General features: G+C 36.5%; 2 long non-coding RNA genes across 3 annotated transcripts; one reads left to right on the forward strand and one right to left on the reverse strand.

Moving 5' to 3' along the window:
- Positions 1-27,114: 27,114 nt before the first annotated feature.
- LOC137853449 (uncharacterized) lies at positions 27,115-67,333 on the forward strand. Of its 2 annotated transcripts, none has more exons than XR_011094512.1 (3): positions 27,115-27,277; positions 38,483-38,564; positions 46,512-53,286. It is a non-coding gene; the product is annotated as an uncharacterized lncRNA (long non-coding RNA). The 2 variants fall into 2 exon arrangements; XR_011094511.1 differs by lacking the exon at positions 46,512-53,286 and adding an exon at positions 65,584-67,333 and having other exon boundaries at positions 27,117-27,277.
- Positions 67,334-73,718: 6,385 nt separating this feature from the next.
- Positions 73,719-106,368, reverse strand: LOC137853450 (uncharacterized). The gene is made up of 3 exons (XR_011094513.1): positions 106,292-106,368; positions 78,179-78,392; positions 73,719-76,449 (listed from the first exon to the last, which is right to left on the reverse strand). It is a non-coding gene; the product is annotated as an uncharacterized lncRNA (long non-coding RNA).
- Between the last annotated feature and the right edge of the window lie 4,304 nt (positions 106,369-110,672).

A 110,672-nucleotide genomic window follows, 5' to 3' on the forward strand; every position in this document is an offset into this window, starting at 1 on the left:
AAGACACATCTGTAGCATAAATCCACAGCCATGCCTGCTTTCTGCAAGAGAATATTAATCAAGAAAAGTTTTAACTTTATCAACTGCACTAATGAAAAGGCATTTTCCATTACCTATTACACAAAGCTCAGCGGGGTGAAGAAGAGCAAATCTTAAGCCTCCAGATTTTATCTAATATATTATTTCTTCAAGTTCACAATACATTTGAAGTACCATAGGTTTCAAATCAAGGACCATACATTATAAATTGGATTTACACAGTAAAATTAACATCCACCTGAATTTTCCACATGGTACTGAAATTTTAAGATAAGCTATGTAAGTTGGTATATTTATGGAAAAAAAAAAAAAAAAAAAAAAAAAGTTCGTTTTTAGGCAATTATTCTAGTACCGTTAGTATTTATTAAACCAAGTTCTTTTTACAATGAAAATAAGAGCACTTTTTGAAAGAGTTTTGATGAATACATAATTGGAGTTATGTAGAGTGCAGTACAATGATTCAATTACTACAAAAGCAGAAATCAAAAGGAAAAATGCATGCATGTATGGGAACAGGATTCGGGATTTACAAATGAAGCAAAGTATTTTAAGGTGTAAATTTGAGCTGATTTCCATTTTATATGATTTCTGCCAGGTTACACACTTTCAAAAACATGACATTCTTTTTGTGAAACTATCTCTTAGAGAAGTTTTAAGGGCATATTTAAGTAAATATTATTTTTAAATCAATATTCTTCCCAAAATCAAAGCTAACACCTCCAACTCAAACTAAAGTCCAGAACACTATACCAGACTGTTGTATGACCTATTATGAGTGCATATTTAATGTGCACAACATTGGCTAAAGGCAAGTTATATATGCCACATCTGGAAAAGCCTAAGTCTGTAAAATAGATCTCATTAGAATGCATGGCATACTCTTGCCCACGTCTTCTAGTTCTGTACAGTGGTTTTTTTAATATGCATTTGCTTCTCTAATGCAATTTTTACATTTTATATTTAAACTTAATGAACAAAAATGTTCTGTCAATGCAATGGATATTTTCAGATAATGGTAGATGTTAAAAATACAAACAGGAATGTACAAGCAGGTCAAAGTATATAATAGGTCAGAAGTTGGTGCTTCCTCCAAGCATAAACCATTATCCAATTAATAAGGGGGAAAAAATCCCAGTGCTTTTCCTAAGATCTTCTGAAATTTCCCAAGTTTAGTGTAGATCTTCAGGAAAGCAGACAAAACATTATATAACTCATTTCTACACAAAAATATTTTTGATAGCTTCAGTGTTCACATGCTATGCAAAGCAGCTTGGAGACAGGATTACCAGTGGAGTCTCAGCTAATTTTGTATGATGCAACTAGACCAACAGCCAATTTGAAAGACAGCAAATATCCTTCAAAATTTCAGTCACAAAGATGTTGGCATTTATCCCACTACCACAGGAGCTTTGAAGATAATTTTGGCCACAACTGCTTATAAAGTAAGCTATATCTTGTCTATTCATAGAAAGAATGGGAAGCTGTGAAATTGGTGTGCAAGAGACCTACTGGAAATATAAAGTGATAGTGAATGATACATGATTCCAAATCAAGATTGTGAGGAATGTTTTAACAATTCCAATTCGTGTCCATAAATTCGTGTCCATAAATTCGTGTGCATAAAGAATAATTCTGTTTGAATCCTGTCTGCCTCTGGGCCCTGCACTGGCAATTTAGTTCTTGAACCACAGATGCAGTGTGTCCCAGTCTCCCCCTCATTCTAGTCAATTTATCACGTCTTCAGAAAACACTCCTTAAATTTATGAACCTGTTTGCTTTTGTTATTCTGGACTTCTATTTCTAACAGTTACAGCCTTTTTTCCTGTCTTCGAGATTAACTTAACACTGCTATAGATGTGTCTGTGAATGGCTGGGGAAGAATGTTTTAATTACTCGTGAAGCGTCAAATAAGAAAGCTGTTTGTGTTTGATGTCTGGGAGTTTCAGAACAACTGATAACAACTAGTGACTGTTATGAGATACTATGTGGATCCTTGGTATCTGGCCAGGGGGGCCAAGAGATTAAGAGGAAGAAAAAAGAAGCTGAAGGACGGTTGGGAGACAAGACCTGTGGAGAGTGTACAGAGAGTGTTCCATAAACTTGGAATAGTGCCGAGTAAGTACAAAGGGTGAGAGGAAGACTACGAGCCTTCAGCATGAAAGACCCCTAGAGACCCCCAGAGGAGACTGATGCGCATGCTCCAGTAGGAGGAACTGGACCCCGGAAGCTAACTATAATAATCTATTTTTTTAGAAGTAGTAATGAATATGTATTAGTCTAGGTGCATAAAAATCAGCTGCTTGATGTAACTGGTGTGCGTCCTGGTGGAGCAGAGACTCACGGTGCACCCAGCGCTGTTTGCTTACCTCTATTCCTTTATATTCTTTTAATAAATCCTATTTTTTTATTTAATCCTAATTTGAATCCTGAGCCATTTATAACAAGATGCATTGCCAAAGGTGCTCATCTCAAATATGTTCTCAGTTTTGGATATGGGCTTCAGGCACCATGTGCAAAACAACTGGCAGATGAACATTAGTATTTGTGAGTCAGCACAAAGTTTCTATACCAAGGAAGAGCTGGCAAGGAAAATGAAGCCAGAAGAAGATTCCATTCACTCAGGAAAAGGTTTAATTAACTGGTACAAGTAAAGATGACTCAGTGTGTCCAACACAGCCTGGCTTTTGGAGTTTCTTCATGTGTTCTTCTTATTTCTTCTAACTGTCCAGCAACACTCAGATTTAATGATGTTGTTTGCCTACCCCATTAATTTGTTTAGGTGCTGTGAGTTTGGTTTTCCCACAGGGTAATGAGAATTCATTATGATTCCCAGTAAGAAAGAATAGAAATCACAGTTTTGTTCCTGCTTGATAGGATTTATTTCCCAAAGCTTTATCTGACTGAAAAATGTCCTCAGGGTCCCATTTTACTATGGGATGGTTTCAGCAGCAAAGCCAGCTGAGGATGTTTATTCCCTCTACCACTAGTTTTCACATCAACAACATTGACTCCAAAGTTCGTTGACTCTAAGCACTATGGAGATTGTAAGGCCATACCATGACATGGTCAATTTAAAGATAATATAGCAGAGATATATTTAAAAAAAAAAAAAAAAAAAAAAAAGCAGTTAACTATAGAAAGAATTATGATGGTGGCTCTTTCTGCTAAAAAGGAAAAAAGGCCCAACATCTTTGTACCCTCAACTACATATCTAAGCTCTATAGGGCCATAAAAGAGAGACAGGTACTTCCTACTGATCACCATCCTTACCATCTTAGAGATATCTAGTGATAGAAACAAACTTGAATAACAACTTGTAAATGATTTTATCAAGAATTTTATTCTAAGAATTTGGAACTCAATTCTCGTTTCTGTGCAAGAATTCAAAGCTCAAAATAGCTTGGAATAAGCTATTATTGGGGATAATAGCTTATAAGGGATACTTTGTTATGTGAAACAGCAGGTTTATCCATCAGGAAAACTAAAAATTGCCTGAAATAAATGCCACGTACTTGTGCAACAGTATCACCAATACTATTTTGTAGTTCCTCTCTTTCTCCACATCAAGATTAGTCTGAAATAATATTTTAATAAAAATATTTTCTTAATGAAATGTTATTAATTCTGAAAAATTCTAAACTCTGATCACAGAATCACAGAATCACAGAATTTCTAGGTTGGAAGAGACCTCAAGATTGTCGAGTACAACCTCTGACCTAACGCTAACAGACCCCACAAAACCATATCCCTAAGCTCTACATCTAAAAGTCTTTTAAAGACTTCCGGGGATGGTGACTCCACCACTTCCCTGGGCAGCCTGTTCCAGTGTCTAACAACCCTTTCAGTAAAGAAGTTCTTCCTAACATCTAACCTAAAACTCCCCTGGCGCAACTTTAGCCCATTCCCCCTCGTCCTCTCGTCCTGTCACCAGGCACGTGGGAGAACAGGCCAACCCCCACCTCACTACAGCCTCCTTTAAGGTATCTGTAGAGAGCAATAAGGTCGTCCCTGAGCCTCCTCTTCTCCAGGCTGAACAAGCCCAGCTCCCTCAGCTGCTCCTCGTAGGACTTGTTCTCCAGGCCCTTCACCAGCTTCGTCGCCCTTCTCTGGACCTGCTCAAGCACCTCGATGTCCTTCTTGTAGCGAGGGGCCCAAAACTGAACACAGTACTCGAGGTGCGGCCTCACCAGAGCTGAGTACAGGGGGACGATCACCTCCCTAGCCCTGCTGGTCACAGTGTTTCTGATACAAGCCAGGATGCCATTGGCCTTCTTGGCCACCTGAGTACACTGCTGGCTCATATTCAGCTGACTGTCCACCATCACTCCCAGGTCCTTCTCTGCCTGGCAGCTCTCCCACCACTCATCTCCCAGCCTGTAGCTCTGCTTGGGGTTATTGCGCCCCAGGTAGAGGACCCGGCACTTGGCCTTGTTGAACTTCATGCAGTTGATCTCAGCCCATCGGTGCAGCCTATCCAGATCCTCCTGCAGAGCTTTCCTACCCTCGAGCAGATCGACACATGCACCTAACTTGGTGTCATCTGCAAACTTACTGAGGGTGCACTCAATGCCCTCGTCCAGATCATTGATGAAGATATTAAAGAGGACCGGCCCCAGCACCGAGCCCTGGGGGACGCCACTAGTGACTGGCCTCCAACTGGACTTGGCTCCATTTACCACAACTCTTTGGGCCCGGCTATCCAGCCAGTTTCTAACCCAACGAAGCATGCGCCAGTCCAAGTCAAGAGCAGCCAGTTTCTTGAGGAGAATGCTGTGGGAGACGGTGTCAAAAGCCTTGCTGAAGTCAAGGTAGACCACATCCACAGCCTTTCCCTCATCCACCCAGCGCGTCTCTTTGTCATAGAAGGAGATCAGGTTCGTCAAGCAGGATCTGCCTTCCATAAACCCATGCTGACTGGGCCTGATCGCCTGCTTGCCCTGCAAGTGCTGCGTGATGACTCTCAAGAAGATCTGCTCCATGAGCTTCCCTGGTACTGAGGTCAAACTGACAGGCCTGTAGTTTCCCGGGTCTGCCCTCCGGCCCTTCTTGTAGATGGGCGTCACATTTGCTAGCCGCCAGTCAGCTGGGACCTCCCCCGATAGCCAGGACTGCTGATAAATGATGGATAGGGGATTGGCCAGCTCCTCTGCCAGTTCTCTCAGTACCCTTGGGTGGATCCCATCTGGCCCCATCGATTTGTGCACATCCAAGTGCCGAATTCTGCGTTCTTCCTTGAGGAAAGAAGACTGCGGGAAATTGCAGACAAAGAAAATTTAAAATATTTGTGTTGGAGGAAACAGAAAAAATCAGAGAAGGAGATTCCTGATTTGAGAGGCAAATTAGCATCTTGCACAAACAAAACACTATTATACACAATCAAAGGGAAAATATAAATATTTCTGTTCAAACCTTTGGAAGCAAGATGAAATGGTAAGACTTGCTACTTGTTTTCCCAGCGATATCAACAAACTGTTCCTGAGGACTTGGAGACAGGACCAGAGAGTCCATGAAAGTCAAGGAAGTCCCCCACCAAGGGAGCCTGAACACAAAAACACAAAGAGATTTGTGGCAAGCTGTATCTCTCAAAGTTCTCCAGCTTCCCATACTGAAAGGTACATCACACAGCAACACTGGCATACAATCCAGAGATTTTCAAAGGTCTCCAGCAGCACAAAAGTTAAAGTGTCAAAAGAAAACATGATTACTAGTGTAAGCTTATATGAAAATAGAGTTTTTTGTTTGTTTGTTTGTTTGTTGTTTTTTTAAACAAGATAAGAAATGAGGTTTTGCCATTAATTACACTGTTTTAATTAAGATTGTTTGGAACAAACACTAAGGGTGTTTGTTCTTCAACTTCCATGCACAAAAGTCTTTGCATTTTGAAACTTCTGTGATGACCAGACTTCTTGCCTACTTTGAAGAGGCTGAAGAGCCAAGACTGACAGCTCAAGCTGGGTCTCCTACAGAGAAAATTTAGGACTACTAAGTGGGAGATGCAAAGCATTCATAAGTGTGCATCAAACCAATATTTTAGGGGAACACACAAGGAGAGTAGGGTCTAGAAAGCAAATTAGAAAATCACCTTCCCAAGTATGAATGTAGATGTGTCAAAAGCTCCATGAAAGGGAGTTAAAAAAAAAAAAAAAAAAAGGCAAAATTCTGCCTTGGTGCTCACTATTACAATGCTGCTTTGGCTTGCAGAACTTTCCAGCTATGTACCAGGAAGCTGACAGCAGGGAGACTGATAATCTGGGGGCATGGCCCTTCACTGTTCTGGAATCTCAGTTACAGTTTCCCAGGTCGGGCTCAAGGGTCTGCCAGATTTGCAGCTGGGATGTGAATGGAGTACACAGACATGTCAAGCAGTGTAACAGTTCCCTCATATGATCTGCAACATCTTTCCACTCTGCAATGCAACCATTTTTCCAGTAGAACTAATTTTAAACAATAAATCCCATAGAAAATCTTGTAGGATATAACTATGGAAAAAACAGTGTTGTGCCTAAAACAGGAAGTTCAACAAAGCAGACTGATGAGAGTTCCATCAACACTTCCTTTTTCACTGAGTCCTGCAGATCTCAATAGTACCAGCCTTTCCTCCCTTCCCACCCCAGCCTAGGCAATGAAGCCAACTGTTAAAACTAGTTTTGTGCTATACTTAATATCTATTGCACACAGCCACAGGCTCTGCAGCTTTATACCAACCATTAGAAAATGATCTGGTTTTAATACTTAAATTAAATAATGACTTATTCATTTATGTGAAATTTATTACTTCATATTTGAGATACAAGCACTAAATTTACTTAAGTAATGTTTTATTAATTTTTAAAAATTACTTGAAAGAGTAACAAATTCCACTTGCAATTTAAATAATTTAATTCCTTAACTTAGTAATTGTTTTATTTTACATTTCAGAAAGTGTAAGAAGGTCACGATTATGTCATGCTGGGAAACAGCTTTTACCTTTTACAAAATAAAGCCATGGCTCAGAAATGTTTAAATGTTAAAGTCACTCTGTGTGTTGGTCTTATGTGACACGGTTTTGGAAGCAGAGAGGGGGCTGCAGGGGTGGCCTTTGTAAGAAGAGTCCAGAAGCTGCCCCATGTTATATAAAACTAGTTCCGTATGTCTCCAAAAATCTGCTGCTGGTCAAAGCTAAGCCAATGAATAATGTGGGCTGCACCTCTATGAGAGCATATTTTAAAAAGGGAGAGCATACTGTGTGAGAATGCAGCTGGAAGTAAAGAGTAAAAAGATGTGAGAGAAACAACCCTGCAGACACCAAGGTCAATGAAGAAGGAGAGGGAGAAGGTACTCTATGTGCTGGAACAGGAGTTCCCCTGCAGACTGTGGAGAGGCTCCTGGAGCAGGCTGTCCCCCTGCAGCCTGTGGGTTCCACATGGAGCAGATCTCCATGCCCATGGAGAGCCCCCACAGGAGCAGACCCTGGGTCAGAACTGCAGCCCGTGGAAAGGAGCCCATGGTGGAGCAAAAGGTCTGTTGGGGAACCCATGCTAGAGAAGTCCGTTCCAGTAGGATGGACCCCGTTGTTCCAACCCATATTGGAGCAGTTCTTGAAAAACTGCAGTCTGTTGGAAGCCCAAGTTGGATCGGTTCAGCAAGGACAGCAATGTGTAGGACAGATCCCACTCTGGAGAAGGGAAAAGGGTGACCATGAAGGAGCAGAACATGAAAAGCATTATGGGCTGGTCACAATCCCCATGTCCTGTTCCCCTGCCCTGCGTGAGGAGAGAAGGTAAAAGAAAGTGGATGGGGGAAAGGTGATTTTAATTTGTTTTTAGTTTCTCACTGCTCTAGTCAATAAGCAATAAATTACATTAATCCCTATGCTGTGTCTGTTTTAAAATTAAAAATTTTCCCCAAGTCAAATCATTTTTGCCTGTGATGGTAATTGGTAAGTGATCTCCCTGTCTTTATCTCAAGATAAGAGTTTTGTTTGTTTGTTTGTTTGTTTGTTTTTATCTTATTTCTTCAAACCTTTCTCCCCTGAGGGGTATTGAGATTGCTGGCTGCTGGCAAAGGCCAAGAGACTACCCTGACCTGGGAAGTCTCTGAATCACTGAATACTACTGGCATAGTATATCATTCAGTGGAATACTGGAACAACTGCATATCTTTTCAGTGGTGCTCTGATTGGTGATATGACATGTAGACCTAATATCAGCTGTAATTGGTAGAAGGTGACTAGATGTACCTCATAAGAGGTGAGATCCCAGAGGTGGTTAATACTTCCAGTGCTTTGCATTAGCACATAAACAAAGCCAGTTTCTAGAGGAGACCAATGCCAATTTTATTTGGCAAGATAATCTGTACCTCTCTCCTTGTACACAGATAAAAACACTCTTTCTCAGTTTTACAGTGAATTTTAGTCCAAGTCTGTGAATGTAGCTGGAGATGTAAACAAAAGTTCACATGCTGCTTTTACTCACATGGGTAACCTCAATATTTGAGGTGAGATTATAGACTAAATTAATCAAGTCCTTGGAGTTTACCAGTATCTTCCAGCAATTCTTCTTGTGTTTTCAGAAGGCCCACATAACTCCTCATTATACAGTGCTAAGGAATCAACAAGAACAAAGACTTGCAGCATACAGCACAGAAAAAGCATAATGATACAGATGAAATAAAGAGAAAGGAAGTACAAATAGTAACAGAGGGATGCAGAAGTGGTTTGCACATTTTTGCTACCCAAATTAAACTAAAATGGAAATTCTTACAAGGAAGCAAAACACTGAGATTCAATATAATGTAAGAATTATGACTCTGTTAGTTCTTAAATATATAACAAAAGCTTTATCCTATTGGCTAGATGTAATTTTCTGCCAAATCTGAAATCCAAAAGCTAAAGACTATCAGGTCTGATCCTGAAGATTTCAACAAATTAGGCCAGAGACAGAGCTCATTTGTTTAAGAAGCAGACTGTGCAGTGACATAAGAAAAATGGCACTGAATGGCAAGTTAAATAAAGTCAAATAATGTAAATTTTGCTGGGTTAAAAATTGGCTGGATAGCTGGCCCCAAAAGAGTTGTGGTGAATGGAGTCAAATCCAGTTGGAGGCCAGTCACTAGTGGCGTTCCCCAGAGCACGGTGCTGGAGCTGGTCCTCTTTAATATCTTTATCGATGATCTGGATGAGGGGATTGAGTGCACCCTCAGTAAGTTCGCAGATGACACCAAGTTAGGTGCATGTGTCGATCTGCTCGAGGGTAGGAAAGCTCTGCAGGAGGATCTGGATAGGCTGCACCGATGGGCTGAGGTCAACTGCATGAAGTTTAACAAGGCCAAGTGCCGGGTCCTGCACCTGGGGCGCAACAACCCCAAGCAGAGCTACAGGCTGGGAGATGAGTGGCTGGAGAGCTGCCAGGCAGAGAAGGACCTGGGAGTATTGGTGGATAGTCGGCTGAATATGAGCCAGCAGTGTACTCAGGTGGCCAAGAAGGCCAACAGCATCCTGTCTTGTATAAGAAGCAGTGTGGCCAGCAGGTCTAGGGAAGCGATTGTCCCCCTGTACTTGGCTCTGGTGAGGCCTCACCTCGAGTACTGTGTTCAGTTTTGGGCCCCTCGCTACAAGAAGGACATTGAGGTGCTTGAAAGAGTCCAGAGAAGGGTGACAAAGCTGGTGAAGGGTCTGAAGAACAATGAGGAGCAGCTGAAGGAGCTGGGTTTGTTCAGTCTGGAGAAGAGGAGGTTCAGGGGCGACCTTATTGCTCTCTACAGATACCTTAAAGGAGGCTGTAGCGAGGTGGGGGTTGGTCTATTCTCCCATATGCCTAGTGACAGGATGACGGGGAACAGGCTAAAGTTGCACCAGGGGTGTTTTAGGTTGGATGTTAGGAAGAACTTCTTTACTGAGAGGGTTGTGAGAGGCATTGGAATGGGCTGCCCAGGGAAGTGGTGGAGTCACCATCCCTGGAAGTCTTTAAAAGATGTTTAGATGTTGAACTTAGTGATGTGGTTTAGTGGAGGACTTGTTAGTGTTAGGTCTGAGGTTGGGCTCGACAATCTTGAGGTCTCTTCCAACCTAGACAATTCTGTGATTCTGTAGTCCAAGATGGCAATGTCATGCACACTTTGCAGTCCATTCTTTGAACCAGGAGGTGCATCTTGCCCTGACTGCAAATATGCAAGTAAGAACAATAGTAATGTCTTGCTAAGAATGGAAAGCATTCATCATTACAGGAGTTATCACAGAATCACAGAATCACAGAATCACAGAATTTCTAGGTTGGAAGAGACCTCAAGATCATAGAGTCCAACCTCTAACCTAACACTAACAGTCCCCACTAAACCATATCCCTAAGCTCTACATCTAAAAGTCTTTTGAAGACTTCCAGGGATGGTGACTCCACCACTTCCCTGGGCAGCCTGTTCCAATGCCTCACAACCCTTTCAGTAAAGAAGCTCTTCCTAACATCTAACCTAAAACTCCCCTGGCGCAACTTTAGCCCATTCCCCCTCGACCTGTCACCAGGCACGTGGGAGAACAGGCCAACCCCCACCTCGCTACAGCCTCCTTTAAGGTATCTGTAGAGAGCGATAAGGTCGTCCCTGAGCCTCCTGTTCTCCAGGCTGAACAAGCCCAGCTCCTTCAGCCGCTCCTCGTAGGACTTATGTTAACTTCTTATGTTAAGACAAAATTTGTATTACTTAATTTCCAAAAAAAAAAAAAAAAATCAGCCCCAAAAATACAAAATATAAAAACTAAATTAAATTCTCTATAACACATGTTACAGTACCTAGGCAAAACAAAACCATTCTGTTCTGCAATGTGATAGGAAGTCAAAAGATTAATGCTAATAACAACAGATACTCACAAAAAATACGTATATTATCAGTCTGCCCATTCCTCTCAATAAACTCCTAAAACAGCAGTCAGGAAAGCACCAGCTTGAAAAGAATGAATGGCATTTGTGCTATGTTTCTGGATGATAGCATAGTGTCCAGGTATTGAGACAATGACAAAGTCCATAGCATGCTGCTGAGAATTATACATATTGAAGCCAACTAGGGCTAGAGTTCCAGTATTTTCTAGTAACCTACAGATCTTGTGTGTATCAGTTTTAATTGTGGATGCCTTTTGCCAGGAGTTCAGAAACAAATGATATCAGCAAATCATGTGGTGCATCTAACCTTCCCCCATCCCACACATACACCTTCCCTCCAGTAAGTAGGCTCACCATGACTCCAAAATCAAAATACTAGTATGTTGAATTTTAAGTCAGTTATACCCAACTAAACTCCAATTACCTGTCTATTTTTCTTTTTTTGCTTAGATGAAATATATAAAATTTAAAGAGCTATAGGGGAAAGAAAAAAAAAAAAAAAAAAAAAAGCACTGAAGAGTGTTTTAACACTAAAGTGTTTTTATGTTAAAGTCATTCCTGTGAACACCTGTGAACTACTGAGCTTAATTGAGCTACATCTGCTCCTGATTTTGAGAGTTCTGACTGATTATCTGTCCTTATAATGTACTCTTCTTCCTTTCCATATTTCTTTTTGGGGTACAGCTTATATAGAATGACACCTGAGAAACAAGCAATCAAAATAAACAAAACAAAACAAACAAAACAAAAACAAACAAACAAAAAAAAAAAACAGCTACTTCTCAAAAAGGCAGACAAGTTTAAAAGGCAGATAAAATAACAAACTTAGCTATTATGGTTTCAGTAATAACCCTGGAAAAGACTATAATGACACCAGCTTGTCATTATACTGACCTCCCAGAGATCAATACTTATGGATACTCAAAAACATATACAACCAAGGAGAAATGACGATTTCTGGGTGAAACATTTCTGCCCCACAATATAAAAACAAGGTTCTAGTTACCTTCACAGAAATTCTATGTGCCATCACAGGAGACAGCACAAGGACAGATCAGGTCCTGAAATATACCTTATGTCCACTCATTTAATGCAACATGAGTTATACTGACTCATCGTGGCAAAAGTCCCACTGACTTCCCAGATCAGAGTCTTAGTGCATCTTTATGAGCCAGAGCAGTGGTGAATCACTATTATTTCAATGAATTTGGCTGCAGAGAAAAATAAGAGAACATCACAATACTGATCACAAGCAAGACTTTATCGAAGTTCAAGATTTCAACCCCAAGCTCCTGTTCTATTACTGTTAGTCCTGTTAAATGTTATACTGTTGCTAGAGTTCTGCTTTTGCTCATCTCAGAACTGTTCTTCCCTGGGATTTCCTGCCTCGGTCCCATTACAAATGCTTTAATCCTATTAGAGACCCAACCCCATTCCCAGAACAAACAAACATTTGCTGAATCAGACAACTCATGAAATGTCACCAATTTTATTTAGAGGGTAAGATAAAGTTGCATCTATGTAGTATGTACAGTTATAAACTAGTAGCTTGAACACTGGTGGTAGGCGAAAAATTCACATTTATCATCCTGTTCAGCATTAGGCAATTTCAAACTTGTGTTTCCCATATCTGCATAAAAACTATCCTGATGAGAGCTATACCAGAATCACAGAGTGGCTGAGGTTGGAAAGGACCTTTGAAGGTCATCTAGTCCAACCCCCCTGCCAAGCAGGATCACCGAGAGCACATTGCAGGATTGCATCCAGGCAGATTGTGAATATCTCCAGAGAAGGAGACTCCACAACCTGTCTGGACAACCTGTTCCAGTGCTCTGTCACCCTCACAGTAAAGTGCCCTCTTATATTCAGCCGGAACTTCCTGTACTTCAGGTTGTGCCTGTTACCTCTTGTCCTGATGCTGGGCACAACTGAAAAGAGACTGGCTCCATCCCCTTGGCACCCTCCCCTCAGACATTTATACACATTGATGAGGTCTCCCCTCACGCTTCTCTTTTGCAGGCTAAATAGGCCCAGTTCTCTCAGCCTGTCCCTGTATGGCAGGTGCTCCTGTCTCCTAATCATTTTTGTAGCCCTCCTCTGGACTCATTCCAGAAGTTCAATGTCCCTTTTGTACTGGGGAGTCTAGAACTGGACACAATACTCCAGGTGTGACCTCACAAGGACTGAGCAGGGGGAGAGGATCACCTCCCTTTACCTGCTGGCAACACTCTTCCAAATGCAGCCCAGGATACCTTTGGCCTTCTTTGGCCTTTTTGGCTTACTCATAGTCAGCCTGCTGTCCACCAGGACTCCCAGGTCCTTCTCTGCAGAGCTGCTCTCCACCAGGTCAGCCCCCAGCCTGTACTGGTGCCTGAGGTTATTCCTCCCTGGGATCACGATACCACTACCTGTGGTATCCCATGTGCATCCTGAAGCCATGATAGTGATGGACACATCAGAATGATGCTGTCAATTTAAATTCTCATTACTGGTGGCCTCCCAGGAGCAGAAGAGTAGAACAACTCAAGGAACTTGAGAAAAATGAAAAAATATATAAGAATATAAAAACTGGAGGTTCAAATAAAGAACAAGAATTTCAAAATCTGTTTAGTTATATCTGTTTCCACTGGAATTAAGACTATTACTACCAATATTTAGTGCAGCATCAAATGTTTTTGGAAAACAAGACAGAACAAAACAAAACACACTTTAAGTATCATGTATATTTATTTGAGATAAAGTGATAGCAAGATCTCAGGCAGATAGGAAAAGGCAAACATTATTTTATGCTTTATTTAAATAGGCATGTAGGAGAGAAGTGGGTAACAAAATGTCATTGCTCTTTCCAAATGACAGCAGATCTGCATCCTAGAGAGAGTTTGGTTTTCCCCTGACAGGAGTTCAGGGTTGGGGTAGAAATTAGCCTTAAATGTCAAAATAGATTATTGGCCTTTTGTTTGCAGAATATTGATGAGCCCAAGTTATCTGGAATGCAGAAAACCAAAAGCTGGTATTCTTTTTCTGGAAATCTCAGAACATTTCTGACCCATCAGCAAGAACCGTCTATCTGCTTAAATAAACTCTTCATTTTTCCAAATGACCTTTTTTTTTTTTTTTTTTTTTTGGAGAAACCCTTAATCTAAAGTTGATTTTTAAAGGTCATATTGTCTCAGTATGTGAGCTATAGATGTTAAGATGAGCAACAAAGAACAATTTTCCAGAGCAGGAAATGTATGGAAAGGAATGGGGTGGGCAAAGAAATAAACCTGCAATGTATCTGGGAGGGAAGGGGGAGGAGAGAGGGGGAGAATCCAAATAATATACAAATTTTAAATAATACAAAAAAAAAAAAAAAAAGAGCATTTCATAGTTTGTTTCTTTTAAATTATTTAATTCAAATCTGGGGAAAATAAGCATTCATGTTATTGTCAACAATTCAGTGGGGTGAAATGATTTTTAAAATACAATTTCAACATGCAAAAATAACCACATTCAAATCCATCCCTTACCTTTCTGCTCTTATAGTCTCTTTACCAAATTTGGTCAAGGTTGTTTTTTGCATTTTTCTTTCACTTTTTTTCTAATTGCCCCAAACCTGGAAAGTTAGCTAGCATGCAACTGTGCTGGAATGCAGAAATCTGCAAAGAAAAGGTTGAACAACATTTCTGGGAAATCTAAGTGTTTAAAATCATATGGAACCTGTACCAACTGGTAATAGAATATATCCTTCTGTCTCCATCTATGGAGAAGGTCATACATACAGTTTATATCTCATTATTTCATTATATTCCTGACATGAATGTCATGACATCTAGTTTTCCAAAAGACAGGGGAAAAATATCAGAAGTCCCAGTGGCTGGAAATTTCTTAAGTTAAATATGATTTGACCTAAAATTTTGAAACAATTTCTTACATCTTTTCCTGGAAAAATTAAGAGATTTAATATAATAAACTCTTCATCTTTGGGGAGGATAAGTAAAAAAAGCCTAGAAAAATACCTTTTACTTGACTTCTGCATTGGGAAGATGCTGAAAACACTAATTAGTCATTAACAAAGCTCAATTTGTAGTCATAATGCCTCAGAGGAAAAAAAAGGCTGTTAACTGTTGTTATTATTTGTATAATACTAGAGCTACAAGTTCCCAGTTCAGACTCCCTTTGTACTAGGAATTGCAAAAATACATAATGATTAAAAAAAAATCTACCCCAAATAATCTTATATCATAGATTTAGACTTCAGTAAGGAACATCATTAAAGCAGTGAAAGTTACAGTAGTCAGAACAAGGCTGTGTTTTACAGTATTTGTCATGAAACCAGTTGCTTATATAAACACTGAACTCACCAGTATCTCCAGACAGACCAGTGGGTTAGGTCGGTCAAAGGTCCTCTGGTTTCCTTTCATACAAATATTTTCTTTATTCCTGCAAGTAGAAGAATCTCAAGCAAATGCAAACTAATTACAACCTGTCATAATGAATAACTAGATCCACTCAAATTCAACATCTTATGTAAAGGAAGAAATCCCAGCTGATTTATGCACATGAAGGAAATGTTAGGTTTATTTATATATTTTTCTGTTATTGAGTCATGTCTCTTCTTGCAGCCTGGGTTATCATCATATGAATTATAACTTCTGGGGATATATTTTTAGAACTACTAGTAGAAAAATAACCTTTATACTTGAAGAGTTTCAAACACATAAGGAATCCTGACAAATTTGACAATCTGCATGAAAGAAAACTGTATGGTAGAAAACACAAAATTGAAAAGAAAATTAAGATAGAATAGCTAATGCGAGGGAAAAGGTTGTACAGGTTTCCCAGAGCTGTACAAGGTAAAGCTTTTGATGAAACAAGAACTGCTTTATTCTTTACAATAAAAATGCCAATTCTGTAGTATTCTGAAACTAAGCAAATACCTTTTAACTAGTGGACAGACTGTGAAATAAAAAGAAGTAAGAAAAGGAACAAAACTTGAGATTGGAATTTGCCTTTTAGTTTGACTGATTCGGTGTGACATGTTATTTTCTAAAATTATTTTAATTAAATTGATCATATACAGTATTCTAAAGCTGCTAATATTTTCTGTCAAAGTACAATATTACCAATCTTAAGGTTCAAAAAAGTGGAGTGAAATCTGCTACCCCCTTTCCCACTGACAGATTTTTCATAAGGCTATATTGTAAATTTTTCTTTGACTAGATTTTTCAAAATGCCCTTGGATGCCTTCAGACCATGTGGCTGCTCTAGTGTTGCTGATTCTCCCAAATGTATAAGGAAAGTTTAATATTTACTGAGCAAGCCCTGTTACACATGATATTTTAAAGCATCACTTGAACCATCAACAGAGAGAAACTACAAGCCTGTGTCTTCCCCAGTCTCCCCACACTAATTCTGCTCCTGCATCACCAATATCCATCCAAAACACCATCTCTTCTCCCCTTGAGCGGTGAAATGTCTCTTCAATTTCCCTGTTTTCTCTGTGGTGTTTTTGTTGTTGTTTGTTTGTTTGTTTGCTTGTTTCAGTTTCCTCTAGAAGTTAATTACTGATGTCTCCCAAACTAGCATTTCAGAGAAAGAGAAGAAAGGGGACAGACTGCTGCCATCAGGTTCTTTCTGTTCCTTCTTTCTCCCTTGAGAGAATAATATTAGACAATTTCTCCTTTCTAGTTCAAAAAGTTGCCTCTCAGGAGATGAGAGGGAAAGAAAAATGTTGTCTGCTCTTCCAGAAAGGTTTGGAAGCAGCTAAGAACTACTTTATTTGCTTTTAAACAATGACTCTTGGCAATAAATTTACAACAAATTAGTGATTTGTTGTGTTCTGGATGTGTATAGGTATGATTCTTAGACCTGGTGGCAAGAAAAGTATCAACCTCAGTAAAATGACCTTGCTTTCAGTGTGGAACTGTCATTGGACTTTGGCAAAGAATGCAGTTTGATTTTCATATCTTTATAGAAATGTTAATTAGTCTAACAGTGAATAATAGTTATGGCAAGGCATTCTGGTAAAAAAAAAAAAAAAAGAAAAAAAAAAAGTAAATTAGCATTTTGATAATAACCATTATCAAAACCATTGGCAGAGGCTAATGGTTATCACAAAAAAAAGGAAACAGTGTAATGGTATTAAGAGATTAATAAATAAATAAATAAATAATCTAAATGGAACATATACTTTGTATTAATTTAATTATTTGATAACATATTCCACCGATCAAAGAATGATCAGAATAATTGTGAAAAACTCTCAGTTTGAAAGCAAACATAACACATGTCATAAGTAACAAGGTGGTAATTACCTTGCTTTATGTGCTTAATATATATCATTATGTTACTTTACTGCATCACAAATGTTGATATATTAATTCTCATAAATTAGTCTGTGAATACAGAACATATATTGGATGGCCCAAATAAGAGTGTAGATTGGAAAATCTTGTCTGAGCTCACCAAGTGTGGAAATTAAGGCAGCCAGAATTATCTGTAATTTTCTCAAACTTTTCCAATAATTTACACAAAATTAAAGTGACAAAAAGATATCCAACATATCTTGCAAGATGTTTGTTTTTTAATTTAATTTAATTATTTTTTTCTCCTGTAGGAGGATTGTGCTAAATCATTTTGGAATGGAAGAGATTTGAACCTGACATTTCCCTTATGTTGGTTAAATCTCCTGAGCCTCTCTGCTGTGCCACTACATGAAACATGCACTGGGTAAGGAGAAGAACAGAAACTCACTGTTGATTCTATTTCTGAAACTAGAACATTTTTGTCTTAGCTGCTACAAAAAAACTACCCAGAATAAATCTATCACCATAAAAGAGACATTTTGCATGGCCCTAAATAATTTGCCTGAGATAAACCCTGATGTTCCTCTCACTGTTATATTTCAATGACAAGAAAATTCTTCTTTAATTCTGCTGAAATATGTTATCCTTCTTTTTGGTCCCTACCGCAGTAATGATTGTCTCTTTTTATTTTAAACTCCTCAAGATGGGCATTATGTCTTCAAGTACACTGGTAAATCCATCACACAATGGAACTGTAGTCTTCACAGGGTTCCTCAGGAAAAACTATTCTAAAAATAAACAAATAAATTAATAAATAAATAAGGTATTAGGGAACATTTGCAGGTTTTTCAAGTTTCCAAGATCCCCAACAGTAGCTGAATAATCAAAATACTTTAAAATTTTATTTATCTACAAAAATACTATACAGACATAATAAATATTCATGTACAAAATACACAATAATGCATTAGAACAGATATTTTAGGGTAGAAAAATAGATTACTGCAGCTCAGTTGTGCCAGTTGTTTTTATCACTCTTGAGAGGATGATTTTGAGTGGGACTGGCTTAAGAACTGCCTCAACTACAGCTAAAGAAAAATACTAGTTGCAAACAAAGAGCAGAACATCCTCTCTACAGGTGAATATTGTTATTAGGGGCAAATACTATATATAAGCACATTACTTACATCTGATCTGGTGTACTAGCTGGTGACTAGAAATAATTATAAACCAAGATGCTTGATAGACAGTGACCTCATTAATCACTGTGATGGAGATACTGGTAGCTCCCTGCAGTGAGTCATTATAGAAGTGCATCAAATAACAAACAATGACAGCTAGCTAGTAGTGAGTGAAGTCTGACAGATGGTCAATAAATTCAAAACTGGCACATTTTTGTAACTAAAAGGTATGTCTGAAGGCTTTTGGAGTTCTGACAGTCCTTCTCCAGGGCACCAAATCTGGGTCATAAAAGTTAACATCCTGTTCAAGCCCTTTGAATGTAAAGGAAATAAAAAATTAATCCTCTAAAGGGCAATCAAACTGCAATATGCAGAAGTTTCAAAATATCAGTGATACTTACTAGCTCACTACCGTGAGGAATGCTGCATCATTTCTAGTCTGCCACCACATCATGCTGTGCACCACCACAACACATTTTATGCTAATGTGATGAGACATCACACAGTTTGATATGATGTGGAACAACACAGTGGTGAAAACTTATGGACCAACGTAATTACTTTCAGATAAGAATTATTAACTCAGCTGGCAGAACTCTGATCTAAATGTGCATGATCTGAGGATAAATAAATAGATTAGATAGATTTACTGAGAACAATTTGCAAGAATGAATATTCCATTGTGTCTGACTCTGCACACAGCTCTATTTAAGTGCTTCTCCCTATACAATAGTTCATACATGTATTAATCTCCCTCTTGCCCTTTTCAAGACTGCTGCCTTTTATTAATATTTGCTTGTTTTCCTGGTTTTGCCCTTTATAATTAATTAAAACAAACATTTTGGGGTGTGTTTGGTTTTTTAAGAAGCTGAATTGGCTAACATTGTGTTAATGAAATAACACTCTTTTGGAAAGCACACTATTGAAGGAGTAATCACAAAACTAGTAATTAAAAATAGATGCCTAGGTCCTCAGCAGGAGTGAAGCAGTTTTAAACTCTGGAACAGAACTGGTTTTCTCTTCTGCAGCATGGTCCCTGGAGTCCTCATGACCCATTTATTAAGGAAGTCACACTGGACCAGGGAAATACAGCAAAAGAAAACATGCAAAATATGCTTGCAAATAACAGCACTTGCCAACTAATTTGGCTAATAATTCTTGCAATCACTGAAGAGATTTTATTCAAAATTCAAAATTAAAAAAAAAAAACCACAAAACAAAACAAAAAACACATAAACATAGAGAAGATTTGTGCAGGCACATATATGACAGAATATAAGGATGTAGGGTTTGTGCTTTCAAAACCTGAGTAAAGGAAAAGGAAGGCAAAGGAAGCCAAAGTAAACAATGAGCAGCGGAAGATAAAAGTCACGGAGTGAAGTGTTACCACCACAAGAATTCAAGAGGGCTCCATATCCTGGAAGACACTGAGAACCAAGGATGCATCTGGTAAGTCTGCTGATTGCCTTAACACAGCTAAGCACTGACAGAATAGATGACCTTTCAGTTTCATTTGTTTTGGAATACTTAACAGAGCAGTAAGATGTTGTTTTCTAAAGGCCTAAAGAAGAGACCTGGCACTAACACGTTCAGTACAAGACAAAGACCATTGTGCACATTTATGCTGTTAGGAATAGAAAATAGCTGGTGACAGCATGACACTAAGTGAAGAGTAGAGTATTCAATCCATGCCCTTCTTTGGCAGATATATAAAAGTGATCTATTGTTTATAGGCAGGAGAAATAACACAACAGCTTCCTAAGGACTCTGGTGTTTCATTTCAGATACAGAAAGAAGCAGATGAACAAAACACACATTTAGGTTCTACTTTTATTATTAGAAATATGTTTGCTGTGAATATGACAAGAAAATTGAATGAATGCAAAACAGCCAATAAATCTGCCTATGAGTTATATCAGACATTTAAAAATCTAGGATCCATAGAAAAGGATGTCCTGTGTTGGGCTAAGGGAAGTTACCAAAATATTTTGAATATCCTACAGTTTCTCATGTCTGTATATTACCTCTATCAGTCATGCTCTATGCTCAAAGAACAATCTGCTTTAAGTAGTCTTAATGACAAGAATCAAAACTGCATTTTTTTTCTCCAGGCACAGTAGTTTAGAAAGCATATTTCATCCCATCAAGACGAAAAATGTTGCTATGTGACATAGGTAACCATTCATGCAACTCAGAAAATTAGGAATAACTTGTAGAAAACTGTTCAGGAACAATTGATAAGCAAAATTTGTCCAAGCAAATGATTCATTCACCAATTATGAGTGAAATCAGTGAAAATTATGACTTGAACTAGGATAATCCAAAATCAGATAACAGAATAAATTCACTGAAACCATCAATGTAAGTAGTGAACCAAAACAAGAACCAGGTCTCCTGACAGCTACTTATCACCCACCCATTGTCACTAGCCTTCCCTGACTTCCAGAACAAAGAGCCCTTCAAAAGTACCTGCTTTTGAAAACCACTTCTTTGCTTTGCATTGTATTTTTTTTTTTAATTTCTTTTTCCATTTGTTTAATTTGTGAAAGGTTTCAGTAAAACCTACTTGCTGTTTTAAAGAAAGCAATATTTCAAAGCTAAAATAGACTAATGGAAAAAGAAAAAAATAAGTTACTTATCATTTTTTGCTCATTAACTCTAGACTTTTCTTTTTAAAACAGCAGTTAAAAAAAAAAAAAAAAAAAGTAATCTTCTCCCTTCTTATCACCTACTCTAAGCCAGTAATATTGTAATATTTTCATAGGCTGTATTGCAAAACAACTGTAAATGATAGAGCGGTTAAGGGTTTCTTCAAGCAGATTGTTATGAAAATGAGTCGACCCTATTCCCTTTTGTCAATAAAATTGGATATTACCAAAAAGCAGCCTTTGCAATCACATCTGAATTGGTTTTCAGGCTTCACAGAAAGGTCAATTCAAACAGTGACAAACATCACCTTGGTAGGCACCACTGCCTACCTCCAATTTTGAAAAGCTTTTATTAGCTCATATTCAAGCTGAGGGTCAGCTTTCAGTGTTCTTTTCTGAGAGACTGAGGCATGAAAGCTCTTGAAATCTCCATTTACTTAATGAAAATAATATTACTGAATGAATGATAATCAAGTGATGTTTTCATTATGCCAAGTAATTTTCTGCTGGTATTTCGATTCTCCTTAGCAACACGTATCTGCAAGGGTTGCAACCTATAGGCTTTTTTCTGTAACTGTCTCTCACCATAAAGGACGTGTTAATCAGTATGGGAGGGTTAGTCATTTGAATGTACTTAGGTAGCTATCTAGAGTTGTCGTTGTTGCTCCACTCCTAAACAGAAATTTATTTTTCATTTTCTTTCTTGCTATTTATTTCTGGAAAGCACTGCTTTTGTTACAGCCACTGTAAAGGAACTGAGCTTTTCCAACTACACAGCTGAAAAGTCTCATTAGTGAGTCCCACTGTCAGGGAAAGATAGCACCCCTGCCATGGGGGACAGCTATCAGGGCAGTGACCCGGCAAAGACATGAGGCACGCCTCAGCAAGATAAGCAGAGCAAGTCCAATGGCAGTAACCAAGTCTAGCAACCATACAAGCCCACAGTGATGAGGCCAACCCATTAATTTGGGCCAGTGGGGCACAACCAGGATAGGTGGGATGTACATCTATCAGAAACAGGCATAGCTGCAATACAGCTCAGACAAGAACCAAAGCTGAGTGTCTCAGCTTGAATGGCATTCCCAAGCAAAAGGAGACTGGGACACAGCTCTTTTTCCGACAGTCTGACCTATGGTCACAGCTGTGCCATAGCAGAGTCTGTGAGCCCTCTAAAAGTTACCTTTTAGATAACTTTTAGAAAGATATCCATTATCTCAAACACTTGGATGTAACGCATTAGGACCAAAAGGCAGGTTATATGAGATTCTAGGGATGGAAATAGATATTTCTGTCATAAAGAGAAAGATAAGTAGAGCTAGAGGACACCTAAACAAAAGAGAGGATTTGGAGAGTAATGTTTCTGACCAAATATTGTTAAAAGAAAAAAACAAACAAACGAACAAACAAACAAAAAAAAACTTTTTTTCCATTGATTTTACTGAAAAGAAGTTTTTAATTTCAGATATTTAAAGCCATCCTGAAGCTGAGAGATTAATTTCATGCATAGGACTTATAATAAATAAGATTTAGTCACAATCATAAGTACTTTGTTATCAGTTCCTATATTTGTAGAAACTATATCGTGTGGTAAAAAAATTTACAGTAGGAATCTAAAAATCATTAATGAATTTACATAGTGTTTGGCTAATAGTTTTACCCTAGAAAACCTAAAAGAAATTTAAAAAAGACAAAAGGACAAATTATTTAATCTTATTTGGTTTTGCTTTGTTTTGATTTGGAATTTGGAAATTAATCTCAAAATATTGCTAATCTAATTTTGAAAATAAATTGAAGACGCCAAGGAAATTTAAAAATGAATTTAAGCCAACAGCAGTCTTCTATTCAGAGTGACATAACTTTTTCATATTTTTATTTTTTTTCAGGAGCATAGAGGATTGTCTCTTACTTTTCTCTGGAATTTTAAGTTCAGCTAAAAAAAAATCACTTATACACAAAACTCTAGATAAGATATAAAAATACTTAATGAGCAATGTTAAATAAATGTCAGTGTCTCTTAATTCTTAACGTCATTCTGTTTCACAGATTGTTTTACAGTTTTAGTCTTAAACAAAAGCTTATGAAGTGCTAGGTGTAGTAGCAGACTAAGATTACCCTGTGAATTCAAGAACTAGTATAAGCCTTCTGACTTCTCCAGTGTATTTAAGTTCTGGAAACATTTTGCAAATTATATTAGTGCTAATCCACTCTGGGATAACAAGATATAATAGAATATGAAGAGATGCAATTATGGTTTTCTGTGTACGATTCAATAATTCCAAAATACAAGTACATCTTTTAAAGACTTAGATATGTCTTACTCCAATAGCTTTAGAGTTATTTATGAACCCAGAAATGTACTATAATATAGGGCACAGCGACAACACTGATAGCAGTATAATATAAATGTCTGTGCATCAAAGATAATAATCAAAGTAAACTTGTTCATTTTTTCCAAGAAGCCAGGGTAGCCTAAGAAGCAACCTTCAGGCCCATAAGAAAACTACTTTAAGTACATTAACTGATTTATTTAAAGTTGCTTGGGTGCTTTTATATTACACTATAGTCTGCAATGTGAACATATCCACAAGGACTGTTTGGCTGGGATGAATAAAAATTATTAGATCAGGTTAGGACTGGATTATGTTTATGAGGATAAAGATACAGCAATCTGGTAGTAGGCATATCACAAAAGGCTCAGTAAAATCTAGGAAAAGGTCAAAACAACATGGTGAGGTGCATTGTTTATTCTAGGCAAGAAGGCTAAGAAACATAATAAACACATACATCATTTGTAGTGTTGGTCCAAATTTCGCCATTTTTTCTGACTCTTCACTCCATCTTGGGAGATTCATGTTCAAAATTATATATGCTACTTCTCCCAGAAATACCAGCAACAAATCCAGAAGTCAACGGGTTAGGGTAACTAATATGAATGACATATTAATAGGACGCTTCCAATGAACTTTGTCAATGAATTTGATTAATTAGTTAATGAATTAATTAGGTAATACTATACACCAGTTCAGGTATTATTAATGGAAGCATGCATGGTATGCCTTAGGGATGTGTAATACTTAATAATAAATGTAAACAATAAATGTGCTTTTGTAATGGTGGAAAATAATACCTGGCAGTAAAGAGATCTCAATGAAAACCCTATCAGTAGTGCTGTATTACCAGCTGTATTGCCACCATTAGTGCACACTAGCCCTGTCAGCAAATGCTTGATGCAGAGAGCCAGCCGGACCATTTTGGCCAGTCTCTACTCATCACAATGCGATGTAATTTGGGAACTACCATATGGCAATAAACATGGCTACACAGATAGTGTATACACTTTATCACAATGTTATTAGGAACTAAGAACATTATATGACAAAAAGAGAGCAGGCTATCCAGGGTCGCATTGCTGCTGCCTACACATGAAATATGTAAGCATAATGTATTGCTTTGCAATCTCAAATAGATAAGTATCCTTTCTGAAACTGAACAAACAAATATTTCATTACTGCTGTCAGTTTTAATACACAAATCCATTCATGTGTATTGTTAAAGAACTGATATGAGTCTGAGGGATAAAGCTGAATTGCTTACAGGCTACACAAAATATTACAGGTAGAGTTTCTTACATAGATTGGCCACATTTTCTTTCACCGAAGAGATTGCTTCCACCATTCTCATGTATTTGGGTAAACTGAAGAATTTAAGTTGAAGTCCTTATAGCAGAAATATTTAAAACTTGATAGAATCTGATGTGTGTGCTACTCATATATATATATATATTTATTTATTTATTTATTTTCTGCTGTGTACACCTGTCAGGAAGCTACAGAGTGCCTCTAATAACGTCAACTAGCCTCTGTTTTCTCGTCTTTCAGTATTACGCTTAAAGTGCAGCTACCTGCTGAGACAATAAACATGACTTCCCATGACTTTTCAGTAAATGAAGCTCACTTCTGAGGCCCCAGGGTACAGTCAATCTAAAATATAGATATGAAGGCTGGAATTAGAAATTTCATGATCAGCCAAGTGTACTTATAGCAGCTACATTTTGAAGGGGCATTCTTTCATCTATTAATTATATTCCACTTCCCCCTCTCACCAATACTAGCGACTCATCATTTTACATATTTAATGGAACATGACTAAAAATACATCAGAAAATTAATCAGTATTCGTACTGTACCAAGGAATTTTCAGTTACCGTTTATTTCTTTCAGACAGGCAGCTACTTCTTGGAAAATCTAGAAACAAAAGGAAAGGACTTACAAAAAAAAAATATATATATATATATATATTATTATTATGACAAGATAGCTCTAGGATATAACAGAAAATCAGTGTTCACTGCACAACACAGTTCAATATAGAAAGTAATTTCCCAATCTTTTTCTATATCTTTGTCTGCCTACTTTCTTTCATGTCATATATCACAATACAGATTTTGCAAAGTAGATTGCACAGTGACACTGCCAACCTCCCTAGGCCTTGTCTTTAAGTTTAAAGTATATAGAAATGAAGAGGGAGAAGTATGCAAATCTGTTTTAGTGGGATTTTAATTTTATTGATCCTTCAAAAAAAAAAAAAAGAATACAAAAAAGTAAACTCAAGTGAACAGAGTATACTATATGGAAAACGTCTTCTACTGCAGTTTTCATTGTTGGTATATCAAAACCTAAGCATGTATTAAAGATGATATCCTCCCCATATGAAAGTACATTATTTTAATGTATGACATTTTCAGATGTGGATCTTGATTGCTAATTTGGATGACAAAACAAAACAAAACAAAACAAAACAAAACAAAACAAAACAAAAAAAAAGATTTGCTTGTTTACTTACAGAGTTTTTGATTCTTGAAGCCTCATTCATCTGCACTGAGGAAAGTAGGATTTGCAACTGCCTGTACTGAAACTAAGGCTTATGGAACATGAAAAATATCAGGATCTTGCCCTTTGTGGACTCTGTTTTAAACAGCAAAGGTGGGATTTAATATTTTCAACAGAAAAGAAGCTGTGTTGATTTGTGGAATCTGTGGCATTTATAATTTCTGGCTAACATTATAAAATCATAACAATGAGGACTGCTGTTTCATGAAATATCTGCATATATCCACCTTTGCTGAATATGTTACTAGCATGTGTACATCCAAATTATGGACAGTAGAGAATATTAATTACTGCTAATGGGATATGTTTTGAAAATTGGCTAGAAATGAGAGAATATTTTGGTTTTGCATCTCAGAAAATAAGTGGATGGGATGGGACGGGATGGGACGGGATGGGACGGGACGGGACAGGACGGGACAGGACGGGACAGGATGGGACAGGATGGGATGGGATGGAACAAGACGGGACGGGACAGGATAGGACAGGACAGGACAGGACAGGACAGGACAGGACAGGACAGGACAGGACAGGATAGGATAGGATAGGATAGGATAGGGTAAGAGTGAAGAGAAGGTGCTTAAAAAAGGTACAAAAGCTGTATGTTCAGCCTAGTAGTTAGAAGGAAATAGACCATGAGAAAAGATGTGAAGGAATGTGAGTTCTCATCTAGTTTTAAAACCAATGAAATTAAAGAAAATGTGCAGAGAACAAAGAATTCTCTAATTTACTAAAAGAGGATGATCTCAAGATTTGCAATTATCCTGGAAGGTATGACCTCAATCTGGTGACTGGCAAGAAAAGTTATGCACTGAAATGCATACAAGATATTTTTGCTAAATCTGTGCATCTGCTGCAATATAAAGAGCACCAGTTAGAAACCCCCTTAAATCAGTCAGTCTGTCTTTAATTTACCTACCATGTAATCCTGATGAATCAAATCATTTCCTTAAGTGCTTTTTTTTGTTTGTTTGTTTGGTTTTTTTTTTGTTTTGTTTTTTTGTTTTTTTTTTTTCCCTGCCTAAAACAATACAACAAAGACTAAAGATTTCAAAAGTATCTAATTCATTAGGGAACCTAAAGATCAGAAATCTGCAAAACAAGTAACCATATAATGACATAATATTTGGAGAACAAACTGAAGCTTCATCCTGCCAAGTGCACTAATCCTATTATGCAGTACCAAATAGTTGCCCCCTCTTGTTTCCTCTAGCCCGATGAATCATTAATTAGTCGATGCAAAGTGCAACAGCTTCAAAAGCAAGAACTCAGAAGAACCATGCCACGGAAACCTCATGAGCTTGTTGATGAATAGGATGAATAGGATGCTTATATTATCACATTCTCCTAACCAAGGAAGATCTGGAACTTGAGTCACCTGCTTTCTAGGTGAGTATCTTAGATATCTGCTCAGCTGCGGGGCAGAAAGGAGAAGTGATCACTCACTATATAGCACTGTTTTATGAGAAAGTGCAGATGCATGCCTCCAAAACAAAGCTACTTCAAGCCAAAGTAAAAGACGCTGTATCTATGAGACAGTCATAATTTTACAGTCATAATTTTAGACACAGCCTTTTGTAAAAAATCATTTTAGGAAGGTATTCCTCAGGGATCATGGAACTCCTTAGGAATTATCTCAGATTTATGGTACTAATTTCCAAAACCACTAGAATTTTTCACAAATGCTGCTTCTTCTAAGTTACATCCTGAAGTATTTTACCTACAAGAAAGCACAGAAAGCCAAGAAAAATATTGGGCTGATACAGAAAAATAAAACAACAGGTGACAAGTACTTTAAGGTTTTTAAGGTGTCTGGAAAATGCCACTATAATCACAGTAAAGAACACAAAAATATTACTAAACTTCAAATTGCATAGAAACCCAACAGCATATTTCATGGACACATAGAAAGGTTCATTGACTTGTTTGTACAATCTGTGTATTTTAACTGTTCTGGGATGTGACAAAGCTTTACCTCCATACTCAAGGATAGTGCTCAGTGGAAACGAGGACACAAATAATATTTTAGACTATGCTAATTTATAACTTTTTCAGGTATCAGCATGTAAAATATTTCATAAAAATACAATAATCATATAATTAATATTGCCATTATTATTATTACAGGCTCAAATACTGTAGATTTTTAATGTTTATGATGTAAATTTTCACCGAAAAGAGGCTTTTCTTTATGGTAATCCTAGTGCATTATTTCATTCATTGCTAAAATTTATTACAATAATATACCGCAAGCTTGCTTTTTAAGAGATAATTAAACAAAATGTCAATCTAGTTACCTATTCCTAAATTGTTTGGAGGATAATCACTAGGAAAGTTACATATCTAAAGTTACATAGAAGGATTTTATATAGAAAACAAAGCAGTACATTATGAAACATGATTGTTCATTTTGTCCACGTAAGCATGTAACAAAAAACCCACACTCACACGATTATCACGGAACAGTTAAATGCATAAAAGCATTACTTCTGCCCTGGCATGTGAGGGTCATAGTTCAATTTTTTATATATTTTTTTTCTCCAATTACATTTCATTGACTCTTTCCTCCTCTCTTTAACATTTAACAATATCATGCTTTCTTCAGAATCCCTCATATCTCTACCATATCATATCTCCATATACAACTGAAAACTGTACTGCAAAGGAAGCTGGAAACCAGAAACAGAAAAATTACAGCTGAAGTAATGTTTTCAGCCTGCCAAACGTTCACATTTTCAAGACTGTTGCATTAGAGCATGAGATTAATTCACTCGTATATTCTGTTGATTAACAAATATATTTATTTATGTAAATCTGAGAGATTTATGTTCAATAATATTATTTTACTTAATTTTATATTTTCTTTGGCAAGTTAGGTCTGTGAGGATTAGTGGCCAGATTTTTTTTTTTTTTAATTTTAATCCAAAATATCAATGCAAACTTCTGATTAAACTCCCAAGCTTTATTCTTTGTTATTTATTAATTTTGTATTTTATATTCACTTTAAATATTCTTATATGACCCCTCCAAGCTTATTTTTATACCATATTTTGGGGTAGAAAAGTTTCATTGGTCTTTGTTTCAAAGTCTACTAAATAATCACTGTATTGGCCTCTGTAAATATTAAGAGACAAATACATAATTACTTGTCCCTTCCGTACACTTTACGAACTGTAATGTAAAGCCCACATCATTTAAATGTATGAGACAGAGGTTAAGACTGAAATATTTAAGTGAGTTATATGGGTTTCCAAAGTTCTAACACTTGGCACTAGCTGAGATTTAACTGTGACCTACTGGTATGAATACTGACATTTACCAAATAGTTTTACATGAACATATGTCAAAGCTGTGAACTGCCTGTGTGAAAATATTAAAAGAAAAAAAAAAAAAAAAAGTGAGGGAATTGAAGAAGAGTCAGAAGGAAAAGTGATAAATAAAGCACTGACTGAATATCCAATTACAGATCAAATACCCAAAGACCAACAAGCCCTGGCAGGAGCCAAAAAAAAAAAAAATATATATATATATAATATATTTTTTTTAAATATGAAGACAAAATTTTTGTTTTTCACACATAGGCATTGTACAGAACTAAAGAAGTGAGAATCTGGGTTGGTCAAAATAACCTAGCATTCAAGAAATTTTGGACACAGACATTAAATAATAATAATAATAATAATAATAATAATAATAATAATAATAATAATAATAATAATAATAATAATAATAAAGTGGTAGGATTTAGACTTCAAGCTAGAATCCAAATGAATCTACTTTGAAGTGACTATTTCCTTGGGAAATTTGAACTGCTGATGTAAGTGTGAATTATAAAATAGATATAAAAAGTAAAATAATTTCCTTGACTGTTTTTCCAACAAACGCAGGAAACAGGAGTTTGGAGCATAGGCCATGAAGTACAAAGTTGATGTTCCAATTAAATAAACAAAATAAAAATTAGGTCTTAGTCCTGACACCCTTCAATAAAGGTTTTCCTGCCTGAGATAAAGAAAGAAAAAAAAAAAGTACTTCTGCAGGTACCCCCCTGTCTCTCTCCAATGACCGCAGCAGAAGCCAGGGCTTATAACTGGAGTTTCATGCCCAATTACATGGTGCTGCTCCCCTGGTGTCAAGGGATCCTGCCTAGAGCTGTCATTTGAAGTACACTATTTGAATTACTGTATTTGAAATACCAAGTGCATCAGTTGGCAAACCTAAATGAGCATATAATTAACTATTCAGTCACAACTTACTAACAACTGTGTAAATATATATATATATAAATATATTATTTATGTTGTCTTTGACTAATATGCTCAAGGTCCTCTGCTATGAATAGAAGTCATAACCAGTGGCATTTAATACACACTTGCTGAACATGTGTGTATAGATCAGAGATGCTGTTCACTCACATATGGACATCCAAGTGAGGTATACTCTGTGTGCAAAGGCAGGATTCATGGCTAACATTTTATTATAGCAATTTCTTGTAAAATTTCATTTTGCAAACTGCTTTTAAAACCTTTTAAATACCCATTAACTACCAGTGCAGTATATAAATTAGAAAATTGCTGAAAACGCTCAGTCCAATGAAGGTTTCTCTATGGTGTTGAAAAGTAAGTGTTTCTAGTTAATCATCCAATGATATTGCAGTGCCTACTTTGTATGGCTGGTGGCTCATTAATAAAAAAAAGAAATGAAGCCATTAAGGGACCTCTTTGGCACACCCATGTTAATTATCCTCCCATGTGAGTATTTATTTACTTAGGTACTTTGAAATTTTTCATACGACTTGCAAGCACTCTGTTACTGTGTTTGATCATGTCTTTGAATCTTTTCAGTCAAGATATTATAATTCCTGGTCATTTTCCCAGTTTCATAATACCACGTTCTTGCCACTGGACCTTGCTTATACTGAAAGAATAAAGATCCAAAAATGCACTTTTATGATTCTGTCTTGAAAAAAGCAACAATTTTTGCAAATAATCTTGAAGGAACAGGAGAATCAGATTCACTTTAATTGTCAGGGATTGCTTGAGATCATTTATTTGAAGACTGGTTGTGTTCAAATAACTTGGAAAATGAGGGGTTTTTACATGAGGTAATGAGAAAGCATAACAAATAGCAGATATTGCCAGCAGAATAGCATAGATGTTACAGCCTAAAATAAGTACTACATGTTTTGTGGACTGGAAAGCAGGTTGCTATGCTGTCAATTCCATCAACAAAATGAACAGAAACCCTAGGCATTTTCTACCTTGTAATCTTCAGTTTTAAAAGAAGCCCCTCTAGTTTTTCAGGGTTAAATCCTTTGTCAGCAACAGATTATAAATATACCTGAGCCTCTAGAGAATTCTTTAAGGAATATACACTTTACTGGTCAGAAGGGGATGCAGCCAACCTCCATATAATGACAGACAGCCATGTGTACTGTTGGTATTATACAGCTGAAGATACTTACGTTTCTGACTTTTGATGCCAAGATACTATGTAGAGGGATACAGAGGGGTGAGAACATGAACGTGTACTTCATTGATCAGAAACAAAGGATGTTTCCCTAGGAGCAGAAGAAATATGAGATGCTGCCTCCCTATAGCCCTCACATTTATGCCAAGATTATAGACAGAATTAGTGGATAAAAGAGAACACGTTAGTTAATAATAAAATAAAATAAAATAAAATAAAATAAAATAAAATAAAATAAAATAAAATAAAATAAAATAAAATAAAATAAAATAAAATAAAAAAATCCTCCCTACAGTATTCTTTTGCCTGAAGGATGAATTGCTCCAGTGGATGGCCTCCTTGCCTTTCATGATGAGGTCAAGAAACTTGCTGTCACTACCACTGCTATGATTAATGATTCAACTGGTACTGACAGTAATCAAACCATAGTCTCTGGAGTATAGCTTGACTGCATTAGTCCCCCAGTAGGTTGAGTCACTGTACTGGCAGGAGATCTATCTGCTTCTGCTACAGGCATACACTTGTGTCCTTCTTGAAGCAAAATTTTGTGAAAGTACAGGTGACACCAGAATGAGTCATGACTGTTAAGAAGGTTAAAAAATTAAATTAATTTAAAAAAAAATGAAAAAAATAACCCTTTGTAACAATTGGAAAAATACTGCATAATGAATCATTAAACTATTAATAATATAATCCTCTTAAAAACATGGAACTACTAGTCAAGAAGATTAAGTGTATAAAAGCTTCCAGTGCAATGAAAATGGCATAAGGGAAGAAGCTGAGTTTTCTACTGTCTTTCTCCTTTTATTTTATTTATTTTATTATTATTTTTTTTTTAACAGATTTTCAACATATTCACTTTAATTAAATTGTAATAAATGTTCAGTAGTTGAATATACAAAAATAACAGCATATAAGGATTAGTAAGTAAAAGGTTAGTATGAAAATATCATGTTAGATAAACAATGGTAAGGATTAAGGGGTTAACTTTTGAAACTGGAATGAAGACAAAGTCCACTGAAAAACAGAAGGTGAAGACAGAATGCAGGGAAAAAAAAAAAAAAAAAAAAAAAAAAAAAAGACAGTTCAAAAGAAAGAGACTGATAATAAGGTTATACAAAAATAACAATGGAAAAATCTATTAAAGCTTGCTATATTCTCAGAAAACATTTTCAACTTCCATCTGGCTAAACGCTGTCTAAATTAATTCTTTGAGCCACACAGAAGATACAGTACTAGAAATAGAAGCTACTTGTAATATTCTTGTATCTAGTTAACAAGTCAATTTCTATTTTCAATTTTTAAGCATTTGAAGTTGTCTTTCCAGGCTTATCCCGTGGCACGAGACCATGCTGTCATGAGGGAGGCTAGGGTGGAAAGTAACAATGAACACTGTCATCAAAAGTGAAAAGGGAGCACATGCAGAAAATTATACTGTATTTGCAGAGGGAACAAGCAACAGATTACCAGAGACAGCCTAGCAGGCTTTAGGCTTCTCAGGCTGTCAAGGAATAACTTCCAGCTCTGTTTTATATGGAAAAATTAAAAACCTTTAATACATGTAGTCAGCCACAAACGCAAGTCACTAGTTTGTCAGGTGAACTTTTCTGTTGCTTTGGTAGGGAGTCCCATTGGTTGCATAAGAGAGCTGAGGAAGCTGGATTAGGCAAGGCAATAGGTTTTATTTGTGGGAAAATATCTGTTTTGTCTTGTTCTGACATACAGGCCTTCAGGACAGATGGTGTGATATATATGTAGAAGAGTGATCAATACGGCAAAAAGTCCATAAACTGTGCAGTAACTAGTTCAGTGAGCTTTAACCCTCACGCATTTATTTAATAGAACCAATTAGCTGCCTATTACTGTATTTCATATGATTTTTTATTTATTTAGTTAGTTATTATGACCAAACCCAACCAAACAGCACAGCAATAACAACAACAAACACATGGCTCTTGACAAGGCTTGGGAAAGGGAGAAAAAAAAAAAAAGTACTAAAAGGTATACCCAAATTTCTAGGTGAAACTTTGTCCTTCAGAGACAGCCAGTTTCCAATAACCACTCCAGTACAAAAAGATCTTCAAACAAAAAAGGAATTGATAGCTTTTATTATCACTAAAAATGTGTTTGGGATAGACTTCATTCTAATTAAGCTCTTTTATTACAGTTCAGAAAACAATTTTGTTCCTTCTCATAGTGTTTTACTTGAACAATCATCTACCAGACAGACATTGACTAGCTTGTCATAGAATGGTAGAATCAAGTGGTAGAATCTCACTTGAAATTAACCTAATCAGTAAAACATTAATGGAAAACAGCTGAACTACATTTATTTGCAGTTGAACACTACCTTAGAGAAGTACATTTTAATCTCATTATAATATGACCTTCCAAAGTCTACTGCTCTGTTGCATAGCCCTTTTTGGGATGGAGGAGAGATTGGTTGTTTTGTTTTATTCTTAGCTTTAACTATATTTAAGGCATATAGAAAAAAGATGTGCCGAGTCAAGTATTTAGTTAGCTTAGATAAAATGTGGATGGGGAGGGGAGTGAAGGCAAAAGCAATAATAAGCTTTAATATGGATATGAAAATAGCCTTCATAAAACAAGGATAAACAACATTGCAGTCTAATTTACCCCCACATAAAATGCAAAATAGAACTCCGTTTGTAATAAAACATTAGTATCTTTATTGCCAGCATAATCTTAACTAATCTTTTCTTACATTATTTCTGTAGTTACAGTAATTCATCTGCATGAAATTTGACTGAATAAGGTTAGGCATGCAATTGAAACCACACCAATTTTTCCCTCCTTTCTTTTCTCAAAATCCTTCATTAATATTTGCATATGCTCCAAAGTCAGTCCCAGGCAGGTTCAGCCTCTAGCCTTCTCAGAATGTCAGCAGCCCAAAACAGTTTTCTTCTGAACAACCCCTTTCTTTGTAAAACATAAATACAATCTTCTGGGGCTCTGTAATTATCCAAAATGAGCTTTACTCTTGCAAATTACTTCAGCACCCCTATGATTTATCTGTCGTAAACACACTTTATAATATTTATATTCCTATTAGAACCTCTACTAATAATGAACTGACAGTACATAAATATTTACATGATAGTACATGGACAAATGCCTGATGCCCTTATATTAGTCACATTTCTTGTTCTCCCTATAATACTTGGAAAAAACTAAACCTTGGCAATTTGCCGTGTTCACAAAAGTACCTTTGAAAATGGCTCAGAACATTAACAGAGCTTCACATTTGCCACACTTTTCTTTAAAAGAATGGCATTCCTTCATACTTATGCAGTCTGGGTTATTGCTTCTTCACATTATGCATCATTACTCTGAGTAGGTGTCTTATCAGCAGCTCCAGTTGTTGTGGAGATGATTGGAATTAAGCACTGGAAGCTTTTTATTTATCTTACATGCTTTATTCCTACAAGATTTTCAGCATATAAGCTTCTTTGTTCAGCTCAGAATTGGATACATTGCCAGGCATTGTAAATTTTACTTTTTTTTTTTTTTTTTTTGTATTTGTTCCTAAATTGGATTGAAAACAAAGTATAGCGTTAATTAAAGCTCTGCTTGACAATAGACAATTTTTCCATGCAGTAGAATTTCTGATCAGTTGTGAGGATTTTGCAAAGACCTAATAGGTGACATTCACAGCTAAGTCCCAAGTATAACTGCTATATAGTTACCTGTGCTAAGTGCCCGACTGACAATATTCACACAAAGAAAACTGTAATAATGCTGTTGAAGTACTTACTTAGCCAACAAAAGCTGTGGAATTTAAAGGGAAGGTTACTTTAAACTGCATATGATACATAATAACTCACAAGTTCAAAGGATCAATATAGAGGTTTAGAGAACAGAAAGAGAAGGAAGGGAAGAAAGGAATAGAGGGAAGGAAGGGAAGAAAGGAATAGAGGGAAGGAAGGAAGGAAGGAAGGAAGGAAGGAAGGAAGGAAGGAAGGAAGGAAGGAAGGAAGGAAGGAAGGAAGGAAGGAAGGAAGGAAGGAAGGAAGGAAGGAAGGAAGGAAGGAAGGAAGGAAGGAAGGAAGGAAGGAAGGAAGGAAGGAAGGAAGGAAGGAAGGAAGGAAGGAAGGATATCAGAAACTTTCACAAAGTTTGAGAGAACATTATAAGAAAAACGTCAACCTTGTAGATAATAAGGATGAAAAACAAAAAATCCAGCCAAACTTACTTGTTAGGTCCATGCATTGTTTGGAAGAATAAATAAATAAATAAATAAAATGTCTATTAAAAGTTGTTCAAAAATGTTCCCATTCCAAAGACTAACTGAGGCTTCTTTCCTTCCCAATACTTTTCAGAAGGTGTCTGTAGTTCAAACACAAATTAGCCATTGCCTGTCAAAACTGAAGATATTTGTTTCTTGAAGTAATTTATGACAATATTGTATTTTTTCTAGAGGTTTTAATATACGAGAAAAGTACAGATACTCCTTAGTCCCCACTGAACAAAAGACTGATGATTACAGTTATCGTGAGGGCTTTTGGGAATATCAAATGTCTTTGTACAACATGCTTCATTTGTAATGTTTACATGCCAGTAACCTGGTTGATATGCTTTGAAGAGCTGAGCAATAGATTCTCCTTGTTTGGGAGGAGACAGAGTGGAAATAGGATGGAAGATGGATTCCCTGTTGGGATGGGGCAGAGAGAATTTGAAAGAAGTTACCCAACCAAGTTTAACTACATTTTGGCTAATTTCTAAGCACACTGAATTATATTGCTGTACCTGTTGCAGAAAATGTACCCTGCAGATGACTTGGCTTCCAGCAAATGTTGTTTCTATTCCTGAGTCCTTCACATGCTAAAATAGAAAATAATGGAAAAACAAACAAACAAAAAAAAAAAAAAAAACAAGGAGAGGAGAGGAGAGGAGAGGAGAGGAGAGGAGAGGAGAGGAGAGGAGAGGAGAGGAGAGGAGAGGAGAGGAGAGGAGAGGAGAGGAGAGGAGAGGAGAGGAGAGGAGAGGAGAGGAGAGGAGAGGAGAGGAGAGGAGAGGAGAGGAGAGGAGAGGAGAGGAGAGGAGAGGAGAGGAGAGGAGAGGAGAGGAGAGGAGAGGAGAGGAGAGGAGAGGAGAGGAGAGGAGAGGAGAGGAGAGGAGAGGAGAGGAGAGGAGAGGAGAGGAGAGGAGAGGAGAGGAGAGGAGAGGAGAGGAGAGGAAATCTTCTACAAAAGGTAATGAGTTGATATAGAAGCCCATGACAACAAAGTGTATTGCATGAAAAGAAGAGTAAGATAATTTCTGAAGTATGGAGAGTTTTTCTGGTCTGTAAAAATTGCCTGATAATATCTTTTTAACTGGGTTATATCAAGAGTTGGTCCAGATGCTGTAGGAAAAAGGAACATTAGCATGCTGCTGTACTAAATCAATCTGCTGCTCAACAGAAACATATCCCCCCAAAAAAGCATGTTAGTGTCCAGAGTGCTGGGCTGCACAAACACCAGTGCAAGGCTGAGGGACAGGATGTCTTGTGTTCTCTGTGACTATTTTGATGCAAATTTGATGTATTTTAGTCCTTGATCTCTTTTAACAAAAATAAATAAATAAATAATATCAACTTGATGCAAATACAATGAACTGATATACAAGAAATAAGAAATAAACACAGTTTTTCTATTGCTTTTCAGCCCAGAAAATCCACAGAAGTATTATGCAGCAAAGCAATAATATAATTTGGGGATTTCATTTTGACTTAGCCACAGTACAAACAAAAACAAAGGTACCTCCAAAAAACAGAAATACCTTCAAAAAAAAAAAAAAAGTTCTACAGTTATTTGTATTATTTTTGATCATTGAAATATTTATAACTTGTTCTGTAAATACAAGTGTTATCACTTTTACAATACTATCTTCATTTAATGATTTGGGGGGGTTGTCTCTTCTCCAAAACATTCCTTCTTCCAACCATTTGTTCTGCTATATTTATCATAACTACAAATGTAGAAAAAGAAATTTATGGAAGACTAGCAGGTATCATACTGTTACAGTTTCATGGTCTGTTCACACAGAACACCTTGTCTTTATAGAAACATCTTTTCAGGCAGATATTTCTGAAGTGCCCAAATGATCAAGGTCTAGGAAACATAAAAACAGGAACAATATTAGATTAGATTCTCAATCCATCTAGTCCTGCATCTTCCCCTGCTATGGCTTATACTAAAGTAAAAAACTCACATGGTAAACTGATGTCATATAATGTACACAGTGTAGGTCTGCCTGAATTACAAATAGCAACAGATTGTTTTTAACCCTGAAAAAGGGCAGTACATTGGCCACCACTCTCATATAGGTACACAAAAAGAAGGAAAAAAAAAAGAGAGAAAAAAAAAAAAACTTTTTTTTTCTCTTACAGGGTTTTTCATTGGTCAAATGCAGTGAAAAAAAGATATCGGATTACATTATAGATAAATCAGATGCCAAATGTAATTTCTGAAATGGAGAATATTTTTAGATTGTGTGACAGAAAAAAATATATGGCTCTAAAATGGGTAATCTTCTATTTCACTAAATGTGCTCCCTGACTGAGACCTTGTACGCCAAGCTTCAGCCTGAAGCAAATTGTTATAGCCGAGCTATTAACTTCTAAAAATAGGGGGATGTAATGGAAACATTAAGAAACCCGCTATTGGGCACAACCACAATCCAGGGGAGGATGAAACAACACTCCTTTATTTTTCCTTCTTTACCTCATCACATTAGTGCAGTTTGTGGCACTGAACTGTGTCTATGCCAAATGTGTTTTGTTTAGCTAGTTTCCTTCTAAACAGCAGCATATGATGCTGATGTTAGTAATCTCTCTCTCTCTCTTGTTTTTAAAGGAACTTAATAGCAGTAAAATACTTCAGGTTAGGCTCTTGTCAATTGTGATTCAATACTTAAAAAAGGTGCTCCATCCTGGGAGAGAGGACAGAGAGGCTGTAGGATTGCATGAGAAATCTGAAATTAAAGTGCTTTGCAATAGGAGGCTTTTGCATTTTCACTTAAACCTTTTCAAGAAACAGAATAGTAGAGTGCATATTTTGTAACAAAATGTGCAGCAGTGATTTACTTTTCTGTCATGAAACATGCATTCTCTGTGTTTTATTGCAGTGTATAACATTTCTCATCATCTGCTATTTATTCTACATTCAGCACAGTAAAATCAAAGAAGCACTGACTCACAAGCCAGCAGGTGGGTGCCCCTGTTCAGAGGCTTTCCATACGTTTTTTTTGCCAAACCATTTAGCACATCTGTAGCCTTCACTAAATCATTTTTAAAAGTAATATTGGTAATAAGAGTCAGAGAGCCTTGAAAGGTATGTGTGGTATGTGTTCTGCAAACAGGCTCTCAACAAAAATCCCCAGAGCTAGGAACAACAGTAAAAATCATCTCAAAGGAGCAGTAGAGAGTGGAGAAAATGGATCTTGGTATAGAGGACGTGCTATTTATGGAGGTCAATCTGCATCAGCAACATAACATTTCAGGGTTATACAGCTATAAACACATTCTCATGAGTCGTGCAGGGTTTTAAGGAAGAGATCAAAAGATGAGCATAAAAATGAGTGTGTATGAGTGCTTCTATACCAAACCCTAACAGTTTGCTTTTCTACTCCTACCACAGTGAGGTGCATTTCAACTGGGGCAAATGCAAACTGGAAAACAGGCTTCAGAAGAGCTAACTAAACTTCTTCTGAAGAGCTAACTTTAGTTAGAGCTAACTAAATCAGTACAATCCCAGCAGGTCCTATAAAGTGTTTGCAATGCAAGAGTTTCCAATAGTGTCAAGGAGAGTTAGAAGCTCAATAGTGTCCATGCTCCTAAACCACATGGATATTTCAAAAGTCACTCCCAGTACTCCTGCCAGGCAGACACCCAATTGTGAAAACAGGTCACTGCAGGTAAATACTTCTCTAGGTACAGACTACATGGTAAAATCAAGTTAAATTCACTTAAAGTGTGTATGACACAGGATATTTGCCCCTACGCACAGTCGTGTGGAACTACCCAATTCAGAAACGTAAAGATCAATAGATGACTTCATAGAACATTTTGCTTGCTTTCTTGCCTGTGGGGACAGGAGATTAGATTTTCAGAGCTTAAATACCTAACTGTATTTGAAGCCCACTTTCAAATCCATCTCAATCTTTTTGGCAACACTTTGCTTATTTGACAAGCAGGGTAATCACTTGTCATACCAGACTCTCCTGCGAGTTTTTCAAAAGCCTTATTGGCTTCTGAAACAATATTTTCTGGACATTTTAAAGCTTTTAAGGGTGCTGTTCTCCAATTGCTACTGTACTATGCTTCCAATCATCTGGTCATCTCACCAAGACTGCCCCACTCACTTGCCCAGGAACAGAATGACACACAGACACAGACCTGAAACAGCATGTGACAGTTGTAAAACCTCTCTTGATTTCTGTCAACACAGTTTAGAACATAGTTGGAGAACAGCCAAAAAAAGTTTCCAATGTTTTCAGTCTCAAGATGAATGTTTATCTGTCCCCAGACCCCTTATGTTTTTAGGCCCTGTTGGCATGAGAATATTCCGAGGAATCTAATAATGGAAAAAAATGTCTTATATGTGACATGGAATTTTCACTGTTTATGCAAATATTTTTTATTACCCATTTGCAGGACTATTGTTCAGAGCTTTAAATACTGCAACTGTTTACCTGGATATTAGATTTCAGTAAATACGAAGTCTTCCATTCTTCAGAAAGATTTAATGGGCACTTTCTGTAAGGCTGCCTCTTACCTGCTAGTCCTATGAGGTCCAGAAAGAAGTAAAGCAAACACAACAAAGTGGTTAAGTGTGTTGATGGTTTGCACACTGAAATGCAGGATCTACCTCATGAGTTGGAATGTAATGAATAGGAGACCAGAAACATGGAGTCCATAAAATAATTCTAAAGACAAAATGATGTGAAAATGAGAATAAGCATGAGAAAAAAATCCAGAAATACTGGAGAGACACCAGAAAAGAATAAAAAAGGAAAATGGAAATCTAGAAAATACAAGGTATTTTAATGTGAAAGAGAAATTCAGTTTATTTTAAATAACTTTTAACCTGAAAAACTTCATGCAAATGAAAAAACATGAACTAAGGATTTAAAACTATTGGAGAGTGCCCAGAAAAGAGCTACAAAGATGGTGAAGGGCCTAGAGGAGTGGCTGAGGTCATTTGGCATGTTCAGCCTGCAAAAGAGGAGGCTGAGGGGAGACCTCATTGTGGTCTACAGCTACATGTAGACAACAATGCCTTGCCCCTACATGAGGGGCAGGCGCCAATCTATTCTCCTTAGTCACCAGTAATAGGACCCGTGGGAATGGTGTCAAGCTGAGGCAGGGAAGGTTTAGGCCGGTCATCAGGAAGAGGTTCTTCACTGAGAGGGTGGTTGCACACTGGAACAGGCTCCCCAGGGAAGTATTCACTGCACCAAGCCTGTTGGAGTTTAAGAAGCATTTGGATTTTGCTCTTAGTCATATGGTCTGAATTTTGGGGTAGACCTGTGTGGTGCCAGGAGTTGGACTCGATGATCCTTATGGGTTCCTTCCAACTCGGGATATTCTATGATTCTATAAATTCAATGATTCCACATTTCATGACTCCACATAAATCAAATCAGCTGACTGGAAGTAATGGATACAACAGAAGTAATTTAACAAGACAAAATATGAATATAAAATGTGTTTTGATGATAACAGATCATAGAATCATAGAATCATAGAATATCCTGAGTTGGAAGGGACCCTTAAGGATCATCAAGTCCAACTCTTGACACCGCACAGGTCTACCCAAAAGTTCAGACCATGTGACTAAGTGCACAGTCCAATCTCTTCTTAAATTCAGACAGGCGCGGTGCAGTGACCACTTCCCTGGGGAGCCTGTTCCAGTGTGCAACCACCCTCTCTGTGAAGAACCCCCTCCTGATGTCAAGCCTAAATTTCCCCTGCCTCAGCTTAACCCCGTTCCCGCGGGTCCTGTCACTGGTGTTAATGGAGAAAAGGTCTCCTGCCTCTCGACACCCCCTTACGAGGAATGATAATTAGTAGGCATTTCCTTAGCAGGGATGCATAGGTAGAAATAAATAAAAATAAATAAATAAATAAAATAATAATTAGGAAAAAAAAATAAAACAGAAACAAACAAACAAACAAACAGTAAACAACTTTGTGGATATATGTGTTTTTTTTTTCAAATCAGAGAACTACCTGCTATATACACACAAAAGAGCACTCTAGCTTTATAGTGCACAAGTATTCACCTAAGATACCATGTTAACATACAGGACAATTGTGTAGACAGAATTCATGTCCGTTTCTTCTTTGCCTCATGTCATACATCAGTGTCCAAGAAGATACATGAGAGCTCCATTTGTGTGCTGTTGTTGTTCATGATCACAACAATAAAAGAGTTCATTTCCTGACAACAGTTTCTGCTCTGGAAGCACAACAGTAAAAATTTGTTTAAGGGAAGAAAGAAATGCTATGAAGAGGATCCTGGAGTAATACAATCACAAGAGAAATAACAGACTCTTGAGACAAGAATTTCCTTCTGTTGGTTTGAAAAGGAAATGGTTATTATTGTAAGCCTTTTGCTTGGAAGAGAGTAGAGTTGATAAACTCAGAAAAAAATCATCCTTACCTGCTAAACAGCCAGTATTAGTAGTGATTTTACTGTATAGAACTGTAATGACTGTATTTGCCATTATCAGACAGGTTTTGTCAGGTCCTCAGGCTGTCCCTCTAAGCAAATACCACTCCTCACTATATCCATTCTCTTTAATACAGGCTTTGGTTGTAAGACATAGTCCATGTCTTTCCAAAACCTTGTAGCCTGTACCATACACCTCTACAGACTGTGGCACACATGCAAGGAAAAAACAAAACAAAGAACAACAACAACAAAAAACAACTCCATTCTGGCCTGGAAAGATATACCACCTTTCTTTATTCTAGATATACCACCTTTCTATTATACAGATACTACCGTGTGCTGCAAGTGCCTCATTCCCTTATGTTGCCTACATTTCTGCTTTAAAGTCATACCGCCACCTACATAGATAGACAGATGCCTTTATGTTGGCAAATATATTTGTCCAAATACTGACCTTGATGAGTGTCTTGGAGCCATGGGTCTCCCCTATACTTGGGCAGACTTCTAATTAACTTCCTGAGCCAAGGGCTTGATAAGGTATGAACTGGTTGGACAAAAAGGTAGAAAAAGAAAATAAGTGACTGGTTATTGGTTCTGTGCCTCAAACTTTTACTTGGGATGTAGGAAAACTGATTCTTTGTAGGTTGCTGGGGGTGATGGCTGGTTTGTTTTGTTTTAGTTGTTTGTTTGTTTTTTGTTGTTGGTGGTGGTGGTTTTGCATATACAAATACATGTATTTATTAGAAAAACAGAATAGCTTGGTGAGGAAATAATGAAATTATTAATTCCCCATAGACTGCTTTTTTATTTTTCCCAGGGTCTGTAGATAGCCTGAATTTATGTTTCTGCTCTAAGCTATGCTACTAGAACTTGATGAAAAGACTCAGCCCTATCCCAGTGACTGCTGTATTGGATATCAAAAGGTGTCAGGGAAGTCTGCTTGCCTCCCAGGAGAAAGAGTTGGCCATAGGTACTTAAGTTCATTGCTGATAGTCTGATATCAAAGGGATTTCCAGTGGGAAATCATTGCTTTCCAGTGTTCTGGAATACGATGTCTGACTACATTCAACTCTCAGGGCCCTTTCATTAATTTCAGCTTCTCTAAGCAACAAGTTTGCTCAAGTAGCTGACTCCTACCTATAAATATATTTATATATATAATTTATATTTATTTATATATTTATATATATATGTATAAGATTACCTCCTTAATGTAGGCAAAGAATTCTTGTTGATTTTTAGGAATGTGAAGGTGCAGTTTATTTTTTCAAAGAATCTACCGAAATCATGAGCTCCATACTTACCCATCATAAATATCTGGTTTCTTTTCAGAAATATCAGATACACAGAATTTCTAGAGAATTTTTCTTATTTTGCTACTTCTGACTGACAATTTTGGCTTCAAAAGCACAAGGCCAGTTCGTAGTGTATCAGTGAAACATATTTTAACACTTGACAGAACTCAATGATCTATTACAGACGAGAGAACTAATCTCTCCCAAGAGTGTGAGAGGCAAGCTTGGTCAACTTCCTCACTTCAAGTCTGAGGAACAAGCAAGTAGAACCATTATAACATTTCCACTGCAAGAATAAGCTTAAAAGTAAATCTGGTTAGGTGTACAACACAGGTGTTTAATCTTGATGTAACAGAAACATAGACAGTTTTTCAAGATTGACATTACATAGCTAAAAGATGGATTTCTACAGGTAGCAAGCCCTTACCTTAACTGTCTCAACAGAGAATGACATTACAATCACCAGGCAGCACTTCTTTTGCTGCCATCATAAACAGATTCAAATCTGAACCTTTTGTTGTCTTTGATCAAAATGGAATTACAGTCACTAATGTTATTTCTGTTAGGGTTAATAGTATTATTCTGTACATTAATATTCTAATTTGCAAAGGTTAAAGCAAAAATTTATCATGCTAACAAGCATCTAATTCAGTAAGAAAATTTATCTCATTGGAACTGCATTTAAAGATTTAGTGAAGCTGTTAGTGATTATTTTCCTGAAACCCATAAAAATATCTTATTTCTGTTAAAAAAAAAAAAAAAAACTTATACAATTTTAATTATCATCTCCTTCAGCATAAGCGCACCAAAGGATGGGAATATAACACTAAATGTAATAATAATTAAAAAACAAACAAACAAACAACAAAAGTGTTTGGGTAATATTGCAGAAGAAAACGAATATTGCTAAGCATGGAATTACACACCAGAAATCTCATATAAATTTAATGAAAAGTTCTGATGGGAGGCCTTTTAAACTAATGAAAACATATGAATTTGCAAAGGACAATGTCTCTCATTTAAGCTATCAAATTTGATAAAATGCTCTTGGAAAGGTTTAGGTCTAATTATATTTTCAAAAAAATAACAGTTGACAGAGAAATGTAATAATCTTCTTGAAGAGAGCCAACAGAAAAAAATTAATTAAACCTGGTTGCTACAGCAGGGTAAATGAGGCTGATATGCTCCCTGTTTACCAGGGTAGAAACATATCCAGCAAGTACATATCAAAACATCAAACTTGCATTATTAGTATTGTTTCATCAGTATATCAAACATTTAAATGACTACTTTTTTAAACATTCCTTCTTCAATACTTTTCAACTTTAACTATCTAAATAATGTCTTCCCTCAGATACACTTCTTTCAATAACAAATATTCATAATAGCTAATGAATTAATTAGACAGTGCTTCATAAATTATCTGGCATTATTTTTCTTGTTAATAGAATGATAAATGAAACATTTTATGCTTTCACATTTCTATACGTTTGGATACCAAAGTTGTTCCTTTAGGTTTTCTGGAAAGGCTAAAAACTGTTTCTTATGTATGACTCTTTATAAGCCTGTCTTAATAAAATTAATGCAATAACTGATGACTGGTGATACTAATTCAACACATTTTAAAAATAAATTTATATTACCTTTTTGTTTAAAATGAGTAAAAACTTTTTGAAGAAGTGAACAGTTTTGCATGTATACTATACTTATTAAATGAATGCCTCTCCTACTTTCAAACAAAAAATAATTTTCCTTAGATAAAAGGAAAACAGATAAAAGGAAAAAATCCCTTTTAATATTTTTATCATAAAACCATAGAGCATCCTGGAAGGGACCCACAAGGATCACTGAGTCCAGCTTCCTGCTTTATGTACTAGCTGAGTTAGATTTTAGCACATATTTTTATATCAAAAATAATATTGCCTAATATGATTAAATGCTTATTTTTTGCTCCTAAACCAATATTATCTTGAAAATGTACAAAGAATATTTGGTTTTATAAGCAAATTTGAAGAAGCAAAGGCATTATCCACTTTTGTTCTCTAAACCATCTTCAAATTTTGATTCGAAGCAGACTTCTGATACAATTAGCTATATAAGGCTTAAATTTCAAAGAATATTCCAGACTTATTCTCTTTGAGTTATAGGAAGGTCTAAAGAAAGTTTCAAAGGACTTAGCTCATTGGAAGTCATTATGCTTTTCATGGGCAGTCAGAACAAATGTTATTAAAATGAATATCTCAGCGAGATTCAATTATTTATCACAGGTTTTGCTTATAATGATACCACTTTCCTTTTTTAAATCCTGACAAAAATTTGTATGAAATAATAGTTATTCACAAGTTAGTATTATTTGACTTCAGCAAAGAAAAAGATTTTCTTTTGCCTCACAGATATTTTTTTTCTTTTGCTGTGCTTTCTAAAGAGGGATTCAGGTTTTTGTGATGAAAGGAGTTTTCAGAATTAGGTTTCCAGAAGGGGATAGTAGATGCAACTAATCAGTAATAAACTCTTTCTTCCTAATGCCTAATGCTAAACATACTGAGCTCAAGTCTACAAATTTAACATTGACTACAGCACTAGAGGAAAAGCATAGCCAACAAGCTCTATATATGTCATTATGCAAAAAGGTACATACGTAGGTTCCCAGTGGCATGCTATCCAGGTCTAAAGTAACTGAAAATGCTTCTTCAAATTCACTTTATATGACTTACATGATAACATTTAAGTAAAATTATGAGTGTTTTTTTTTTTTTTTATAAGCAGTGTTCTTATAAAATTTTACCTGCTTTTAAAAGCAAGATATGGTTTGTAATCTCCATTTTCAAATATCAAAATTAATGCTTAAATGTGTGCTATAAGCTTCTTCTGCATTCAATTACTCTTCCCGGTATTTTACTAAATGTCAAGATATTCTAGCTATTCCTGTACACCAGATGATGAAAGCAGCACACTCTTCTTAGCAGACCACAGCAGAATAAACTCAAAAGTTCTAATCTGTACAGCTTGGTGGGCTTTTTTAACAGCCCCGGAAAAACAGTCAGACACTTACGCGATTGTGTGAACAAAAGGTTGTGCAATCATTATATCCACAGATTGCATTCCTGGGAGAATGCAAATTTGGGAAAAGCTACACATTTTTATGCTGTCTACTCTTTAGCATCCTTACACTTTTCTTTTCAGATGCAAACCTCCACTCTCTACTGCTGATCTCCCCTTCCTTTCATCAGTACTGAGATCCTGCACAACTGCTAACTGCTTCATACACACACACCCACTTTAGTGTGGTGCAGTCTCTCTGACTCTGGTGATGAACCTGACTGTCCTAGCTCAGCCCAGACGGGATGACCATTCTGCTTTCTGTGAGGTATAACATCTTTTTCCATCCCATGAAGCAATGTTCAAGCAACATTTCAAAGCTTTCGAATGCACAAAATTTTACATATCCTTGGATGATAATTTGTGTAACTGCTTAACTTGGCTGCTCAGCATTCATTGTATTTTCTGTCTTGAAGTCCAATGTAACCAAGCAGTTGAGGCCTAAGTTTATCTTTTCTTGACTTCTGTATTCTGCAACTGTATGACCACTCCAAGAAGGGGAGACTGCACTTTTCCAGAGGAGCTGCAGGGGAAACAGAAGGCACAAAGATCCCATGAGCCACCATCAGGAGTCAAGTCTAGAATGTTGTTAAGAAAACCTTGTGCTGCCATCAAGCGGGACCTCGACAGGTTGGAGAATTGGGAAAAAAAAAATATTTGAGAAAAATAATGAAATATAACGAGAGCAAGTGTAGAATCCTGCATCTGAGCAAGAACAACATCTAATGATGGAACAAGGGGCAATGAGTGCAAGCTGTAACATAGGAGGTTCCGCTTAAATATGAGATGAAACTTTTTCATGGTGACGGTGACAATGCTGAGACTGGCTGCCCAGGGTGATTGTGGAGTTGCCTTCTCTGCAGACATTCAAAACCCACCTGGACATATTCCTGTGTGACCTGATCTAGGTGTTCCTGCAATGGCGGGGGATTGGATTAGACGATCTGTCAAGGTCCCTTCCAATCCGTAACATTTTGTGATTCTGTGAACACAGGCACAGACAGGCAGCCGCATTTGGCTGTGACAGAAATAAAGTGGTATTGGGGATTCTGTAGAGTTTGTTGTAATCCATAATCTGGATTAAGAATAAATTTTAAAAGAAAGGGCCTACCCTGCAACAACAAGGGTTGGGGGGAGATTGGTTTGCAATTTATATTTTAATTTGCTGTATCTAACTGATGTGAGTTTTACTATTAGATTCCTCATATCCATTCGTGGCATAATATAACCTAGCTGTACAGCATGAAAGCTAGGACTAGGACTGAGGACATTGCCCATTAAAACTTTGGCTCCTTACACCTACCACCATTTCTTCTGTCCTCTGCCATGTGTTTTTTAAAGTTTTGTATGTAAACATTCTTCCATTATTTCTTTCCCAAATAAATCTTTGCTGGGTAAACTGACCACTGGAGACACAGTATACAGTGGGCACGCTACATATAGCCTAACTCTTTAGTTTTGTAGGAAAAAAAAAAAAAAATAGTTGTTGCGGGCAAACACACACATGGTGAAGAGACTGACAGCCATGTGCTGTGTAAAGTGAATGCTTCTCAACTCCAGAAGAGTTTCTGTAAATCAGCATGGATGTGAATCCATTCACATTTAGCCTCAGATCTGAAGTTCAGTCCATGGCCACCATATATTTAGCAGTATGGACACAGTTATTAAATATCAGAGATCTGCCAGAAGTCTTTTGGAGAGTTAAACAAGCACTGCTCAGCAGCCTACATTTTTTTATTACGAACAGCCAAGTGTGATTAATCTGGTTTCAAGGGAAATTCCCATTTTAATATTTCAAAACTGGTTTCCATTCCTAAAAATGTTAAATGAAATATTCAGTATTTATATTGAGATATACATTTATATAAAAATTAGTATTATATATATATAAATGTGTAGAAATGGATTTTTACAATTTAATTTAAGGGAAAAAATGTATTTTATTTCAAAATGAAACTTTATTGTGTTTGTGTTCACTTTTTAGTTACTTTATTCTTTGAGCATTATTCTCTTATTTGTCAAGAAGTGCCTAATGTATACTATGGTATATTATGTCTTTAACATTCCATTTTTTAAGTTTAAAATATTAAAATAAATGTGACTTAGTAAGGGTGGAAGATCTCAATTTCTAGATGAGTACCTTCCCATCTAGATCCAAAGATCATAGTAATGAACAGAAATCTTGTAGCTCATGTTGAGATGTCTTGAACAAATCAGAGAAGAGCACTGCTTTAAAACACCAACTCATGGAGGCTAATCTCCCAAGACTCCCACTGTAGCTGAGGGAGAGACAAAAACTTCTCTAGAGACAATTCAGAAGAGGATTCTATAATACTCAGAAGAGGGATTCTAAACCTGATTTTTGATTCTGCTTTGCCTTCAGGAAGAACCTCTCTCTTTCTATATATTATAGAAGGAACCTGGAGAGATTTTCCACCAGAGAAAATGAGTAGTCTTTATGTTTAAAACCAAGGGTAAAACTGTTCCACTGTAACTCAGATACAACTTAAAGTATAAATTCAAATGTTATCTATATCAAGTATCTTGACTTGGTTTTACTTCTAAAATTTAAAAAAATATATATAAAATAAGCGATTATTTTTTGTATTCCATTCAGCAGAGACAATTAATAAACATTTACATGTATTTTCTTAGATATTTTATATGCACATATGTATGTGTAATTTGAATTGGGGTGGGGGGAGAATAAGACATTTTAACAAGTTTTTCTTGTTTAGAGAACATTTTGTAACTTTTTTTCTTAAAGTGATTTAATGAAAAATTTAGGCTACATCAAAGCAGGATTTACAGGGTAGGTTCAATTAAAAAAAAAAAAATCAAGCAGTTCTGCTTTTAGAATTTTTTTACTTCTGTTCAGTTCAACCTCTGCATAAGACTGGGACATTTAATAAACATTGATAGCACTGCAGCAGTAACAATTACAATTTAGCAACCTCCATGAAGAAACCCTATTGTTGAAAATTAATTTCTTACAAGGTAACAACTCTGTTTTATCTCTAATTCAACAAATAAAAGACATAATGCTTCAATTTGGACACATGCAACAGATGCTACCATGCATATTCCATCACAATAGTATTCCCAGTCTTCTGTGTCAATGAAAAAACAAAAGGCAGAAACATCCTTATGAATAACTGAGGTCAGAGGTGAAAAGATGAATTAACTCTCCAACCAATCCCATTATCAGCACAGAGTAGATCTTCCATAGAGTAGCCTTTTTATGACTCTTTACAGACTATTTAATGTCTCCAACAATCGGGCTATCACAATTGTCCTTTGAGATTCTCTACAGCTAGAGATAAATAATTTATTCATAAATAATCTATATTTTCTTTTAATTTACCTGCTGTGGTGGATTGGCCTAATCCAGCTGCCCAGTCAGCCGCCTCCTCATTATCCATTCTGAAAAAGATAGGTGAGAACATATAATGGAAAAGCATATAGATTCACAGATTGAGATAAAGACAGAGAGGCCACTTACCAGTTACTGTAACAAGCAAACCAGACTCAACTACAGGAAGATTAATCTAATTTATTGCCAGGTAAAAATAATACGCCAGTGAAAAACAAAGTGAAAACAAACAAACAAAAACAAACAAACAAAAACACTGAAACTCTTTCCCCCCACTCCCATCCCCTTTCTCCCAGGCTCCCCTTCACTCCTTTATTTCCAATTCCTTTCCCTCAACCTCCCCACTCCACAAGCAGCACAGGTGGATGGGAAATGGGGTTATGGTCTGAAAACCACGGCCGTTTCTCTTTGCCACTCCTTTATCCTCATGTTTTTCCCCTGCTCCTCTCTGTGGGCCACCTAACTCACCATGTTCTTCTCCACTCTTCTTTAATGGAGGCTCCATAATGGTCTCTCCATGGGCCGCAAGGGAACTTCTACTCTGGTGCCTGAAGTACCTCTTCACTTCTTTCTTCACTGACATTGGGTGGGATTGTTTCTCATATTTAATTTTCCTTGCTCCTCACTGCCATGCAGAGTTTTGCTCTCTGTCAATTTCTCCAAGGCACTTCCATCTTGGCTGCTGGGCCTAGCCCTGCCCTACGGCAGGGCCGCTGGAACCATCTGGAACCAGCTGTGTCTGGCGTGGAGCAGCCCTGGTCTCTCCTCATAGAGGCTGCCCTGCAGCCCCTGCCACCAACACCTGGGCACCTGCACTCAGTAAAACTGTAGATATCTTACAAGACTTTTTAAGAGTCTTCCTCTCCTTGGTGTAAGATTTTGGCCCCAGTAACATGCATGGCAATATTTCAGAACTGCTTTTTACCTCTGGTAAGCATTTGGTTTTGGCAAACCTATTAATACTTTCAAATGTTTCTTTAAACATTTTTTTTTTTTTTTTTAATGACAGTGGAACTTACAAACTTACTTCCTTATAAACTTTTCTTCCCTGTTTGTGCAGCACCCTCGTTGTTATTGCTCTTATAACTATTAGTGAAAGAATTGAAATCCTTAAATGTGCAACTTGATATATTACTGTTTATCCTTGTTGTCTTTTGTTTATAATTCCTCAGTTCTCAGCCTACAAAAAAAAAATCATTTTATTGATCTCACTTTGTTGAGTAAGATTTCATGAAAATTTTATTCTAATGCTTTATTAAAATCCTATTATATCAGAGCTAACCTTTCATCTTCTGGATACTCAGCAACTTTGTCAGAAATCTGTGACTTGTAAGAAATGAACAATGGTGACCATTGACAGAAGAACTGATTGAGAATAGTGCAGCTACTAGTGCAGCTTTGGACCTCTCAAAGGTCCAAAAATTTTCCTAATCTAGGAAAATGTACCATGGGTACTCAAGTAAGGATTTCAGAGACAAATTTAAGTACTACAACACACAGGAGGCACTTTACCTTTAATGAACACACACATCATTAACAACCTGTCATGTAACAGATGTAGAGCACACAACAAGTACTTAGACACTGTTCTAAAGAGAACAAGTCACCATATTTTTGGTCCTTTTGATATACAGCTGTAATTAGAAGCCCTACGTTCATTTTCTAAGACAAATACTGTGTTATGATTGTAACTGTTCTAGAAGCAATGATCAAACTCCTGTTTGATCATTCTATGATCATTCTATGTCTTTCAATATTTTACATGTAAAAATCAGGAAAACAGTTTATTTTCTTAGAAATTAAACAGATATGAATTGAAGGTGACCCGCCTTAAGTTATTATTTTTGAATATCTAAATGTGTTTGTTTTGTTTTTATGTGCTGAACGTCCGAAATATCAAGGGTAATGGGAACAATATACACATAAATGATTTAACTTATTTTGTGCCTATGCAGCACAGGTCTTTTGAAATTCAGACTGAGGTACATATTATATGATGCACCAGTTTGTTTGTACTCTGCAATCTGACATCTTGCCTAGGAAAGAACGTCAGTTAAACTCTGCTGAAAATTCTGAGATCAGAATCAGAACATGAACTGTCCTATTTCAAAAATGTAAAAGTATACATGTGGAGAATCACATGAGTACTTCAGGGTCTAGGATATATACTTTGTTGGTCAAAAAATACGCTATATTGTCAAGATTTTCAATATTTATTCAATACATCAAGTTTAACAAGACTGTACAATTCAACTTAGAAAATTCAGTTTCATACATCTCTCATGTATTCAGACGCTGTCATAGTCCCTTTTGTCTGTAACTAGGTCATCAGATCATCTAGAAAGAACCTTCATGTCTAGCTGCTAATTATTCTTTATTACAGTTCAAATTATTTCTAATATATATCAGCAGTTTTCAGGAGTTATAATCACTTCTATTATACTACCATTACCATTTCACATACCCATTGTGCTTTTGTAACTGCAGAAGAAGAAAAAAAAAGATTTAAAAAATCATAAGAAACACCTTGACAATTGTCTTTTTAAATAAAGGATTGCAGAAACATTTGTCACAACTTTACTGTAACTTAAAAGAATTTCTTGTATGTTAATGGAAACACAGCCCAAACATACTTAGTCACCCTGAATAGAGCCTCTGGTATTTAAATACTACAGTTTAAGGACACAGTTGGTTTAAGTTCATGAAAACCTTTGAGCAGGAATAGTTAACAAGCCCTTTACACATGGTACTACAATTTGATTTTCATATAGTTTGGCACTTTGTCTCATTATCCTTCCATCGCTATGAAATGTATAGCAGTTGACAAAGAAGTTTTCTAGTATAGGAGAAGATGAAATCTGTGTAACCTACATAACCCCATTCAGAAGAAGGTGCTGTGATAAACTAATAGTAAAGCAGTCAGATAAGGACTTCAGTATGTCACTGTTTGTATGATTAAAGCAAATGAGTTTACCTACAGAAAAATATAGCCTTACCAAACTACAGTATACCCACTGCCTTTGTACCAGACTTCTAATTATCCAGAGGTGATATTAATTATTCAGTCAGTACTTGCCAGTATTTCATGTGACCTACACACTTTGCTATGAGAAACACTCTCATCAAAGATGGATAAAACCTACGAATCAAAAAGAGCAATGACTGGTGTTGTCATGTTGTACTGACAAAGTAACCTAAAACTGCCTGAAAACGTAGCACAGTAGTTTCCAAGCTACCCCACTTCTGGGATAACAGTCTTCCATTTGCAAGAGCTGTATTCCCAATTACAAAGCTGAAAGCAGAGGGATCTGTGCTCTGGTCATCCAGGCACTTAAGCACAAGCACATTATGGCAAAAATATAGCGTAGGCACACAAAGGGAATGTTGAACAGTGGGAAATAAACTCTGTTTATATAGTGAGATGTTATCTTTTAACTATATTTGATTATAGCCCATCATAGACTCATACTTAATCTTCCTTGTGGTGATATATTTGTAGCTGCAGTTCTTTCCCAGACTTCAGCATATAAAAACTGACTATCATCCAAAGTACGTTGGATGACACAAGAAAAGATAGAATCTTTTTTTTTTTTTTTCAATACAAAGTGCAACACCCCTTTGTCTTTTACTTAAATTTTGCTTCTAAAAGAAACATAAATGTTGGTTTTAACATTCCAGTCATGTGAACCGTCCCCTCAGGTTTCTATTATACCAACCAGGTTATGTTTATGCTCATAAATAAGCAATTCCAATTCTGCTTGTTTATTACCCATGCTCCTAACATTGGTGTATAAGCAATTAAAGATTAAAGAATTTATTCTCTCTTTATCCTTTGGTGTCTTGATTAATTTTGTTCTCAGCATCAGAATTCTGCGCTGAAAGTTCACATTTCCTCTTTTTACCCTTCTTTTTAATTTGACATCAACCTAACTACTTCAGTGTACTTCTTTGGTACTTCTCTCATGTCTTCTAATGTTTTCTAATGAACATTAAGAAGTTCTAATGCCTACATCCTAATGTCTAGGCTGAAATTAATTCTCAGAACTGATAGACATTTTATTAGCACAGTACAACAATAGAAATCTGTAGTTGGTTGGCGACCTAGTATTCTATGCCTCCGTGTTTGCTTTTGAAGGAAGCAAGTAATCTAGTTCAGGATCATTGACGTTGTGCTACATTTCCTATTTTTATTTTTATTTTTTCAGAATAAGTTCTGGGATTTCAAATACTTTATAGCTGCTCAGAATCCACTTGAAATTATGTCATATTATTAACTTTTTATTAGGGTGCTACTGGACTATGCTAGGACAACCTGAATCAAATGCCACATTATATCAGTGAAGATATAAAGTGAAGCTCAAATTTCTGTTATATCAAAGCAATTCCTGTGATTTTGTGATCAAAGAACTGTTGTGACAAAATTTTTGCCACTGTTAAAACCATGAGGCATAACAATTGCTCCAAGGAAATCAGTGAAAGTTTTTGCTCTTGCCTCACTCATGATCTGTCTTAAAAGGTGCGATTCAGTTTCCCAACTAGAGAAAATTGATATCACTTGAGATATGCTCTCATATTGCACCTGATCATTTGTCACTCCAGAAGAAGGGAACTGAATCCCAGTGGGTCCTGTGTTACACCTGTCAGCCCCATATAAAACACTGATATACAAAATATCTGGAATAGCACTAAATAACTGTGTTTAAGCCACTGAAATTTACCCTAGGCATTTATTAACTTTGGAGTGATGTATAAGTGGGAGGAGATGAAAAAAATCAAATTTTTATATACGTATTTACATTTTTGGTATAACGTAAACATTAACTTGTCATTCAGCCTGCATTCCTTTAAATATCAATGTCTTTGAACATGGGGGGAGGGGGGAGAAAGAGGGAAAGAGAATGTTGAAGATGTTAAGGAGGAGATCCAGAGATTCTAGCAGGTCTAAATTGTATTTTATTTTCCATGAGAATTAATGCATACTCTTTTTCTGAACTTTGAATACCCAATAAAATATTTTACTTTTTATTTATTTGTCTCTAAATCACTGTTTTCTTAACTCCTCTTAAACTTCATATCCTTTGTTTTCTCATTATAAGAAACTGGGCTTAAATTTAGTGCTCTGTTAATCCCTAGTCTTTTTTTCAGTATCATAAGGCATCTCAGAGTTAATTTCAAACTCAGTAATTTCAAGCACATGTTCAAATTCCTTTGGATGTATATACGAAGTCAACCATTACAAAATCTTCCCTCAAAGTGAACCAATTTTATTCCTCCTTGACACAGAATTGGATATTTCTACTCAAACAAGCTACAGAATAGCTGATTGTACATATGGGGAACAATACAGTATCATGCAGACATAACAGTTTATGTCCTAGAAACTATATACATACATTACCATAGTGCTGGGACTCTTACTCCTGCTGTTGTTACATACATTTTCCAATTGTTCTAAACATTTTTGTGTTCCTGTTGAATTCTGAACCATCTGAGACACTTTCCTTCAGACAACAATGTTTTTCCAGTGTCATTTGGCAAAATAAAAGCAGATTTTCATAAGATGAATTCCCACTATAGGTACTATCTGACACTCTCTAAAGGGCCAAAGGGATGGCAAAATAATATATATAAAAATAATATACTGATTATATGTCAAGGCACATGCAAGACAAAGAGGTGATCCAAAACAGTCAGCATGGCTTCACCAAGGTTAAATTGTGCCTGACCAGTCTGGTGGCTTTCTACGATGGAGTGATTGCATCAGTTGACAGAGGAAGACCGACTGATATAAAGTTGGACTTCTGCAAGGCCTTTGACATGGTCCCACATGACATCCTGATCTCCAAATTGGAGAGATATGGATTTGATAGGTGGGCCATTTAGCGGATAAGGAGTTGGCTTGAAGGTCACACCCAGAGACTGGTGGTCAATGGATCTATATTCAAATGGAGGCCGGTGGTGAGTGGTGTGAATAGGCAGAGTGAAAGAATAGACCAAACCCCACCTCACTACAGCCTCCTTTAAGGTACTTATAAAGAGCAATAAGGTCGCCCCTGAGTCTCCTTTTCTCAAGACTGAACAAACCCAGCTCCCTCAGCCACTCCTCATAAGACTTGCTCTCCAGACCCTTCACCAGCTTTGTCACCCTTCTCTGGACTCACTCGAGCACCTCCATGTCCTTCTTGTAGCAAGGGGCCCAAAACTGAACACAGTACTCGAGGTGCGGCCTCACCAGAGCCGAGTACAGGTGGACAATCACTTCCCTAGACCTGCTGGCCACACTGCTTCTTATACAAGCCAGGATGCTGTTGGCCTTCTTGGCCACCTGAGCACACTGCTGACTCATGTTCAGCCAACTATCCACCAATACTCCCAGGTCCTTCTCCGCCAGACAGCTTTCCAACCACTCATCTCCCAGTCTGTAGCTCTTCTTGGGGTTGTTGTGCCCCAGGTGCAGGACCCAGTACTTGGCCTTGTTGAACTTCATACAGCTGACCTCAGCCCATCGGTCCAGCCTATTCAGATCCTCCTGCAGAGCCTTCCTACCCTCGAGCAGATCGACACCCGCACCTAACTTGGTGTCATCGGTGAACTTACTGAGGGTGCATACAATACCCTCATCCAAATCATTGATGAAGATATTAAACAGGACCGGCCCCAGCACCGATGATCCTTGAGGTCCCCAGAACCTAAGCCATTCTATGATTTGATGATTCTGTATATTGATGCATATATATATATATATATATATGTGTGTGTGTGTGTGTGTGTGTGTGTGTGTGTAGATAGATATATATCAGTTCTAATCCTTCTCTGGTCATGTGTGTTAAATGAAAGAAGAAAATGTTAACAATTCACCTGAATATCAGATAGCAACCTCCACTGATACCTAGTTTTCTTCAAATGAAATCAGGTAGAAATCAGCTCAGGATTCTACAATATTGGATTTGAGTACATAAAAGTGTCTAAGTTTAGTACATTCAATTTGTGATTGAATGTAACAATTTTTTACAAACAAAAGCAAGCAAACAAACAAACAAAAATGTTCTAATTACCCTCCTTCTCCTCCCCCCCACTTGAAAATTAGCAACAATTTATGTCCCTCAGCTACTGTACAGATGACCAAGAATGGAGTATCCAGACATCTATTACAACACATCCCGTGCCAGACACAAAACAAAGCTATGCTGTGATTCAGTCTCTCTCATTCTGTTGTGTTGTTCACTGACTTTCTTTCCAACTTGAAAAAGACTAAGTGTAGGATAATCACAGTTAGTTCATGGAGAGCTACTCAACACAACTGTAGTTACCTGAACAAATGTAGGTGACTAGCATATGAAGATTTGTTCTCCACTGATTGTATTGATCAGATTTCTGTAATGGGAGATGAGCACTCAGCTAGCATGCAAGCAGAGCATTCTTAATTACAGACTGGAACAGAACCCCTGATTCAGCTGTCAATGCATAGGTATTTAGTACCACTGAGACAACCAGAGGTATTTATGCAAGCAGCAAATGTAAAACACTCAATATCCTGCACCTGCTGAAGGTCTGGTGGTGCACACTGTAAGGTATCTCAGGTGACACTCAGCTGAGTTTAGGCAACTGAATTGAATCCATAGTATCCTGCTAAAAAGCTTTGATTAAACACATTTCCAGATTTTTACAGTCAGAGTGAACGCAAACTAGCCTAGAATTTAGTTCCATGATTATTACTGTTGTTTCAAAAAACAATTATCTCTATTATGTCAAAATAATTGTCCCTCAATATATTATTAAAACATACTATTGGCAAAAATATATATTCACAATTTACAACTACAATGAAATTACACAGAAATTAACCAGAAAACAGATATTCTAAACACAAGAAAGGTGGTGTTTTTTTTCTTTTACCATAAAAATATATTCCTGTAAATTGCATAGATTCTTGTACTTGTAAAGATTCACCTTGAGCAAGCGGAGTCTATGGATTAGAGAATCATTTAGAATGCATTTAGAAGCGTCTCAGAATCTATTATTCCTATGATTCACAGATTTGCAAATTAAATGATGTTAAAAGGAGGCAGGCTGAGGCATTAAAAACAAATGAGTAACTCTTTATATTTCAGATAAATCTGTTTTTTTATCATGATGTCATGTAATATTACAGCAGTGGTGGTGAGCCAAAGTTTTGTGCAATGCAAGGTTTGCGGGGGATTAGTCTTCTTAGTCCTATTTACAGGGTTGGAAACTGTACTCTTTGTAACACAAAGAAGTAATATAAATTTCATGGGACCTTAAATTTCACAGGAAAAATCCTAATATTTTTCAAGATACTTTTGAAGGACAAGAAAAGAGATGCACAGAAAAATATTGAATTATCCATTCTCTGTCTCACATTGTTGTTTCATGAGTAGGTCTTACGGAGAAAGAAGTCACTTTGGAGTTCTCCTGGGACACAGCAATCATGTATGAATCCATAACGTCCTCTGATCCATGCATCACTGGGAAGGGAAAAATCAAAGTAAACTTTCTCTTCCAACCCTGCAATGTGCTTATTTTCTCTTTTTGTTGATTACCTACCCTTTTTACTTTTGAAATAATATTAAAAATGTAAGCTGTTTGATTTACCATGTTATTTTTTTTTAAATAACACATACGGAAATGGTCATCCATGCCCCCCCCAACACACTTGCCAGACAAACTCCCAGAAAACAAAGTCAACAGTAGCTGCCATGAATAAGGAGAGTGTTTTACATTTCCTTCAGCATAAAACAGGGAAAAATAAATCCCATCAGTAAGTAAATGAAGTGGATCTCAGCGTAACCAATCTATGAGCTGAAAATTAGTTTAAATCCCATGATAGGAAGGTTAAGAGTTTCATAGATTAGAGGGCCAAAAGGGACTGTTGTGATCAAATTTATGAACTTATGCAGAGATTTTCAAAGGCACAGAAGACATTTGGCTACCTAATTCCCACTGACTTACAAAAGAATTTGGATTTTTAAATGTAACTTCATTAAAAAGAAAAAAAAAAAATCCCCTTTTTAAGAGTATTAATTTGACCAATACTAGGAACCCTAAACCATAATGCATAATAGTCAGTGTCATAGCCCATGCTTCAGTTATCAGTGTCTCACCATAGTCAAAACACTATTCTACAAAACATTGTAGAATTCTCCATGACCAGATACTTTACCAACAGAGGAGCTAAAAGGAGCTTGATTGCTAGACCTATTCAGAGACCTGTGCAGCCCAGCCATGGTGGTGAAAGGCCCTTTGTATTGAAACAGAGGACACAACATTTGGACTGTTTCTATTTGGTGTAGGCAGAAGTAAATCCAAAATCTTCAGATGCTTTGTATGAAAACATGCTTCTTCTTTAATGTATTTGATAAAACTATATTTTCACTGTGCAATATAACCTAATTTCACCACAACATGATAAATTACAGATTTTCAAGGTTACTAGAGCACAAAAAAGATTTACTGCATTCAACCTGGAAGGGGTTAAACACATTCTAGTTACCAAAAAGTACTATCCCTGGATCAGGAAATGGCACATCCATCAAAAAAACTTGAGGAAATTTGTTTGTCTCTTAGAATAAACTGTTTCTCCACAGTCTACTTCCTATATTTAAATACTGTTTTTCTTAGTTTTAAAAATAGTATGCTAATTTAACAACAGGGAACAGAGGAAGTGTTATGCTAGATGAGACAATGATTCATCTATTTCTACTATTAAGTTTCCAACAGTGGCCGTTAGCAGGAAGTGTTGTTTTGTTAGATATATTTGATCTCTCCTAACAAAAGTTTTAACACACCGATTATATCTCTCTTTGGTTATGTTTTGTAATTTATTTATTTATATGACTGTTACTGGCTATGTGTTCTGAATGGCTGCCAGAATCAAAACCACATACTATTTTTTATTCCAACTTTGCTCGCTCTAAAAAGAGCAATTGGTGCTTTTCTCCAGCAGCCATACTTTGAAAATTCCTGTCAGTCTGAAGGATTCTCACTAGCTTCAGAGACAGAGAGAAAATATATTGAAGACTGGGAGTATTTGTAGAACTGATATTTTCATAACATGCAAGAAATCTTTTCAGTTAAACTACTGCTACTGCTGCTTCATTCCTAAGGTGACTAACACACAAGCTCTGGCTTCCAGTATGCTAACCTCCCATGAACAAAAGAAAAGAAATCCCAGCAATGCATTCACTACCTAAACATCTGTAATATTGCTACAAATTCACAGGCTAAAGAGATCACAAGATTCTTTTAATTATTTTTATTTATTACTCAGTTCCAAATAATCTCTCTGTTCTTTACTTTTATATGCTTTACAAGAGTTAAGCTCTGAAATTATACTTTTGTGTCAATTCTGGCCAACAGCTACTTTGTCTACCAAATGGAAATCAGGAGAAATTGATATTAGTAATGAGTCAGTGGAGGAGAGGTAGTGTCATATTTTCATGGAGGCGAGTTTTCCAGTTGAACACCCTATCCAAAAAAATAGTCTTTAATGGTTTCAACCGTCATACTGATGCCTATTTTGAAAGTTCAAACTAATAGTTTTGAGATGGTAATTAAATTAGTGGAAAGAGGTAGTGCACTTTTTTCTTTACCTTCTCCAACTAGTAGTGTCACCTTCTCTTTCTCTATTTAACTGTAGTGAAGATGAAGGAAGCATAATGGGCAACAGAAAATAACTATTCACAGATCTAGCTCTACATTCTTCCACGAAACATAGAAACACTTTTCCATCCAGCCCCTCTTTAAATTTTCATGCTCAGAGTGGGTTAAAAAATCATTTTTGAAGCTTGTGAGGAGGAATCATTCTTTATGTTCATTTTAGCTAAGATCTTCCTCTCATCTTATAGGGATATTTCATATCACTAATATCTTATGAGATCATTTCATTTGAAACTCTCACCATTGATTATTAATACATGGGTTCTGCTATACAGCCCAGATAATACCTCCCAAGTTGGATTTTCATCAGGCTGCTGCCTTTGGCTGCTATTGCATCAAATTCACAACCTTTTTGGTTTTCTTTGTTCTTTTTCCAGATTTCCTCTTGCACACTTCCTAAACACAGCTCTCTCTCCATTATTCTTCACAGAAATGAGACGTAATGACCCAACTGCCCTATCTCTCTCCCTTTGTTCCACCTCTCCTCACACCTGGTCAGTGCTGACTTTCTGTGGATGCTCATGCATTTTAAGCATCAATTTTCTAAGAAGCCATCACAGGTAGTAGTAAAACTGAACAGATTTTTCAGTCTGCACTTTAGCTAGTACAACAAAGACACAAGTCTAAAGAAAATTTAAAATATTTTCCATGATTCCACTTCCTGGTTGTTCTTGGTCCTTCTATAGTCCTGTTGCTCAAAGTCCTCCAATTTACCTCTGTTGAGACAAGTTCAGGGGAGCTGTTTTCTCTATTGGCTTCAAACTGTTCATGAACACTAGGCTTTGTCCAAGTAGCTGCAATTCCTGCTTTCAGTGTACACTAACTAAAGTAAGATTCAATTCAGAGAAGTAACTCGTTTTACGCTGCTAATACCATTTACATCTTTGAAGTATCAGCAATTGTCACACATTGCAGTGATCTTTAAAGATGCTTTATAGGAGCCCCTCTTCTCTAAGGCATGAGGACAGAAGAAGGAGGCTACATGGTCAGAAAGTCTCTCTAATACCCAGGTCTTGTGGAAATCGGAGTAACTAGTAATATTGATACCACTTGTGACCACACACACCTTGAATAAAATATTACTGTGCTCACTGATACAGTGTATCAGTTTCATTACATACAGATGTATGTAATGATGCTAAAACTTTATTTGTTAGGCCTTGTTAAAGCTCACCATGTAAGTAGTTTGCTTTTGCTTGTCTGACTGGCTTTCTGGAGAATCTTAATTTTTCTTGTTTGCTTCCTGTGGATGAGGTATTAAGAGTGACTGCTGTGCTTACTCAGCAAGAGAATATTGTCTATGGAACTAATTTATAGAAGAGCCAAGAATAATCACAGATACTACAAATGTGCAGTTCAGATGCAGACCCCACTTTCTTTGATATGGGTTTTCAGGAGAGAAATTCAGCATTTCTGGAAAATAGTCATGAGTATTATTTAGCATATTCATTCCTGGAGAGCTGGGAGAAGAAACTATACTAAGAGCACAGTATTTTTTAATCCTGAAAGATGATCAAACATTGCAGTAATGGCAATAAAGAATCATCCTCTTCTTTAAATAAAGAAATAAATAGAAGCACAATCATGTAACATATTTTAAAATACTTTACATTACTCTTATTATCATCTTACACAAATACAAAATTCACAGGCTGCAGTGTGGAAACAGCTGTAGTTCACTGCAAATATGCAACACAGCCTATTCTAAAGCCTTTAGTAAGCACTTAATATATAATACATACCAATATACATGTATACTTGAGATTAGCTCACTATAATGGAGTCTTTCTTCTTTGACATACTTCCACTTTTCCTCTTTCAACCCATAATCCTCTTTTCTAGGTGTCCAAGAGAGAAGAAGAGAAGCATCAAAACACAAGACAGAGAGATTTTAGAAGCTTAAAGATCATTTAGAAATATGTAATATTTACACCATATTTGTTATATGATAAATCCATGCAGATTATAAGTTTTAAAATGTTGAAAGATGTATAAATTGATTGAATAAAAGAAGTTTAGGCTTTTGAGTCAAAATTATCTAGAAAACTGTATTTTAGAAAAATATTAAATCCATTTCTAAGCTTTCTTTGGTCACTTTGGTCACGTTTTTATCACTTTAAAAATGTGCTGAAGCAGATTTTACAGAGCAGGCTTAGTGTCTCACCAGAGTTAGCATATATTTTGAATTAGCACATCTTTGGTATTGCTTTGGTCACAGGTGAGCAAAGATTATGGTAGTTTCCAGATTTTGTTCTATAGTTTATTTGTAGTGTGATTATTATAGCAGTATAAGTGAGGAAGTTAAGAAAGATAAATTCAAATAACGTAAAATCGGGGGAAAGAAAATTGAGCCTGATTTCTTTGTTGAGGTATAGCAAAGAAAGCATATCTTTCCCAATTAAGATGAAGTGATGTTGGTGATCTTTTTAACTTTGAGATATAGCTGTCTTCATTTTATTTAAGATCTCCTAGGTTAGTAGACTGAGGACTGCCTCTCGCTTTTATGAAACTATAAAGAAATTATTCTTTCACACAGAAAGGTTTCTTTCTTCCTCCCAGATGATTTATTTAGAGTTTGTACAAAGATTTCAGTATGCTGTGAAGCCTTCTAATTTGTTCATCTTTGAGCATACACAAGGATGTGATACCTAATATTTTGAATGGAAAAATATGCAGAAAATGCACTTAAAAATACCATGGGGACACTTAATATAGCAAGAAGAAACTGGAAAGGCACATCTGCATTTTGTTTTCCTCTCACTTAAGCCACCCTTGGAAATGGTGGTTTAGATATTGCCTGTGTGACATTCTGAATACCTTGTATCTTGTTAACAAAATTTGCCTCAGAGATTTACTCTACTTTCAGTCTGCCAGTACACAGACCATCCTGAAAGCATCCTTTAAACAGGATGCTTTCTTACATTGCTCTATTTTTTATTATTAATGTATTCCAGAGGATGGGTTGTGAATGTGGCTTTCTTTACTTTTCATGGACAGAACTGCTATTCCTGAAGTTGTCAGCTCCAGCTGTGGCACAGAAATCTAAAAATAAATGGATATACTGCAACCTGGTGAGACTGTTATACTCCTGTGGTGCTTAGTCTTGCTCCTCAGTGAGTTACACTAGTTCATCAGGTCTAGTCCAATGGAAGTTCCGCCCTGCTCTCATGTATTTGTAGAGAAAGGTTTTGAAGTAGTAGCCTCTTTCTTGGGAGTGGGGAGGAAACTCGTCTGTTCTTGTTAAGCATATAATAAAACACATCGAAGATCCTTTCAAGTCTGCAGCAGTTCTGACATCACATAGTACCAGCACAAGTTTTATTCCTGAAAAGTCCTGGATTCTGAAGTAATATGTAATTTCTACACATAAGTTGTACAGAACAACATTTTTTTCAGAACAAAAATCATCCATTAAAAACACTCCTTTTCCCCCAAGCCATAGCCTCTTTTTTCTTTTCATATCCATTAGTTTGTGTCCTGTACATGAGTTAGGCAGCCTCTGAATACAACCACTGATGTGTTTACATAGGTTTCCTTCTTTGGAGAAGCCTTCTGTAGGCATTTTTGGTATTTTCTCAAAACAATGTGGCATCTCAGTGTGGATTTTCCCTATAAGAGGAAAGCAGTGACACCCTGAAATAAAATCAAAGCTACAGTCTCAGAATAATTAGCTTCAGAAATATGAAGACAGTACATTAGATGTCTCCTCCCAGTAGTCCAAAAACAAAAAAGGAAAAGGGAGGGGGAGAGGCGGGGGGGGGGGGGGGGGGGAAGAGAGAGAAGAGGGAGAGATGACCTTAAAATAAATTCAGTTTCTGTAAGAGAGGCAGAGAAAGAAGATAGTACCAATTGTCTTCATAAATGTGTTAAGTCACTTGCAATAACCATCAGAAGCTGCAGTCCCCTTTATCCCTAAGGAGAGAAAAAAAAAAAGTTCCATCAAAAGCTGACAATGTTGCTAATAGTCAAGAAATTGTGACAGAGTTTTAAAATGTGGTAACTAATATAAAGGCATTATAATATAAGTCATTATATACACTGTCACCTCAGTGATTTGGCTTCAGATCTAGCCTCTGCAAAGCAAGGGGTCAGGATTAAAGAACAGCCAGAAGATTCTTGCCTTTGGGACTAGCAGGGATGAGAAGGATCTTCTGGATTCAGGGGAGGGAGGAGGAGCAGCTCACTTCCCTCTGGAGCATTCCCCAATAGCTTCCAAGTAAGAGGCTCTTGCTACAGCTATGACAGCAGTAATTACAACCTCAAAGATGGTAGAATAGCTGAAACAGTAAGGGTCAGTATTCAAAAATGGGAGAAACCTATTGAGCTACTGAAGACCCTCTGGAAGGCTGACAGTATGTAGAAGACATGAGTCTACTTGCTTTAGAAGTTTCTCTTAATGAAAAAAAGGAATTAAGACATCAGGTCTAAAAACATGCATTGTTGGAATCTAAGGCAGAGGAAAGGAAAACTGTGAATCATCATTAGTCATTATAAGGAAATAAAGGTATATGTTCTGAACACAGATGAAGCCCTTGACAAATGGAGTGATAGCTACTGAAAAGACAACAGAGCTCTCAAGCCTCCCTTATAATGACGGCACTACAATTGGGTTTTACATGAAGCATAGGCTGCTTGCGCCTTAGTTGCCATTTCTGAATCAGCTAGCAGTAACACATTACTGCTCCAACAAATAGCTTATCATTGAGCTTACAAAAGGTTAAAGTTCTCTTTATTTATAGATCACAGGAGCAGAGCAGCAGTGAAAGACAGTACTCGCTACTTATGTCCATTTCTTCCAATTGTATCCTCAAAATGTGACACCAGCTTTTAGCCAAGGAAGGATGTTGTTAGTACTCATTCATTGTGGTAACTGTGCAAAGGTGTGCTGATTTTTTTTTACATACATGTAAATTCTTGCTAGAGTGTGCACTAACCCTTACTTCAGATTTCACATGCAAGTTAGACTGTAGGAAATTAGTTCCAAAACCTCATCTCATTTCCAAGTGTAGTCACAAATTGTATTAGGTGGGTCTCACTGCTCCATTCTGTCTGTTGTCTCTTCCCCTCACTAACTTTTTGCCTTCCCTGATTTCCGTCTTCATGCAGGGATGAAGGATGACTTGTGTCTTCCTCTGGGATCCAGCTCAGTTTCTTCCCCTCTCCAGTCTCTCCAGGAATCACAGTGTCGACTGTCTTTTTCTACAAACAAAAAGAACAAGCAGTAATGAAGTTTTTAACACTCTCAAGACGGTGACAGACACATGTCTCTTGCCAAGAGACTTCAGTGTGGGGGCTGCACAGAAATTGTGTGGGTAATAATCTCTTTTAATTGGATCACAGCATAAGGAATCATTACATTTTGTCTGACATCTCGTATATCACAAACCATCGTAACTTAGACCATCCCACTGCAACCCCTTTATGCCTCACATTAGACTAAAACAGAACTAGCAAGTTAACTGGAAGAAACGAGGAAATGTAGAATTTCCATACTTCCTTTGGTAGTCTGTTCCACTACTTAACCATCCATGAAAATGAGTGTTAAACAAAAGCACTTATTTCCAGTCTAATTTTTTCCTACTACAGCATCTTTCCCTTGGTTCTTTTTTTTTTTCTTTTTTTCTTCGTTTTTCCAACACCCCACCAACTATTTTTTTTCTTTTTTACAGTATTAGAAAACCCTTAAGTAGGGTTTCTGAAGTGTTCCCACAAAAATAGAACCAAAACACTAGAAACAAATCGCCAAAAACATTCTCATGACTCTTTTCTGCAACAACTACAATTTTTAAACATCTTCTTCAAAACATAAACTCAAACTGAATCCCATTCCAGTATCAGACTCCTGAATACAATGTTCAGGAACAGCATAAAGATTATATAAAAAAAGACAGATATTGAGGAAGTATATGTAACAATCTCACTGTGTGTGAGAGAGACAATATGATTTTGTAGTTAAAGTGCAGGATGGGAATTCAAATGTCTGTGATTTAGTTCTCATTGTATTGAAGACTGTTATGTAAATTCAGGTAATTATTTTTTCAAAATTTTTTGATTTTGTTACACCAGATGTACTAAACTGCAAGTAAGAGTTTCTCAAGGGTGTTGCAACATTTATTTCTTTATATTCTCTAAGTGCTTTGGGGTCCCTATCTGAAATCATTATTACTATTAATATTCATGTACCTCGCCACATTTTTGTTAAAGTGATATCAGTAAAGGTATTCTAGAAATTATGATTATATCTTTGTGAAGTACTTCTTTGTAATCCAAAATAATATTCAATAAAATTGAAGAGATAGGATCATCTTTCTGATTTCAAGTCTGAAAATCAAAAGTTTGAAATACAGAAACAACCCTTAAGAGACTTCATTTTCCCCTTTAACAACGAAGTCCAATATATTTATGCATCTCTACTCATCCAGTATAATTAGTCTATGTCCACAAACAGAAATACATATTTATGTACAAAGTTTAATTCTAAGGTTGGAAGGTGTAATAGAGCCTAATTTTATTGTACTAGATATTTTTCCTAGAGGTGAATATTGATTTCACACTGTCAAACAAACTGCAAAATACATTATAACAAAACAATTAAAACTGCTGATAATTATTACAATTAACTCACTGCTTCGTACTAATAGAATGTTCAAGCATCCGAGAATTCATGATTATCAGAAACTAATGGATGTTCAGAAGAGGATGTCATTTTCTGTAGCAATTTGTTCTTGGCCAATTTAATGTTCCCTCAAAACATTTTTCCATTCCCAAATGTCTCATTTGTGGCTTTGCAAAGGAAAGGATCATGATAGTATTGTTTCAGTTCTTATTTTGTCTTCAGAAGGCTTTTCACTTTACTGTTATGCCAGGAGCATATATACCAAAGGAAAAAATAAAAATAAAATAATAAATAAATACGTAAATAAAAACTTGAAATATTTTATGCATTCATTTTTAAAATATAACTGGAAGATTGTCATTTACAGCAGTGATAACACTATACACTGAGGAGTATAGAGTTTTGGCCAAAAGAAGTACACTGAAATCTGGTTCCTTCTTATTTAGCAGTATTTCTGTGTTATGTGTACAACTCTGGTTGCATGAAATCTCTTTATTATAAACCTCTTGATCTGTGTTGCGCTGCTATAACATTTGGGTGTTGTTCCAGTGCCTGAGAGTAATGCTGCTCTAGCATTGCAAGAACAAGCATCCAAATGGAGTTTAGCAATTCAAATCCAAACAGTGCCTGCAGTAGCCCTTTGATAGAAAGAGCAAGTTGGGAACAGCAAGGGACAATCCCTCCAACCTTAATCCTGTCCACATGCATTTTTTGCACTTGCAATGCCAGCTGTACGTCAATTAAATGTTGCTCTGAAATGGTATCTTTTCTGCAGGGAGTCATACAGCTGATTTGGCAACCCCTTTATTATGCCACTGCAAAAACTCATGATACAACAATTTAATCTGTAATTTACTTTACGAAATACTATTATGAACTTTTCAACAGGGAGTACTGTGATCAAGGATCAATTCTATAGGACACCTGTTTTACAGAACAAAACTTCTCCAGTGACTAATATCTTGGGAAAACACATTTCTGAAAAGCTACAGTGTCTGCAAAAGCATGAGACAATTAAATTCCTTGCTGAGATTTGTATTTCCAGTATCTTAATTTTGTTCTTTGGAGAAATAATGTAGTTAACAGGAACAAGCAAATACTATTAATTATTTCTTCAGCATCACCTGTGTGTTTTTGTGTATTGAACCGACAGGAGAACATGTTTTGTGATGTAAGTCTCTTACATTTTCTTACAAATAAGCAACATAATTCAAATAAATGAGCCATCAGAGCCTTGAGAACCTTCCCATAGAAAACAAAAGATAGTGGATGAGAAAGAAAGCTTCATATTCCTTCATTAAATATGTTTAAGTTATGACATATAAGGTTATAGACATAAGACATAATAATATGTTTGAAGAATAACAGAGTTTCTGAATTTTAAATAAAATTCTCAATAAGCTGGAGCAGACTTTCCAAGGATTACTTTAATCTTTTTTTAAAGCAGGAAATACACTAGTGCCTTGCTGATTTTTAAAGCAGGAAATGTATCAGTGCTTTGCTGAATCAGGGCCTAAAAGAGCAATCCAGTCACACTCTGGGACAAAAATATCACAGTGTGTAAAATATCCATAATGTGATTAAAAAGAAAAAGGTCATTTTGAAGCTTAAAAAAATTTGAGTTGAAGCTTTGAAATGTTTCTACACATAGGGTAAGGAACATACAACTTCACTCAACATATAGCACCACTAATATGTTCATCTTATAACAGTTTAGCTAATAAAACAGCTTGAACAGCTTTGTGTCACTGGGGATAGAGGTAGGGAGCAGGTAAGCTCCCCCTGGATTTAAATAGCCGAACGCCTATTAAATAGAACACCTTACAAAACACTGATTAAATTGATATAGATATCTTCATGCATGACAAATCTGGTGACCTTCTACAATGGGTTTATAGCATTGGTGGATAGGGGAAGAGCAACTGACATTAACTACCTGCCCTTCTGCAAAGCATTTGACACTGTCCCCCCTGTGACAAGCTTGTTTCTAAATTGGAGAGACATGAATTGATGGATGGACCAGTTGGTGGGTAAGGAATTGGCTTGATGGCTGCACTCAGAGAGTTGTGGTCAATGGCTCAGTGTCCAAGCGGAAATCAGTGACAAGTGGCATTCCTCAGGAGTTAGTATTGGGATCGGCACTATTTAACATCTTTGTTGGTGACATGGACAGTGGGATTGAATGCACTCTTTAGCAAGTTTGTCAATGACACCAAGCTGTGTTGTGCATTTCACAGGTTGGAGGGAAAGGATGCCATCTAGAGCGAGCTGGACAGGTTTGAGAGGTGGGCCTGTGCAAACCTCATGAAGTTCAACAAGGCCATGTGCAAGGTCCTGTACCTGGGCCAGGGCAATCCCAAGTACAAATACCAGCTGGGTGGAGAATGAATTGAGAGCAACCCTGATGAGAAGGACCTGGGGGTGCTGGTGGAGGAAAAACTGAATATAAGCTGGCAATGTGCACTTGCAGCCCAGAAAACCAAGCATATCTGGGGCTGCATCAAACGAAGTGTGGCAAGATGGTTGCGGGAGGTTCCCCCTCTGCTCTGCTCTCAGGAGACCCTATGTGGAATGCTGTGATTAGCTTTGGTCCACCAGCACAAGAAGAACAGAAACATATTAGAAAGAGGCAAGAGGAGAGCCACAAATATGATCAAGGGGCTTGAGCACCTCTCCTCTGAAGACAGGCGAAAGGAGTTACGGTTGTTCAGCCCAGAGAAGTGAAGGCTCCAGGGAGACCTTATAGCAGCCTTCCAGTACCTAAAGGGGGCCTAATCCTTTCCAACCCAAACCATTATAAGATTCTATATGCAAGAGCAGAGTATATTGCTGAGGGATGAATGCAAATGCCAGCTATTGATTATTGACCACTGAACATATTTGTGCCTGTGGGAAACAACAGGGAACTGAAAAACAAGTGAGAGAAGTGTTGATAATTCTTTAGACAAAGCACAGGAACAATAGGTCTACTCTGTGTACATCTACATCGGAGTACAATGCAGATGCCACAGCTAACAGATACCAAAGCCAGGCATCCTCATCATGGCATGCTGCTATTATGCATACCTGAAAGAGGAACTAAGTCAAGTATCTCAGCAAGTCTATGGTGAATATTTAGATTTTAAAGACAGTTCTGAATAAGGAAAGATTTGGAAGCAACCGAATTTGCCTGTTGTTGGAGCCTAACTGTGCTCACAGAAAGACAGGCCTCATTTTATCTAAGTGAGCAGGGTGGCAAGAAATAAACGTCTGTCTTTGTCATGAACTTCTCCTCCTAATGGGAAGATTCCATAATATCCAAAACAAGGGCTTGTCCACTTAAATCACATATCTCTCTGCCAGGAGGCAGGAAGAACACCTAGTAAATTCACGTAACCAAAATGTGTCTCTACATCTGCAATATTCACTTAGAACCCAGTGTGCCAATTGAGATTGCCACTTTTTGTGACATGTTATGTCTGGCTATATATTTGTACTGCATTTAGCTAGTGGAGCTGTGATTTTGTCTTGAGACTGTCTATACTGTCATAGTACAAAACAAAACAAAAAAATCTATTTCCTCTTAATTTTAACATGGGAACATGATGTTAAGTAAAATGCAGGTGAAAAATTAGAAAAGACTACAAAGTTTTTGGAGGACTTTGGAGTACCCAGTGCTAGAATACAAAAGATTTCACTTTCTCAAAGTATAAATGTGGGATAACATCTTTATCAAATATCTGGGAACAGTTGAATTGTACTACAATTTCTAGAACAATGTTCTTCTATGATCTTTTTTAACTACAGTCTGATTCCTCCCACCCCTTTTTCAGACTCCATAGCCAAACTGTCATAAAGAGTTGCTAAGACTGATTCACATTTTAAGAGTACTGTGGATACGTAAAACATGAATTAGTCTTGCTAGTCTTGCTAAGGGAATTAGAATCAGAACGTAAAGAAAATAAAAAAATAAGGAAAAAATTACCTTGTCAAGCAGCTGTGATCAAATTCAGTATCAAATTCAGCTTTTGGGCTTACTTCTTCACTGAAATTGTATAATGTACAACACAGCAGACTGAGACCCCACAATGCACATCTTTCACTTCTGAGTTCAATTAGACATGTCCTAGGTTCACAAGCTTGGCAGGCTCAAACAAGTTATTTGTGTTTTTAAAGCAATCTTTTTCTTTTTTTTTTCTTTTTTCTTTTTTCCTGCAGAAGTAACTTTCCCAAATGTACTCATGAATCAAAGACTGCAAATGTAAAGCATCACATCTCAGTTCTGGCATCTCAGTACCCTTCTCAGACCCAAAGGTTATTATCACATTCAAAGGTCTGAAATGCACATAACACAGATTCTAACTCTGGCAATGTGACAGAATAAGCCAGGAACTAGCAGATAAAGACATGTGTCATCACAGATCCCTGGAAGAACAGCAGGGGGTATTGAAGGTAAACACACTAACAACATGTCCCAGTATAGCTGAATTTCAGCTGAAAAATGAGAAAATGAGTACAAAGATCTTTTGAAGTCTCATCTGAGTCATACGGCACCATTAAATGCAGAGAAAATCTTTCTTTCCAAGACAGTTGAAATCAGCTTTATTACATGAGTTTTTAATTCTTCATTGTTCACTGCAGAATACACCTCCCTGAAAAACTCAGAGCTGTTGACCACGGAAGCTAAAAAGATTGCTAGTTATTGATAACTGTGAAAAACTCTTTAATTTGGGCATTTATGAAGGACACAATAAAACAAAGAAAGACAGCTGAATGACTTCTTACTTCCTGCAGTGAATTTTAAATGCCCAGAGAAATAAAAGGTTGTCATCTCTTCAGGCCGTTTATGGTCAGACTTGTAGATTGGCTAAAGTAGTGTACTGTGAGAGTGTGGGGCTGAGAGAGAGTCAAACTCCTGCTTTTTGCTTCCCTGCTGCACAGAAGCTCAAACAGGTCACAAAGGTGAATCGCACAGAGTTTTTGATAGAGTGTTTAAAACAGGGAAGTATTTTCCATTGTTCACCTCACTTCTGTAGGCATACAGAAAGCGTATTTGTGTTGCCAGTGAGAAAAGACTTGTCTTTTTACCACAAGAACATTCATCTCCCATTTTTTCCATGACCAAAATACTGACGTTAACTCACCACAGAACAAATGTGATGGATGCAAGAGTAATCAAGCAATGACTGAATCTGATGAGTGCATTTCACGTCTGAGACTAGTTTCCCATTCTCCATCCTGGGCTGAAGTAACTGTGATTTTAATTAATCTGCCATAGAATGTCATAGCATAAATGAGTTCAAAAGATTTCGATACAATCCACAGCACATCACAAATATCACCTTCAGCTACAGCCATTTCTGTAGTCTTAAATCTGAGAGATATGCAGATAAGATGACAGGTGTAGCATGTAAGAATAAAATATAGTAGAAATCAATTACAGTCAAGTAATTTTTCTTCCTTAAACAAAATTTTATTATTAAAGAGAAATTAGTACAACAAAAGTGGCTCTAATTTCATTAATGATTGAAAGATCTACATATTTTCTCTAAAAACTAAATTTCACTCTTTAAAAGTAAATTATAAATAAATAGTCTTAGTTTTTCACGATTGCTATAGTGCATCATATTGGAAACTGTGCCACCTGCACTGAGAAATACATCCAGTAACTCATCAAACAATCAAATGTAATTAATATGATAGTCACAATTAATATAATGTTTTCTTACTTAATGCTATATATGGAGTGGCAATTTATGTTGAGAAAATTGTTGATATAAATAAAGAAAGGGGAGATTTGCGAATGTGGCCATGGGGGTTGGAAAGCCCCGTGGTTGAGATAACATTAGACTCTTAACGATGAGGCCATCAGGAATAGAAAAGAGTTTAGCGGGAACAAAGAAGGGTGATTCAGGAGACTCCATGCAGTCTCCCAGTTTCTTGTTCTCCAGCCGGTCTCTTGTTCTCCAGTTTGCTGTTGTTATTACATTCAAAGTTCTTTGACCAATGAAAAGTTGTTTTGAAAAGAACTGCTGTGGAAAGAAGGGTATAAGAGGGGAGCCTACCCTCAAGATAAAGAAAAGGCAACACGATGAAGTTACGTCATCAATAAAGAAGCAGGAAAAAGAAGTGAAGAAGAACAGGCTGGCAGAATGGAGACCAGGACAGGAACAGGCACTTTGATTGCCTCATGAAGATAGGTTCAGCCAAACTCAGCAAACTGCTCAGAGAAGCTCGTACAGAAAGTCGCTGGAAATAGGCGCACTGGAACTGGAGAGAAAATCGAGCTGAGAGAAGCGGACCCGTGCACACAACTGCCTCTCGCTGGTAAGCAGCTGCACATTATGGGGAATCATACGTCCTTAGGAACAAAGACTGTCCTGGTAACCTTCCAGCTTATTCTCCTTCTTAACAATCGGACAGTTTATGAGCCTGAAATCTGGGACCAAACTGAGGTCAAGGTGTGGGACTCTGCAACTAAAAACGACAAGGTTGCGGTGGGATTGCTCGGCACCTGGCGAGCAATCTCTGAGGCCTTAAAGAGCCATGTGGAGCCACAATCACAAACGTGTGGCTTGCCAGATAGTGAGGGAGCTGCGGGCTCCTTTACTGATCCAACCGCTACGCCATGGGCCCCTCTGCTGCTACAGCCATCAAAGGCTTTTGCTGTTATGCCCCCTGTTGACCTGGACGTGCCTTTTGACCCAGGCCTATTGGCCTTGAAAAGGAGATGGATATGCTTTTCTTCGATCTGGGAAGAACGGGATACATAAGGCCTGAAGACCGAGTTGCTTGACAACTTAAAGCGAGACATATTGTTCAAAGGGAATGGAAAATGGAGACTTGTATGTAATCAAGAAGAAGAGTGGAAAATGGAGACTGTTGAGTCGTGGAACTTGGAGGATTGTTTGTTACCTTTTCTGATTGTACGTATGTATAGGCATACTTGCGTTTCGTATGTAAAGCAATGTTCTGTGTATTTGATGTTTGTGTGTGAGTGTTGGTGGAGCGTAGACTCCCTGCACACCCAGCGCTGTTTACTTGCCTTTTATATCTTTTAGAAATATTTGTTTTATAAATATTACAAAATTCAGATTGAGTTGAGACCTCATTTATAACAGTACCAAATAATAAGTCTGGAAAGAGATTTTTTTTGCTTGACTTGCTGTTTACATATTTGGCCAAGTACATTCTATGTGTGAGTAAATTAGAGATCAAGACATGCCATAAAAATTCTAGCATGGTAGAATCTTTTTCAACAATCTTTCAGATGTAAAATACGTAGTCCACCATTATCCTTTCTTAAGAAAGGAGTCACCCATTTCAAGGCATCTAAAAAATGCCATTTTCAGAAATGTAATAGATTACATACTTAGTAATAAGAATCCTTTTCAGAGGTCCAATTAAGAAATTAAACACAGAAAATAAATGTATTTCCTACTTCTTTTTTCTTTTTTCCCCAGTCTAAAAATCTAAGTCCCATGGAGTTGTATTGTGCTAATGGCTATGCTACCAACAATAGTAAGCAAGGACTGCCCCTGCTACCCCTTTCTGAGAACAGCTTTCACAGATTATTGTACAAATGCTACATCCTCTCTGAGTGAATACTCAGATGTTGTATACCTTTTTTACCTGTTCTTATTGGCTTATGTCCAATACTAGTAGCCTGTATCTGCTACATGGGGTGGAATCTAAAGCCCAGGGAGAAGTACTTCCACTCCCTGTTCAATTTAGGGATGTTCCAACAGAAAAATGCTGAATCTGTGTGATGTGTTAGCAATCTTGTCCCTTCCCCAGACAGACTTCTAAGTCAGGGCTGTTATAAGGTACTTCCACCTAGGCTAAGAAGCACAGAACCTAATCATCAGTTAGTCTTTGAAAAAGCTAAGTAGAGCTCACACCTAAAACAAGGTCTTTATAAAAAAGAAGAGATTATCTATAGGCCTTTTACAGCACAGCCTTTTGATTTAAGTGTTTACACATAAAATTGGATTCTAGCCCCATTTTGACTCAAGATTAAACCTTCAAACCCTAATGCCAGAACTCTCAGCTCCAGACTACAGCCTAGTGGCAGTACGGAAAAAATGAAAAAGGGAAATACTTCCCTTTTCCTATTTTGTGAAACTGAGCCTTTGTGAATCAAGAATTAAGGTGCCAAGAAGTCAAAAAGATGTGAGCAGAGTCCAGTGAACCATTGCCTTTTCCCAGGGGTATTTATGATCTCTACTCAATGATTAAAATGTAAAGTGTAATGTGTAAAATATACTGGGAGAAAACAACAGTGCCAAGAGCATTGCATTGCCATCATCCAAGAGTTGGAAAAATATGAAGAGAGCAGTGAGAGCAGAGAGAAAGACAGAGATACTGTAAAATATCACCTTAGAAGCATAAAGAGAAAAAAATTATACCATTCCACAAGTGGTAAATCAGAGGCAAGATATTAGATGGCTCATTCAATTTTATGCAACAAGTATACAGCTGAGCTAAGGAGACTAGGAGACTCATTCTAGATACACAAAATCATAGAATCATAGAATAATAGAATGGTTTGGCTGGAAGGGACCTTAAAGATCGTCTAATTCCAACCCTCCTGCCATGGGCAGGGGGGACACCTTCCACGAGACAAGGTTTCTCAAAGAGCCATCCAAGCTGGCCTTCAGCACTTCCAGGGATGGGGCATCCACAACTCCTCTGAGCAACCTGGTACAGTGCCTCACCATCCTCACAGGAAAGAATTTATTCCTAGTACCTACTCTAAATCTATTCTCTTTTAGTTTAAAGCCATTACTCCTTGTCCTAATACTATACTCCCGGACAAAGAGTCCCTCTCCTGCTTTCCTTTAGGCCCCAGTCAGTTGCCAGAAGGCTGCTATAATGTCTCCATGGAGCCTTCTCTTCTCCAGGTTGAACCCCAACTCTCAGAACTTGTCTTCATATAAGAGGTGCTCCATCCTCGTGGCTCTCCTCTGGACTCTTTCTAATATGACCTTGTCCTTATTGTGCCAGGGGCCCCAGCGATGAATGCAGTACTCCACGTGGGGTCTCAGAAGAGCAGAGAAGAGGGGGAGAATCACCTTCCTCAACCAGCTAGCCAGGCTTCTTTTGATGCAGTCCAGGATACAGTTGGCTTTCTGTGCTGCAAGCACACATTGTCGGCCCATGTTGAGCTTCACATCAACCAACACCCCCAGGTCCTTCTCAGGGTTGCTCTCAATTCATTCTCCACTCAGCCTGCATTTATGTGGATCTTCTCCATGGTCTTGCCAAGCACAGAGGTGAGACTGGCCTGTAGTTTTCTGGGTCTTCCTTTTTTCCATTTTTAAAAATCAAGGTAATGTTTCCACTCATTCAGTCAGTGGGAACTTCAACAGACTGCCCTAATAATAAGAGAAAAGAGAGAAAGGAAGAGACAAACTAACTCCTAAAAAAAAAATTAATAATAAATAGATAATAATTAAAAAAAAAAAAAAAAAACAAACAAAAAAAAAACTAGAACTAGAATGACTAAAAGACAAAGTGGTTCTCTGAAAAAACAACAACAACAACAACAACAAACAAACAAACAAACAAAACAGAAATAATATCAGCAAAAAGTAGAAGAATTTTTCCTCTTGAAGACATAAGTAGTGTAAAAATGGTTATCAGACAACCTTATTTTGTCTTCTGCTTTTACCTTTCTGGTCCCATCTTATCTTATACAGTTCAGTCAGTGGAGAAAGAAATAATTACTGTAATTTTATTAATAGGTTAATTTTTGAGCTTCTGTGTGTGGTGGTTACACTCGGGTGGGCAGCCAAGCTCCACCACAACCGCTCTCTCAGTCCTTCTCAAAGAGAAGGACTGAGAGAGCTGAAGGGTTCCAATAAGGACAGGGAGATCACTCAACAGTTATCATGACAGGCAAAACAGACTCAGAGTAGGGAGACAGTAAAACTTATTGCCTATTACTAACAAGCTAGAGAAGTCAGATGCAAAGGAAAGAAACAAGTAATACCCTCCTTTCCCCTCCCCCCCCCCCCCCAATGCCTTCTCCCCCCTCCCTGTTCACCATCTTCTACCTCTTCCCACTAAGTGGTGCAGGGAAATGGGGGAGTGGGGGCTGTGGTCAGTTCCTAACACTTCGTCTCCACTGCTCCTTCATGGTCTCTCTCTGCCCCTGCTCCACGTGGGGTCCCTCTCATGGGATGCCATCCTTCCTGAACTGATCCTGCAGGGGTTGCCCACAGACAGCAGTTCTTCAAGAACTGCTTGCGCATGGCTCAGTACCATGGGGTCCATCTGTCAGGAGCAAAAGGCTCCAGCACGGGTCCCCCACGGGCGGTAGCTCCCCCCAGACCCCTGCTCCTGCGTGGGCTCCTCTTCATGGGCTGCAGCTCCGGCCCGGGGCCTGCTCCTGCGCAGCCTCCTCCAGGCCACATCCACCTGCTCCACCGGGGGCTCCTCCACCCATGGGGGGGCTGCAGCATGGAGATCTGCTCCATGTGGGACGCATGGGCTGCAGGGGGACAGCCTGCTCCACCAGGGGCCTCTCCACAGGCCTCAGGGGAACTTCTGCTGCGTACCTGTAGCACCTCCTGTCCTCATTCTGCACTGACCTTGGGGTCTGCAGGGCTGGTTCTCACTCCTCTCTCTCCACCAGTTTTTGTTTGTTTTTTTTCCCCTTTCTTAAATCTGCTCTCACAGAGACGCAGACAACATTACTTATTGGCTCAGCTCTGGCTAGCAGCGGGCCCCTTACCTAACATGGGGCAGTTTCTGGATTCTTCTCACAGAAGCCACCCCTATGGACCCCGCTACCAAAACCTTGTCACATAAACCCACTACACCATGATATACAAAAGATACAATCCTTCCTGTAAATTGGGTTCCTGCATATTTTGACTCTTTCATGAGAGAGGGTCTCTATCTCTCCTACAAGTTTTTCTTCTTTTCACAAAATAATTAGCATTGCATTAAACCAACAGGCAGAGTGACCCTGCTCTTCTGTTAGCTTTTTGATAGAGGACTTAGGACAAGATCTAGTTCTAGATCTTAAGTAATTTATTCTCTTCTTTCATGGACATTTTCTTTGTTTATATAATTATGTTATTTTATTCTAAATGTTACCTTGAGCCATAATAAAATACATTTTATTTGCTGGTGCATCTGCCTTGACAGATTGAGTAGTGCAGTGGCAGTAATCCTTTTTCTTCACTACTACTTGTCTGTCTTCCTTCAATTACTGTGTCATTTCCAAAGTTCACCAGTGATCATTTCCTGTTTGTTTGTTTGTTTGTTTGTTTTTGTTGTTTGTTGTTTTGTTTTCCTCCTCAGGTCATTCCTACAAATGGAGAAGAGAGTCAGTCTTCTAACAGTGGTAGAAATGCAGCTGTTCATACTTACATATACAAGGGGTGACTGTCTACTTCTGATAAACTCACGTGAATTGATATTAATTATAGTTCCTAATAGGAATTCTATGACAGTGGAGACTCAGATGAGGCACTACTATTAAAAACTCCTTATCAAGTGGTTGTAAGAGATGTAACTTTGGATCAAGTGGTTGTGAGTGACTCAGCAGAAGTGAAGGGGAACCAAATAAAAGCACCTCTATAATTAAGGTTTAAATTCAAAAGAGAAAATTTGCAAGAGTGGAACTGAATGTGGCAGAGGCTTAGAGTCTGACTTAGTCAAAAGTACAGGAATTTTCTTCAATTTTCATTACAAGCAAAGTAAAGGAAACTTGTAGAAAAGAGCCTCAGATCTAAGGGGATGAATAGTGTCTTTAAAAGTGAGAAAAGCAGTAAGGCTACAAGAAAAAGAAAAGGGTTTAATCAGTAGCAAGAGTTATGTGTTACAGGTCAATATGTTTAGAGAAAAAGAGAGAACTGCAAAAGCCAAGATAAATTACATCTTGCAAAGGATATTAAAACAAATACTGAAAAGTTCCTTATCCACATAATTAAAAATAGATCAAGGAAAGAGATTAAATATAATCTAGATATGACCCCAAAACTGAATTAATATTTTGCCTCATTTTTCAGTAAAGTTGAGGACATTAAGCATGCCAGAAGAGGCAAGCTAGTTTGTAGAAATCAGGGTCTTTAAATGTAAATTACGATAAATAAGATGTGGAAAAAAAAATCCCTCTAGATATTCAATGCACTCAGAATAGAGGACAGGATAATCACTATTTGAAAGATGAATTGATATCTCATCTAATTTTAACTCTTTCAGAGGGGTGTAACTGTTGTTTTCAAGCCAGATAGCACCACCAGAGTTGAGGAAAAAGAAAAAAAAAAAAAAGTTATTTGGATAATTATTGTTATGTACTAATTTAGAACTAATTTGAAGAAAAACATGAGTTAAGATACAAAAGTAAACATAAGATAAGATTTAAAAAAAGGCAAAAAAAAAAGGCAAGCTCATTGAAATTATGATAGCAATTTAAATGACTAGCAGATAAAGAAAATGAAGTGACAGATATGGACTGCAATAACAAATTTGATTTAGTAAATTATACTAATAGAAATTAAAGTGAATAGTATAGAGTACAATGTAATATAATTTGGAATGAACAACAATGTTCTTGCTATCAAACTCGAGTTCCTCAGTTTGAAAGAATGAAAGGGTAAGAACTTAATTCAGTTGATCACAGGATGACTATAGGCTATGAAAGTGATGTAGCTGCAAAACAGGCAAACTTAGGATGCATTAGACCACATATTTCCAGGAAATAAGAGAAATCACAAACACCATTGTACAGTACACTAGTAAAGACTTGTGTGTACTATCGTGCACAATTTTTGCCATTCATGATAAAAAGCATTCATTCACACTAAAATGGGTACAAATACAAGTTTGTAGGATCGTTGGGATTATGGACTATCTCCTGAGATAAACATCCAGTTTTTTCTCATAACAAAATGAAAGCCACAGGAGGCTGTGACTATTTCCTTCAAGTACATCAAGGGTAAACACCAGAGAGAGATAAGAAATACTTAAACAAAAGGATGATCTTGGCACAAGTACAAATGCATATTATCTGGCTATGCATACATTTAGTTTGGAAATTAAGAAAAGGTTTCTAACACGGAGGACTCAGTTTGAGGAACTGCTTTCCAATAGGAATGAGGGGGCAAAAACCTAACTGTTTTAAGCAGATTTTTTTTTGAAAGGTGTCATTAGGACAAAGCTGCCTCTGTCAGCTGAAGGTCTTAACCCTTATATTCTTATACCCCTTGCTGCTAACATCTATTAGTTTAATCTGATGCTTAAGGGAATTATATATCTCTTACTAAATGAAAAATCTCTGTTTTATTGGAAATAAGAATGCAATTCCATTTTAGTCAGACAGACATTCACTCTGCAGAAATGGCACTACTGGAACACAAATAACCTAGTAATGACACATTATTTAAAAAAAAATAAAAATAAAAATAAAATAAAAATTAAAAAAAAAAAAAAAAGGATGTGTAAAAGATGTTCTCAAGGATCAAAAAGCAAAGACTGCTTGCCAGATCCGTTGGCCTTATATTTTCTTCTTAGGAAGAAGGAAAAATATGCCATATATATCTCATACACTTATACTTTCATATACCACAGCTGATTTGGTATGTCAAGAGAACTAAAGGAAAATGCATTTTTAGAGCATAAGAGTTCAAAATAGCATTTAACAGCATTTGTCTGAGTAAAAGGGTAACACAGTCAACTGAAGTTCAAATAAAAGCCATGGAACAGAGGGAGCTGCAGTTTAATTATTTGCTCTGAAATACTTCACAAGTGAACATTTTTCATTGACAACCCTTCCTAGGTGCAACTCAAGAAGGAACATTCTGTTAAAATTGACACCTAATGGCCCTTTCATTTTCTGGAATATAAAACTGAAGAAAGTGAATATATACATATATTAAAAAAAAAAAAAATTAATAATAATCTTAGGTTCTTGCATCCAGTTTCTAGACACCAAGGGCACACTTGTTTAATGTAGTTTACCAACTAGAAATTGAAATATCTCATTTTAATAAAGTTTTGAAAACGAAAAACTATTTAGTGGTTTTGTACAAAGTATTACAAAAATAAATAAACATTTTGAAGACCAATAGAAGAACCACGGAGATGTTGCTTAATGCTTCCTTAAAAAATAAAATTAAAAAATAATCAGGCCTACTCACTCATGTTTAGCCACTATACCTTCCATTTCTTCTATAAATGCAATGTAGTATTTTTGCATTTTCAGATTGATTTCCAACCAGCATGACACAACCCCATACCTTGAAGCATCTGATTCAAAAAACATTGAAATTCTCAAATATTTTAGGAGCAGACATAGATGTGATAAGGGAAAGTCAGTTTGGCACAAGATTTCAGTTTTTCAATGAAAAATGGGTGGTTTGATTGCTATAGTTCAGAATGTTCCTTTATTCAAACCAATTTATTTATATATGTGGATAAAAGAAGTATTTTATGTCTCTTAAGAAAAGTTCCTACAGTTTTTATCTGCTCCGCTGGATTAATCATAGGATAGTATTTTTTGTTGTTGGTTGGTTGGTTGGTTTTGTAGCAAGGTTTTACTGAAAATTAAATTGATCTACAGAGTCTCTCACAGTAGCAATTTTCCAAGCAAGGATATCATCAGGACCCATATAAATGAATAAAAGAGTAATATCAACATTGTTTAGAGACAACATACAGTCTCTAACTCTAAATTAAACAATGAGATTATATGCCTTAATGACATGATTGAAGAACATACCTTCAAATTCTTACTTTGAAAATGGTATGACTAAATTAAATAATTCTACTGTGACATCACCACCCGTGTCCTTTTTTATAAACCTGAGTGCTAAATAGCTAGTTCACTGATTCAAATATCTGAATAATTCACTATCCTGACATGACGAACCATTCACAGTGATTTCATGCCACCTGTTACAAACTCTGAAAAAGGTACTTAAAAATGACAAGGTTTTTTCTTGTTTTATTTGACAGAAGTGATCTTCTTAAGAGGAATATTTTTTCTGAGACTTTATATTCTGTGCTAGTTCTCTGATACCAAAGCTAGGATGTTCTAAAGAGTAACTCAGTGTGAATTGCAGCAGTTTTGAAGAAAAGGACAAAATGTCTTAAAAATTAAAAGACATTGGGTGTCATTCCCACCAGAAGCTGTCTGCAGATCAATAAAATTACAAATTACATAAAACTAAACAGTTCACAAATGAACTCCTTTGAATGAGAAGCACTGATTTTTCTTTCTCGTATTCAGTCCAATATGCAAAATGTCCTATCTATCGCAAATTGAATAAGATATGTTTGTAATGTAAAGCACAATAATCATAGCAGCAGAAGAGTTAGTTTTAATTTTGTCTTTGATTTTGGTGGTGTCGGGACTTAGCCCATGATGACAGTGCTTGGAAGGGAGAGGAGCTGTAGTAAGTGCAAACAGGTGACTTAATACCATCTTGCAACATACTTGCTATAAAGGATCTTGCCTCAGGCAAGAAAACTCTAATTTTACAAAGTGCCACGAACACAGGTTAGAGACTACTCATGTTCTTCTCAGATATAAAATACTGGTGACTTTTAATTGGAGTAAAGATCTGATTATCCTCAGAGACACCTCAATGTATTTCTCCAGATCAGACTTTAATCCCTCTGCTGATCCATCATTTCTTGGTTCTATTTTGCTTGACAAGGCCTTGACCGAAGCCATACTCCTAAATTCTCTAATCAAGAGCATGTAATTTATTGCTCATGAACAATTCTGAGACCTCTGCCTCCACAACTTCATGGGTCTTGGCATCATATCAGAGCTTGATAGCAGCCAAAAAACTCTCAGATAACTTTTCAGATCAACACATAAGCAGACACACTACTTAAACTGTGCACACAATATTATCATCTTAAATAAAATCCATCTGATCTTGACTGTGTGTTAGATGAAGTGTGGATACAACACAAATGTGGAAACAATGCTCATAAACTCACTGATTGCCTTCAAGGTAAGATTTATGTCTATGTTCTAGGTTGAATGTACTCACCCAGGAAGGCAAAGGAGTAATCCCATACTGTAGCTTTCTCCCTCCTCTGCCAGAGCTGGATTCTAACTTCTCCGCTAGAGAGCCCTTTTGGACAAGAACACTACTAGAGGCAGCAGAATAACTCTTTAACATAAATGTAACATTTAAGATCACCTTCTGTCTCTGTGCCAGCAATGCTAACTGTGGACTTTCCGTTTTTCCTACTGTTCCACAAAGCTTACTGAAATTCCTCTTTTACAGAAGTATTCATAAAGAGAAGTTGTAAAATGTGTTTGAATGACCCATTAGGAGGAAGAGGAAAAAAAAAAAAAAGTTTGAACATAACGCCATCTATTTTTGAAATGTGGGCTCTATGTGGGTTATATTCATTGTTATATATGTTTTTTTTGTTGTTGTTGTTTTTTCATTGTTGTTTTAACCAGTAGCTGATGTGATGTTTCAAAAGTTTATGTATTAGTTTACTTATGGTCATATAAAAGAAACTGGTTTCGAAAGTGAAACTGAGCATTCACTATATTACATACAGTTGTTGTTAAGTATTTTCTATAGTAGTTACACTTTCAATCTCATTTGTTACCTTAATTCTATTCCTAATTAAATTGCCACGAAATTATATATATTTGTGGTGCATCTTGAACCTGTATTGCTCAATAAAAATAAGTTATTTTTAAAAAGCCAGTGCATTACATTCATACTATCACTAGAAATCCATACTGTGTTTATACAGCTTTAGGGCTTCTGATGACTGATAGTCAATGCAACTACAGTATGCATGATGTAAAATCTGAAATGAGTTTAATATTCAGGGCTTAATTTCATGAAGTACTACTGCTACAGGGGGAAAAGGGTTACTGGAAGAATGCAAGATTTCTTCATTCTGTGGTTCTGTTGCAGATTGTTTCCCTGTCATGAAGTATAAAAGAAGGTCATTTCTCAAGGAAAAAAAATAATGAAGAAGAAGAAGAAAAGGCAAAGGTCAAATGATGTTGACCTGATCTCATTTACACCAATTTTACACTTCTACATCAATAAAGCTACATTGACTGTCACTCTTCATGGATCAGGATAGTGTTTCCCTGTTTTAATGTCACTGTATCTATGGTGTTTTTGTTGTTGTTGTTGTTGTTTGCTTTGTTGTTTGTTGTTTTTTTTTTTTTTCCTCCTCTTCACTGCTCTCTCTCACTAATGTCAACTTCATTCTTTTGTGACATTCTGCGGAAGATGCCAAAGGAAATCATCGTTATTGAATACAGAGGTCTTTAATGACTGAGCTCCCAAACCTGGGAAAATTGAGGCACTGATATTTAAATACAAATTCCTTCATTTGACAAAGGCAATCTGGCATTCTTTTACCTGCCAGAATAACAACTCCCAGTCTAAAACAAAAATGAGCATTTTGGATTGCTGGGGGTTAAACCAAGCTGCCAGGAAAGTCAGGGGAGAGGATCTGACTCCCAGATGCCTCTGCTAGAGAAATTAATCCTGGAGTTTAGCATCTGGATCCTTCAACTGCCAAGCTCGCCCCAGTCGTCTGCTTCATCACTGGGCCAGATTAAAAGAGAGTGATGAGCAGGAGCAGGTTCTGCACCATCAGTGACAAGAAAAGAGGAAAAAAAAATAAGAAAAAAAGAAAAAAAAAGCAGAAACAAAAAAACCCTTGAAATCAAGCGTGTCTTGCATGTGTATGCGAATGAACTTTGAAACAATGGCCTGCTTTAAAGCTGTGTCAAGCAAAGCCAGTCAGGTCTGTTGGTTTCCTTCTACAAACAGTGTGGTGGTTAAAGGTGGCAAATTTGTGCAGGTTCGTCCCATTAGGGTGCCACCTGTCAAGTTTTTCTTTGAGCACACATGTTCATAAAAATTATTTTGTTTCAGGTTGATAGCAGCCCTCATCAAGTATTCCACTCTCACACGCATCCCACACACTCGTGTAATGTGATTTCAAAATACAGATGGGCTCCACCAGCTAAACTCAAATTCAGATCTGGACTTAGTTCCCCTTACAAAGTTCAGGCATGTTATATTCTGGGGATTTGAACTAGTCTCATCATAGTTTGGAGTCCATCTGTAAACTTGGATGTGTATTCCGCTTTTAAAATCCCCACTTTTTAATTCATGTCAAGATCTTCATATTTTTATTCACATAGGGTGCTTAGGAGCAGATTTTGACTTTTTGCTTATTGATTCTTCAGGAAGAAAAACTTTGTAAATCCAATTACACCATTTTGGAATCTAACATTTATAAACCTCAGGAAAAAAAAATCCCTTGTTGTTTCTCTTCTCAAAACAAACTTTGAGAGCATCAGTCATATCGTAAGAAAACAAACAAACAAACAAACAAAAAAAAAAAAAAAAAAAAAAAACAGGACAAAACATCACTGATCCTTTTACCATATTGATGACAGAGATGGAGTGGATCAGCAAGGCAAAATAACAAAACCCTCAAAGGACCCTCAAAGATAATGAGTTCCCTGGTGAGGTTTGTCTGATTTAGAGGAAGGAAAAATTTATCCATCTCCATAGTTCTAGTAAGACAGTTGGAGTTTTGTGCTGCAAGCTGACTCTGTATTTGTTACATCTGAGGAAGATGCTGTCTTTGTAGAAGGAAAAGCATCTCCTTGAACAGGAGAATCTACTATGGGGAAGAATAATTTATTTGTCTGCTTATAGAGAGGCCAGGGTACATTGAAGTTGGTGATAAGAAAAAATGAACTCTGGGAGAAGTAGTGGGATGAGAAACCATGCCATTTGGCTGTTGTTCTTGCTACTGCTGCCGACGTAGCTTTTGCTATGTCAATATATAAGCATACAAAGGAAATTAGAGTGCTGTGATCAGATGACTAAAAGCCTTCTTTCCCCCAGAAAGATCACACAACAAAGCACATTACTCAGTCTTTCACAATAAAAGTCTATATGTAAACATTTCCTGCAAGATATGTTGTCTTGATTACTGGTTTGACAGCAGCATTGTGTCATGACCAGACTGTATCCCAAATACCCCTCAGTGTTAGGCCTCATCTGATATGTCTGTAAACACAAACAAAAAGCAGAAATCTGCTCCTATGATTACTTCACAAAACAATAACAACGACAACAACCAGAAAAAAAAATAGAAGCATGTGTATATATATATTTTTTTTTATTATTATTTTTTTTTTAGTTTGTGCCTTACTCCATGAAGAGTGGTTTGGGTAACACAGCTGAGACTTTCAAAATATTTCAGTGCTGCTCAGTGACAGAGTTTTTAAGATGATATAATTTAAAGAAAAACTATTTTAAAGAACACTGAGGTAAAGCCATTTTAAAAATACAGTTGTAATTTTCTTAAGTAGGAAAATAGGTCTGTGTTATCCAAAAAGCTACTCACTTTGAAAACACTGGACTACTCTCCTGAATCTTATCACTTACATATAGCATAGGTAGAGTTTACTATATTCGCTATTGCTATAATAGAAATGCATGTGATTAAAAATTTTTGGGATAACAAAAAGAAATGTTTCCACATACAGAAAAAAAAAAAAGGTTTATGAGGTAATAAAATCTTACAGAGTAGAATTTTCTCCACCTATAGAGATTCCTGTTTCAGAATCTTTTATTCTTTTCAGACAATTATTCTTCTATTCTTCTCTGGGGAAAAAACAAACAAACAAACAAACAAAAAATATATATTTTTCCAGTCCTCTTTCACCAATTAAAATGTAAGATTTTTTTTCCATTATTTTCATTACTTTATATATATATTTGTCATTGAACAAGTTTAGACTCTAAACATACAATGATCACGAATGAACAGAAGCAAAGCAAATGAGAATTAACTAATTTGTACATAAATGTAAAATGTTCTAACAAAAAGTATATTTACATTATGCATTTGTTATGTGAACATAAAGATAGCTGTAAATAATTTAAGTAGTTGGGGCTTAGAGAGGAAGTTCTCCTTTACTCCTTGTTATGCTTGTTTTACTGTGGACCAGAAGTAAAAAAATCTTCCTGCTCCAGAAGATTTGGCCTTTTCTCAAAAACAAAGTTGAACAAGCTCCACTGGAAGAAATATCTGAATAACACAGTGAGGCAGGCAGAGAAAAACATAGAAAATGAGGAATTTTAAATGCAAATGAAGCCCAGCAACTTATGAGAGAAATAAGGAACTTTCTCATAGCAGAGAGGGATCAAGATTGTATGAAATTGTTTAGTTTAAAAGTTGCTTGGGGAAAAGTAAGATAAACTTTTTTCCTAGATTGACTTCATTTCTGATTTTTTTTTCTTTTTTTTTGTTATGACAAAACACAGCTTTAAGAATTCAAAGATATAAAGATTGGTCTTGATAACTTTCAGTATTCTTTCTGTAAAAAAAGAATGGAACAGTTCCATTCTATGGCCTACATTGCTTTTATAAGCTCCTTAAAGCAAGTGCAAAAGAAACTGACATAATTTAAGCTATTCGGCTGTAGAATGGAAAATAATACGGAAATTATCTACCAAAGAAAGAAAATCTATACTCTTTCATGATGATGTTAAAACTAGACTTGATAATATGGGACATATAGATTATTCAAAGTAAATGGAACTAACTACAGCTAGTGCTAATTCTAGAATTTTAATTGAAAATTCTTAAGTATGGATTAATATTGTTGAATCATGCAATTTAAATGAAGCTTCGGAATTTATTAGCTGATGACAAATGCTGAAGAGCTGGCAGAAAAGCTCTCAGAAAACCTGTTTCCTAATCAACACAGAAACACATATTCTATCAAGCAGATGAGTCAAACTGTAATTTAATAAATTCAAATACACAAACTGGAGATTATGAATTGCACTTTTGAAGTGGGGGAACATTGTTTAAACCATAAAATATTGTATGGAATATCTATTCTATACTAGTTCATTTTCATTGTAACCCAATTGGTGGCCCTCTTTGAGCAGGAGTTTGCATCAGATAACTTCCAGAAATCCCTTTCAACCATTGTGTGATTCTCAGATTATCTGATTCTGTGTGGCATCAAAGCTTTGCATGAATTTATTTACTGTTAACTCAATAAGGCCAAGTTAGCTGATAACTGCGTACTCTTCAACACGAAGCCAATTTACACAGAACAACAAGATCACTTCCAGGGATGGGGCATCCACAACTCCTCTGAACAACCTGGTACAGTGCCTCACAATCCTCTTAGGAAAGAATTTCTTCCTAGTACCTACTCTAAATCAATCCTCTTTTAGTTTAAAGTCATTACTCCTTGTCCTAATACTATACTCCCAGACAAAGAGTCCCTCTCCTGCTTTCCTGTAGGCCTCAACCCCAACTCCCTCAGCCCGTCTTCATAGGAGAGATGTTCCAGCCCTCTGATCATCCTCACGGCCCTCCTCTGGATTCTTTCTAAGATGACTGTGTCCTTCTTGTGCTGGGGGCCCCAAAGCTGAGTGCAGTACTCCAGGTCGGGTCTCACAAGAGCAGTGTAGAGGGGGCGGATCACCTCCCTTGACCTGCTGGCCAGGCTTCTTTTGATGCAGCACAGGATGTGATTGGCTTTCTGGGCTGCAAGTACACATAGAATCATAGAATCATTCAGGTTGGAAAAGACCTCTAAAATCATCTAGTCCAACCTTTAACATACTACTGATAAGTCCAACCGATTATCTAGTTTCTTGAAGACCTCCAGGGACAGTGACTTGACCGCTTCCCTGGTCAGCCTATTCCAATGTACCACAACCCTTTCTGTTTGGAAATTTTTCTTAATATCCAACCTAACTTTCCCTGGTGCAACTTAAATCCATTTCCTCTTACATCATTTGGTGTTTGGAAGAAAAGCCTGATCCCCACGTCACTACAACCTCCTTTAAGGTAATTGTAAAGCATAGTAAGGCCTCCCCTTGTTTTCTAAAAGCTAAACAATGCCAGCTCCCTCAGCCACTCCTCATAATCCTGCTGGCCACATTACTTCTGATACAAGCCAAGATGCTGTTGGCTTTCTTGGCCACCTGAGAAAATGCTGGCTCATATTCAGCCAGCTATCGACTAGTACCCCCAGGTCCATTTCTGCCAAGCAACCAAGAAAGGAAAAAGGAAGGAAGGAAGGAAGGAAGGAAGGAAGGAAGGAAGGAAGGAAGGAAGGAAGGAAGGCAGGGAGGGAGGGAGGGAGGAAGGAAGGAAGGAAGGAAGGAAGGAAGGAAGGAAGGAAGGAAGGAAGGAAGGAAGAAAGGAGGGAGGGAGGGAAGGAGGGAGGGAGGAAGGAAGGAAATACTGTTAATATTTGTCTAGGATTTTCATTTAGATGTAGGGACCTGTGCACTACTGAATAGCATCCTGGATGGTCATCCATGTCCTGGAAAAGGAGCATCTTCTAATCCTTGCTTATATCTTTCCTGCATTATTTTTTTTTAATTCATAATTATTTGTTTCAACTAATAAGCAATAAGGCATTGTACCTTCATAAGCTGCAGGTCATAATCCCTGTTGGTTCAAATGAATCTATTAGTAAGATTCATAAACTGAATAGAGTAGAAATAAATCTGCTGACTATATTGGTACGATAATGGTAAGGTTAAGATGACAAAAGCTGAAGTCTGATTTTGAATAAGAGCAAAATAATTGTTCTATAATACGTAATGAGGAAAAAAAAAGGAATGAAAGAATGAAAGAACAAAAGAACGAAAGAAAGAAAAAAGAAAAATTCAGGGATCCTTAGAAAGAAATTTTAAAAACTTAATCTTTACCAGCCAAGCAAATTGTCCATCTATATGCATTTACAGAGTAAAAATAAATAAAAATATCTAAAAAAGAAAAAAAAAGGTAGGAAAATTTATTTTGGCCAGAGAAGAATCAATGCAAAGCAAAAAAGGCAGATCACTGAGTCTTAGGTAAGTATTTTTGACAAACTACCCAAAATAAAATTGAAGTATGTCTTCCAGATGTCCTCCAGATGTCCTCCATGGTAAGGTAATAAGAAATGAGCTTTGAATTTAATTTGTTTTATATATGTATAGAATCATAGAATCATAGAATATCCTGAGTTGGAAGGGACCCTTAAGGATCATCAAGTCCAACTCTTGACACTGCACAGGTCTACCCAAGTTCAGACCATGTGACTAAGTGCACAGTCCAATCTCTTCTTAAATTCAGTCAGGCTCGGTGCAGTGACCACTTCCCTGGGGAGCCTGTTCCAGTGTGCAACCACTCTCTCTGTGAAGAACCCCTTCCTGATGTCCAGCCTAAACTTCCCCTGCCTCAGCTTAACTCCGTTCCCGCGGGTCCTGTCGCTGGTGTTAATGGAGAAAAGGTCTCCTGCCTCTCGACACCCCCTTACGAGGAAGTTGTAGACTGCGATGAGGTCTCCCCTTAGCCTCCTCTTCTCCAGGCTGAACAGGCCCAGTGCCCTCAGCCGCTCCTCGTACGTCTTCCCCTCCAGGCCTTTCACCATCTTCGTAGCCCTCCTCTGGACACTCTCCAACAGTTTCATGTCCTTTTTATACTGTGGTGCCCAGAACTGCAATATGTATGTATGTTTACATAAAGATAAAATTTGTTATAAAAACCTGCAGGTATGACTAACGTATTGATTAGTCAATTCAAAAAATAAAAATAAAAGTAAGTGAATAGATTGAACTATGTATGTAACCTCTTACCTAAGTGATTTGCCAGGAGTCAAGCAGAAATGGTCTTCAATAGCAGGAGTAGTTGCCACACTATGTTTCAACAGTGAAGCAACCATGTGAGCAATGCACTGAATTAGCCCTGGGAGTCTCAAAAGTCACAAGAAATGTTCCAGATGGATTCACACACTACTTCGTTATAAAAGAGTGGAAATACAATTGGAATAGAAAGGACTAGCCCTACATGTATATGAATCAACAGTCATTTTAGGAATTATTTTAAGCTGTCTTGTTGTGTCCCTTCTGTTCTTTAAACTGGTCTGCTAATTCAGTTGACTTATTTCATCTGCATTATGCAGGCATCAAAATGAAGAAAATCAATAATAAGACAGGCAAGTGTTTCCAAAATACTTTTGGGACCTCATGTATCTCTTTTCTCCTCTTCCTGTTCTGTCTTCTGACCAGACACTGTCATTATCTTTGTCTTTACCCTTCTCCATCAATGCTTCCAGTACCTTTGGCAAACAACTCATTACCCTACAGAGTTATACTTCTTCCACTGAGGACAATGCAGTAACTTCCTTTCATTTTAATACTCCAGTGCTAAGGCCTAACTTACTAACTTTATCTCAGCTTTTCTTTTTTTTTTTTCACTTCTATGAATTAGCTTATGATTCAATACTCTGCCTCCATTAGAAAATCTCTCTACTACTGCTGTATCTCACTTATACTCTATAGCGTTTGTATTTAATTACATGAAGAGTTCTGGGAAATGATATAATGAAAGGCATTATACAAAGTAAATGTACACTGTATTGTAATTTGGTTTGGTTACTTCAGTGTGTTTATATGTTTCAGTACTTTCTTCCCTAATAGTTAAATTCATTTATGTCACAGATGTTTGGTTATTGGTCTCCTGCCTCTTCTTAGAGGTACTCTAATTGAGCACCTGTGTGTGGGGATGGAGGGAATTGGGGGTTCTTGATTAATTTTCTCCAGCTATAAATTATTTATTGTCTTGTACCATTTTCCTGTCATCCTCTCTGGGACTCTTTTAAGCTGTCAAAGATACCTATTTACTTTTAATTGATTGCTACTTTGTGCTCATTGAGCTTTCCTAGATGACAAACAGAGAAGAAATATTAAAACTAGCCGTATCTAGCTACAACAGGAAGGGGTGGCATAGCACAAATTATTGCTAAGAGTAGAGTCTAATCCTTTGAAGTACTGAATTCTAAGTAGAAAAAGGTAGAAAGTTGCTCAAGAATGTGCAGAAGAGAGCAGCAAAGCTGATGAAGGGAATAGAAAATAAGACATGAGGAGTGGCTGAGGGAATTGGGGCTGTTTAGTCCGGAGAAAAGGGGGCTGAGGGGTAACCTCATCGATCTTTACTACTACCTGAAAGAGGTTGCAGCAAGGAGGGTATTGCTCTCTATTCTTGGGTGAAAAAAAGATAGGACATGAGGCAATGGCCTCAAGTTGCACCATGGGAGGTTTAGATTGGATATCAGGAAGAATTTCTTCATGGAGAGAGTGGTTAGGCATTTGGAACAGGCTGCCCAATAAAGTGGTGGAATCACCATCTCTGGAAGTATTTAAGAGATGTGGCATTTAGGGACATGGTTTAGTGATAGACTTGTAGTTAGGTGGATGGTTGGACTTGATGATCTTAAGGGTCTTTTCTGACCTAATTATTCTATGAATTTATGATCTTAAACTTTTTACTTAATTTCATGCACAAATTTTCAGGTCCCATCCTCTAATCTGTTTCACTGTATATAAAATGGACCTAATGGTACTTGCTTCGTATATGTTTGCACATATACTTTCAAAGAGCAATACATTTTGAATAGATTTTATTTTAATATTATAACCATCTCTGTTTTAACATACTGTCTTCAGCCAGCTCTTCAGATGTTAATTTTGTCATTCTGGTTTACAGAAAGTCCTTGAATAAAGGGAGAAAAAATAAAATTGTTATCTTGTCACAGAAAAATACTGTCCCCATTGTCATCTGGAAAAACATTTTACCTGACAATATCTGGAGACTTGGGGTAGTGGTTACCTCACAGTAGCAGAATCATTATAATATACCAAATAAATAGAAGGTCAAAGGTATGGCACCAGAGAAGTCACGAAGATAACAGCAATGTTTGTAGGAGCCAGTGGAACTGTTAGTAACATAATATCCAGGTTCAATAGCTGACTGAAGACTTAATACTCCTATAAATGACAGTAAGCCAACATCATCGTGGAAAACATCAGGATACTGGCAACTCATATTGTAACTGACAGCTTAAGTGACTTTAAAAAATATTATAGGGAGGCTGTTGCATTAAGGGTATACAAAATTAGCCATTATAAATCTGGTCGCGTTGCAGGTACTGAACTATCAGGATTACAGATTCACAAATAATGTAGTACACCCTCAATCTAGTCACATTCTATGAACTACCACAGCCACACTTAAAGAGTTTGGTTGCATTAAATGAGAACTATCACAGATAGATTTAATGAGCAGTGCAATTTATTAAAGCAACAGGTACACAGGTTCTTTGAATTGCCAACGATAAATTCACTGTCTGCAAAGCACATTCAAATACTAGAAGTATGAGTAACACAGCCTGGCTATAAACACCTTAAAAGGTATAAATACTCTGTAGAGATTTCTAAGTTTCCCGTGAAGATACCTGGCATAACCAAGTGTTCAAATCTTACCCAGATTTAAACATATGATGACAGATCCAGAAAAATACAATTGAACTCCTCTTTCCTGGACAGTCAAATAAATCCTTGTTTTCCCTATGCACCTACTACCTGCATATGCTTCAGGTGGCCTATTGCAGTCAAAAGCAAACACTGGAAAGACACTGGAAAGAAACTATGCACTGCCTGCTTTATATTAGTGCCACATACCTTTAGCATTTTTTGCTGAAACTAATAAGAAAATAACATGTGATGGATCACAAAATCTGCAAAAAGTATTTTAATTTACTGTTATGTAGTTATTTATTTAATAATCTGTTCAGGTTTGCATGTTATTGATTCCCTTCACAAAGCATTTAGTAGAACATTATTTTGCATGATTTTTATGAATATGGGCATTTGTATTTGCACTTCAATTTGAAAATATATCTGCAATGGTATTTCTTCATCCCAATGTATATTCATCCTCCTCTCAGAACAGGACTCTTTCAGAGAGGGCTGACTCTTAATTCCAGCAATATTTCTATATTAAAACATACTGATAACGAAAATAAAATCATAACAGATTTGGCAGGTATACATTGAAATTCTTAAAGGGACAATAGGAAGATTCACTTGTTTGAATACAATGCATGGAAGGCTGAGGTTTTCATTTCCTAACCAAGTATATTGATAGTATTTTAACTGAGCCATCATCTTTATTGCATTTTTACAAAGACCTTATCATAAACCAGTGGTGCTTGAGGCATACTAAAATTGTAAGACTTTTCTTTCTCAAAGAATTAACATGATGCCCCTTTGGCACTGTTTAGAAATTCTTCATTTGCTCCACAAACATTAAAATGCTGGCAAAGCATTAGTGTAAGAGAGAACACCAAATTATCGTTATTTAACAGGATTCAAAATCAGCCTAGTTTTTATAAATGTTTTTTGGAAGGTTACACTTATGCAAGACAATAAGTGATAGAAAATGAAAAGACAGTAAGCTTTCAAAATTAAAACAAAAGTTACAAACATCATAAATATTATTAGTGCTAACACTAATGGCCCAACCAATTTTGATTAGCAATGCTAAAGAAATGTTACTGGCCTTCTTAAAGCAGTAACAGTTCTAAATTCTTATTCTCTCTTTCATATTTATATTAGTCTGTTATGGTCTAAAACTATGTGACTTTTGTTGCTATTCAGGATGGTTTTATTAATTTCAGAGACTCCTCCTTAGAAGGTGGCTTGCTTGAAGAGAAGGAACAGGGGGGTCTTATCAATATGCATAAATACCTGAAGTGTGGGTGCAAAGAAGATGGACCCATCTTCTCATTCTAATGAGAAGATCATAATACCTTTAAAAATGTTCAGTTAGAAAATACAGCTTCTAAACATCATGACCAAGGTATGCTAAGTTAGTTATTAACAAATGTTCTAATGTTATTCCAGCCTCAGTTTAATCAGTTCAAGAACTAACATCTTGCTGATGGGTTCTGTGAAAATTCCCATCTCCCATAATCTTTCCATTCTCAATGAACTTTTTATTCCTGAGACACCAGTGTGCTTATGATATCATTTCTAATCATGAGTGTTTCAAACACAAGAGTCCAAGATCCCTTCAGAAAGAAAAGCTTTAGTATCAAGCAAAAATATATTTAAAACAGTGTAGATATTTATCCTCAGTATTTTTCAGACATTGCTTTGAATGCTCTTTTTCTGTCAAAATTGTTTTTGTAAATGTAAAAGTGAAACTTATACAGAGGCTGAGGCATCATCCTTAGTGTTAAGATTTGCTGGGAGTCAGTTTGGAAATGAATGCCATTATTGTTCATGTATTTAGAAGGTTAACCTTATCTTTTTGATTGAGTTTATCACAAACAACACAATCTCAAATGTGATCTATCTAATACCACTACCCTCAACAGCATGAATAAATACGTGAATAAATACATGGTTAGCTGCAGCAGTTAAAACTTACACATCTCTCTTATACATCTTTGACTTTCAAATTAAAACAGATTTTAATTGTGGATTACAGAGAAACCAATAAAATAAACCAAAGGCAAGTATCCTAGGAACTTCCAAGAAAAACAAGAAAGACTGTGATCTTATCTAAGGGAACAATATAACGTAGTTCATTTAAACATTTTGTTGTTGTTATAAGTCAAAAAAATGAGCTGAATGCAATCATAACTAAACACAGTGCAAAGGACAAATAGGGTAATACAGTTGAAATGTTAATTTGATCAGATCATAAAGACAGGTGGAAAGGAGGAGGCAAAACAGAAAAGGGAATATGATCTGCATGGGGATTCTGTGAACTAACAGTGTAGAACAGTGAACCTAGCTGCTCTGGGCCACCATCTCTGAACCCAGCTTTTTGTCATTCTTCATTAAGGGATTCTGAGAGTTGAGTTTCTGCTGCAAGCAATTGCTACATATTTCCAAAATTATACCAGCCAGTGCTAATTCTCTCTATAGTGAAGGTAGCTATTGCCCTTGAGCATGGAATGCTCTGGGAAATGAGTTATCTTTCTAATACGCAGAAGAGGGAAAATGATGCTAGTACAGGAACAGACACTGGTGTGTGCAGCAGTCATGGGTAATGCTTCATTTACTTCAATAGCTTTCTCTCCCTCTCTCTCCTTCCAAACTCCTTCCCAGTTACTCATTATTGCTGCACTGAGGTGAATTAGTGGTGCTTTAAATAGGAGGGGGAAATTGCATAATAAAAGAGGATCTAGTATGCAAACTATGAGAAATATACTGCATTCGAAAATAAAAATTGTTAAATTAATAAATAGAAAGAATAAAAATATATTGCCACTTACTGTTCAACACGTATGACTTAACAGTACTAACATCACAAATCACAGTTTTTGTATTAGATTAATAATTTAATTAACTAATAATATATTTTTAAGTATGCATACATACAAGTTGATGAATGCATGAAAACTTGAAAAAAAATGCTTACACCAGTTAAAGCTTGTATGTATGTATTTTACTGCTTCAAGTACAATAGGCATGTGGGGGACGACTGAATAGATGGTGTAATTCTTAGCCTTGGTGATCAATGTCTTCAAATGCAGATATATTGGCTTTTCATTTGTTCAAGTATAATTAGGAATAAATTCACTGAAGTTGGAGTTACAATTAGACGTACCTTTTGATTTATGAAGAATAAACTCTATTGCTATTGACATCAAATTTGTGATTTTTTATGCATTTATTTGGCATTAAACAATAGTTGTATTTATTGCTTTTGTCTACTGGAAATCACATAGGATTCAGCCCTTAGTAGTTTCAGCCATTGCAAAATTGATTTCTTTAACCAGAATCTGAACATAAAGTGTCACTTCATGTATGTACTCATGTCTTGACAGGAACATAAAGGTGTGAATCAGTGACCTATCATAATCATAGCAGGGATGTTCAGCCTAGGGAATCATGCTTAAAGCAGTCCGAAGCTAAAACTCCAGACTTCATTTATAACAGATGTAAATGTCAACATGTTCAATTACTTATCCGTGTAAATGTAGCCAATAACTACTGATAATTTACATCGGAATTCTTTGTGGGTGTTATATAGTCATAATAGGGACTATTCCACACTAAAAACAAAACACAAAGAAAAAACTTCCCATCCACAAAATATTATTTTTATTTTTTAATCAACTTTAACATCTTAGATCTACTTTAAACTTTACCATTGAAGGAAAACACCTGTTGATTTTATGTGGCAGTCAAAGCTTGGCCCTACAATCCTCAAGGGAAGGGAAGGGAAGGGAAGGGAAGGGAAGGGAAGGGAAGGGAAGGGAAGAGGGAAGGGAAGGGAAGGGAAGGGAAGGGAAGGGAAGGGAAGGGAAGGGAAGGGAAGGGAAGGGAAGGGAAGGGAAGGGAAGGGAAGGGAAGGGAAGGGAAGGGAAGGGAAGGGAAGGGAAGGGAAGGGAAGGGAAGGGAAGGGAAGGGAAGGGAAGGGAAGGGAAGGGAAGGGAAGGGAAGGGAAGGGAAGGGAAGGGAAGGGAAGGGAAGGGAAGGGAAGGGAAGGGAGGGAAGGGAAGGGAGAAGAGAAAAGAAAAAAGAAAAGAAAGGAAAAGAAAAGAAAGGAAAAGAAAAGAAAGGAAAAGAAAAGAAAGGAAAAGAAAAGAAAGGAAAAGAAAAGAAAAGAAAAGAAAAGAAAAGAAAAGAAAAGAAAAGAAAAGAAAAGAAAAGAAAAGAAAAGAAAAGAAAAGAAAAGAAAAGAAAAGAAAAGAAAAGAAAAGAAAAGAAAAGAAAAGAAAAGAAAAGAAAAGAAAAGAAAAGAAAAGAAAAGAAAAGAAAGAAGACAGAGAAGGACTGTACCTTGACTCACAGTTACATTAATGCACTCAGCTTTAATTTGAGATTCCAAGAGGTAAATGGCCCAAATCAGGCTACAAAGACATTTGAAAATGCATATATATCTTAAGGCTCTTCATGGCATTTGGCTTTAAAACAATTATTGAAGAATTCAATTAATTTTGCAAGATACTTTATGCTGATCTGTAGATGTCATGAAAAAGAACTTCTGGCAAAAATATTGCTTCCTTTTGGCATACGTATTGCAAAGCAAAGCAACTCTCCTGAGATCAACTATACAGTTAACATTTTCTGTAGTAGTATGGGGGATTGCTGGGGAGGTAAAGGAGGGAAAGAGGGTACTGTTAGCTCTGAATGTCTTTTTGGCAGTTACCTTTGGTAGCAACTCCTGGAAGCCATTTCAGGGTGGCATTCCAGATCATAACGACAGTTTATACGTGAACAATCTGAGCAAACAGAGTACTGTGTGGGTGCAGCAACAAACAAGACACAACAAAGCACAAGTTGAAATCAGCTAAATTTTCAATTCAGTATCATAATTTGCTGTAGTAGATAAAGTAAAGAGCCTTTATATAACATTCTTTCCTGTATAATCTTAAACAAAGATCTGCACAACACAACATTATTCAAATAATCTGGAGAGAGATATAACCTAAACAAACAAGGCTTCCTCTAGAATGAAGGCTTCTTCTAGAGCTTCAAGGCACTTCTAAATGACCCTGTTTTTTTTCCATTCCAGGGGAATGCTGTGAAGGGCACCTGAAATGTCATATTGTAGATATTCTCAAACTCAGAGAAGTCCAAAGAGCTGCAGTAAATCTCCCAATGTTAATAGCCTTAATGAGTCAATTCTCCAGCTGGATGAAGACATGCCATACCAACTACTAAGAATGTTCCTCTTTATATCATATTAACTACCTCCTTTTCATTAAAAGCAAACAAATGAACAAAATAAAACAAAACAAACAAACAAAAAACAAGGCATCAAGGTGCTAATGAGCAGAGAAGTCTGACCCAATATTTTTGTCTCTTTCTATAAGATTTCATAATTTAAAATTGAGAAAAAGATAGTAGCAAGGAATGTTTTACTGCATGGTGTTAGCAGTGTCTCTGGTATATGCCTTCCTCCACTTAAGAAGTCCACTTAATATTTTGGGAAATATTCTGTTGCCTGAACATCAGTGTCTAGTGACTTCTGAGATACTCCAGGGAAGTAAAGATGTATATGCAGGGTTGACAGATATACAGATATACAGGTTGACAGATATACAAGGGAATTGCAGCCTTCAGTAACAACAGCTGGGAGCTAGGCAAGATAGCCTATAGTATCTCATGAGCAAGAGGTTATTTATACATGACTCAAGCGCATAAAGCACTTGAGGTATTTTAGATAGCCTGACTTTGTCAAAGATGCAGAGTATAATGACAGATCTTATAAGTAGGTCCAAAGGACAGTAAGCATGAAATTAGCCCAGGGAAGGAATTTCCTTCCCATCCTTCCTTCTTCAGCACTGGACTGTTGGCACTGTTAAATTCTGTTGATATTTAATAAAAGCTAGCATCTGTGCCTTGCTTGCCTCCAATTACAGAGCTTCATCCTAGGGCCACTTTTGAGCTTCTTACAAGCATTGATGCTTGAAGCATAGCTATAACAAAAGAATGGACTGACTTTTTTTTTTTTTTTTTTTTCCTGCCTCTGGCTACCACTCAGTGCTCTTTTTTTTATTTTATTTGTCTCAATTTTGTTTTTGGTTGGCCACCCTAAATGACAAGCCTGCAGCAATGCCACCCCTGTAGGAATCCATTTGATCAATCTTCTCTCTATGTATAGCCTCCCAGGAACAGAAAATATCAGTGAAGGATGTTGCAATGCCCCAGTTACATGCAAACACACATAACCACTACTACAGCACTGTCAGGGCTATTGAATTGGCTAGAGAGAATAATGCGGATTCTTCATGATGAGCCATGATAGATAATGTGAAAATACAGTTTATAATTGTTACCAATGAACTCAATATCTGAAGGTTACTTCAGAATTTCTGTATAAAGCTACTTTAGGGATAAAATTCACTTCAGATCATGGTCAACATCTGTTAGAGAGAAGGAAAAGCTGGAGGAAAAAAATCTATCCAATTTTATCCATTCTTATCTTTCTAAAAGTCTTCTTTGATAGCCAGATGGCTAAGAATAACTGGTTTAGAACCTCACATTTAGAAAGTACACAATACGAAATTAGAAAGTACAGAAGAAAAAAAAAAAAAAAAAAAAAAAGAGAGAGAGAAAATGTGAAAAAGAAAATAAAACTACTGACATCCGAATTATATTGAACCAGGCATGCTTTCATTATTTAGCAAGCACTTGTAAGTTACATAAATTCAATTTTTTTTTTGAATTTTCAGTCTCTAACTGTTCCAGTCTTTCCACTATGTAACTGTTAGTCTTTCCTCAGTCATCAATGTTAGTACTAACCATTTTTATTATCAGTAAGTCAGGCATAATTCAAACACAGCATTTAGGCCATGAGATGATTAAAAGTCCAGTTTTCCTATACATACAATTAGACCTATATTAGATTATAAATTTTATTGAAAATATTGTACATTACAGGAATCAATAATGTATCTGTATCTACACCTTCAGTGCATTATTTCTTAAATAAATATATATACACATAATATATATTTCTGAGAGATAGTATGTAAGAAAAAATAAAATTGGTATAAACAAAAATGGAATGTAGTGGATAAATTTCTGAAGTTATTTTATACTGCATGTTTTAACATAAACTTGAGAATTTAGTTGTCTAAGTTCTTTCTATATCATACAATATATGATTTTCAGAATGTTGTGAATTTTTCACATTTTAAAAACAAGGTCTTTCCAATGTATCTAGACAGAAAAAAAAGAAAAAAAAAAAAAAAAAAGGAATTTGGCAAGTTCAAAATTCTTGAATTTAAGGTTAAGAAAACAAATTCTCTTCTATAAAGATATGAAAGACCATTACTGTTCCAGCTCACAAACATATACGTAATTTCTCATACAAACACAAATAAAAAATATATTATTTTTGTTCTATTGCAAAATGTTACTCTGGGGAGGCATCTGATATTCCCATCACACTAGTCAAACCAGGCTTAAGACAAGGTATTGCAGGTAAGAGGAATATTCTTCTTGCATGCCTAGAATTCAAGTTAAATCCAGTAGTCTCTGAGACACAGTAGATTTTTCCCTTTTTCCCCTAAGGACCTCCAGGTTATTCAGCAAATGGAGCTGAGCCACTCTACCATTTTTCAGTCACTGTGCAATAGGCCCTAAAAGGAGAAGTAGTCTGACCGTGACATACAACTTCAGACACTGATTTGTCATCCAGCTCAACAAAAATGCTTTTCTAAAGAGAACCAAGATAGAAAATTTCTTTTCATATTCATATCTACATTTAATTACAGATTCAGCCTCACAACCAAAAAAGCCCAGAATAGACAATCACCACTGATGAGCACTGGGTCAAAGAAAAGCTAAGCACACACTACATCTGTATTTTTCCCTTTAATTGAACTTTCTCTCCTTAACAGCAGCAAGTAAAATCTCCTTTCTCTGCTCATATATGTTTTCATCTTCAAACTTTAGTTTCACACAGAACTACATAAGTATGTCCACTTTTCATAAGTATAGTTGATTATATGATAAATTGTATATCTTTGTGATAAATTATCTCAGCTTTATGACATACTCCACCTTTCTATAAAAATCTGAACTACAGAACACTTGTAGAGAACCACTAGGGATTTTTTTATTTACTTATTTTAAATTAAAAGTAACAGGGAGGCATTACTTCTTTCTCTTTTCAAATCCATACATTTTTTTCTCAGAAAAAAATGACTTCCTAGTATACAGGATGAGCAGGACTCACAAAACTCTTTTTTATATCTAAAATGTCAGAAGTTAAGTCCATTTCTTAGATGACATGTAAGGCTAGAAATTAGAGTTTTATGCTGCTGGAAAGGATCAGTTTCCCAATTTCTAACTTTGGAGTATCCCAAGATACTAGATGTTAATGTCATGACATTTTAGATATAGAGAAACTCTTTAAAGCTATATTTAGAAGTTTCAAAGGCTTCCTCTGAAACCTGCACACAATTGGACCTACAGCAACCAAGGGATCTAAATTCATATCAACATTTCAAGAGATAATCCATAAACATGCTTTAATGCTTTGAAACGCACCTAAAATAATTTCTAATGTGTGGCACTTACAGAAAATATGATGATGTGATTATACATTAAAGGTTTTACTACCATAAATGTAGGTCATCCAGAACAAATACAACTGATGGCACAGACTTTTGGGAAAGGTAGCCTAAAGTGAAAATTTCAATCCAAGCTGAGAGAGGCAAAGAGTAAGTCAGCTTTTTATGTATTTATTTAGTAACTCCACAAAAGAAATATTTCTTGTTGAAGATATTGCTTTTTTTATTCCAAAGCTCATATTAGAAAAAGCCATTTGCACCCCAAATGAAAATTCTTCAGTCCTTTCTTCATCATAAGGAGTTCTACGGAACAAAATAATTGTTATTTAAAGACAAACAAAGCCAAGGTTTTCTGATTTACAGTTTCATGAGGTAACACATTTATTATATAACTTTTCTTACTTTCTTCTGTTATTTAGATTTCTTAAAAATGTATTCAAGAATATGTATTAAACTTGAAAGAGGAATATAAATGTTTTCATAATGTAAATGCTGCTATTGTATCCTTTCATTTATAAATGTATTTATAAATTCCACTGGAGCTTGATTTTATTTAACAAATATTTCTCATCATCCTCACTCTACTTATATCCTACCCATCAACTAGTTATGAAAGAATCTAAAGTCATAATTAAGATGAAAAATAAGAAAATAAGAAAAGTTTTACACTTCTGGTTATCGACAAGGGAAATACACTAACATCAGATTCTTCTTTATTCTTCTCCTTGTTTTTGTAGGACAATCATTTATACATTTGTCACAGCTGATAGAAATAAAGAAACAAATATAACCTTATGGATTTCCCTTAAGCTAACATTATTTCAATGTGATTAACTCCTATCATGAAACATTTGTTATAAGCTTCAAGTGGTTTCTTTATGAATTAAAGAGCAAACCATTGCCAAATACCCCTCTTTATTACCCCAATGCAAGCAAAGATGTTTTACAGGTACAAGGCTAAGAATACCAATTAGCTTGAAAAATGTATCAAGTAAATCTCTTTTCCTTCTTTTCTTTTGCATATATTATAAGATCATCCATATACAAGTCCCTCATAAAATATATGCTATGTCATAAGTGTTATTACTGAGCAGAAAGCTGAAATTTTAGGAAGAATGCTTCCCAGAAAGACAACAATGTAAAGATTGTCTTAGAAAGCACTGCAAAACTAGATGTTCACACACAGCCAGTTTTCTCATAAATGAGGTTAATCTGTGTTAACAAATTGTCAAAGAACCTGTCATATTCTATTGTCTTTCGAAGTACAAAAATGTTAAACAGATTACAAGAGTGAAATAATACCCCAAAGAAATCACATGCAGTGAAGAAAATCAGTTGGTTTATAGCTTCTTATTTTGAAATTACACTTACATCTGATTCTAAGGAACATTTGTTTGCTTAAGTGTGTATATTGGAGAATACTAGTTTTTATTTTCATAATATTTTCCTTAAAATTGCTCTAATAATGGCAGTAGTTATGGGGAATGTTTATGCAAGATCAAATATTACACTACATCATAAACTTTAATTAGTGAGTTGATCCTCTTCCCTCCCTGAATTTTTAATGAAGTAAAATATTAAGTTTCACATATTTGTGAAAACAAATCCAGAGTACAATGGATAAGAAATGTTATTTTAATGCAACTTTCTACAATGATAAAAAGTATATAAACTTGCACTGTAAATGTTCAAGAAAGATTTTGTTTGTGCTGTATCTACCACATGGTTAGGGCAGTTATTTATGCTACATTTGCAGTTTTAGACTGTACACTTAAGAAACTTTAGGATAAATTATCACTGAAAACATAGGTTTGAAGTGTCATTTGAAGTATCATTCTTAGTTTATAAACTAGAATTTAGACTATCACTACACAAGGCAAGTTCCAGTCTTACACTGCTTTCTATATGGTTTTTAGAATATTTTTTTTTTATTTCCTAGGACTAAAGTTAGCACAGAAACATAAGACAAATATTGTCAATCAAAAGTTTGATATTAATATAACATACTGGATAAATAGGTGGATTTTTTTCCTTTAAAACACTTCTAAATTGATTCTTTGTAGCCAACTTAAGTACTGCTTGCTGAAATCACACTGTATTTGCCTTTGTATCATTGAAAGCAAACAGCCTTCTTTACTGTGTAAAGTTAATAAGTCCAATTAATGAGTCTCCAATACATGGGAGGAGAGACAGGAGAAAATAACAATGAATTCATTTGTGTTACCTCAGGGAAGAATTATCTTATCATGCCTTTAAACTCCAGTTCTCTCTGATAAATACATTAGCCCATATATCAGTTTAGTTCTAATATGCTAAACAGACTTCTGAAAAGTTTAATTAAAAGTTCAGTGTCCTTTCAAGACTGAGTCTTCTTGTGTTCCATGTATCAAAAAAGTCTACAAAAATCACTGTCTCTACTTGTTAGTATTCTTTAGAGTGACTTGTATAATTCCACATGCCCAGGGTTGATTCTTGTCATTTCCTATGATTGTAAATACCTTGGACTCTCATTGTTTTCAGGACTTTAAATTTTTTTCAAGAGTCAGAGAGAGAGAGAAACATATACATACAACTACATGGACTATTTATCTAGACAATTAAATTCAAAGTGTGAATTTAAAACACTGTGGTTGCATTTGCATGACTCTGGCTTATTTAACTTTTTCTAAATGATGTGTATATATATATTTATGTATATATATAAACATATAAAAATATAGGCATGTATATATGCATGTAAATATGTATGCAAATATGCATATATATTTATATGCATACATATGTATGTGTATGCATACATATAAAAATTTCCAGGTATGTTGGAAGTGGATTAACCAAATCCAAAGAATTATTCTTATTTTGGAACAGGAAACTCTATACATATATTTATACTAGTCTACTTCAGTTTAGTCTGCCACTATCATTTTACCAACACAACACCAAAAAAATCTATGGAAACGGATCCTAATGATGCAGCTTTAACTGGAATATTTCTAAATGGTTGAGATAACACTCATGAAAAAAAAAAAAAGCAACAACAAAAACAAAAACAAACAAACAAACAAAACAATAATCAAGTAATCCTTCAGTGTGTTTCCAATTGAAAAATGTAGCCTCTGGAGTAAAGTTTTAAAATTATGATTCACAGATACAAACATATTTACTGGATGACTAAATTCAAACATGCCTATTATTCACAATGTACATATCCTTTGACTTTTATGTCCTGAGTCACTTCATCTGTTTACCAACAAAAAGCTGAACTGACTGCCTCTCTTTCTTTATATATACATTTAAATATAGCCCATATATAACCTTAAACATGGACTTATCCTGAAAAAAAAAATCTCTAAACTGTTCTTGTTTTCATTTTTTGCATTAAACATGAAAAGCATAAGTATTTGAAATCCAGATTTTTTTTTGTTGTTTATTATTATCTCAAAACCTTCAAATTAGAAAATATATTTCACAGAAATGATTAGCTCTTATTCTGCTTTAGCACTTGAAAGGTTACAGCAATAGGAAAAGAAAGAGCTTTAATTAAAGAATGAATTACCAAATACTCAATTTTAATTGATGTAGCTCTCTGCTATTATTTTGTGTGTTTATAGATATTCTATGTGATTCTATAATCAAGATGACACAGACAGACAAAAAGCAAGACTTTAACCAGTAAGGCTAAAGAAGGAAGAGCTGCTGTAAGATCACATTCAGCCATTTAAGTTCAAGAATCATGTGAAGTGTGGTTTCCATGACAACAAGTCACTAATTGCTAACATAAAGTAAAAATCAACCTTGACGGAATTTGGCAGTGACATAGAAGCTGGGAAGAAAAAAAATAAAAATAAATAAATAAATAAACACTTCAAAATAATTATAGGACAATTTTCCAAGTAACTCCATATTCTGAGAAAGGATGAAAGCACCTGGAGTTCCAGGGTTATTTCAGATTTGGCAAAGCTGGCTGTATACACTAGTCATTGCGTATTGATAGTCAACACCTACCTTTAGCAACAGATAAGGAAAGATGTTTGCGATGAGGTGATGAAGGATTTTTGCATGCTTGGGCTACAGATCAGCAAAGGAAAATGCTGTAGAGAATGCATGAAGTAAAGAAAAGACACAAATAATAGGATTTTAACATAAAGTCATGGGGTAGGAAGAAAAACAAATTAAAGGAGAGCAGAGGGTAAGAAAGGGGCTAAACTCAGGCATGCCTCCCATTCTAACTTATTAGTAAGGGTTTCAGACACCTCTAGCTTGCAGATAAAGAGTCTTTTGAGACTAGAAGAAACTATCCGGGAAACACAATGGTACCATTCAAAATTTACCGATTTATGAACTGCTGCATATCATTTGTAAAAATTGCTTCAGCCTGCGTTACCTTTCACCAGCTCTGTAAGTCGACTCACTGGGTCACTAGGAGTGAACAAGAACATTTTGATAAATTCAGTTTCCATGACAATGAATTAGCCATGGAAAAGGGGGAGGTGTTGAAAGATCTGTGTTCTGTAGAATACTCTTCAAATGTTTGCCTGTTTTCATTTTTAGCCATTTAGTTCTCATGGCTCTGTTCCAGGACTCTTTAATTTGCCAGTAGCTGTTTTTCCTCTACAGATTAGAGGAGTAATTCATCAGTGGATGTTTCACTCAGTGGTCCCATCTAACGTAAGAGAACATAAAAATGATTTTTTCCAATTATGCTTTTTGTTTGCTTAGAAAGAATGCAGCAGGCTCTCTTTTGTTGTTCCACTACAACCTCGCTACAGAATGCTTAATCTTTCTAATTTATTGCCCAGTACTACACTTATGAGTACAATTGTACCTTGCAAGACATTGGGAGTTCATTTTAAATACCAGTGAGCCCCCAAAACAAAACAAAACAATGATTTGGAGTTTTCTTCCACAGGAACAAGACAATAAAAGAATGTCACATTCCAAAGGTTGGTATAGTTTGCATCAATGGGAACTACTGAGAAAAAGAACTGAGAAAACAGTTGCTATTTATTTTTGATAGAACAGCATACAATTATTTTTCACTTGTCTGACTTAGAAAGGCAAAGCCAATAGGACATTTTTTAGTGCCAGAATGGAAGGCTACTTAAATTGGTGAATGCTTTTTTGTCACTTTGCCACTTCCCACGTTTGCCACTTTGCCACTTTTTAAGGGTCTTGGATGAGACATTTATACTAATGAGATGAAGAGTAGAGGTGTATAACCATTCATAAAAACATACTTAAAATTCAGAGTAAGATGAGGGAGATCAGAACCATTTACAATGATTATTGGGATAGATAGGTTGCCACCCAGAGACAACTGAGAAAGATTTGGCTCCTTCAGAAAGTAAACCTGTTTTTATGTATCTCCAGCAATATGCTCCTCATTGCCATTAATAAAAATTTAAAGGTCTGAACATCTTGCTTCCACTCTCTGTCTGCTTAACGGCATCATTTTGTGTGATGTACAAGAAAATGAAGGTTTTTTTTGTGTGAAGTTGTTAGTTGTTGTGCCAGCCCAGCATGGACTGAAGTGCCTGAATGGGAAGGGGAAAGGGAAAGGGGAGGGGGAGGGGGAGGAGGAGGGGAAGGAAAGGGGAAGGGGAAGGGGAAGGGGAAGGAAAGGGGAAGGGGAAGGGGAAGGGGAAGGGGAAGGGGAAGGGGAAGGGGAAGGGGAAGGGGAAGGGGAAGGGAAAGGGAAAGGGAAAGGGAAAGGGAAAGGGAAAGGAAAAGGGAAAGGGAAAGGGAAAGGGAAAGGGAAAGGGAAAGGGAAAGGGAAAGGGAAAGGGAAAGGGAAAGGGAAAGGGAAAGGGAAAGGGAAAGGGAAAGGGAAAGGGAAAGGGAAAGGGAAAGGGAAAGGGAAAGGGAAAGGGAAAGGGAAAGGGAAAGGGAAAGGGAAAGGGAAAGGGAAAGGGAAGATAACACTTGTACTTCTGAAAAATATTTTTCTGTTTCAGTAAGATAAAAAAAAATCATAGTCACTCACATACATTGTTTTCTGACTTTCTCCATAGGTATTCACATAAACGTGTTCACTGACAGATAAACCCATATTTTCACTCACAGTCATTCAGTCATACATGCTCTCATAGACACAAAGAAGGAGGATACTAATTTAAAACCATATTGCAGTCAAGGCATCTATCTTATCTTAAAAACTTCAAATACATATATATATATAAAAAACAAACAAACAAACAAAAAAAAAAAAAAAACACTAATTTTCCAAGATGCAAATGTCATTAATACTAGCCTATTGTGAAAATACTGCAGAGCTGGAAATCAAAGTAACCATTTTAGTCAATGAGATTTAGTTGTTCTGAAGCAGCCATTCACAAAAGAAAAATAAGGGGAAGGAAAGATGAATTTGAGTTGATTGAAATTCAGTAAATCAGTAGCCTTGAGTCTCTCAGTCTTGATTTAAAATAGCAGGGGCAGTTGCCGTCAAGCACTTGAGTGCATGTGGACAAGAATAAGCCTAATGACTTCTTTTGTTCATCTGCCATGTGGAACTATTTCAACATTCTTATCTAGGATGTGAGCGAGGTGTGCTAATAGCTCCACACTTCCACTGAGGAACGAATGTAGGTAGCAGTGCACTCAAGTCCCATTGATATTAATGGTGTGAGATCACTCAGCCTGCTCCTTTCAGTGAAATGTACTTAAATGCCCACTGCAAGAAACAGATGTCGGATGCTTCTTCAGTCTATCCATGACCTTCAGCTGGCACCAGACACTGCTGCACGTCTTGTCTTGTTAACATTTTCACAGGTGAGAGATGGATAAACAACCATTTTCTCAAACCTGTAGATTGTTAATAAGTGTCACAAAATACACACCGGAGCTCAGGTGCAGATCATTAAAAAAGAAGCAAGAATGAGAGGAATAATGACATGTCAATCCACCTTAAGCCAAGCTTGACACCCCCGTGATACTTGTTAGCACCACGCACAGGGAATTCTGCCTTCTGTTCTGTTCTTGAACCAGGAATACAGCAGTGGAACTTATTTCCAGATGCTTTTGGTTAAACTTTGAGCCCTTACTCAAATTAAGGAAGAAAATAAGAATATTCAAACATAAAATTTCTTTTTTTTTTTTCCTAATAAAGGTTTAAATGATCTAGTCAAGCACTGTGAACTTTAACTAATAGTTTCATGCTACAGTAATGGCACCTATTATTCGAATTCATTTCCCATACTGACAGCACAACTCAGGCATACTCCAGACTATGACATTTTAAATGACTGGTGATTTTCAGTTGTGCTTTCTAGTGTATGCATATATGAACTACAGAGTGGAATATTTGCATCTGTGTGTACACAAAAGCTTATGTGTTTTTTCTTCTGCTGATATATAGGAACATATATAAAAAACATACATCATCCTTGAAATATATGTGTTTTCCCACACTAACTTTAATAAAAAAGGGAAAATACTTCAGATACATAATAAAATTTCATAAGTTTTAATTGTTTCAGTCAAGACCCTGCTATTCCAGCATTTATCTGTGGTGGTTTTACTTGGGTGGGCAGCCACCATGGCTGTTCTCTCACTCCTCATCCTCAAGGAGGAAGGGGGAGAAAATGTGACACAAAGGACTCAAGGTTTAAGATAAAGATGATTTATTGAAAGGAAAATGGAAGACAGGGAAAATAAAAAAAAAAAAAAAAAAAAAAAACGGAAAAAGTACTCTGTACTTCCCATCAATGAGCAATGTTCAGCCACATCCTGGGAAGCAGGGCCTCAATACACATAGTGGTTGTTCGAGAGGACAGACACTTCCACGAGAGTTCCCCTTCCCCCTTTCTCCTTTCTCACCTTTTATTGCTGAGTGTAACATTATCCTCATTGCTTTATTTCACAATACAATGATATGAAATGTAAGAAATAAATAGAAATTTTAAATGTGATATTGAGCAGAAAATTAGTCAAACACACATTTTTAAAGGATCTCTCATCTCTCACAGGATCTGTCATAGCTACCACATGCAGATGTCATTCTGTTTGTATGTGGTGTTTCTTACACATAAAAATGAACCACTGACTTCCCACTCCAATGCATTAGAAGCAGATGTAATCACAATTTGGAAAACTCTACCTCTGAATAGGTAAATTCTGCTGAGCTACTTCTTAAGCAGGGATACTTGAGGTGCACAGAACAGGAATCTGATCATTCACAGAAAAATATGGTAGAAAAGTACCTCTTTTTTTTTCTCTCTTCTCAGCTCACAAATAAGTAGTGGAAGATTTTGTTTCAAACTAGTGTAATGTTAGGTAAAAAGCCCAAATTTTTCTAGGTTTCTCCACACAGTTTGGTAATCCAGGCCTATATGAGGCAAAACTTGACTTCAACTTGTGTTATGTGATTTTTCATATTTTCTTGACAGAATTACTTATCTATGATCTGCTATCTTCAGGTTAATTTCAGTTAAGGGATAAATTCTGCAATTCACAAGTTGGCAGTATGTTTCTACTGAATTTAGCATGGGAATTCATGTTAATACATGAGTGTTACCACTGACTTGAAGCTGACCTAGCAACCAACTCATAAACATAACAACAGAATGGAGACCAAGTAGCTCTTTGAAATGGCATACCTACAGTTTTAAGAATTGATCCCTTTTATTTTTTATGATTTTTGCAACAATAATAATTATAATAATAATAAATACCTCTAAATATTTTAAATAAAATATTTGCCTCAAAAATACACAT

The sequence above is a fragment of the Anas acuta genome, chromosome 1 (genome assembly GCF_963932015.1).
Source record: "Anas acuta chromosome 1, bAnaAcu1.1, whole genome shotgun sequence".
Lineage (NCBI taxonomy): Eukaryota > Metazoa > Chordata > Aves > Anseriformes > Anatidae > Anas > Anas acuta.